This window comes from Rhopilema esculentum, chromosome 7 (genome assembly GCF_057945365.1).
Source record: "Rhopilema esculentum isolate cy_ngs chromosome 7, ASM5794536v1, whole genome shotgun sequence".
NCBI classification, from domain to species: Eukaryota; Metazoa; Cnidaria; class Scyphozoa; order Rhizostomeae; family Rhizostomatidae; genus Rhopilema; species Rhopilema esculentum.
The window spans coordinates 1,278,828-1,399,527 of record NC_142821.1 but is presented as its reverse complement, the minus strand read 5'-3'; the positions used below and the strand labels follow the sequence as shown (position 1 = coordinate 1,399,527).

Here is a 120,700-nt window from a genome sequence, read left to right as displayed (position 1 = left end):
ACCAATTTCTTGATTGTCCACAGTAGCTTTTCTACACTTTGCGACTTTATAATACGTAGTAAATAAAATGCATTATTATCCAACAAAAAAGCTTCTAAAAGCAATTTTATAGGGAATGTCATAATTGAAATTAGAGTATATTTTGTCCATCTTGTCTTGGGTCACAACTGAAGAAAATAAACTAAAATACCATTCTATTCGAACGGACATACGGACGGACGAACGAACATACATTACCAAGCTTTACCTTTTTGTGAACTGGCAATTTAAAAATTACAACAGAACGGAGGATATAGCTGTCACCACGCCCAAACCCTGCCTTTCTTCCAAGGAAGATTATATATGCTTGATGGAATTATATGACGTAATACAGTTCAAGAAAATGTAGAATTTGACTTAAATTTCTAAAAAAATTCGCCAGCAGCATTTTCTACAAATTTGCTGCCATTTGCATAACCTCCATTAGTGATAACCTCAGTTACTGGTATTTCCCATTTTTTAACTATTTCGTAACTCTCCATTTCCTTAACTATTATCTTTCTCTAGTCAGCTCTTTTGTTTGAGTTAATTTCATTTCCACTTGCCAATACACCTTACTCTCTCATGAAGCTGGCGTAACCCTTTTCATCAAGATACAACTGAACCAAAAAATTGATGCAAAGTATATACCTACTCTGAAGAACAACAAATCAGTGATTCAATCTATTACAAATATTCCTGAATAACGGCCTCTGAAAGGCATGCTTAAACTATTTCTGTCCATAGATTTGGCCTTGTTCATGATTTCAATAGCCAAGACCGATTAGAAGTATTCGATTAGGAAAGTGCCTGTTTTATTGAAGTTACATCACAGCCAAATTTGCATAGATTTAAACGTTTTTTCTCCTCAGTAATCATTTGACAATATTCTATCAGATTGAATGGTCAATATTAGTACATCTAACATGTATTTCCACATCTTTATCACTTGGCCTTTCTTTTTCTATGGAATCTTTAAGAAAATTCTTTAGGTATAAGAAAATTCTTTGGGTATAAGATGAAGAGCATTAAAGATACGTTTTTACAATCTCCCATTTCTTTTGATAATTCTTTGCAATGACATGCTCTGAGTAAGTTTTTTACCCTAGCAACCCATCTTCTTTATCATCAAGGACTCTCATATTAGAAATTAGGATTGTGTTTTTTTAAAACTTGTATGTTCAGTGCTATTCAAAATAAGAGATTTCTGTCGCTATAAAACTGCAAAACTGTGGTATGGTAAACGACCTCTTATTGAAGAATTAAGCAATTATTTGTTTAAATAGAGATGCAATCTTGCAAAACCATCTATCTGTGAAGATTTTGAACGCAAAACGATTCGTAAAATATATCAATTTGTCATAATAAACTTGTTTAAAGAAGCCAGTACTTTACATTCTGAAAATTTAAAAAACAATTGAATTTTGAATAAGTAGAGAACTCCAAATTTTCGAGATAATCCAGCAACATAATTGGATGTGTAATACGAATGATTTGAATGCCTCGAAACTTTATTACAACTAGCAAAAGGGCCCGTGCAGCGTGGGGGCATTGGGAGCGATTGCCTTCATAAAATACAAGAAAACAGGCACATTGGTGCGTTTTGGTGCATTTTCCACAAGTTTGCCCCAACCTGTCTTCATCTGGTGCATACCTCCTCGTAGTTACTTATACATAAAAATACTAGATTATGAAATGAAAAAACTTCCATACTGGATCATGGAACCAAGATTTTATCTTAGTTTAATTAGAATTAAAAATCTCTTGAGGAAACAGATTAGAGTGCTCACATGCTGCTTGCTTTTGAAGCCAGACAATGATGTAAAAAGAGGTTATCATCCTAGGAGAGGGGGGGGGGGGGTTATTTGAACTTTCTAAATACAAATGCCAATCGCTATTTATGGGTAAGAATTTTCCTTGTGATCTGATATTTTTGGGTACTTGATGCTTATGGATTCTACTAATACATAATGTTAACAAAACAGGAATAGAATTGCAGATTTGTTGAGGCCGGTCATTATAGGAAACAGTCTAAATTACTATGGTTAGTGGTCTTTAAACAAGATTTTGTATTTTGATAATTATGTGTCTGCTAAATTATTTCTATTCTTTTAGGTGAATTTTGATAACTGCGGATGGACTTTCCTGTTTGTAAAAATTGCCTGGACATCCGTAGATTAGGACAAAATGGTCGTCCGAGAGCGAAATTTATGGGACCAAGTGCTTTTATTTAATTCGAGGGTGCTGATATCGAAAATCGATGTTATATGGGGAATTTGGGGGGGCCATCAGCCTCTTTTTCGTGCTTGAAGTTTCTTTTTTGCGTATATGAAGGTAATCAATGATAAAACAGTTTAAGTGGAAATGAGTTACAATTTCAAAGTTGCTTAAGCATATTTCTTGCGCATAAATACTTAAAATTGAATACTGGTTTGTTAAGAGGGCCAAAAGCCTCGTTTTCACAAGGAAATTGCGTAATCTTAGAATTTCCATCCTTGTATAAACATCTAAAAAGTTTAATACATATTTTGATGGGGCTAATTTTTGAATTGTCGTCCATAGAAACTTTGCAGCGGTATTCATTACTAACTGATAAATAACACTAATTGAAAACTACTGGATCATCTAAACATAGTTTAATCGTTTCAAAGCTCTTCAAGATCCTCTTCTGACTCACTGCACACGACATCTAAATGTAAAACATTCTTCAGTTTGTTTTAGCGAAAGCTCCCAAATTTGTTCTTTGTAATAAGTAACAACCTGACGAACAAATCCTCATTAATCCCAACCATGTTATATCTACTAGGAAGCCTAACTGAAACATCAAATCACAAGCAAGTCTTAAAATCATAGCAACAGAGCTCGTGTTTTCTTTGCATGGCGGCAGAAGACTGAGATCAATGATCTCCTTTTGTCTTTTGAACTTTTGCACAAACAACTTGTGTCGGAGAAGATTAACTTAGGACATTCTTTCATTTCTATAAAATACACGACAAGGTATAACTGGAAACATACTTATAGCAAGAAAAAGCGGGCAGGCCAAGTGATGCTTTCTTTTTCTAGACCTCATGATACCATGTCCATTATCTTCCTTTGTTTTCAAGTACCATTATCGATGATAATCTTGGTTCCACCCAATTCATGGGATAAGAACACTTTTAGAATGTCGGTGGTCACCTGCCCAGTATTTTAAAAATTTAGTACTCTGAAATTTGTTTGAAATGATCACTGTCCGTCTAAAGAGTTCACTACAATCCTTTTCAATTGCAAGCTGAAATTGATTAAACAATATTTCTTTCCTTTCTTCGTTGATATGGAAGCTGTTAAAGTCATATAGCACCTTAATGCCAGGACTTGTTAAGGCGTATAGCTAACTTCACCTCTCTCAATTTTTTCACAATCCTTTATATGCCGTTGTCCTTGTATTTGTCAAAGACAGTCACAACCTTTGTGTACTTGTTTGGAATGGAAGCAGTATTTCGTGGAATGGTAGCAGTTAAAATGGATAGCAAGTTTTCTCAAGGGCACTGTCAGGTTTTAACTCCTCTCAGGTTTTAGAAAATTCCGACAGCATCGTCAGGTGTACCCAAGCTCATTCGGAAGACCTCTGATAAAGGGCTGGGTTTGGAAGAAGAGCTATCTTTTTGAATCTGGCAAAATCACTGAAAAAAGTGTTTTCTACAACCAGTCTAGGCCAAGATTTGGCTGCAGCAAGGTCTTTGCTGACAATCTCACAGGATCTCAAGGATTCTTTAGAAACGAGCACCATATCAATTTAATTCGATGCAACATTTGCAAGACAAGATTTTTGTATGTATAGAGTTCATTTGCAACTTAAGATAGAATTGTTGGCAATTTTGTTTTACAATGTATTCCTTTTTCACTTATCGCTATAGAAATATAAATCATATAACTTGATCTTCAGCCTTGTATAATAAGTACAGCTTTAGCCAAAATAGTGTGACAGAATCATAGTGTAGCAGAGCAGGAACTCCTGTTCACTTTCTCCTTTTGTACGAAGTCTACTATTATATTTCAGTAAAAAGGGTATAAATAGTTCGGATAGAAGTAAGAGAAAAGGGGTCTTTTATAGATCATTCGGATGAGCCAGGGTACACAACTGATTGAGAATGGACAAGCCGGTCAATAATTAAACAAAATTTGTCGTGTGTGTTATAGAAATCAAAGAAAATCTAAATTTTTAATGCAGAAGTTCGAAAGAGAAAAAGGAATCATAGATCTCAATCTCTTGCTACAATGCAAAGAAAACCCAAGGCTTCGTATTCTGCATGCAATCTAAATCGCTATGATTTTTAATGTGGTTTGATGCTTAAGTTTGGCTTCCTAGTAGATGGTTGGGATTAATGAGGATTCTATCGTTAGAGTGATACTTGTTACCAAAAACATACCTGTAAACTTTAAAAAAGCCAAGCTGAAGGATAAAAGAGCTTCCAACTCAGGTGACGATTTTGAGGAATTTTGAAACCATTAAACTAATTTTAGATGATTCGGTAGTTCTTCCATTAGTGTTATTTATCAGTTAGTAATAAATACCGCTGCATAGTTCCTATGGACGACAATTCAAAAATTAGCCCCATCAAAAGATGTATTAAACTTTTAAGATGTCTATTCAAGGGAAGAAATTTATGATTACGCATTTTCCTTGTGAAAACGAGGCTCTGGTCCCCCTTAACAGACTAACATTCAGTTTTAAGCTTTATGCACAGGAAATATGCTTAGTCAACTTTAAAATTGTAATTTATTTCTATTTAAACTGTTTTCTTATTGATTACCTTTATATACACAAAAACGAGACTTCAAACAAAAAAGAGGCTGATGACCCTCAAAAACCCCGATATAACATCAATTTTCGAAATCAGCACCCTCAAATTGATCCTGCAATTGCATTTTTTGAAGCAAAGTTTAATAATAAAATCTTATTCTTAAATTGAATATCCACCGGATGAAAGCGATGGCTTTGATCGACTGCTTTCTTGTTTTACCTTACGCAACATAACTGCAAAAAAAGTTTGGGACAAAATCTGGGACAAAATTTTCAAAAATCTGGTTACAGGCACAAAATTGGCACTTTCCTGGTCTTCAAAATCAAATAAAGACTTAATTTATGACAAAAATTGCGAATTTCCATAACCAAATTTGACCCTTGAAAATCCGGAATTTAGCTGACAAAATCCGAGCAGCAAATCACTCTATGGTAGAAATCAGTAATCCAGAGAAATCATTTTGATTTTGATTAGTATTCTCCTTTAAAATAGTGAATTGTCCCGCGAAATTAGGGTAAGTACTTCAGTCCAAGTAATTATGTTGCTAAACATTTGAGAATTACCCATACTTTTGAAAGCAGAGGGAGCCACGGCCTCCCCCTGTCCCCCGGCCACGACGCCACTGCATGCACGAAGCTTTCTAAATGGTAACGGTTCCTAATTTTTTTCATTTTCACATTCGATTCAAAAGAGCAATATGAAACAACAATATAATCTTTTTAGTTATGCGGCGGGATTGGTTTTGTCACCATTGTGTTTTGCCCCAACATATGATTAGTAAGTTGAATGAGGGCCGGAGTTGGGAAGGGGTGGCAAAATGTATCAAATTTCTAATAACAAAAAAGGGAACATAGTCACAACCTTTATGGTTAACAAATAATTAATATAGATAAACCTATTTTAAGTCGTAGTGTAGAGCTGTTAGGAGTTCAAGGCTGATGAAGTTACAAAGTCATCAGGCATTAAAGTGTTACTCCCAAACTCCAAGCGAATTTTACATACTTGAGGCATGAAACACATAATAAAGAGTCAGATAGCTTGTTTCCCTGTCACTTTCCGTCTTATTAAGCGCGCTTGTTCCGCTACCAGCCAATCAGATCACGGAAATGTACATAAGCAACCAATCAGGAAACAGAAAGCAAACATCACAAACAAGCGGAGGAGCATCCAAGTATCTCAGTATTATTACTGCATTGTCGGTGAAAAAGTTTATCATGGACGAACAAATGGAAAGTAAAGATTGGCGATATTCTCGATAGATTTCTTGTTGTACTCGATCATATGAAGGTCTAAGGCAAACTGTACAATCATGTCGGAATCTGTTTCGAGCCGGATCACCCGGCTTCAGCAATTACTGAGCGGCAGAAGTGGAAGGAAGGTTCCATTATTAGACAAAGAGGCGCTGCTAGACTCGTTGATGGTTTTGTACACAGAATGCTCATCTGATGTTATGTTGAGGGACAAAAACATTGGAACATTTATAAAAAAGTGTAAGTATTATTAAGAATATCCGTCTTAAGCCAAGCCTGCAGTATGATTCTTCAAAACAGTTTACATTTTCTTACCTGGGTTTGGTTCAAATTTTGGCCGGCTCCCTACCCTAAGCAAGATTTTCTAATTTTACAAGCTTTGTGAGATGCAAATGTTCACATCGGCTTAGGTAACTTATTGGTAGGATTCTGAGCTTCACCCTAAACCAATCAACAGAAACCATCTGATTGAAAGGCATCAGTGAAGTGAACTTGAGGCCGAGTCGATTCCATTTAATTCTTATGAAAAGTAGGAATCACTTTTTCAGGCCGGAAAAGTTATCGTTTCCTCACACATCACGAAGTCCTGTTGAGGATAGAAAACGATTTTCAAACACCCACTTTTCTAATTAGATCAAATATAACACAATGGCGTAGATCTGTTGATCCAAATAGTCTTCGCCTCGAAGGGCGGTTTATGTTGCCTACCTGCAGAATAAAACGTTTCATTACTGACTCTTCGGTGTCAAGTAAATGCTACATAACAGCAAAACATTGTAGAAATGCCCAAAAAGTCATAAATTTTTTCACATTAAAATACTACGATCTTTCGGCATTTTCCTGGATCATGAAAATTAACGATGTCTCATCATGGATACTAAGATCAAGGGTTTGACTGAGGGTGTTCACTTCCCGTCCTTGTAGATTCCCACTGGTAACTACCCTAAAAATGTCAGTAGGAGTAACAGTGATTAATTAAAGCACTGTTGGCCCATGGTTTCAGTCTCAACCTCGATCAGGGCTTATTTAACTGTGTTTACTTCTGGAAGATCAGCCCGACTGATCTCGCTACGCAGTAAATTTAACCGAAAACAAATAGAAGCTCCACTGATAGAGTAGTTACTGATGGATGCTTGAACATGTTTTTCACATGAAATAGTTCTCTTCTACTACTGTAATACTAATCTTCTCAAAATATAATGTTATGATTCATGAAGCATTGTCAAGCACAGCTTTCAGATAAAGCAGTCTTAACTTCCAATGTTATTATGAGCAGTAAACTGAAAGTTTTTATATTAAAAAGGAAGAATAATTTTCTAATTTCATTACTTATATTGAACCAACAATCTTTAATGCTTCAAAGCTTAAAATGAATTTCTTTCAATTGGTCTAAGCCATTTTAGAGACCATTTTAGAGATAATTTTTTATACAAAATTCAATGCTGTGTGGTTACTTTATCTGATGCAAAATGTTGTGCTGTTTAAGTCTTTTATGCTTTTAGGATTTTGCCTAAGTAGTCTCCAGGGTGTAGAAACTTGTTATTGTTTCTAGGATATGCCTTCTTTGTCCAGCTGTCCGTTTCAAATTCTATTTGCAGCTGCTTTTCTCAGAACAGTTCAATTTATCAAATCTTATATGCGTCCTTTTATTTTGCTTATATGCAATATTTCTCATAATATAATAGTTCTCAATTGTTCATAGTTATATAGTTTCCTAACCATTCTTGGTCTCAGTTTATAATAAGTTTTCTGTGGCATCTCTCATGTAAATATGGCAGATAGAGTCACCATAAACAATAGAAACAAAGAAAAGAACAAACAAATTGGCAAAATTTGTCTGTACCACATGCACTAACTCCCTACTGGATGACTTAAATATAAAATTTTTTGTAGTCAAACCTGTCATGGATGAAATAAAGCAACTAAGGTTAAAGAAATCAGACTTTGAAATAAGGAAAACAATTGGACGAGGTCATTTTGGAGAGGTTTGTATCTTATTTCTTTCATATTCTAACAATAAAGCTGGCTTGTAGCTATTTTTCTTCTCATGGAATAGTTTCAGTGTATTTTGATATTTGCATATTCCATACTACCCAAGCACAAAAAGAATTACTGTTTAAGCTCGATGGCAAATAATGATAAATGACATATAGGCAGAGTAATACAACCTTTGTCCATAGAACAGGACAGTTGTAAGTTGGTTTTGAAAGCTAAACAACTCAGAGTTGCAACTGAGAACCAAAGTATGTTAATATTATCTACCAACCTAAATACAAAACAATGTTAATAAAAATTGTTTGAAAAATCTCTTATGATATTCATATCATAGTCTTGTTTAATCAATATTGTATGCCTTAGCTAAAATGGTAGTCATTCATTGTTTTTCCTGTATTGTGTGATTTTATCAAGATGTCAAAATGGTATAATCCTAAAATTAAAATGACGTTGATTCTCTAGAAGCTATGTTGTTTTGAAAAATTTGGTTGAAAAGAGAAATATTTAAAGTCATAAAGCATCATTTGAATGGCTTTATAATTATCTGTAGTCTTTGCCTTTTTTGTATTATCAATAAAGATTCAATTTTCTATATACCTCTAATCATTGAGGGCATTATATTTGGATTGCAGACATCCCACAAGATTAGAAAGTTTTGCACTTTAGACCCTCCATAAACTTTAGTATTTCCTTGTTGTTACCCAAGTTGGCTTGCCATCCTTTGCCCAAATAGCTAAAAAAGAGCACAGAAAAGATCTTGGTTTTGAAAAGTTTCTTTTTCAGGCACAGCCCAGTGTTGAGAAAAGTGGGGATCTGAAAAAAGTGGGGGGGGGGGAGGGGCTAAAACTTGATAAAAGTGGCTTGACTGGTGATTCATTGGTAATTTTTTGCATTTTTGGCAAAAGTAGGGGAACTGTGCCTGTTTTTAAGCATTATAATTTTCTTCTCTGATGTATCACAAGCTCAATGTCAGCTTTGTTAAAATCAGTTACACCCATATAATTTTTTCATCAATCTTGACAATTTTAGGTGTTCATAGGTCTTAAGTTCCTCACTGAAAATAGTCCATGACAGGTCTATATAAATATTCATTTGTTCTGGTTATTGTCTGGTAACTCACTAAGAATTTTTCTTAATGTGATAAGTTTCAGTTCATTGTTGTGGAATCAGAGCAAAGAAAAAGATGAAATGTTACTTATTTTAATAATGTGAATCTTAATTTGCTTTTGCCATTCATACAGCCTACACAAACTTTAGAATTATGATAAGTCTTCCCCTACCTCAGCATATGACATTTTTGTACTATAATTTTGTTATATATCAAATTTTTATCCTTTGCTGCAAAAACTTCAGTGTTTATTATCAAACTACAGTAGTAACTATTATATTTTTCTTTTGCTTGAATATCTAAGGAGATAAACTGAAAAAAATTTGATCTGAAGCTATTTTTTAAGGTTATCTGAATTTGTTAATGCGATGTAATTTCTATAAAATGTGTTTTATCATTTTGTTAGCATCAACAGTAGAAGAAATAACTTGAATTACACAATCTATGGTATTTGATAAGTTTTGTATACAAAGAAATGTACTTTCGTAGTTACCTTGATAAATGTGCTTGTATTTTATTGCAGTCATCTGTCCTTTGTCGGGGATTGTTTGCACATTTTCAGTGTGCTCTTGTGTGTATGTTTCTTAAGTGTCCTCTCTTGCTTCAGAGGCTGTGTATACAAAATGTCATTTTTCTCTCACAACACTTGAAATTCTCTTCACATTCACTGTTGGTTTAGGTAGAAGAAATTTGAATCAACTCAGGCTGATGATATTACATAAAAGTTTTTTTGTTCATAACTTTTGTACAATTTTTTTCTCTTAAAGGTTCATGTTGTTCGAGAAAAGGTGACAGGAAATGTCTATGCTATGAAAGTCTTAAAGAAGAATGAGACACTTTCCCAAGACAATGTTAGTATCATTATAAATAATTTCATATATTACTATTAATAGGCTAGCATTTGAACTTATGAATTTATTTTGTTATGTACATTATCATTGTGTAAGAGATCCTATGGTATGAATCATTACCCCACCACAACAAAGAATCACTACCCCACCCCAAAACACCCTTGAATGAAACTCATAAATTTGTGATGAAATGAGTAAAATACAATGTTACAACCTGCTGCTATTTTTTTAAACAAGGACCATGCAAATTTGGGAAAAATTTGTAACAATGTTTTTATATCTACTTTGACATCCAGATAGTATAAAGCTTTTTCACAAGTTATTTTCAATGCTTTCAAAGCATAACAATTTCTCAAAATTCATCATTATAAGGAATTTTCTAGAGGAATGTTTGTTGCAGTCATAGATGCTTTGCTAGCAAAGGGTAGAATAAATGTATTTTACACATGAAAATACATGTTACATATTACTATTAATATTTTGTATGTGGTAGATATAAGATTAAGCCTAAATCAGTTATTGCTGCTGGTTTACCATTTGCATATTCTTCATTGTAGGTTGCTTTTTTTGAAGAGGAGAAAGACATTATGGCTTTTGCAAATAACCCTTGGATAACAAAACTTCAATATGCTTTTCAAGATATAGAAAATTTGTATTTGGTTATGGATTTTCATCAAGGTGGCGATTTACTAGGCTTGCTTAGTAAATACGATGATGTACTTGATGAAGATATGGCAAGATTTTATCTAGCAGAAATGGTGATGGCTATTCATGCAGTCCACGCTTTAGGATATGTACACAGGTATGCAGTATGCATTACAATGAATTCCTGTAAAGGCTTGTTTGCATTTCAGTGGATGGCATGGCTAATTTATATTTATCCAGTCTTAATCTGCCTTTGTGTGCCTCTACTGCTTAGGTCAAGAATAAACAGATGGGTTGAGATAATTTTTCTTTTTTACCTTCATTTTGCTGTTAGTTATTAATTGATCTTTTAGAGAGTGCTCTTTTGAGGATTTAGAACATTGATAATGCTAAACTGTAACTAAGCTGGTTAGCAGGCATTTCATCAAACCTAGTAAGTTCTTCACTTGGAGACAGGTCAAACATACCAGAGTAGTATAAACTCATAGCAAGTCATCAGTGCTGATAGAATCTTTAAACACTAGAGTAAGCTGCTTACACAGTAGCAGTTCTATCTTTAATTCATATGACTTGTTCATTGTATTTTATTTTCTATATTCTATTGTAGTTTTTAAATACCTCTTTTAGGGACATTAAACCAGAGAATGTACTTATAGACCGAACTGGACATATAAAACTAGTTGATTTTGGCTCATCAGCAAAGCTCTCATCTGCAAAGATGGTACGTATATACCTACAGATGGTTCAACCGGGCTTTTCAAGTCATTATTTTCAATGATGTTTTTTATTAAGAGACTTTCCTGATTAGATTTAAGGAAAATAATATCTGTTCAAGTTATCGATATTTCGATTATTGAAGGGCTTAAAGTTATATTTAAGAAGGATAATATTTGATGTCTAATAAGAAGAATTTCAAATTACAAAGTACTTGAGTTATTGGACTTTGACTGCAGTTCAAGTCACAAGTGACATATCTAAATGCAGATTAACAGTCAAATACTTTTTCAAAGCATTTTAAAAACGATAGAAACTATACCGATAGCGGAAAAAAATTCCTCCTTTTGTAATCTTTCAATCTCTTTCTTGCCTTGTGGATCAAGAATTGTATTTTTACTTTTTGCCAAGTATGTAAACTATTTACATGGTTTATAGGTACACAGCAAAATGCCTGTTGGCACCCCAGAATACATTGCGCCTGAAGTATTAACAAGCATGGATGGTTCAAGTGGCAAGTACGGAATTGAATGTGACTGGTGGAGTCTTGGCGTGTGCATGTACGAAATGCTGGTTGGCAACACGCCTTTCGAAGCAGACTCTGTAGTTGTCGTTTACAGTCTTATCATGGATTTCAAGGTTGGTCTGTTTTCAAATCTCTCTCTCTCATAGGTCATTTTTAAAGTCAAGACTCGGATCGAGAGATCATCGATAAATCACATACCACTGAATCGTTCACATGCCCTCTGTTGAGGCTTGTCCGCTATTTGGTTGACTACCCCCCTTCCCTTTTACCAGCGTAATCAATATCTCTCGCCCCCGTGTGGGTAAAGGGATATGATAGAATGACTGTATGACCTTTTGGCTCCAGACATAATAATGTTATTTATGCATGTTTAATTGATGTTTGTTCAGACATAATGAATTTCTACTATTCTGAGAGTGCAGATATATTATTCCTTGAACTTCCATTTCCCTGCACACCTTCGTGCACTTTTGCTGAAGCCATCTCCACGGACTCCTTTTCTGAATGTACACTTACATTCGAAAAGTATTGCACCACTTCGACGAACGAGTAATGGCGACGCAGTTGTAAAAAATATGACCTTCGAAATTCAAAAAAACTTTTGTGAAGCCATAAGATGTCAGTTTAAAGTTCAAAACCAATCAAATTTGGCGGCAGTGCTGCCATTTTGTGGCGGGTGGTGCAATAATTTTCGAACGTATGTATATGTACTTAATGGATGCCCCTTTAATCTTTAGTTTAATGGTCTTTTCTCGGGTTTGTTCGTGTTTTATCCAATTATAAAGAGGTAGAGATCAAGTAGTGAAAATCTTCAACCATCAAAACTAGAGCTTGTACTGATTTTCCTTTTTATTGACTTAACCTTAGACATGCTTGTTTAATTGCTTTTGTTATTTTATATGCTTTGTTACAATTCTAGAACTCGCTAAAATTTCCGGACGACTTGACGATCAGCGACGATGCCAAAGACTTAATTCGGAGGTTGCTATCTGATCGAAAAGAACGCATTGGCTACGAAGGACTCGCGAATCATGGCTTTTTTAAAGGTATCGATTGGACGACACTGCAGGATGGTGAGTTGTTTGAAATGACGTTTTCATCACTTGATATTGCTGTACGATTTTATGCTGATGGAAATCTGGTTTTGCGTCTTACAGAGGTTACTAGGAGATTGTTGATTTGAAATTTCAAACATATACAGCTGAAGTATGTTTATATAAACATTGAAATCTTTTTCTTTATTTCTAAACAACTTAACAGCGACGTTAGCAGTTTCAGATCTTCTTTTTTGAGATTTGCGACCAATAATGTTATTATTTGTAAATTAAATTTTTCCGATTACGAGCAAAATTTTGTTCAGCATTTTTCGTTAAGCGTTCTTTTTCTTCATTTGCAGCCTAATAACTTGCTTTGAGGTTTCTCTAGCTTAAATATTTCTCTTGTATCGCAAGCCGCATCACCCCACCAAGATGTGTCTGGTTTCATCTTTCCCGTTTGCCGGCATTTCTCGCATCTGTTTAAAGCCTATTAAATCTCTCAATAGAATATAAATGGATTTATCTCAAGTTCGATTTCAGATCATTAGCTTTTAATGGTTGTGTTTAAAATTCAGCTTGCATATGCTCTTAATCCGTAAGCGGTATCTTCCTTCCTCAACACACTCATGCCATTCTGCCTTATCAAAAGCAATAGTTTTTTGCGTTTAGCATTCACAGTATATATTTCTGCTTTGGTATGGTTGACTCATTGTTCCACTGCAGGAATACAAACCTTTTGCGATAGATTAGTAGCATCCCCTTTCCAATCGACAGTCTTAATTTTGGAACATTTTATATCAATAAGGATGATTAAAGATATATTGCTGAAATTATTTATTTGGCATTTGTTTGGAAAATAATTTCATGACTTTGTTTTAGTTTGAGTGGTCAGAAGCTCCGCCTTTCCGACCAAAAATACAGTCAATTTTATAGCCAAGAGCTTAAGTACACATAAAGCGCACGACGAAATTTCGACCCAGTAATCGAATTCCTAATTTTTTTATTGTAAACCAAAGTTGAAAGTAAGGTGCTCTAGGAAGCAAAAATTAAAAGTTGGCTGGCAATGTCTGTCTTCAAATCCAGCCTACGCGTGACTTCTGCAATTGAATCCTCATGTCATGCTAGCTGGCTCCTTCTCATTTAATGGCTGCCACGACATTCTCTACGTTGCCAGGGCCTCCGACGAAGGGGGGGGCAAGGGGGCATGCCCCCCCCATTTTTCTGGAAAAACAATAGAAGTTTTTTTCAAAATCTTTTTTATGGGTGTTAAATATTCGGTTGCTCCCTTCTACTTTCCAGCCTTTGTCAGAGCCCATGGTTGTTATCTATATATTTTCATGCTACAATTCCTAACCGGCATAAGTTAACGAATCTGCTCCCGGCATAAGTAGGCGACATTTTCCCACCAGAAGCTTTTCCAGGAATTTAATAGGATTTTCGAGATTTGAATATTCGCATATAGGATTACTTGTCACCGGTTAAGGAACAATCGAAGGATTGCCTATCAGATTAGAGAGATTGCGTGCAATGTTCCTTTAATTCCTGTTCGCGTTTTTATCACGGAATTTCACTGCTGCTTCTAAAAACCGCTTTGAAATCCCGTCAACAGAACACAGAACACAGAAAAAGAGGTTTAGGAATTGTCTAACAATGCATTTAGTTAAGATGGATAAAGACTGTATTAAGTCTCCTTGCTAAGTTTTTCAATGCTAAATAAAATGTAAGGCACGGTCTGTAACGCAATTTTTAATCGTGATGGACGAGAAATAAGTGAAAGTACATTTATGTGTTTGGAAAGAATTTAGAACAGTTTGGTAAAAAGATACTTTTTTTAGTATTGCTATTTTGGTATCAAGCGAAAAATCCGGCTTCTTCACTTTAGAATGCCAGTATTGTGGTTGTAATTTCACAGGATATTTGCAGTTCACACTTTATTCGAAGACAGCTATGCAGCTTTTTGTAAACAAAGTGGCAATACTATTAATCTTTTAGACCAATCAGTAGATCCTTTTTGTAGTTCATATCTGATCAGGTGGTAATTCAATATTTCACTAGATTCTACACCACCCAGGTTTCTACTTTAAAGTTATTGCTTTACTTTCAGCGGTGCCTCCTTATGTCCCCACCATCAGCAGCACAGACGACACATCAAACTTTGATGAATTTGAATCCGAATCTAGTGGACCAAGGATAGAAGATTTCATGAAAGGGAAGGAAGGCTTCAATGGCAAAAACCTTCCTTTTATTGGTTTCTCCTTTACAAGGCAACTGAACGCTGCCTTATTCTCAGACGGGTGTGTATCACTCTTTCCTGTATTTTCTTACTCTTCCCTAATAAAACTTCCCCGATACTTACTATGCCATAGCGTAGACGGAGAATTAAGTTAACGAAAATTTATAATGCTTCTTTTATCGTCTTTACGTCGTTGAACGCATGTTAGCCAGCTTCTGCCCATCTCTACCTGTCATTTCTTGTCTTAATTTCAAAATTATTTATTCTAGCATCTACTACAGTAATTTGACTTTGTACTGGAACCAGTTGCCTCTTGACAAACCCTGCTTTAGGCCCGTTTAGATCCCTTACTAGGCAACCTTCTTGAAAGCAAATCCCTTTCAGGGAACAACTACCACTGATTACGCTTTCTACCAGTCTCTCGTGTATAGAATATACCTTGTCAAGTCATTACCGCTTATTCCGTGTGTAATAACATTGATGCCAAGAAACTGGTATCTGTAGCTAGTTTTTCAATGTTAAATTTTCCTTTTTTTATCTGTAGGAGATATCCAGAACCGACCTCTCCGCTCCCCGAAACTGGCTCGTCTAGGGCGAGCTTTTCGAGTCAAAAGTCTGTCAAGTCTCAAGAACTGAAGGATACTCTCCAGCAATTATCAACTGCTAATATTGAACTAGAAAAAGCCCAAAAGCAAGTTGAGGAGCTGAAAAAATCACTGGCGGAGAAGGATAAGAATTTGAAAAAGGCACAAGATGAAAGAGATGCTACGGAGAAAGAAAAGGTTCTCTTTGATACTGAGATCAAGGTTAGTGCGCAGGATATTTAGTGAATCTATCTTTGGTAGCCAAGTACCAGAGTTGTTTATAAAGTACACTCCAGCACTTAAAATTATATTTCTTCAATCATATCTCTTGAATTTCGCCTCAAAAACCGACTTTACACTTCCAACCATTTATACACGTGCATACATGCATGCAAGTATTATTTTAAGATGACAAGTCCTTATCAAAGTTCTTAATTTTTGTAGACAGAGGCTTGATATAGTTCCCATGACCAGTTTGCTTTTTAAAAGAAAAAGTCATCGATTTATAGTGTACATAGGAACATCGAACGATGAAACCACCAAACAAATCAGTCCATGGACAAACGTGTGGTCTTAATGCTGAGAGTATGCTGACTAAGAATGAGTTAAGAAATGTAATGATGGTGCAATGTGATGTAATGATCTAGGAAGGAGAAAGATCTAGACTTAGAACGAACGATAGAAGCTGAGTTAGCATGATCTAGATGAGCGAAGTTGAAAGAATGGTAGAGGGAATGCCCTGTGGTATGCAATGATGTGAATAACGTAAGGGGATGTCATCGTGAATGCATGGTCGATAATAAATAGAATGTGACCTTATTTATGCTAGTGAGAACTATTATATTTGGTAGCTGACTGATACCCGCCATGAAAATTAAAAAGTTGCCGTCTATGTAGCCTTGAAGTGGGGTGGCCATATCAATAGTACGATAATTACAACATCTGAGTTGAACCTTTTGTGAGTCTTAAATTCCTTCCATCGAAGCTGAGTGTTGCTTGGAGAGTTTCTATAATAAGAATATGTATCAAGTTTTAAGGACGCTGTACGTGGTCGATTTGTTTCCTTTTGGATATTGCATTGTATAATCTTTTTTTACAGTTTGCTAGCACACGTTGCTTGCACAGCATACCTGTTCCGCAAGGGGGGGGGGGAGAAGGGAACTGAGGGGAAGAATGGATATGAGAAGAGAGAGAAGAGACAGGAAGAAAGGAGAGAAAAGGGGGGGAAGATAAAAGAGGCAAAAGAGTGATGAAAGGAAGGGGGTGGGGAAATTGGGAAAATTGGAAAGGAAAGGAGAAAGGGAGTGAAGAAGGGTTACCTGGGCATTTGAAATGCCCCTTAATATTGAAGGAAAATAGATTTTCCCTTTTTCATTGTTTTGTACTTATTTGAGTCGCTTTTTTATTTTAAAAATATATATTTGTAGACGTGCATTTTACCTATTATGTAATTCTTTATTTAAAGATATTAAGTCTTGATACATACGTTCTTTATTTATTCTTCTTGGAGTCTAATTATTCTCTATTTATTCATAAAGGCGGTAAACTGACTTCTTTTTTTGTCCTTAGAGCATGCAAAGGCGGCTGGATATGGAGAGAGAAGATCGCCAGAAAGCGGAAATTGAAACGTTGAAACTTATTAATGAATTGAAAGAAAATAATCGAAAGGCGGATGGTCTGAGGGACATGGAAATGAAGTAAGCAAATTTGCAAATTTTAGAAGTATTGTAATTGTGCATGCTGGAACGGAACCCATGTTAACTAGTACATATTTGATCGGGCTTTTATAATCAGAAATTGTCTCACGCGACTTTCCCTCTTGACATCCAAAAGAGGTGTTTGGGAACCTGAACATTTTTTAGTTGGTAGGACCCCTGTTTCTTCTAGCACGTCATTTCTTATCCTATTCTGTACATTACTATACTGAGCTTAAAATCGCAGTTTGTAAGGGTCTTTAATGAGAAGCAGTTTATCCTGACTAGTTCCACGGGCTTGAACTAATACGGAACTGTTTTTCATTCTATTTTGAGCCCTACATATCCGCTACCGTCAAATGTTAAGTGACCTGGTCATTGGTATTAAATTGTTTAAGAAGTGTGGAGGCCTTTTGTCAATGTTTTCAAATTCCGTCAACTGCTCATCTTTGTTTTTTTCTTGTTCAGTGAATCATTTCTCAGTGGGCTCCTCAAATCGCATAATCTTACACTTATTTTCTGTTAAATGTTCTTTTAGGAAATGTAGGCAACCGGCTTTAATCGAAATTTTGTTTTAATGAAAAGTCACAGAGTTTTGATCAGGCTTGATAAACGTATTCTTTTTTCTTTTGTGTTTTACGCATTTCCTTTAATTTCTCTGTTGCGTGTTTTCATTCCTTTCGTTGTCTTTCTGTCCACTGTTTGTCGAGCTGGCGACCTATGATTATAGTGACGACGAACAAAGGACCTTCCCTGGGTGGCATCAGTAAAACCAGTCATTTGCCAACTTCAATAATCATCTTCTCATTGTGTATCATTATTTAAATGATCATAATAAATGGCGGTGCCAGAGGGGGGAGGGTTGGGACTTGGGGGGCGTCGTCCTCCCAGTTTGCGGCAGTATCGATATTGTATTCGTGTAGATTTGGTGAGAAAATGTTTGGGAAAGGGTATTATTTTATCAAAGTATCCTTTGTGGTGTGATTATATAATTTTAAAATTGCCTCAGCGTAACAAAAGGTTTTTAACAGACATTCATCGTAGATAAAATCTGACTTTCGATTTAGGTATACGGGCGTTTTCTGACATGGCCTAAATTTTTTTCGGTTAGAAGGGCATGGTGCATACCTCCCAAAGCCTATTTGTTGGTGCCGTCACTAATCAAAATTATCAAAGTGTTTATCATTGTCTATTATACACCACCAACAGGGCCCGCGCCACGAATTTTAAAGTGGGGGGCCAAGGCTTAAAATGTAGAGGGCCACCCCCCCCAGTGGCGCGAGCCCTGTACAATTAAAATCATCTTGTTAAACCGTTTGGTGTTAGCCTTGGCGGTCGATAAACGACAAATTCCTAACCTCTTGTAATGTTTTTTTAAGGCAATCGTTGGAAGAACAAAAACAGCTTGTAGCCCAGTTGGAGCAAGAAAGATTCGTCGCAAATAGACGTGCCCAGCATTTAGAATCGGAGCTTAGTGACAAAAAGAAGGTATTTTATTTCCAAGCAAATTTTTCTATTGTTGTGATTACTTTGACATTGATTTATCTGCCTTCCATCCATTATCCTTTTTATTCCAATTTATGATTAACTTTTTACAAAAATTTTCTTCTTACTCCAGTCTTTTGAAGAAACAAAGAATTACGTCGCAGAACTCAAATCGAAATTATCCAAGGTACCTTTTTCTTTTTACTGTAAATTTGAAATGAAGTTTCATGTAAAAAGTTGAAATCAAACGTAGCTTTATCTTTATTAGCATTGTTTGGGTGTACACTTATTAGTAAAAAGTCTTCGTTTTTAGTAAACATTCTCTACTTGAGAGCTGTTTAGGAGGAAATGCCATAAGAATGAAACCCAGCTTTGCGATTCGGGAGCCCTGGGAGAGTCGCACATGCCTGGTTCAATTGTAATTTTTAAAATTATCATTCGTCATTCATGTTTTAAAATATCTTGCAGTCATTTAAAATGTAGAACAAAATTGTTTTGACACTAATTGTATTTGCGTTGACATAATAAAATCTTACATAACTGCCAAGGGATACTCAATACCTAATGCTGTGATGTAACATCAGGGGCGGACACTTGATCAAATTTGGGGAGGGCAAGCCTATTGTTTTAATAAGATGACGTCACATTTTTCATTGCTTTAGAACAAAAGACCATTGTCCCCTGAAGTATTGGGGGCGGTCGCCCCCTCCCTCGCCCCCTCCCTTGCCCCCCCAGGTGTCCGCCACTATGTGACATCTCCTGTTTCATTTTATAAGGAGGCCTTCCCTTCCTTTTGCTGCATTCCCAGCCTCAAATCCACATAGTCCTAAAAGATCCAAGCTATATTCGCTACTGGTTGTTTTCAATTTGCAATGACTCTGTATTGATTTGTTATGATTTGTATTTCACAGGTTAACGAGGATACAAAAGCGAACGTTTCGGATCTTCACGAGAAACTCACAAAAGTCTCGAATGACAGTGAGAAAAGGATAAAGGAATTCCAAGAAAAACTTAATAAGGTATTTATGACCCTTGACTTTGAAGCCAAGTATGTATTATTATGTCAAACTGATATCTGGTCAAAGTATTTTTGATTTGCAAGATAGAGCTCTTTCAAAGATAACATAAGATGGGATTGCAGATGGGATAACAGAAGATGGGTCAGTTTTCTTATAAAAAATTGCATTTTTTAAATTACAAACTGTTGTAGTGTAATACGATAATAAAAGGGTCCCTGTTTTTAGCTACAATTTTTAATAAATGTATTGTTTCAGTCGTCTTCAACAAGCCAGTCTTGTTTTTGTGGTTTCTCGGGGTATATTGATGCGATCGGTGGGAGTCTGAGTTTTGCCGCATACGTTTTCTTTATTTTCTCCATTTTTGCTTTTGAAATTTCAAACTTTTGTATTTCGTTGATATCACCAACCAACATTGATTTTGCGGAGTACTTCCATCTGTTAATATCTAAATCAACTATTCGAGGCATCAGAATCGTCTCATTTTCTGTATCAATGTCCGATTGCTGCCACATCGTGCATCTCTCTTCAATAACTGGCTTTATAGACTTGCCGACAATACTTTCTGCTAATGGCATCAATGTCTGTTTTTCGTGTCGGAGCACAAGCCTCCTTCCTTCTTTGCCATGAACCGCTGCAGGTTTTGTTGTAGTTTTACAAAGAGGCTCTACCAGCAAGAGGCCAGTCTCTTTTTGCACTGACGAAAATGTGTCCATCATCTGCAAAAGCAGCGTTGCTCTGTACTGAACAAGCTCTGCCTTCCTTTCCTCCCATTTTCTTGCCTTCTCCTCTATTCTTGACTCCATATCTTTAATATAACCACTAAGTCTAATATTATTTTTATATTTGATCAACGACATCTTCATTGCTTGCTTAACTTTTTGCATTCTATCATATGCAACGTATCTACGTACTAGATGCACAAACCGTAAACGTGGAAGATCCATAGTTTTCTTGATAAGCGTCGCAGCCTTTTCGTGTGTTTCTGATGTTATCTGGTCGCTTGCAAATGCTTTATCCAGACGCTCAAGGTTTCTTTCCTGCTCTGTTTTTGCAATATAAAACATCGATGCAGTTCTTTGTGAATATCTTTGCTCTCTTTTGTTATTATTTCGTTGCTGGTTCGGCGTTTGTTTAGTAGATAACTTGGAAATGAATTCCTGTTGACTCTGCACCACCCGCTTGAGCTGTGCTCTGTCTCTTTCGATCTCTGTCAGCTGATACGTACTCCTTCGAACCGCCTCGCGATTCTCTGTCTGCACTCTCTCGATTTCCTTCTTGAGTAGCATGTGATTCTCGATCAGCTGCTGGTAAGGCGAAAGCTCCTTCTGCAAGGCCTTGTATTTTCCGCTAAGTTCTTGATAATCATTTACAAAGTTTCTGTTCACATCTTCCAATGTTTTCATTTTCTCCGTTTGGACAGCCAGAGTTTCTCTTGCTTTACGCAACTTTTCGCTTTGGTTTTCCAAGTCTCGGACAACGAATCCTTTTGCTGTTGTAGCCTCCTTTACCTCAAGCCTCCTGCTGAGAAGAGCTTTTGATAGTCTATTTTCTAGAGACACCAATAGTTCAGTTGCTTGGTATGCCATCATTGATAGCATTTGCTTTGTCTCCGTGCTGCTGGAAAATCCAGGCTCTATTGGCAGTGGCTCTAGCTGCCGTAGTTCAAATGCTGCCTCGTTTAGAGACTCCCGTTCGAGGATCATTGCCAAGGAGTCTTTGAATCGATTCACTGTCTTTAGCAGTTGCATACTTCCTTTGTGTATAGTGAGTATATCGTTCCGATGTTGTGTTTCATTTCGACGTATTTCTGCTAAGTATCTTTGATGCTCTTTGGCTAAGAAGTCTCTCAACCGTTGCAGTTCACCTTCGTATTGTTTTTTCAACTTGACAAGCAGCTGCTGTTTTGATACGCTGTCACCTAACTCAATCTTGACAACCTGGTTCACTTGTCGCTGCTCAAGAGTGATTTTCTCATCCAATAACGTTTGCATATCCGCTGTCATTGTGTCTAGGCAGCGTTGAAGATGACCAATTTGATCTTCTTTAATTCTCATGCTATTCCGCAGTTCTTCAACGGAGTCTGTGAGATTGTCAGCTTTGTTTTGACTGACTTCCAGTTCTCTCTCATACGCGGTGAGCGATGTCTGAAGTTGCTTTTCTAATTCTCTCTTCTCCAACTCCACTTGTTCTATACACTGTTCCAGTGCTTCTTTTCCTGTCAGTTCAGTCTCAAGTTCAATTATTTTCAGTGCTTGACGTTCGATGTCCTTTCTTGAATTAGCCAGCTCTTTTCTCAACGAATCTATTGTTTTTTCCAGGGTTTTTATCACAATTTTGTATTCTTCAATCTTTCCTTCCTGGTTGTTTGTTACTGAACTAGCAACCTCCTCCGAAATTTCCTCAGCTATTTTTTCTTCCTGTACCATCTTTTTCGCTTTAGAGAAGTCTTTTAGCATCGTGAGCTGCCCTGCGGCTAATGTATGTCTCCGCGCAGCATCCTGCTTCTCATTTCTCTGTGGGATATCTTGGTTGTCTTCTTCAGCAACAACAACATCATCAAATGCACCTAAACGTGACTTTATTTGCTCTGTGATAAGTTCATTTGGCAGTCGCTTTTCCACATTTTGTTTTTTCTCTTCTGCAATACTGTTTGGCTTGGCTAGCCCTTCGCCTGTTGGCAAAAGTACCGACCGCCTTCTCTCTCTCGTTCTTGGCTTCTTTGCATTTCTATCAGCATCCATTTTTCCTTCCAATTCTTCAATTCTCTGCTTCAATAAGCCATTTTTCTCTTCGTGTGCATTAATGCTTTCTATATTAGTCTTAATCGTCTCTTGCATTCTCTCTCCTTCATTTAAAGCCTTTTGAAGCTCGATTGTTTTCTCTTGTAGCCTCTTTTCTGTGTCATTGATTTCTCGCAGTTTATTCTCCATCACAGCGCCAAATATTTTAACTTGTTTTGTAATGCTTTGCAAATGTTTTCGGCCTTGTTCTTGATGTGTCATTCGCAGGAAGTCGTCCAGTTCCAGAGCTACCTTCTTGATTGCTATTGGCCAATTCTTCCTATCCCCTAATTCTTGCGCGGTCAACATCTTTCTTTCATTCCCTGCTTTGGCGCTCCCTTTAGTCTCCCCTTCCGGATTATTCCCCCCTGTTTCCTCTTTTCGAGCTGAAACCAGTAATTTTGCAGCCATAATTTGTTTGGCTATCTTCTTCAGCTTCTTTGAGGAAGTTTTCACTCGGTTCATGGACGACATTATCGCTTTGTGGATCGAACCGACTTCGTCATGTCTCTCCTTTTGCTTCTCCATTTCGTTATCGTCGACTTCATCGGATTGTTTAACCTGTAGAAACCAGTCGTGTAAATCTTGTATGATATTAACCTTGCTTTTAGATCTTTTCATTGATGACTTAAACACTTCGATAACCCTCTGCCGCGAATCTCTTTTCTCCCGTTCTCGCTCAATATCCAAATCCGGCATCCCATACACGATTATTTCTTGTGACGTAACATCCTTTTGATCTGTTGTCTCAGTGAAATCATTTCCACTATGATGCAATGCCATTTTTATTCGATGCATAACAGTATTCAGTTCATCTTTGGTCTGATCCTGCCTTCGCTTTATTGCTGCTTCTTTCATTCTGTTTGCCACTGCGATGACATACGCGGGAAGATTTGTGTGATAAATTGGTATATCATCAATGGCTGCCTTGCTTTGATTTTTTCCCGCACTTTCCCCGCGTTTTCGCCCTTTCCGTGTCCTTTGCCTTTCTTCGCTAGAAGCAGATTCACAGCTGTTTCCTGATTTGCTGCTTGAATCCGAGTCCGTATTTCGTTGATCGTCATTACTCCGAAGAATTTTGCGAAGCATTTCTTCTTGTTTCGGTGCTTGGTTGTTTTTGAGAATGGAACTTCGTTTTGCGGTCAGCCTCATGGTGCTACTAGACCGTTTATCGACGCCTTTGAAGCTCACCCTTCGCACCTTTTCTGCCGTCTTTTTTCTTGGACTCCCTTGGCTTGCGTTGCTAGGTGTCTTTGGGGGCCTTGGCGATGCATTCTTAAGAGATGAGTGGGAACTCATCTTCAATAGCTTTTCCAGCTACGTCCGCAGTTTAGATGTCTGCTTTCTAACCAACTAAAGTGCCATCATCGTGGCACTACTATCTGACCCAGAACTTTGGATCAGATTTCTGTTTCGATAAATCGATTCCAAGCGCCGATGCCATCTCATTTAGCGGCTTCACATCTACGTAGTGGCGTGTTGTTTTTGGTTCTTCGATGCCATGCTGTCGAACGTATTTGACGTCATTTGAATGGCAATCTGTCGCTCAAATTGCAGAATGCTTGATGTACGTTTCTCCATTCAGTATGACGTCAGTACTGGTTGCATTTTCCCTAGGCTTCATGAAATTTTCTGACAAATTATCCTTTGTTATTCTTAGCTACCTTTTAATGCGCTTTTAATGTTCCTCGTATTAAATAAGAATTGTAACTTTAGCTTTGTTTATCATTTACGTGCCCTGGAAATTGATTCTTAATGCCATGTGGACCATAGCCAAAGCCTGTCACTAGTTTAGGCGTCAGGTTACCTCATCCATCAACTAGAGTTTAGCTTGCATCTTTTTTGAGACTGCCTTTTCAACATCCCAAATAACCTCGAATAAGTCTGTTATTTATTTTCCTTCTTTTGGTAACCTTGTATATATTTATAGCGTGTAATCTGCATTACTAGTTGTAATGTTTGTGGTTCTAAATATGTGTATTCGGTTTTCGTCTAACTATACATTTGTGCGCAATACATGTCTATATTTTCAACTCTACCCCAAAAATTTAAGCCCCCATATTGTACCTCAGTCAAGGTCTTCCTTCAATTGAATTTTTTGCCATATAATAATATATCTGCATGATAATGAAAATATTCTTCTTTTCCTTATATGCTCCTATGCAGAAGTTTATGAGATTGTAACGAATTTCTTTTATATCATACTACACTGAAAGTAGGTTCCCTTAACATTAGCAGTACCTGTAATCATCTTTCTTTTTATCGTAGGCACTTGCTGCTTGTCAAGAAGCTACAGATCGCTGGCATAGCGTCGAGCGCGAAAAAGAAGATTTGCATCGAGACTTTGAAGAATTGACGGTTCGTATCTTTTGTTATTAGCTGACAACTGGTTATTTCCTTTGATATTGTTTATAAGCTCGTCAGTTGCCATATCCTTATCAACCCTAAGCGACACGCGCAATGATTGTATATACATGCTTTTTATTAAGCAGCTAAAGTCAGGTTTTTGAATACACCTGGGAAATGGTAAGGGCCTTTTACTCCCTATGAGCCAAACAAATATTTGCTACAAACTTTAATGTGACTGAAAGGAATCCAGAGGTAAAGTGGTATTTTCAGTCTCGCTTTGTTGTTGTGCCTGGTGTGAGAACAAATTTAAAACATATTTATATTGTTTATGGGTTACAGTACCAGGCATGGAAGTTGCTTACCAATCTAAAGTGATTGTTTATCAACTGTTTACTTACAGAGGTTCGCAGGTCTTTGTATTCTCATTTATAACACTGGATTTCTAACAGTTTTGACGTCATCCTCTGTAGCACCCACCGCTCATAAGTGTGCGTCTGTTTTTCAAGCAACGGGTCTGCATCAACATCTTAACAGTTTGCAATTTCTCCAAAATGCGTCAATGTTGAACATGAGCCTAAATTTCTATGTTGCACATATTCTAGTGGTCTTCATCATGCAATTTAATGAATGACATAAAATAATGAACAACATTCGAAGTTCGGCATGGGTATTGAGCAGAATGTTTTTGCCCTAATGAAAAGCTTTTCACGAGTGCCAATCTCTAGTGTCCCAGCACGTCAAGCCGTTTGTATAAACACACACACAAATAACAATAATTATCTATTTTGATGTTTGCGACCCTTTTTATGATGCTTTCTGGGCAGGGTTCATCGATTTCTTAACAATCCAGCGACACTCTTTTAAACTAGTGTTAGACTTGCAAAGGTCCAAAGAGGGCCGTTTTTTGGCTCATCCATGATGCCCAGGCACACTTGGCATAAACGGACAGTTGCCGGTGATATTTCTGTTGACATATTTCTGGTATGCTTTCTGGTCTCGTTTATATTTATTAAAATAAAGATATTCAATTTTTTGATATATAATATTTTGGGCAAAGTCCATCTGTAGCATTATTTGCCTTATAGAAAGATATTTTGTAGAGTTTAAAATATCAGTTGCATTTCCAGCTTTTCTTTAACTTTTCTGCCCGAAATTGAATGTTGAATGGGCATGTGTTTATTGTTGATTTTTATGAAATATTTTAACAGTTTTGCCATCATCCACAATACTTGACACAGTGTTCTTCTAAAATCGTTCATACACTTGACGAAAACTTATAAAAGATAGCGAAATCATTCCTAAACTCAAATGACGTTTTCTGAGAATCTCTGATTTTTTCCGTGTCTTATTCATTTGAAGCCCATATACCAAACCAAAGAAACGAATTTTGTATATAAGAGTGTTGCCAAAAGTTGAATAATTTGAAGAAGAGAGGTACACGAACTTCAATTCTGTTTATGCCGTAATTGATATCGTAATCCTGTAAATGCGATACGTCAAAGCAACATGCATATCTTCTTAACTGTAAAATGAAATGTCTGTGGATATGTTCTAGATTATCCTCCATCCCAATGATACGTCGACCCTTCTATTCGTTTTGAGACCTTTAAATCCTCAACAAGGTTATGTGCACGCAACGATACATCGTGCTGTTTCGCAGTGAAGATATGAAGCGGGAGTTCACTTTAATAAACTCGAGACTGTGTTTTATAATTTTTTTATGGTAAAAAATCTACTTGTAAAACAATTACGATTAACCAGGTGGCTCAAGACCAAGTGTAGTGCCGGGGTGGCTCAGGGCTGAGCCCACTTGTCAATACCGAAAAGTAGCCAATTTCTAGCTTTGCTATTGTTTTTGCAACATTTCGCACAAGAGCCCCCATGTTATTTTAATTGCACTACAGCCCCGAGACTAACCTCCCGAGACAAACCTAAGCCAGTTTAAAGGAGTGCATAAAGGGATCATTTACTATCTACGAAGCACGGGCACTTATTTTCCAGGAACCAAGTTTTAACGAGTTTTTTGAAGTGCGTGGTGTTTTGAGCTATCTATATGGATTGTGTGTTGAATTTCAAATTTTGGGCCTTGAAAACCTAATGATAACAATTTTATACTCTTGCCAGAAGAAAGAAGTGTGCTGTGTGTCGGGATATTCAGAGAAGGATAGAGAATTATTCCTCTTCCAGTGGCTGAGCCATTTTCTCCTTGACATCGATGCTTGTAAATAGAAGGGTCTAAATCTCAAAGCTTTTAAGACGTGCATCAATCATCAGCTCTCCTAATACATCATGGGGTGCATTTAGAGTAAAGAGTGTAGCCATGGGATACCAGACTATATTTGCTGTCTTCTTCACATTTGTTGTCATTCAAAATTTATGCTTTTCTCGCTGAAGAGCGAATGCTCTGTAGGCAGTTGAGATCAGAGTTTGTCATGTACAGTCAGTTTGCATGCGTGCTACTTTGTTTGCCTTTTTGGTATGGCGTACTCAGGGAAAGTACCTTCGTTTATGGAGGCTTTGAAATTAAGAGTAATTAAAACTGCAAAAACAACTGGCTTACTTTCTTTCAATCATGTTCATCAACAGGCCTTTGTCAATCAGATGAAAGAAAATGAAGTAAAGGTTGGTTTGTTTTTCTTCTTATTATCGTCACTTCTACTTTATTATGCTATTAATTGATAATTGGTTTTTGTTCTTATCTCTTCTTATGTTTTGCAGATACTGTATTATATCTGTTTAGCAAATTATTCGATATTGTCGATTTGTATCTCCAACATACGATCACAGTCCGATAAGAGATTTAGGGATTCTGTAAACTAGTATACTCACCCCACGTGCGTACATCATTCTATGATATTGTCTGAATACGACAATATCGGTTAGGGTTGAATACAATGTATTATGATATTAGCACCAAAGTTGTCGCGAGCTCTGCCTGTTCATTGGCCCACACAGCAAGCCTGCAGTGTATTTTGTGTGTGTAGAGATAGCAGCAGGCACTGGAAGGCGCTAATATCCTCAGAGTCTTTTTGGTTGTTTTGCACTTCCGCTCGGTGTGAAAATACTACATCTTGCTGCATGAGATCGGGCGGACACCTGGATGCCGCATTTTTTTCGAAAAGGAGAGCGTCTGTAAACTTGGCATTTTAATGCCAGTCAACTTCTGTATAGTTTTTCAAAAAGCGTGGCTTCTTTTTGAGGTTTTTTAAATTAATTTTTAATTTGTAATACCCCTCAACTAATATAAAGACATTCCGTTTTAAAACTTAAAGTGGTGATGAGTTAATGCGGCTTCTATTCGGGGGCGGCTTCTATTTTAGAAAATACGGTAGGCAACATTATTCACTGGATGTTTCCTGGCCCCAGGCGACCGGGGATTCGCTAATTCAGTCAGTAAACCCCCTGGCATTTTAATAATTTGATATCTTTTTGGGTAAGGATGCTTGGAGCCTTCTCAGCTATTAAACAAGCGTGATTTTTACGTCTTTTGAAAAAAATTGTCGAACAGGCGTGTCAAAAAGTGATTACTAAAACGGCTCGTTTCCCAGTTGATACAGAAGTTTTGACATGGAAAGAAAATAATCTCGTGAACTTTCCCATTTGACGTTCAGTTTAGAAAAGTTCAATTATACTTATGCAATTATGCAATTAATCAAAAGCAACAAATTATGCTTTTGAAATGGACGAACAAGGCGACCAGCTACTAACAGCCCTTCTTTTAACTGCTTGACTCTAGGAGTGCCACTTCTTCTAATGTTGTATGCTTTCGTGGAACCGATTGCAATATATCTGTGAATGCACCTATTCCTAGACTGGAGCAGGGCCCGCGCCTTTGGGCCAGGGTGGCCATGGCCCCCCACTTTTTTACGAAGCAAGTAGTTTTAAAACTGCAACAAATGCCTTGACCCCCTTCTTCTTTTGGCCTTGGCCCCCTACATTTTTAGCCTTGGCCCCCATCCCCCCACTTTAAAATTCGTGGCAAGGGCCCTGGGTAGTAAAAAATCGTCAAATTCCTTATTCACGTACACGGAAAATTAGGGCAGAGAGAGCAAAAATTGTTTGTATTCCTTCTCGCGTGCTTTGCGAACCTTAAACCTGCAAACATCGTTGCTAATTACATTGCTGGAATCAAGCTTTAACCAAGATGGAATACAGGAAAGACATGCGTTTTTGAGGAGAGAACGCGACTTAACTGAAACCCTCTGTACAGCCTCTAAAAGCTACATTGCAAGCAAAAGCAGATTTTGAGTGAAAAATCTCAATTCCATGTTCTAGCAAATACAAAATCTGACCACAGTTAACGCCTATTGTTAACGCCTTATTTTATTTGAATGCTGGCGGTACTAAAAATCGCTATAAACTATTAATTAAAACGTGCAAGGTTTTTTATCATTCTGTAAAATTTTCCGTGGCAATATTTTCCTATTTAAGAAAAAAAATATAATGTCTTTCTACACAAATGAACTTTGCAACAATTGACTATGCAAAGAATCAATGAGAAGTACCCCTCCTAATGGGTAAGAACTACTTACACAACACCATTTCGCTAAACTGAGCCATTTGATAAGTCCTTCAAGCCGACCGGACCACCCGTTCTTCTGTTAGGTCAAACTGGGAGTACCCCCGAGGGAGATTGATAATAATGAGTATTGTTTCATGAAGTTAAATGCCATTTTTTACCCAAAAATATTTTATGTTACTACTATAATTGATGTTTTACGTTGTATGCCGACTTAGCCTTTGCTCTCTTATCAATAGGAGGAAGCTAAAAAACAGGAAGCGAGCACTACAGAAGAAAGTCTGAAGAAAGAGTTAAGACTCAAATCTGAAAAGCTGAGCCTACTTGAGCAAGAGAATCAGGTTTGGCGTTCTTTCTTTGCTTCATAATCGAATCCATCACTGATATTTTCTCCACTTCCATGGCGCCCCAAAATTACGAGAAGATCTGTGTTCTCTGTGAAGACTTTTGATTTTGAGTTTCGTTTTCGGCTAACTGATGCGGCAATTGAGGAACTGAACTCGGTTAATTAATTGTCCACCCCCGACTATCATTGTCTGAGAATGATTATAAGGAGCAACTTCTCTTTTGTTCCCCCTCCTACGAGTTACTGCCCATTTTCTTAAGTCGTTTCCTTGAAGATGCTGATTTTTAATGCTGAGGCACCGATTAATGCATCGTTTGAGGTTTTTCAACATGTCATGAAGCATATTATTGATTTTTGTGTAAATATTGCAACCGACATCCTTCTTTATTGCAGTATTAACCAAAGAATTCGACTTAAGATAAGGTTGTTGTTTCCTGAGTTTGAACGAACAAAATATGTTTATTTCCTTAGGACGTGAGGATCCAAATCGAAGAATCGGAAATTAAATATAGGAAACTTATCGAAGCTCGAGACGAAATGAAGAAAGAACTTGGGAAAAGGATTGAGGTTAGTTTTCTTCAAAGAGTTGCATGTGTGTTTTTCTCTTTACGATAGAAACTTGCCTTTTCTTCTAAAGAAATCTTTCTTAAAGCTTTCGCCTGTTCCTGTTCTGGTGTATGATCTTTGTTTAAATTGCTGAGCACGCTGCCCAGAAGAATAACGTTGATCCATGCAGATGCAGATACATAAATTCTGATCGGCAATTGTGATTTTTCTGCCAAACATGATATGCGATTCTCTCATATTTAAATGCACACCCTCAAACTGCGATAGGAATCGTCTTTCTTTTATCTTTACTAGATTGGCTCGCAAATGTATCGTTTCCTTGTACAGTTCATTCAAGCCAATTGGGGTAAAATGGGGGGGGGGGGGGGGGGGGGGCAGCTGGTCCATTCAAGACCCTTTTTTGAGATAATTCTTGTAGAAATTGCATGTTGAAATTTTGTTGTAAAGCTAGCCATGGTCCGTTCACAATTGTTTATATGTATAAATGACGTAACCTTTAGCCGCTTGATCAGTCAATTGCTTGCTACTCAAACGTCGTGTTTTTGTCACCGTCTCTTTGTGTACTCATGGTTTACTGTTAAGTAACAAACTATGCTCACCGTTATTACTGGGATGGGGTTAAGCCCTAATGCCCCCTTTAGATAACCTTCCATTTATATAAGCAATAAGGGATCATTAATCCCTCTTAAGCCGAGTACTTACGCGTATTCCGGTGGTTTGTGGAGAGTTCTCAGCCTTTTATTGCGTTGTCATCAGTGGAAAACTTAGACGTTTAGATGCGAGACGTTTTATTTTATATTTTGATTTTGAATCTTTTCAAGGAGCTAGAAGGGGCTCTGGAGGACACGAGAAAAGATCAGAAGAAATTGCAGTTGCAACACAAGAAGCTTCAAGAGGAATTTGAAGAGAAAGAGCAGATCTCAGGAAACAAAGAAGAGGTGAATTTTTGTTGATTTGCATATCTCAGATTTTTGGTGTTTTTAGAAGATGTTTTGCCAGTATTATCAAATAAATCTACGCGATAAATTCTAGATTAGAAGACATATGTTGTCAGTTCTAAAAGAAAACAGTCTTCTGTTAATGATCGTAAAGTTCTATTTGAATGTTTCCGCTTTAGTTTGTTAAGAATGGAGATATTGATTTTTAGCTTACATTGTCAAAAGAAAAGAAACAAAAATAGGATGTTTTGCGTTAGATTTTGTAGTGTTGGTTCTTCCGTGACCGTTCCGTTGGGCAGCTAAGCACCCCATGTTATTTAACGCAATCTTTCCATTGTATAATTAGACGATAAGGTCGCTGAAAGACACCTGCAGAAAGTTAGAAGAGCAGATGAAGAGTATAATGGTGGACAGAAGCATTGACGTGCAGATCAAAGAGCGGGAAAAGAAGCTCGAAGGCGATGTGTAAGTTTTACCTGTAGTGCATGCCTCTTCTTCAAATCTTTTTCAGTGGCCATTAGTTTAACTGCTGCTGATCCAAGGCTATAAAGTTAGCAACTTTTCCAAATATTTCAATGGTTCTAATAGACAAAGAGATGTGGTTTTGGTTTGTCACGTTAAAAGATTTTGTCAGAGATCCACTTTTCTGCCCTGAGTAGGGATACAACGACATTATCTAGATTATGCCTATACCATATCTTACTGGATTCTCCTCCCAAAACGTACTCAGAATTTTTATCGATGTTGTGTTACCATGTGCGAAATCCTACAAGTGGAAGCCAACAGGAATTACGTCACTTTTATTTTAGGTGCCTTGTTTTGGCTGTTTATGATGGCTATGAATGTTTTTATAGGCGAAAAATTATCAGCACCCTGTTATCCCAAATTATTCGTTAAAAAATGCTTAGTGAGGCTGTGTTTTTTAACCTTTCAAACTTTCCCATGAACTGATGTTGTTCACTCTTTGCGTCATTGTGAGAATAAATTGTAAGAATTAAAGATAGATCGAATCCTTAAATTCTCGAGTTGCGTCGAATTCTTAAGTTGCGAACTCGAGTTGTCTTTATTCTGTGTACAATAATAGCCCTAATTCTTTCCAAATTATTCAAAATGTAACGAATTGTAGAATTTCCCTACACACGACTGTAACATGTCCAAATTAAACATTTAATTAGAATTTCCCAGCCTTAAGATATTTTGTTTGTCTTGATCTGATTCAATATGCTTTATCTTTCGACCAGACACTTGAATCAGCAAAAGATTGACGTGTTGCAGCAAGAGAAGACAAGCCTAGAGCACAGGATCAATCTCCTGCAATCGGACCTTAAAACTGAGCAACAAAGCAATTCATCTCTTAGAAAACGGCTTGAAGATGGAGAAAGGCATTTACACGAGGTATTTGATGCTATAACTAAAACAAAACATAATTGTACTCAACGAATATAAATTTGAAGAAAAGTTGGAGATATTGTATGCTTCGAAACTGTCAGCTTTCGAATCAGCAATGCCTTAGGGGCCCTTTACATGAGACCCGAAACGAAACTCATGCCGGCACGAGTTTTCATGCCGGCACGAGTTTCATGTCGGGTGCTGGTCTGAGCTACTGTTGTGATTACATGGCGTTGACCGAAATGAAACTCATGCCGGCATGAGTTTTCATGCCGGCACGAAAATCTCATGTCGCTTTTTCGTGCCGGCATGAAGTTTCATGCCGGCACGAAAGTGTCGTGTAAACAGATCAGTTTTTCATATCGGGGGGAATCAGTGATAAAATCGCCTCCGTTGCACAAATGCAGCATTTGGATTTGGTGAAATGTATGGCCTAAATTCTGACAACAAGTCTGAAAAAAATACCCTTGACATTCTAAAGTTAACATGCCATTCTCCATCGCTTAAAATTCCATCCCAAACATTTAACCACCATGCACTTGTGCGACCAGGCTTTTTCCATTGTCGTCTTTTTTTCCTCAAAAATCTATTTCTTATGGCTCTGTAACGGCAAAGGGCGCGATTTTTATCTTCAACCGCAGCTCTTAACTTTTCCTTAATTTCTTGCTGTTGCAAGAATACCTGTATAGCTAGAAGCATTTGGCATTGCAGCGCAATGCAACCAGTTGTAAAAACTAGATAATTTAGGACTGTGATCAAAAGAAGTTTCCTTGGATCCTCTGCCGCCATTTTAAAAATTTACTCTCAAACTTTCCCGCTCTTTTTTGAGAAGCACGAAGTCACGTGAATATCATGCGAAAGAATTCGACAGTTTCATGTCGGGTTTCATGTAACGGCGAGCAAATTTCACCGAATTTTCATGCCGGTGTAATATGCGTTTTGGTACCCTATGCAAAAGTGTAACATTGTGAAACGCAATGTGTTACAAATCATGCTGATTTATCATGGTGTGATGTTAGGACACAATGTGCGTTACAAATGGAACACAGTGCTTCCCGAACAATGCGTTTCCTATATAAAGGAAATCAGAGCACCGCTTGTAGTTAGCACCGCCTTGTTAAAAATTAGTTAGATTGCTCCTTACATTCTGAACAATACGGACCAAACCGGAATGCAAAGAATATAAGAGCCAAAGCACAAGAACCGTATCCATAAACTCAGTTGCTTTTGTACCCTCTTCTCTTTTTTTACAAAAATTAAATAACTTGAGGTCAAGCTTTGTATATACGTTTTAGTCAAACAGGCCAAACTTTCCTTGGTTGTATGTAGAACCATTTCGAAGAAATAATTTAGAACAAGCTGAGGCAGAATTACAGCCAAACTTTAAATTTGAACAAATTTACGAAACCCCCTTAAAAAGTGTAATTCGAAAATGGTTCGTTTTGGTTCTTGGGTACGTTTTTGCATAACCAAAATTGCCATGCGTTTGTGTACCCGGACCGAAATGCATACTAAATTCTACCATTCGTTTTGGTTACCTATTGTTTAAGTGCTTGGGTACCTTTTTGCATAACCAAAATTGCCATGCGTTTGTGTACCCGGACCGAAATGCATGCTAAATTCTACCATTCGTTTTGGTTACCTATTGTTTAAGTGCTTGGGTACCTTTTTGCATAACCAAAATTGCCATGCGTTTGTGTACCCGGACCGAAATGCATGCTAATTCTACCATTCGTTTTGGTTACCTATTGTTTAAGTGCTTGGGTACCTTTTTGCATAACCAAAATTGCCATGCGTTTGTGTACCCGGACCGAAATGCATGCTAATTCTACCATTCGTTTTGGTTACCTATTGTTTAAGTGCTTGGGTACCTTTTTGCATAACCAAAATTGCCATGCGTTTGTGTACCCGGACCGAAATGCATAAGGTTACCGAAACGCATATGACACCGGCACGAACTCATGCCGGCATGAGTTCATTTCGGGTCTCATGTAAAGGGCCCCTTAGTATCGTTTTTTGACTCTCTCATTGGGTTATTATGTTGCTGTTGTTGTAATATAGTCACTGTAAGTTGATTTCATACTAGTACTCACAAGAAAATGAGCCCTGAATCTTCTAGAAAAACATTTCCGACAATTGATGAAATCGTTTTCAAGAGGTTTTAGTTCTCAATATTTTTTAATTATAATTATCTTCTAAATATTGAAGAAGTAGCATTTATCGCCTCGGATTCATAAGGACGGCTTTTGTCAATCACTAAAACAAAACTTCCTTTTTGTACAAGCATTGATTGTTTTCCCCAAGGCTGATTTCCCTCTTTAAGGCAGTCTGTCCCTTCAGCGATTGGCTGATATGAACAATCAGGTTTTAACCGTCCAATGACATCTATGATTGACTTTTATTGCTAATTCATCAACATCAACCAAACATGAACTTTAATCCGGTGAAAAATTGATCACATTAGAGAACAGACTACTGTTAACCTTAACCCCTTCTGTTTTAGACCACGGAGCAATTCGAAACAAAGGTGTCCAAGTTGCAAAAGGAGCTACAACGGGTAGGCCTAAGCTGGTTTTTTTATTTCTGCGAGTTGTTTGTGCTTACTGCTTTCTATATCTGAAAAAATTACTTTTAGCATTAAAGTTCTTTTAGTTTGAAGTAGTAAGGCAAACACCAAATTTTACAGTTGTGCTCAACTTGTTTCGAAAACTGAATGAATTGTTTCGTATTTTCTTTGACAAGAAGGTTTATTGCACTCACTCTTGCGACCGTGTTTTTACCTTCGTACCATGATTCACATTTTAGCATCAAAAATGCTGGACGTACTCTTTTCATATTCATGCTATCAACATGTTCGTGTGTAAGCTGTTTCGGTGCTCCTTCCACCGTCCCTAGTTCTTAATTTTTCTTACTGCTCTTCTTTGCCAATTTAGGCTAATAGCGAGGCAGAAAGGGCTACGAAGGAGCTTTCGACCACAAGGAGGTCAGCTGATAGTCTGCATGATAAGATAATGCAATTGCAGGTAAGATGTCGAATGGGATTACACGTTTAGAATCACGTACTAATCTTCTAAATTCTAATCTTCACTGAGTATCATTTCGGCGTTATCTTCTCAGAGCCAAGTGTGTTGATTTTCAATTGCCCTAAACTCACACACTTATATCAGCATATCAGCATATCAGTCGTACAAAATTTCTTTAAAATAAGAAAACCTGGCAGTTAAAAGTTTTTTACCGAATACTGATTTCAGAACCTACCTGTATTTTTATATAGCTATGGTGCTGTAGTTGCTGTTCATTCCTGCAATACATATTCAAATTGAAGTGAGTTGTACTAGTACTGTCCAATTTAGATTGTAGTATTTGTTCCTGTTATTTTATAATTCAAAAGAGCGCATTGTTTTGCAGACTGAGGTGGAAAGGCAAAGGCACATTGCAGAGGACCCCAGCAAATCAAAGGTATTATTTCAAACATGTTGAAATATGTCACTTTGTTACCAATCATTCCTTGCTACTTCTTTCTCTTATCATACACGACATTTGCCTAATTTACTTTTACCCTCTCGCAGGCTGTGGATGACCTGGAAGCAAAGGTTAAACAGCTGACAAAGGCCTTGAATGATTCTAAAACTGATAAGAAGGTGTGTTGTCCTTTTCATTGTATCCTTTATTTTGAAATTCTCATGCAGGCACCCTGTATTGTTCATTTTTCCTATCTGACCCGTAATTGTATGATATAATTAAACAATGAAATGATCCAGAAATTTTTTTTGATGTAGAACTGTTTTGGAAACGACAAGAAAACACTTTAAACTTATTTACTCAAGTTGTGGAACCCTTATTGATGAATCTTTTTTTTATATTAGAGCTTCGATGTAAAACTTCGTCACGCTAATAAGCAAGCGACCGATTTGAAAATGGCGAAAGAACAGCTTGAAGAGGAGCTTAAAGAAAAGGAGAGGCAGTATGAAAGCCAGGATCTGGTAAGTGTCAGCAGGGGTATACAGCTGGGGGGTCAGGGAGCCCTCATCACTAAAGCTCGAATGACCCCTTTCCTTCTTTTTGCTATTGTTTTTAAAACTCTCGTGCGAGGGCTCCTCTTATTTTTTGCATTGCATGAAACCATTAAGTGCAAGTTCATATGCAGTTTCGCTCAAGGGATTCTCTAGTATTTTCTTATTTTTATTTTCTTATCTTTAGAAACATTATAAAAGCTTCAAACATCGAAAAAATGCTTCTTTCCAATAGCCTGGAAGTTTTGTCTCTATTTAGAAAGCCCTGAATTCATTATTATCGTTTTTGCGTTTGTTTGTATGTTTCTTCTAAATAGTTTAGTTCAATATGCTTTCTACCTTCTTGTAGACGATTGCAATGTTGAAACAAACCTGTACAATGTTTGAAGGACAAGTCGAGGAGCTTGAAGTTATGAATGATGAGTATTTGGATCGTGAAGACCAATGGAACATTCTCAAGTAATTACACGATACATAATTCATGCTCAGTTCACCTTTCTCGATAATATGCATCAGTGTAGGGTAGTTCAGGTTTTTCTTGTTGTCAGAAGAATTATCACCAAGTTTGTCTTTCTAATTTTTTTGGTATGCGAAATTAAATCAAAACATTCTGTATCATTGTCAACTCTTTTGTATTTTTTGTAAGATAAACGAGACTAAAAATTCAATTAACTCCATTTTTTCACCTTTTCAAGAACTCTATAATCGAAATTACTGCCCATTGAGCCGAGCAATTTATGTTTCAGTATTACTAACTATTTCATTAAAGCATCAGGTCTTGTGTTATGCCTTTCTTAACTTTTTACGCTGGCTCCCTTTCCGTTTCCAGACGACAATTATATGATAGTCAAGAGAAACTCCAAGAGCAGCTAGAAGACGCTCTCAAGGCACTGGACTTAGAACGATCAGAGAGGTGTGTATAAGTTCTCATCTAGCTGCTTAGTTATGAGGTATTTTTTATTAGGTATTTTGGCTTGATAGACACAGCTTTCAGGTGTCCTAAAGTTACTTTCGAAAGGTAGGCTGCAACAAATACAAATAATGTAAAGACCATGATATAGTTTTGAAGAAATTATATTAATTCGTCTGTTCTACATATCGTTGTTTATGGAAAATCTGCATGATCATATCTGTATGGTAGATTCGCCTCGATGCTTCTTTAAGTCGTTCCTTGTCACGTTATTATCTTTAGAAGATTTTATTTGGTATTCTATGTGTTCTATCGATACTCTTTTTGTAAATTCAGGCAAAAGATGACGGACAGGTACAGTAATATTGAAGAGAATGTTGATGACGTGAAACGAGAGTACACCAGGCAGATCGATCAACTAGAATACAAAACAAAGCAACAAGAAACAAGAATCAAAGAATTGAATGATATGGTAAAACGCTTGAAGATATTCTCTTATATTTCGTTACGACTTCGTTTGATTTGTTATTTTAGAATTTTTGCTTGACCTAGCAGTAATCTCTTTTCAGAATTGCAGTGATACAACAGCACACTATAACTTGCAAACTTTTCATAACAACTGCCTTTATAAAATATAAGAGCCGGTGTAAAATTCTGCAAAACGAATGCCTAATGCCCAACTATACCCTTTTGTAATTCTCCATCTCCAGTTCTTAGTTAACATTAAGTATGTTATAATTGCAAATTTTGACCTAACTTTACAACAGCTATTTATTGCATTCGCGACTAATTAAGCTTAAAAAGCATTTTTCTTTTTTGCAATAGCTTGCGTGTTTTAGAATCAAAGATTTTTTGAAGTGTCCTCTCAAAATATCTTTTAGAATCATCGTTATGTTTTGTAGCGCACTATTCTCTTCGGATTATATATTTAATTAACGAGCTCATTAGGTAAAGTCTGAAGCTGGTGATTATGCTGATGTGGACGTGTTCGTGATTATATGTTTAAATTTTGTTTTCAGGTCATTGAGTCTGAGAAGAAGCAGGCCTTAGCTGCAGTGAGCATTAGAACTGCAGAGAGAAAGCTCGAATCTGAGATGGAAGAAAACAAAAAACTTCAGTCAGAGGTAGACGATAACCAAATTTACCGAAAAACATTGATGTATTATTCGTATGAGTGGTCGACGGGTTATAATTGTCATAAACAGCAGTGTTTTTTGCTCCAGTCATTTTTAATTTATTATTCTTAGACAGATCTTTTATCTGTTTTTACACTTGAGAGGCTTGAGTTCTCTTCTTAGTTAAAGAGGAACTTTTGCTCACTGTTGTAAAATATTTATGCATATTTCATAAGTAAAAATTGTATCTTTTAATGATAACAGGCTTCAAGGTTAAGTGATTTGATGACAAACCAGAAGACATCAAACTTTGCGCTGTCGCAAGAACTTGAAACTGCTCAGGAGAAGCTCGACGAGTTTCTTGTGGAGAAAGAAAATTTGCAGAACCAGATCGAAAGAACCGCCTATGCCCATGCGGAGGAGAAAATTAAACTAGAGTCCACACTAGCCCAACAAACGAAATTGATTGACTTCCTCAATGCGAAAGTTGTTGAAAGCGCTCCGAAAGGCAAAAAGGGCAAGGTAATATGAATATTTTTGACTCAACATGTTCTAAAAATATGATTTTATCCACAAAAGTTGCCAAGAAGGGGTCTTGGTTGGAAATATTTCTTAATTGTTGTTTCAGTCTTGTCACTTATACCGGAGTTATACTAATTACCGAATTTTTCGATAATGCAATCAGGTGGTACAATGTTTTTATCGTTGACATCGTCTTTTATCCTCATCTGTGCCTACTTCGAGCTTTTTTGTTTTTTCTGATATATTTGGCAAAGTCTTCGGGCTTAAGTTAAAGTGGATCCGGGCTTAAGTTAAATTGAATTTTATCTCATTCGCGGTACGATAGGCTGCACTTCTTTGTTTGTTTATTGAAATTTCTCTGTTTGTGTTGAAAATCGATTACAGTTATTTCCAATTTCGAGCTTTTCAATAAAAAATAATGCAGAAAGCAGCTTACAACCTTTTTGCCAAGGGGAAAGCACAATTCTTGACCATTCATACAGCCTGACTTAAATAAGATATTTTTATGCTTTCCCATAGGATATATATATTTTAAAAAGGAGTTAATCCAAGAAAGGTCTAAATTTGTTTGCTTGGTTCTGTTTTATTTTGAGCTTATTTGTGTAAATATATCTTCTTAATTCTTAAGTCATTTACTAATCTTCTTTAATTTATAGTTTTATCCTGCGATGAAACCGGGAAAGACCCCCATGGTGGATGCTGGCCAACAGGTGCCAAGGCGGTATCGAGAAGTCGAGCAAGCTCTTGAAAAGGAGAAGAATACTAACATTCAACTTCATGTACAACTCACGAATGCCATGAAAGAGCTGCAGCAAGTGCGGTCTGAGTGTGAGTATCTTCAGATATCATATAGAAAACAACACGATCTATATAAGTAATTTGTCAACGCATACCTTACCAAAAGCAATTACTGTTCAACAATTACAAACACACTTGGTTATTTAAAACAGTTTGTATGTTGATAATGTTGTGGCTTGAAATAGATTACCAATTTATCCTCACTATTGCACCTGAAAAGATTTTAAAACCTCCAAAAGATACTGTCTTAATGCTGACCTGCCCGTATCAATGTAGTACGTTTGTTCCATCTACGTCATTCCCCTATACTGGTAACTATTCCCTGCTTGCTACTAGTCTGAGTGTAACACTTTATATTTTACTGCAGTGCTTCAGGTGAAGTCGCTTTCACGAACCTCCACGATCAGTGCTCCAGGGACGCCAACAGGCCAACGAAAAGAAAACGAGGTATTGCAAATGCTGCAGAAGAGTCCTGGCAGCCAGAGTATTGTATCGACGACGTCAAAAATCTCCACCTCTAGCAGCATTTCAGAACTGAACTTAAAGCAAAGCAGCAGCACGTCAAGTGATAGCTCAATTAAATCGCAAGTCTCAATGGAAAGAATGCACCATAACATACCACATAGAATGCAAGCAACTCTGAATATGCAACCCTTGAAATGCCCCGTGTGCCTCAACAGTGCCCATTTTGGCAAGCAAGTATCAAAATGCTCCGAATGTGGCTTGGTTTGCCATTCAAAGTGTGCGCCTTCGCTTCAAAACACGTGTGGCCTTCCTAGCAAATTCATTTCCCATTTCAGCAGCAGTATTAAAGGGAATCGAGGCTCTACAGTTCGAGACGAGGCTTACGAATCTTCGAATGGTGATGTTAAGATGAGTGGCTGGCTGAAAATTCCCAGAAAGTACGTTATGACTTATGATATATGACAAAACAACGATTTTATCCAGCAAGATTTTTATTTTGAAAATAGCGATCTAGCTTTCTTAGTTTTAGTTTGTCGCTATGTTAACGTCGTGAAATCATCAAATTAAAGTTGATTTCTACAGTGTCTCTTTGTATGATGTTTTAAATTGTTAAATTTATTGCAATCTTCCGCTGTGAATTTAAGCCTTTTCATCGCGCATCGAAAGTTCACAGCTCTGCACTTAAAGATTATGCTTGCCTTGAAATGGTAAAAGAACTGTGATTAATGCGAAAACTTTCCTTTAAAGGGGATCAGCCATGAAGCAAGGATGGGATAACAAGTGGATCGTCCTTGAAGACATGAAATTATCGACCTATGACAGCGAAAACACCGGTAAGCATACATCGACGATACATTTTCCATATTTTTGTCCTTTTAAATCTCCGAAATAGAAAGCATGCAAAACTTTAGACAATTAAATTATGCTTTATTTTTTTCCCACAGCAAGGTACAAAACACGTGTTTGATTTTGTTCCAGTATTGTCTCTTGCCTTTCTTGCATATCGTTACACAATCTTCACGACCCACGCCTCAGAGCTCCCAAGAATTTTCCCTTTCGTTGAATGTTTCCTTTTTATTTTGACGACAAACGATATCTTCGTCTTTAGATGCTGGACCCATTGATGTCATGGACCTTGACGTTACTGATGGCGAAGTAAACATCAATCCTGCTGTTCCTGCTTCCGAACTTCTCGGAACTGCAAGCACTGACGTACCTTACGCCATGTCTGTTGAATTAGTGCCGTATACAACTTGTTGGCCGGGCAGAACACTGTATGTTTTAGCGCCAACGTTTGATGACAAACAGAAGTGGGCCACTGCTCTTGAATCGGTTGCAAATGATATCAAGAAGACCCATAAAGATGAAGAAAAAGTGAGTGAAAACTTCCTTAAGTCTAAGGGTGTGTTCGGCTTAGGCCCAAGTTTAAGGTGAGAAAGATATGCCTTGCATCACTCCATCCTTAACTTGCGTAAATCATTAAGGGAATTTTAGCTTCGCCCCTTCTAGCTACAATTTTTTAGCTCAATAGGGCTACATTCTCTGAATCTGATGATTAATTTCTATTTTTTCTTGTTATTATTTAGGGTACCATTGGAAATCTAATTCTGCGTTTGGAAGGGAAGTCTTTCATCGATGCCAACTGTACAGTGGCTCTCAACGAAGACGTAAGCAACCCTTCTCCATGCTTTTACGCTTGATGCTTAATGAAGAACTTTGATCGCCAGGAAAAGCAAACACTTGCATCATGATTTGTAACTCTCTGCTGTTGCATAATAAAGACCTCGATAGAAGTAAAATCGTCATAGGCAACCGACCCGAGCGAGACTCGAACTCGTGACTCCTGACACTCGTGGGTCGTGAGTTCGAGCCTCGCTCAGGTCGGTTATTTTCCCGCATTCTTTACGAACCGTCAGAAGTAAATTCTTGGTCCATTGGTATTTATAGCTAGTAGCCACTGAATCGCGTCATTTCAGCCCCATAAAAGATTAATGTAGGCCAAGAAAGAGGTTTTCAATCTTACTTCTTTGTACTTTGTTTGGTTATGCCAACGCCTTTCGTGAATGATTTTCATTCATGCCGGCAAAGAATAACACGATATGCTTCGATTTTTTTATCATAGATTATGCTTGTTGGGGCAGAAGACGCCTTGTATGGAGTTGCTACCAGGAATGGAGGCAAGAAGAAGCCCATAGGAATACCAGGCGTTGGAAACGTGTATCAGATGGCACATATCGATGCTCTTGGTATTATTATCGCGATAACGGGTACATACTTTCAAATGCTTATTTGTTTTCTACTGTCGGGTTTCTGTTTTTCCAGCAGCAATTTTAAGCTTACTCTTTATTGAAAATGCAGAGTAAACAAGTGAACCGAAATTTATTTTTCCACACTAAACTCGGGACATTCTCTGTTTACGACTTTGAAAATTTTTTCTTTATCAATTTCTTTTTCTATTCCTGAATTTAATATCACTAAACTTTCATTCGTTTCACTAGGTAAAGACCGTCTTCTTTGTCGAATCGAAGTGAAAGAATTATCGACAAAATGGAGGCATTTGATCTCTTCAAGCAGACCGCAATCCGTTCACTCAAAGGTCATCGAGAAAGTTAAAAATTGCCACCTGTTTGCCGTCGGAAAAGTGAGTTGTGACACCTTGTGTGTCCTGTTCAAGGCACTTGTTTTGCCACTTAAATTTCTATTTGTTGATGGTTTAGCTTCCATTTAACCGAAATCATTCGTCAAGATTTTGATATCTAACTTATGTGTATGTATAAATTGTGCGTATTCCAAAAAGAGTGCAGTTTTATATGACGAATTTGACCTTCGTGATATTTCTTCATGCACAGTTTCTTATTGTTTAGCTATATTTTTTCTGTGTTTGTTTATAATGGCTCTGTGTATTGTCTCTGTTATAGGTATCTGGAGCCTATTACATTTGCGCAGCTTTGTCAAACAAGATTCTGTTATTACGTCATAACAGTGGATCTTTTGCTCTCAAGCAGGTAAGACTCAATTTATCCAGCCCTGCCCATCCATAGTCTAGGCTTAAGGTTTAAAGTTAAGAATATGCTTTGTATTTTGATAAAACAACTTAAGAACAATTTAACAGTGACCGGAAATTCTCTCTTCGGTGTTGAGGCAAATTGGTGTTCAAAAGCACATCTTGGGCGATTGCTACAGTTTTTGAACGTCTGTCTTTGTGTTGCAACGCTGGTCTAATGCAAAAAACTTTCCATTGATAAACCATTGTTGGACATTATTGTTATCAACTTGATCTTTATGTTTTGTTAATATTTTTACAAGTAGCATCTCCGAATAGCAATTCTCACAACAAGATCTTGAAATTATTTTGAACAGGAGATTGAAACTGCTGAACCCTGCAGTTGCATACAATTCACAAAGACTCATGTTGTTTACGGCGTTGACAAGTTCTACTGTGTTGATGTCAGGCAGTTAAACTCGCCCCAAGGTACCTTAGATCATTAAACACCATGTGATTAGTGATTAGCATTCCTAATAACTATAGATCTTTTCTTAAATGATACTTGATGATAATCATCGATTACCTAATCACTCCTATCATTGATGATTAATTCTCTTTTAAGATGCGTTCATCTGCTTGAGTCTTTAATGTTAACAGATGATTCATCCAAGAATTTTACCGCTCAACGTCAGTGATATATCTATTGAATACGAAAGTACCATTTCTGGGCAAAATTGTTAAAGCTTTACATATCTAACAACCTATTGTGATCTAGTGATGGCTGTGCAAAAAAGAAAAAACCTCAAGATGGTTTACTTTCGACAGTCAAGAACGATAGGCAGCAAAACAAAACGAAAAAGAATTGAATTAACAAAAAGAGTGCCACCTCAATGATTATTATCCAGTAGGCTTCCTCTGTATGCCTTCCCAACATCTGTTAAATTGATGAAAGATGTTGATTTTAGCACATTAAGAAATCGTGTTTTTATTTTTATTTCAGATTTTTTGGATTCAAGCGATACAACATTGGCCTTCGCAGTGTTTGGAATGACGCAAGTGCACACATTCCCCATAGCAATTTTCACTGTGAAAAATTCAATGGGTAAAGAAGAGCTTTTGTTGTGTTACAACGGTAAGGGGAACTGTTGGCTTTTCTAAATTTTTATATGCTATATTATATATGATAATGCATTTGATCGTGGCATTTTGCAGGTTAATTATTGATAAATGTTCTGATGTTGGCACGCTTCAGGGAAGACCAACATCAACTTGCATCTTGTTTCTCTTTTCCATGTTTTCGAGTCCTTGTTTATCAACTTCTTTTGTTCGCAGAATTTGGAGTTTTTGTTGACGAAGATGGTCGAAGGACAAGACCTTGCGATTTGAAGTGGAACAGACTTCCTTTAGCTTTTGGTATGAAGCTGCAATTTTCTTTGTTCCGGCTCTGCTGCCGAAATATCTCCCATTCTTTTGATGTTGACACCAGGCTAAAATTCTAAGAACCCTTCCAGACGTGCTGCCCTCGAATTTTATTAGAGTAAATACTTCATTGCTGTGTCACGCTTTGTAATTGTGAGTTGATTGATGTTGGGAGTAAAAAATGTATTTATTTGAAATATTTTATGATATTTTTTCTTTTGTATAGATTATCGAGCGCCGTTTCTATACGTTGCACATTTTAGCTCTCTCGAAGTCTGCAATATACCGTTAGATATGAGTAAAGATGTGAGGTTAGTTCATCTTATTACTTATATGGTCTCATTTACTCAACATTTTTTTTAAAGTTGTCACTCTAAGCTACTATCGTTCTCGTTTCGTTGTATCCATTGCTTTCGTTTCCTCTATGTCACTAGCTTAGACTCTTGTTTTTTTTATTGTAGAACCTTCTCAAGAAAATTCGTCGATATAGCAAGCCCGCGATTCCTCGGTCATGATTTCCCAGTGGCCTCCTTGGTAATATCATCCACACAGGGTTACAATGTAGACATTTTATCATTCCGTGGTAATATGGTAACTGGCTTTACAGACACTAAGCTGCTTAGCGAAGGCGCGTCTGGTCCAGATATAACAAGATCAACGTCAAATGTATCAATTTGCTCAGATGAAGAAACATCGCGTAAAATAGGAAAGGAATCCCCAGTTCCGTTCAGAAGGAAAGATCCCAAGGGAGGCGACAAGAGGGATAACAGACTGAGCTCATTTAGGATACCCTTTTCATTTAAAGGCTCGAAAAGGAACTCGCAGCTAGGTGACTAGGGCGATATTTATGAAGAGTTGGTGATTGCTTTCTGTAGTGACGTCATTGTGGATTGGGTCATCCAACGCCAATGTAATGGTAAATATAAAACCAAGGTGTAAATGTAATAGCTAGGAGCGATGGAAATGGTCGTTAGCATTTTTATAACATTTTGATACAGCAGATTAAAGCTGATATCAAAAAGCTAAAACGAAAGTTCGTGTTTGTGTTGTTGGCTTTTGATAGATTTCTAAACTATGTATTTATCTTGGCCATCAAATGCTTGCGTAACGTCGATAAGCAGGCAGTTTCGGGGTTTTCCCCGATGCAGCACAAGCTAAGGGTACAAATAAAGTGTTGACATTTTGTTGTAAAGTAAATTTTTTCAGCCGATTACTGTAGAATGTTTAGCTCCCTTGTATCTTCGAGTAGTCTCGACAAAAAATCAGACTGAGCTCGTACTTGCAATGTAGCAATTATTCAAATTTTAAAATGATTTTAGTATAATTAAAATTACTAATTTGAAACTAATTTTAACTTGAGCTACAGTTTTCCTTGTTAGTCGACCGCCTTCCCGCCAAAAATCGCGTCTTTTGAGAGATCCTTAGTTTAAACTGCTACAAGTCATGATGACGAATTAAGTGCCCAGTGCCTTTGTTCCAAGGAAATTTTACTTGATTAGGGTTTTTCGTTTTTAGGAGTGTTATTTTCAATTAATATGACAGCTTCGGAATTAATCGAATTTTTCCCATTTTATTGTTGGTAGAATTTTAAATTATTCAATAAGATGTCTGAATAGAAAAGGACTTTGAACTGATGGCAATTGTATTGTTGTTGTTGTTGTTGTTGTTTTCGTCGTTGTGGTTGTTTCCCCGTACATAGAATTTCTAATGTTAAGATAAAAATTACCAATGAGCACGTGTATGCAGTTATTAAGTCCGTGTTTTTCCCTGTCGTGTCCTAACGAATATTTTTGTATCTTAGCGCCGACGTTCACAGCTTAATCATTCATTATTACTCTGTCTTATATTGTTGTATTTTTATGATTGCCAAGCTCTAAAGGATATAATTTCATCGCTCGGGTATTTCATTAGCGTTACCTTGGTTGATAAACTTATAATTTGACAATAGAACTATGAAGAAAACACCAGCATCGACTACACGTTTTTTATTTTTAAAGAAACTTCGATGAGCACCAAGTTCATTAATTTGGTATCTGGTATCAAGATTTTTGCTTTCTAGTACCAAAAGTTTCCCAGTTGGCTTCTTATTTTCGGGACGTCAAGTTGTCTTATTGTTCTGGTTTTGAGCATTTTTGAAAGAATAAAAACCAAGATTGTCACGAAAAAACCCCATGCAGATCAAAATTCAATGTATGCTATCTTTTCCAAAGAAAAATCAACAAAATTAAAATTTTTTAAAAATGGAAATTTTATAGTTTCGTGATTTTTCCTGAGCCTAGTACTAAAGTTTCTTAGGTTTTGGGGCATCCTAGTAGTAGTTTCTTATAAACCAGTTTCTTGTAAATTAAAGAACGTTGGTGCAATCTTATAAGGTCAAGAGTTTTCATGGTGATTGTAGCAATTTTTATCAGAAAGGAGACTGATAATAGCAGTGAAATTTTACATGTTATGGAATATTATAATAAATGTGACAACACACCTTTGCACTGCTTTCAAACAATAATCAAGAAAAACATGATAATTTGAATCATTAAAAATGTATTTTATTGAATTTTGACAAAATAGTGCGCATATCACGATATCTTACTCGTTGAAATATGCGTTTTTCAGATATATAAAAATTCGAATGCAATGTGCTTGATAAATTATGCATCCGGCTTCTAAATTCCACTGAGACCGAACCTTAAAGACATTCATGGAACCAGAAAAAAGGCCTAAGAAAAGCTGCCCTTCGAGGAAATGATAAAATGCAAGAAATGTTTCCCTGATTATTCACTTTTAAACTTAAGAAATCCAAGATCATTTTTAACCCCGTTGCAGAGACAGCAAACCGCAGCGGAGGCAAATTTGGTATCGTGATTACATGAAGTATTTCCAATGACCATGAATAAACAAATTCAGTTGAATTGATTAGTCTCAATGGTGATAGACAAGAGGTGTTTATTCGGCTTCATTGTTTCCTACAATGTTCTTTTGAAATCCTTCTCTCGGTTAACAATTCTGCCTTAACAGTTTCAACGGATTCGCTTCAGATAAGCTAGTGAGAGTAAACGCCACGCACGAAGATATGTTCTTGTCAATTAACGAGAAAGTTTTCTACGAGAGATGGGACGTAGGCAAAGAGGAAACAGTTGATTTCAAAGCCTACGTTATGGATCTGGTTCGTTAACATGAAGAGAGGTTTCAAATTTTAGTTAGCATTACTTATTTGAGTTTGTCAACATTTATCTAACACTCGTTTGTCAAAGATTTGAACTTCAAAGAAGTGGACACTTAGATTAAACCCAAACCAAATTGTGTTGTCATGGAACAAATGTTGGATTTGCCGGTAAAGAGCGAGCCTTTGGTACATGTGACAAAAAGCAGGATTAAAAATAATTCTCGAAAGCATTCAGTACCATCTCGGAGTCATCTGAAGCGTAACTTGGCGAGTACGCCATTGCTGGATCAAAACAAAGACCATTCACCAGAAGTTATGAAGGGCCAAAGGAAGGTACCAACGAAACTGCCACCTCCGCCTGTCCCAAAGAAGCCAAAAATTTACCTTAATTCCATGCAAGCCGCTTCAAGCAACATCCTACCAAATGATAGAACACAGGAGTCCAAAACTAGCTCCATTGTTGATAGTACTACTAGAAGCAAGCCAGCCATTGCACCAAAACCACTCTTGCCAACAAAACCAGACATTGCACTAAAGTCAGTTAATGGAAGACCAACTTCATTGGAATTTAATCCAAAGCAATCCAATGACAATGGTGGTTCAGCTCAGGTTACTGCAGAGAAAATTTCTAGCAAGCAACAGAAGACAGAGTTGAATAGTCCATCAAAAGCATCTCTATCATTTTCTGAAAGATTGAAAGCCTCTTCACTTTCTCGCAGAAAAGATGCCAATACTTCTAATGGAAAGGGTAGATCACACATAATATCTCCAGTTAGAAGGGGCTCAAGAACATTTATGAATACTGACAACTTATCAGAGAATAATGATGATACAAACATTAAGTCATCTATACCATCGTTTAGGAGGTATTCCTCACAAACCAGCCTAAAAAGTGATGAAGGAAGTCTTCAAACTATTGATGATCTATTGGAAACTGATCTGGTCCTAGATGATTTTCAGAATTTGAGCATTTCACCAGTCCTTCCATTGCCAGTCAATTCAGTTTTATCTTCTGGAAATTCATTTGAAGAAGAGGAAAGTTTATCTAAGGATAGTTTTGATACAAGAGAACTGAACATTTTGGCAGAAAATGAGCAGAAGCCAGAAATTATCTTACAAAATGTTAACCTCAATATGAATGGGCTGGTTGTAGATACTGATGGTGGTTTTAAATCATTGACAGCAAATGATTCTAAATTTCTAGAAGAGTTGCAGCATGATGAATATTTAGATTTTGACCCAAATAAAAATGGAGATATTGTAACCTCTGAAAGATTACCTATGTCAGAAAAAAGTATCAGACCAAAAGGTGATATTTTTTCACCATTGGGTAAAACAGATGAAAATAACAAACCGGCTATTAAAGAAAATATAAAAAGTATAAATGAAACAAGGAAAGGATCTTATAAAGATGATAGTAACACTAACAATTTACATGATATCCCACAAAGGGACCAACATTCTTTTGCAGTCAAAAAAGAGTCTGAATATGATTTGAAAAATGAGGAAAACAATAATCAAGTGAGTTTCAATAAAACAAAACTAATTGGTAGCACTGGTGAATCTAGAGGGCATGAAAGTACAAAAAAAGCTGTTTACCAGAAGGGTGATCAGAAGTCAGCCCAGTTGCATTTATCAGATACAGAATCAACCCTTGAAAATGTTACTCAAGATATTGACTCCAATTTTTCTTTTGAAATATTGTCAAAAGCAGCAGAAAAGGGAGTTTCAGGAGGCTTGACATCTACAGTATTTAGTACAACTGATGGTCCCCCTGGTTTCCTTCAAAATCAGATGCAGAATTTCATGGATGTTGATACCACTATAACATCATCTATCGAAGATTCTCAAGAGGTTTGTTTAATCTATGATTAGAAAAAACACCAATGTTATTTTTTTAAAATGAGTCAATCACAAAGAAGCAAAGTAAAAATTATTCAATATTTATTTCTTTGCTCTTTTGAATTCAATTGGAATTCAATTAAATTCAAGGTTTTATAGTAAAAGTTTTTACACATTCATGCTCTGCTGTTTTGGAAAGTGTAATTGCACCACTGCTGTTGAATTTGACTATGTAGTTTATTTCTTGTCTTGGGTCATATTAATATTACTGCTTGTTACTCAAAAAGCTATTTTTTTAATTATTTGGGAAGTGTGTTTTTGGAACTTTTTAGGCTGTGTAAGATTTTTAATAAACTGCTATAGCTGTTCTGATATGCAGATGTCTTAAACTGTTGAAATCAGACAAATAAATTATAAAAAGAAAAGGCTTTTAACATATATGTTTTTTTTTACTTTTTTGCAGAAAAAGTTCCAATATGATGATGCTTTTGCAGGGGTTGTGGAAATGCCATTTACAGAAGGTTCTGTATATCTTCTTTTTGTCAATACTGTATTTCATCACCTTTTCCCAGTAAACCTAGCAGTCAAAAAGCTCAATTTGCTCTCACTTTTGAACCAGAATCAGCATCATTAAATGCCAAACAGGGTTAGGAGTATGGTATAAAACTTTATGTATTATTAAAAAGTATAAAATCAAATAAAAATTACTGTCTCCTGGTCTGTCATAGAGTGTCAGATGATGTATAGGGAGAGCTGTACACTATTTGTTCTATATAACAGGATGATTTTGAATTGAAATTCAAAGTTTAAACTTGCTTCATAAAAGCATTATGAGCAATAACAAATGAATTAACCAATTCATTTATTTAGAAGCAGTTTTAAAGTGAACATTTAATTTGAATCATTTTGTTTTACCAGCTAATGTTTTAGCTTGTGCCTTAAAAGAGAAGATTCAAAAAGCTTCTCGAAATATGTTAGATTGTTTCGAGTTTAGAAAAAAAGCCTATTCATTATATGCAGAACAATAAAATAACACTTTGTTTATGTTTCATTCAAGCTGACTTTGTAGCCATTTGTTAATTTCTTTCTACTTCTTCATAGATGGTAATTTTCCTCTTCATTCTGTCCCGAACTTTGATGTGGATATGCTACCAATTGTTCCTCCTCCTCCAATGGACGAAGATGATGAAAATATTTTTTCCAGTATTATTGATCCCCCAACAGTTTATGGAGATAGCAGTGATGACGATGACATGGACATATGCCCACCTCCTCCAGCTGCACCAGTGCCAACTGACTCAGAAATGGCTACCCAAGATTTTGATGCAAATCTACCTAGCAAACATTTTGACTCATTTCATTCTACTTTTGGATTTAGTGAACAGCAGCAGACTTCAAAAGGATTTGAAAATGAAATAGAACAGGGTTTTGATGAAACAGACTTAATTGTTGATGCAAAAAAAGCCAGGCCAATTTCAGATTTTTTGGAGAAAAAATCAAGTTTTGAAATAGCTGAAAGTAAACCCAATCAGAAAATTGAAGTCAGTGATAAGGAATCTGACAAGAGCAAAATCAACTTCTTAACTGAAAGTAATGATACTTATGACAAAATTGATCCAAGACAAAGTGTCTTGTCATTAGCTCATAGATTTGAGACAAGTGCTAGTGGAGGAACAGAAAGTGTAAGCAGAAAACAGAAAAGAAATGAAGAAGATAGAGAAGGACAAGCAAATTTATACCATGCTGTTGATAGCAAACACAAATATAAGTCTTCTTCAAGACATCCAATAGAGACAGAAAATATTGAAAGCAATAAAAAAGAAATGGATCAGAGTATAAATGTGTTAGGCTCAGCTGAAAATTCAAAATCTATTGTCTTAGAAGAAAATATTAAACCGCCAGAAGAGCGAATGTTTGATGTAGAGTCAATGCCATTGCACTTGCTGGATTCATATCAAGATCAGTTAAACGCAGACGAAGTCAAGGAGTCTTTAGATTATCGAGAAATGATTTCAGAAAAAGGAAAGCAGCGAAAAAAGTCATTTAGCGAAAGAAACACTCCAGCTAATATTGCAAAATCAGCTTTTGATGAAGAGAACGATGGTAGAATAGATGAACGAATTGTGATTCAACCACTGAAGCTCGGAGCATTGGATGTAAGGGAAGGAGATGTTTGTAGTGAACCACCTTATTCTATTGTTAATAAAAGTTTACCAGAGCGGAAGTTATCGAATTGTTCTTCCGAGAAAAATATTACAGCAGAGTATGCACCAATAGGGATATCAGACATACCTGTATTGAACGAAACAGATGATTTGCCAGGAAACGTCTCACAATCAAAAAATGCCAAGCTATCTCAACATGCATTTCTTAAATCTCAAGAAGCAAAGACCTCGTCCTCAGATGAGCTGCTCGGACCAGCTGAATCAAACAAGCTCTCTCCCTGGTCGTCAGTTGAATGTCTGCCAGACTCTGGAAAACCCTCTTCGCGGAAATCTTCCGTTTCTAGTTCAATCAGGAGCGGACCTGAAAATTTGTTTGTGCCAAGAAAATGGTCATCATTTTGCAGTAGCTCAGGGGATGAACAAGATGACGATAAAAAGGTCAACATCGTACAGCTGATGAGAGAAAGAACTTTGACTCATAGTAGTGATGCTGCTGAAGATTTCTTGGGCAATACAGAGGCAGCAGTTGAATTGGATTTTAGCGTTCCTTTGACCAGGTGATTTGCCTGTCTTTTGTATCTTCTGCTTTGACGAAGGAATCTCCTTTCTTCCCACATTCTTAGTTCTCTTGAAGGCAATATGTCGCCATCTTCATGGGTCTTTTATAAATTGCATTACAATGTACAGCGAAATTGAGCAAGCATGATCCATAGTTTTGTTTTAGTAGACCAATACCAGTTTTTGAGATCAGTTTCTTTGAAATAACAGATAGTCTTAAACCACAAAACAGTTCTTGAAAAACCTATCTATTCAAAGTTCCTAGATTGATTTCTTGACGTATTTTCTTACATTGTTGTTACATAAGGAGTACCCAGGAGAATCATTGTTTTAGCTTTTTTTCACAAGTTATCGTTTATGTTTTTATCAATGCGATTTTTGTTGGTTTATTGATACAAGCTGATTGTAGTGATGACTATTGATTCACTTTTGTAGTGACAAAGATGAAAACGCTTCAGAGATTGATTCAAGTGAAGACCTCATCGAGGTAAAAATGATTATGACATTTCATTCCAAATGCTCATATAAACATGTCATTTCTATGACGACAAACCTGCTTTAATCTTGTCTCTATGACTATTTCATTGTTTCTTGACAGTTAGAAGAGCTTTGCGTACATATGGCAATATATGGGACAGAACAAGATTTCATTGGTTTATCCTTATTTGTCCAGACAGAATATTGTCTTTGGTTGCTTTGCGTTTCCTCACAATGACCTGTAAGATAATGAACAGACTGTGCCCTGAAAGCCTAAGGGGTAAACACCAGCCAAAATCTTTTCACTTGACTTATAATACGAGGCACTGTAAAGATCCCCAGATCCCTAGATATAGAACTGAATTTGCAAAAAGGGCTTTCATTATGCAGCTCTCAAATCTTGGAATGACACACCTGCTGAAACTCGTGAACTACCGACACTAGATCGTTTCAAAAAACAACTTAAAATGTATCTAAAGAGCTAACACTAAAACATAACTCCCTGGAAGAACAGCAATAGGTAGATAAGATTTGTAGGTCTTATAATCTTTAACTGTTAGGCTTGTTATCAATGTAATTAGATTCTTAATTAGATTTATTTTTATTTTGCGTGGATTGTAATTTGCCTAAGGGTTAATTTGTGCATAAATATATTTAAAAAAATAGCGATGAGACACATTCTCAAGAGGACGCATACCTCCTTCCCCAGTTCTCGGCGGGTTAGGAAAGTATTGGGGGAGGGGTTAAGTCTGGTATCACAGATTCTTTTGCAAGTATTCTTTACGATCTGACTCTTTGATTTTGAGATTGCCTTTACGTAGGCAGAAGTTAGTAGGTGCGTTCTTTATTGGTAAAAATGAAGTTCTTTGTTGGCAAAGGAGGTTTTCGTACAGTGAAAAGTGATGGCCTAATTTTTGCCGCCTCCCCCAAACTCTGCTGCCGAGTTTCTAAAGATAAATATTGTTATTTGTGTTGCAGGATGCATTCGATTCTAGAATCAACAACATACCACTTGATCAATGGACAACTGAAGATGTTGGTGACTGGTTAGAAATGATCGGTCTTGTCGAACTGCGAGCGCAGTTTGAAGGTTCGTTATTTATCATGTAGAATTCAACATTGTAAAGTAACTAGCCACGAGGCCCATCCCCAGATTAACTAGGCACGAGTTTTCAAACCTCAAGTAAAAGAACCACAAAGATCTCTAGTTTTTAAAAAGGAGCGATAAGCCCAAATTTGTTGCTATGACTTCTCTTTTGTTGTCAGATATTTTTGCAGGCGCGATAAAAATTAAGGGAGGCGGGCCTATGTCTTCCCGAAATGTCTATGACATAGTTATTTTTTATGGGAGTTTGCATTAATGTCGAATGGTTTCAAGGTGCAGTGCTTGCGCTCTCTTATGTATCTATATAAGTATCTCTTATGTTATGTAAATTGAGCGCAAATGTAAAATTTGCCTGTACTAACTCTAAGCAGATTGAAACAGGATGCTTTGAATACAAAATTTTCGGAACCTTCAGGATTGGAAAACTTCTCTAGAGTCTTTAAGGTTTTTGTACAACCGGCATGATTTGCGAAAACATTTTGAAAACCGTTCCAATATCGTAGTGCATTAAAAAACAAAATACAGTCCGTTTATTTTTGCATGGACGAAACAGCTGCCGTAAAGCATGCCGGCTGCACAAAAGCCTTCAAATCAATTCATATGTCCTTCAAAGATTATTGAATTAAAAACACGAACGTTTGCTTTTTTAGAAAGGAAGATAGGGGGACCAGAATTGCTTTCTATAGACTTGCATCTGCTTGGTATGTTACACCTTCTTTTATTTAGCCTGGTTTTTGAAATGTCCTATTTACATACTTTGCTGTGTACGCATAATGCGATCGTCAAGTAAATGCAACTTAAAGCCGTCCTGCTCTACACATCCAAGAGTGTACACCTAGCTGTATATGCCATTGAACGCTTTAAACAGTAATGTTTATTTTCTGTTTACATAAAATATTTTTACACTGTCAAGAGAGGCAAAGTCATGACGTCACAAAAATCTTTTTTTTTTAAATTTTGGATTTTAAACATATAACCTGAGAGAAAACAATCGAAATCCTTTGCATTCGCAATGTCATTTAGATCTGTTGATGATTATCTGAGAAATCGATACATGAGTACAAGCTTTTCCTCCATCAATCTGCTGTAGTTTGACCCTGGTTCTAAAACTTTGGCCATATCTCAGGCGATCCGTAAGAAATTTAACTGATTTTGAACATTTAGTGGTTTTTTTGCTCATGGGGTTGTAATAAGAGATTTCTAAAGCTATGCCTTTGGGGTCTCATTACTTTGCCACTCTAATAAGTATCTGATAGCTACTGAGCAACTATTTAATACAGTAAAGTTAGACAGTGCCATATAAACCGTAGAGCAAATACCGAATAAATAATTTTTATTACTTGAACTTTCCTATCGATTGCTCTCGACTGATAAATGACATTTTGAAGTTCATTAATTGTATTTTCAGGTTTAGAACTCAGCTAGTCCTGATTAAGCATTTGATTGAGTAGTGTACTTGTTTGGATAAGCACCTCTCTTGTTGCAAGTGCTAATACCTCCATCTTGATGCCTCTAGGAACATAGGGAATACCGGAGTCACATGTCCAAGACATGCGAAAAGTCACCTTCGAGCAAAAATCGTTCTATTTAAATCTTTACTATTTGTAAATGGCCCTTTTTGTAAAAAGTGGCTCACAATGACTGGTATTTGCAATAAACACGATATTTTCTGATCAATAACCAATGACCAACTCAAGGGAGACCCTTGTTGGTTATGTCACTGATATTGTCCCAGCTGATTTTGGCACTGATTTGTCATAACAGATTCGCATTTTTGTTTATAGATGAAATGGGAATTACAAACCTTGAAGATCGAGAATTAGTCTTGTCTGAAATATATTCGCTGAAAAATCCCGAAGATATGGATGTTGAAATGTCTTTGCTTGGTATGTTTGGCCCTTAATTTGACTGTTTCTCCTTTACTAAGTTTCTGTTACTTTTCTTTCTATTTCACGACAGCAGGCTTTTTTATCAAAAGAAGTCTTTGTAAATCCGTAAACGTTTGGATAAACATTCATCAATGATTTTCTGGAGATTTTCTGGAAAAAAACGAGACGATTATCAAGGTATTTAATTTTCTAGATGCCTTAGACAACGCCTCTGGATACGACCGTGAAAAGATGCTAGCAATTCTCGAAGCCCTGAGAATGTCAACTGAAGACCAAGAGAATAAATACTTACCATCACCTTCTCCGAAATTGTCCGGTGGAGGAAGAAAGAAGTCCGAAAAGTCCACAAAAGGTAAAGAAAACTATAGAAGAGCCGTGAGTGAGTATTCACCATCAACGGAAAAAGATGGCGTTGCTAACGAGCGTTCAAAAAGTGTCTCTCCTTCGAGAAAGAAACACAATATTCGAGGGGCATCTGTAGACTCAAGTCCTTCAGTAGGGGGGAAAGAGAAAAAAGGTCTTAAAAAGAAGAGTTTCTTAAAAGGAGCGTTTTCATTCAGAAGGAATGGGTCTGGTAGACTTGCCAGATTGTTCAGTAGCAGGAAGAAGTTAGTCGATTCTTCATTGAAGTATCTTTTGCAGTCAAGCCCACAAGGGGTAGTCAAAATCTGGACGTACGCAGTTGAAGCAGGCAGTGGATCAAAGGCCGAAGATTCCAGTGCTGTGTCATTGCTGGTTACTTCAAGTACTACAGCCAAGGATGTCACGAAGACTCTGCTAGAGAAACTTGACATGATTGAAGATGCTAACTGCTTTTATTTGGTTCAATCACATAGTTCGAAGTCAGGTAAGGGCTGTTTATCCAGTTTCTTACGGTCATTTCTGTTTGATTCCAGGTTTGAAAAAGTTTTGATTTACTGCTATGTACTCATTTTTGTTATAAGAAAATCGCTATAAGCAACTAGAACCGGACAGTCAGAAAAAAGGAGCTTCAGTACTCACAGCAAACAAGTTAGAAATAATTGAACAAGCCCAACTCCAAAATTTTGTGAAAATTCATCGATATGATTTACTGGTTGGCATAAAACTTTAGACACTGAGAATGAAAATATGCTTCCCATTCCCCATCAAATACAGCTTTCTAACGGAAACAAATCTCTTCACAACGATATCACAAGCATTTGAAAACAGTAGAAACATTCTCAGCAAATTTTTAAAATCTTAGTTCATTATCTTCTGCTGCAATGTATGCAACTTCGAAGATATATCAATAGCGAGAACAAGTTTATTCATAAATGTACTTTATTTTTGCCAAAAATTGTTTGCGTATTTTCAAATGAATCACTGTACGATTTCACTGGAAGCAGTTTGGTCACGTTGTATTTATCATTGCCAAATGTTACACCTTTAAAAGGCCATTTTGTCGGTAAATTTACGGCTCTGCACCCCTTAACAATTTTCTTCAGCTTTGCCCCCCTGAATATGGATAAAAGCCAACTGATTCGACTTTACCCCAAGAGACAGGGTGCCTTAATTGCTCAGGCCCCTTGACTTTGGATGGCATATGATGTTCTGGCTGGCTTTTTACAACTTTTTTGGAGAAAGCAGTTCAAAACATCTTGTTTTGTTGTAATTTTTAAAGCTGCCACTTTATTTGCGAGCATTCTTTAGGGGAATTTTATTGCGAAGTTTATATAGGCTGTATTCCAAGAAAAGTGTGATTCTGGCATGAATGGAAGCAATAGATGGGGGCAGTTCAAAATGCAAAAACTGCATTGGCGGGGAATCGAACCCCGGTCTCCCGCGTGGCAGGCGAGAATTCTACCACTGAACCACCAATGCCTTGTAAATGATAGGTGAAAAGCCTATACAGGCCTGTATTCTTGGTTTATTGGTCTGTAATCGCAATATTTCTGGTGGTTTCGCCTTAAGATTACAGGTTACGCGTGTCCGCAATCCGCATGCCCTGGCGACTCAACCAGATGAACTGCGTAACAAAACCAAGGCATAATACGAGCCTCTGCGAAGTAAATTACCATCAAAGAAAGACGAGAATGCCTCCGATCCGACCAGGTTGATTAGTATAACTTGGTTGTTCTCTTATGTTTTGCTTCCACGTTATAATTAACAAATTGAACACAATGCTTTTTTAGTTTAAATTTCACACTTTTCAATTAAGAAAACTTTGGAGTCGCCATTAATGTTGTACTTTTTTGCATAAACTTAACAAGGGAAATCATAGCACCGCTTTCTTGTTAGTACCCCCTTGTTAGAAATAGTTCGATTGTTCTTTACATTCTGAACAATATGAACAAGAACATTTGCGTTCCCAGACCTTGCGTTCGCATGCTAAATTCCACCATTCGTTTCGGTTCCCTGTTTTTTAAAAGCTTGGGTACGTTTTTGTATAAGCAAAATTGCCATGCGTTTGTGTACCTGGACCGTTTTGCATGCACAATTCCACGTTCGTTTTGGTACCCTATTGTTTAAGTGCTTGGGTACGATTTTGCATAACCAAAATTGCCATGCGTTTGAGTACCCAGACCGAAATGCATAAGGCTACCGAAACGCATATGACACCGGCTTAATGCAGCTATAAAGAATCGTTTATTTTGAGTATCTTGAATTGCTCCAAATCCAGCGTACCTTGCAAGTTCATAAAGATGATTTCCAAAATGCATTCATTTTTTTCAGTACCTGAAGTTGTTCTCAATGAGGACGATTGCCCTCTTGTGTTGCAATGCCGTTGGCCCGATGCAGAACGCTACAAATTCGAGTTGAAGAAGAAATCTGAAGGATCGGTCATTGTAAGTCTTTTTACAACAAACAATATGATTAAATTTGTCATCAAATCGACTGAAACTAATGTGTTCTGCAAATTGCATTCAGTATCTGCTTTAGGTTCTTCTATGAAAGTTGCAAAAATTCCGTAGGTAGTGATTTGTCCACGATTTTCTGTTTCGTAGATCGTGCATTCAGATGAAAATTTAAACGATGAAAGATCTGTGAAAATTGAAACAACAATGAAAACGACTTGTGCAGAGATTATTGCGATATCCTTGAAGAAACTCCAGAACCACGATCCAGTGAAGTGCTTCTCGTTGTATCCAATGAAGAACCAAAAACAAGGTAATTTTTTTATAATCCCATAGCGTTTTATGTTAATTCTCTTCTGATTTTAGAATATTCTATTATATTTTGACACTGTGCTCCTTTTTAACCAAAAACTAGAAGCTCACCCATGGCTAGGCCCAATATTTAACAGAGAGATGTGTTGGTATAAAAGAAAAAGGAATTTAATGATGTCCTTACAAAATGTAGCTTTTGCTCTTGACGTGAGGCAATGAAGTTAATTTACCGTTTTTCGCTTAAACATAACCAGAGCGTCCTTGGTATAATCTGACACTGGCCTACACAACTGCCATATATCAGGAAGATCTGAGTGCAATTATCTTATGAAACGATACTGAAGACAGATCCAGGTTTTTGCTACAAGATAATGTTTAACAACTGTGATACAACCACCTCCCTCTCCCGGTTTTTAACGTCCATCGACTAATGATAAGTTCTACGCCTAATGCCTAGCTATAAATGAATTGAAAATATTTGGAATTATTTTTACTGATAATAAGATCTTTTCGTCCTTCAAGGAATCTCGGAGGGCACGCAAGAATCTCAAATTCCAATGGAGGCTAATCTCTTGAAGATAGCAAGTTCATTGTCAAGACCTGCTGTTTATAAGCTTGTAAGAGTGAATTTTCTTGGATCGCCAGAGGTATGGTATCTTTAGTAGTTAACAGTTTAGTAGTTTGATCATCATTTCAGGTGTTAAACATATGCTCGTGTTTTGGTCAAAAACAAGTAGCAAAATATCAAAATAACTAAATTGATATTTGCTATACTGAGTTTGTAGAAGTTTCCAGTTCAATATTATTCATACATGTATGTAAGATTTGATTTAAGGTTTAGGTTCTTTCGGAGCACACATATCCAGTTTTTTTTACTGTGATATTCATAGGATTTTGCACATTTTGATGTGAAACACGGTAAATGTTATTGTTAATCTGCTTTTCCCTGCAACCTTGAACTTTCTGTCTGCGTGACATGGCTTTTTCATTGGTTTGCTGGCAACAATTTTCTTGTTCGGTTTACACAAGTCCGTATTGCTGTGCATGTGTTAAGAAAGAAAATCTTGTCTCCAGTTGGAATTTGCCATTAATTTTCATTAATTATTTGTTCAAAAATATTGAGATTTTACCTTACTGTTATAAAATGTGTTCACAGCATTTGAATGAGCACCGTGGATGTGCCATCGATTAGTTTAGCTGTTGAAAATAGTCAACTCTGTTCATCAACGGTTACGTTGTCTCTTTATGTGTTTACATAATCATTGAATTCCTCTGCCTTGCTCTAGGAATGTTTCGTCTATAATTTATAGGCACTGTATTATGCAATAAAAGCACCATAAAGAACTGTTCTGTAGATTAGATGAGTTGCTAGGTAATGCCAGTCAGGTCTTCTTTAAGGGGATCTTCTTAATTTTTTATCTTCAATTTATTCGTCTTAGCAGAGGGTGAAAATTTGCTCACATAGAAATATCTTTTCTTGCTGGTTTTTAAACATTCATCTTTTTTAAAGATGTCACACAGCTGTGAATATAAATTCTGTTGTTCATGACTTTATCTATTAATCAATTAACCAACGTTTACAGTCAAAATTTTATTAAATTTAGAGACGTGTATGGGACAATAACGACTGGGAACAGTTTTCTTAATATTTCTGTATCGTTAATCACTTCTCCAGAAATCTTTGAAGCAAGATGATGGCCAAAGAGAAAGGATTGAACGTCTTCAAAACGAGCTTAAAGAAAAGCGAGAAGAATTGTTCAAAGCCAGAAAGACCAACCAATCTTTTGAAAAGAGGCTTAAGGTAATAGTTCCAGACGAAGCGAAGTGCATTACCAAATTAGTTTTTGTCTCAATAATAGCTTCAGTAACCCCATGTGCTTAGTTTCCTGACTCTGAGTTCACTTTTTAATCGATAGCGATAAAAAATCTCGCACCAAGTTAAATTTCTTTAATATTGTTTAAAGCTTCTTTTAATGACGCATTTAACAAGCAAAAAAGTCTGCAAATGTTCATGTTTTCATTTCACTAAGTCGGACTGATTTTAAACTCCATCCGGATTTTCCATACATAAGTCATAAGTCGTAAGTCATATGTCGTATCCAGCATACACCGGACATTCGCTGAGTCAGACCTTTCCTTGCTCCATTGAAGGTCCGACGTATCGGGACTCCACTTTATTGATTTTTGTTAGCTGTTCCTGAAATAAAATGCTGTTGATGACGTGCATAAGGCATCAAATAAAACGAACTTCAAATCCGTTTTAGGAGGTTGTAAGTCAAAATGAAATTCTTGAAAAAAAAGTCGATGAGCAAAACACACGAATAACAGAGCTTCATGGTGCAGAAGAAACCTTGGTTAGTGTTTTATTGCTCCTTCTACCTTGTTACCTTTTTAACTTGTTGGTGCTTGGTTACGATTAGTTACGACAAGTAACCATGTCTAACAATTTTATTACCTGATACTTCCTATATTGTTTGTTTACTGCTATAAACTTAGCTTCGCTTCTTCGCATAGTCATATCTTTTTGTATTAAGCAACTGTATCTAGACATCAAAATTATATTAGGGGGTATCACTGAATTAGAAAGTTTTTTTCTGATTCAGAGATCTCAGGTAGGAGATGGAAGCAACGGACAGTCACAAAGCAAAGAATACCAACAAGAAATAGCAACGCTGTCTGATAAACTGAACGAGAAAGAGAGGGAGAAAAAGGTATTGCAATGCCGTCATAAGATATGTTTTAACCTTTTATCATATCAGATTAAAGGAATTTAGTATATTTGTATGTTTTGTCCCGTTTTTAATAGTATGGCAATAGTATTTGGGATCTAACTTTTTTTTGGCACATTGGCCAAAGCTTGATGTCATTCGTTTAAACTGTTTTATCAGTATTTTCTTGCATAGGTGTTCCATGTATTCTCGGCAGTTTGCTTAAAGCATTGAATATCTGGGTCAAGTGTACGGGCGTCCTTGCTACAATACAAATTTACGACCAAAGATTCTGAGTCTTCCCGTAATTTCTATGTCGATTCTTTAAAGGGTTTTGAAAAGTCAGCTCAGCATTTTATAAGGATTTCAACGACCCAAATTACTTTCATTTTTGGATTCTTAAACTTAGTTTTGGGTATTCAATCAAGCCCAAGCAATTACGAATATATGGATAATAGTAGAGAAGAATTGAAATCGTGCACTGGGTTGGTGCTTTTTCAATATCTCCACTTTAAACATTTTTTCAGGTGCTGAAAGAGATAATTGAGAACCTCAAAACGTCATTAGAAGAAACTCAGAACCAGGCAAGAGAACTAGAAAAACTTCAAGAAGTATGCTTTTTTTAATATACCTTTCCTTACTCTTTCTAGCTCTTTCTAGCTCAGGATTTTGAAAAGATGAAAAAAGAAACGATCTATACCATTTTTAAACTGTGACTATCATTTACAAGTTCAATAATATTTATCAAATTTTATTTCTATTCTACTTTTTAAAATTTGTCAAGATCTTTAGTCTATAACTTTTTTCATCTTTGGACCTTCAATCTAAAGTAAAGTTGAGACATTTTGCAGTTTACTTTCTGTCACCTTCATCTGCACTGAATCAAGAAATGAATTTGCACCTTCTTTTGTGAATGTATCTCGTTCGAATAAATCTATCCTTTAAAGAGTATGCTTTATATTTTCAAGATGGGTCTGATGCAAAATGATTATGAAAACAGTGCAATGGATAAATTGAAAGACGTTGAAAAGGAAAATCAAGTATGGCATTTTGAGTAATCATTTGCAGTTTTTACAAAGCAGTGATTTTAGTCTAGAACCATGGTGTCATCTACCTGAAACAAGGACATTGCAATCAGCAAATATCAATCAATGATTTAAAAGGATATGTGCATTTCAGCTTAATAAAATTTTCTATCAATATGTCTCCTTTTAAACCTGATAAAACTGTTTTATAAAATGTCTTCATATGTAAAATTTACGCGAAAAATTGTTTACTTTGTTCAAAAACTGTCCTTGACAAACTCTAGTCTAACTTTATGAGTGTGTAAAAGAATTTTTCTGTTCCTTGTCCTCAGATTGTGTTCATTTGTCATAAAATAATCCTGATGATACTATCCAAAGCTAGTTTGAAATCTTGCTATCGTTCTGTGAGCAATCAAAGTTGTCTTAAGCAGAAAAATTTTGTTGTTTGAATCTGATCTGTTGTATTATGTCAATATTTTTCCTCATATTTATTTTATTATCTCTTTCAGCTTCTTAAAGGGCGTATTGTTCAAATTGAAAACGAATCACTAGAAAATAAGATCGAGTTAGCTGAATATGAAAATCGATTAGAAGAAGAAAACAAGGTTAGTCATTTTTAGTGTTTTCTTGAATATTCTAATTTCTGAAATATGTGTTTTAATTTTACATTCAATTTACGTCGTCTCAGAGTAATGTCGATGCTTTGAAAAATATTTCGAATTTTATTTAAATTTGTTGCCCAGACACAACGAGAGTCATGTTCAAGGTACATGTGGTTGATTTCTCATGTCTATGCCAAATCTAGGGCTAAAAATCGAAAAATAATGTCAAATGTATACACTTAGCTGTGGCAGTTCACAGTCTTTCCCTTGCCATTCACCAGTGGACCCTGTCGGGTGGTTCCAGTGAAAGTATGGGATTTTATAGGATGCTCTCATTTTGAGTAGCAATTATCTCTTACCTTTTAATTTTTTGGAACTAAGCTATAACAATTTGTAGTTTATTTAATTTTATCGATTTGATCTTGTCCGCGCGTATTGCAAATGTAACCAAGAGAATTTCTTATGTCCAGGAACTACAGAATACTGTGAAACAATTAGAGCTCACATTGGAAACCAGAGTGACTGAGGGTGAAAAAATGAAGATCTCTCAAGCAGAAATAGAGGCATGTATTTTTAGGAGGCTTTATCTTCGTGACAATTCATTTTTTATTTTGAAAATATCAAATCAATTTCTTGATAATTTATTACTGTGTATTTTTTCGGCGAATCATTGGTTTTATGTGACTTGAATTTTGTTATTTGTCTTTTATTTCAGCGTTTGAATTCAATGATATCTGAATTAAGACAAGAAATAGATTCACGTGATGTAAGAATAGCCTCTTTGCGAAATGCACAGAAAGAAAAAGAGGTAAGAATAATCATCATTTTAATATCTGAAAAAATTAACTGTAATTGACAATACACCATCTGCTATTTTGAATCAAATTTATCACGAACCCCTCATGCTTTGCAATTCAGATTATTATAATTAAAACACAACGGAATAGATCTTTTCTATATTTGATATTGTTGCAAATTTATGTTGTTATGTACGTGAAACTTTCAAGTACTTTTGTTGAAAGCCTGAGTTTGCTGATATCTTGATTTTGATAGGTGTTAGCAGAGAAAGTGCAAAACTTGCAGATGAGTATTAATAAAAAGAACGAGAAATTAAATGAAATGAGCCAATTCGCTAAATCTAACGAGGTTTGTACCTTATATTTTTTTTCCTTGTTTTTTTCATCTTTCTACTGAGTTTCATTGACGGCTCGAATGTTAAAATTGAAAAATATTTGTCATGCATTATTATATTTTTGAGGAATTTTTCCTATAGGAGCTGCTAGACAAAATCAGCGCGTTAGAAAGGGAAGTTAAGCAGAAAGATCGATTGATGAGTGATGCATCGATTGTGCAGAGAAAGTTAATGGTACGTGATTTACTGATTCAATTATTTTTTAGCCACTTGATTGTTATGTTATGTGATCTGTGATTTTATGATCAATCAATATTTTTTCAGAATCCATCTACCAAAAGTAAAAATACAGCTATTTTGTAGCAAGCGACATTGATTTGGCAATCTTTACAGTCACATACTCGCGTTTCTGATTATACTCGGAAGAGTGTCAGACAAAAAGCTTTTTAACGTCTTAGAAAGTTTGCTTTTTCCAAAGGCATTTTCAATATTGTTTTATTCGATTTAATTGTTTATGTGTATTTGTTTCTACCTATCATCCGAACGTAGTTTTTAGGACACTGCAAAGCTATGTTTATCCAGCAGTGTCCTGGTCCTTTTCTCGATGTTACCACACCTCGTGAATCGTACACCTGGAATAAAATAGAGCTGGTGACTCCCCTCAACCTGAGTAAATGTTTGGTCATGTCAAGAGGGACTCGAACCCCAGACCCTTTGATCTGTATCCCTTGACCTTAAACATTGGTTCTTTCTCGCTTCCAAAAACTGTTTTCGCCAAACTGTCTTTCACTATCAAAAGATAAAAATGTGGTTTCCGATCTTTGTCTTTATGAATTGTTTGATTTTTCCTTTATTTCCTACTTCTTATTAATAAACATTTAAGAGTTAAGATATATGATGATTCAATTACCCCTGATTTCAAGAATGTTTCAAGAATGGGTTTCTAGCAAATACATATATTGTGTTTCACGGTCCTTGGTTTTTTATTGTTGGAATGTATTGAAATGATTTCTTACGAAATTTTCTGTCCAGGAACTACAAAGAAAATTTGATAGCGCATCAGAAGAACTGATCGAAAAGAAAGAAGAAGTGAAGAAATTGATTAAAGATAATGCAGATATGGTAAGATCGCCATAGAAAATCAAATTTTCACAACTTTTGCTTAGCTTTTTCTGTTATTTATGGTGCTAGAGTTTATTTTCAATTAATTGTTGTTGTTTTTTAAGCGCAAAGAGTTTTCCAGTGATATAGAAGCAAAGAACGAAACTGTAGACCGGCTTGATTTTGACAATAACGATTTGCGTCGAAACTTCATGGAAGCAGACGAGGAAAGAAAGGTTTGTCTTTTTGAACATTTTAGCATTTCTGTGTGTTATTATTTTTCGTGATAATCATTTTCTTAAATTATTGAAATTTCTAGCTCTGTATTTACTGATTTCATACGTTTTTAAGCAAAGAATCGTCAAGGTCACTTTGTACACTTGTGCTTAGAAATAGTTAGAGAGTTTTCAAGTAAATATATGATTTGATACAGCTTTTTAGTTTGGCTTTTGTTCTAGAAACCCTTTTGTCCTTTACTAAAACCTGATTTCATGCTTTATATATTCCGACATTCTGTTTCAAAATTTTTTCTCAAATGTCTTTTAATAAAGATACTCTAAAGACACTTGTGAAGAAAATGTTTTTTTTTATTTTTCTATCTTTAGAATTTCATGAATAAAGCTTACACGATCGTTCTATTCCCGTTAGTTACTGAAGTCGAAGGTGAAAGAGCTTGAAATGTATCTGCACGAGAAGGAAAGAGCAATGGAAGATGTGGATGATCTCCAACATCAACTCAAAGTAAGTTGAATACATCAGATTCAGATAAATCTATTACCTTTATAAGGGGCTCTAGAACCCGGAAAATTGCAAAGTATTTTTGAAGCTATCTTCTTCTTCGTACATTTTCTGTTATTTTCAAAAACACCTCTTGAAGAAGCTTGATTAATCCTTGTTTTTGTGGATTCAAGGGTTTTGATAAGTTTAAAGTTACAAGTTCTAATGTCTAGATGTATAGAGCTATGTTTTTAAATTCATTTTAATAGCTCTGTTCTAAAAAATCTCAATTTATGATATGGTTTATGTTTTCTTTTTACAGGAAGAGCAACAAAAGGCTCAGAGACTAGAAAAGGAGATGGCATTGCGTGCAGATGAATTTAGTGCAGTCTGCAAGGAAAAGGATTCTTCAAATGAGGTATTTACTTGAGAATAACCCTTTTTTACGATCTCATAGGTAAAATTATTTAACCTATTTCCCTTCTATTCAAAATTTGATGACGGCCCTTCTGTGCCACATTTTTCTATTTCTATGCTTTGTCATCCTTTTACTTAATATACGGCTATAAACAAGGAGACATGGGAACACTGAAACAACATTGCTTGCGTTTTTTATTGTTTATATGTTTCTAAACTTAGATTTTTAGAGTTTTTTATACGTAACTAACTTGATTTGTCTCTGCACAATCTATTATAAAAATAATTGTTGGTTTTGATTACGTACCAAAATTAACATAACAGCCTTAAATGAGTTTTATAAAAACACACACAATTTATTTATTTTGTGGTTTGTGATTTTAGGGCTTGCGGGACCACATTGAGAGCTTGGAGCAAAGTTTCATTGAAAAAGACTCAAGAATTCTTGACCTGGAGTTTAAATTGCAGAAAATTGAAAGAGTGAGAATGATCAAAGTGTTTAGAAACTTTGTTTGGTTGTCATGTTTGGTTTGTTTTGTTAGAAACTTTATCTACTTAATTCTTTTTTCAAATAATTCAGTTTTTGTTCTTTCCAATGAATCACAAAAATTATTCGATTGTTTCAGAATTTGGTGTTGTTCAGAAGTAATTAAAAATATATTATTTAAACTAATGTTGTAATTCATTAGCGCAAATAAGAAATTGATTATTTCAAAGCTGCTTATAAAGTTTGTTATTTTAGTAACCAAAAAGAACCGAAGCCTAAATTTAGAAATAATGTATGTTATCATTCGCCAGCAATGGTTGGAAGGTTGAAAATCATCAAATTGAAAATTGATTATTGAGATTCTCTGAAAACAAAAATGGATTATGGCTTACGTATGTGTGGCGTGATTAAAGCATAGAGCCCTGTATATTGGCAAATTGTCGTGTTTCTTCGTGTATTTATATATCACTGCAGTACAGAGACTTTTCCTTTACAATCACTATTTTTAGTTAGCGTTCTTGTGATACCAAACAACTCCAGAACTCATAGCAAGCCTAAAATGTCTGTTTTTAATTGTATCTTGGAAAGATCTTCAGTGAATTTGAATCTGGTCTTCTACTACCGTTGAGCCATGCAGTATAGAATGTTCGATGTAATTCAGAGCTGGCAACACGTGGTCCTGGGGTTGCTGCATCCTTGGAACAAACAAGAGAACCCTTTACTCCTGTCAAAAGGCAAAACTTTATGTAAAAGTTTCGGGGTTTGATTTGGAACGGCTGTAGATTTCTTCTTAAGTTGCTCAAGCTTCCTTGTTAAATGCTTTTAGAGGCCATGAATTTATGTTAGCGTTTCTCTGTATTGCATGTTATTTGAACGTATTTTCCATTTCAAAGAGTTTGCGAGAGACAGAGAACGTTGCTGACGATGAAGCAAGAGAGAAGAGCAGACTCGCACTAGCGTTTGAAGACGCAACACAGAAAGTGGCCGTAAGTTTTGTTGTTTATAAATACTCAGATAATAAATACAAAATTCAAAATTAAAATAAATAGATTTTTCCATGAGCAACAATTGTAGCTATAGATCGTATTAATGCATTCGTTTCATCTTTATGCGTTCTTAATTTTTATTTTGCTATTTTATATTGGAACATTCTATAAATTCAAAACGTCTATTTGCTGTAAATCCCCTTAAGGAAATTGCACTGTAAAAATCACTTTTCAAACATGCATTCGTTGCCTCATTTTATTTGAATATTTCGGTTTTCCATGACAGGAGCTTGATAAAAGAGTGACTGACTACAAAAGGCTTGTTGCTGAAAAAGACAAAATTATACAAAACATTAAAGGCAGCCAGACAAAGGCCGATGAGGTATGCCTATGAATGAAAATCAATACTTAAAACGTGATTTTAAAAGTCGAAGCTCTTGAATCGTTTTGACATTGCAATAAATTCTTATGTTCTTTTTAAGACTATAAAGAGAGAGTTGAACAATGCACAACGTTCATTGCAAGAGAAAGAAACAATCATCGATAAAATGCGAGCTAAAGCTGACGAAGAAAGAATTGTGAGAATTATTCTTTTGAGAATTTTCTACTTCTATTGATTCTTTTATTGAAATGTGAATAAAGGCAATAGGATGTTGCTTCGGCATACGTACTCGCTAGTGGAAGATCAAAGCAAGCTGAACACTGATGTAAACTCTACTATTCATGAACAAAGTACCTTAACGATTCAATTAGCATACCGAATACGAACGATAGTATACCATATGTACTCAGCTGAACATGGAGAACAACGTCGTAAAACCATTGGTAAAGGACATAAGATTTAGGGGGGGGGGAGGGGGGTTTGTTGGAAGAATACTCATGTTTTTACAAACAATTCCTCCAAAGACTCTTTCTTTTAGAGGGCAATTTCCAGGTACTAAAAAGTATCTTAGAAGATTAAAAATAATCAGAAGCTTCCATTTCTACTTTTGTGATATACGAGAAATTCAATGAATCCACATTTTGCTGTTGGTAAAGAGCGATCAACACTCTTGTAATAAGGCTTCACAAAGCAAAGTAAGACGAAGGCTATGTCGAGCTCATAGATACCTCTAGTTTAACCAAGGGAGTAGAACTGCCTTTAAACCACACTCCATATCTTCAGTTATTGAAAGAGATTCATTATTAAGTTAATATTAGTCAGAATTTTATCATCTTTGTTATAACTAGGAAATGAAGAGCCGGTTTGAGACATTGCAAGGGTTGGTGACAGTGAAAGAGACAAAATGGAAAGAGAAGGAGGCGCGTTTTATTAATGAAAGAGAGGTATGTTTGTTCTTTGTTATATCGAATCGTGAGTAAGGAATAGTAATTGCAGATGATTGATTCTGTTTTGCATAATTTAGGATATATGAATGAGTAGGTGTTACATGTGGTTTGGTGTATGTTATATCCTTGTTGGTCAAAGATATGTTTTTTAATGGTCAAACTTTTATAGATTAAAATTAGTTGTAAAGGATCTTGTTCCACGCAGCAAAGCAAAAGCAATTCTGTCTGTTGCATTTAGCATTCTTAATAGCAATTTGATGTAAAATATGTTGTATTTGATTAATAAAATTTGTGGCAAACAATCACATATATTATCATAATTTTAGACCCGATTTTCATCTCGTTTTCAGGAGCAGCGATCTCGAACTGTGCAACTTGAAGAGAAACTGGTTGAAAAAGAAAGCAGCGCGCGAAAGCTTGAGGCCAAAGTTTCGAAACTGGAAAAGGTTTGAAACTCCAGTCTTGTTACAGTGCAAATTGTTATCCTCTAGCCATAAAAATTTTTTAGAAAGCTCCAATGTCTGATACTGAGCATCAGGAGCATTCTTCTCAGTTCTGTCTTCCCTTGAGCTTACAACTTTCAACAGCCTTTCGAGCAAGCTATAGATTTAGTGTTTTACTTTAATAGGGTATTACTTTTTGTTAGGTTGCCAGAGAGAATATGAAAAAATTCGAGAAATTTATGTCTGATAAAGATCGAATGCTGCGACAAGTGAGAGAGGAATCAGAAAAAGATGTTATGGTAAGTATTTTTTTGCACATGTGATCATTATTAGCAAATACTATCGCTCTATTGCTCAATTACCTTTGATATTTCTTTAGTTGAAAATTTCTAGTCAGACACAATAACAGACACAATAGAAATTATTTTAAAAGCCTTGAGAAAACCCATATCTTTTAACCAGCATACCATTAAGTATTTAATTCCTGTGTCGTTGCTATGAGTTGAATAAGATTAATTAAGAATGATATTTTCTCTTTAGGATCTTAAAGAAAAAATTCGACAAATGGACGATGCATTGAAGTCTAAAGACAAGAGTTTGCCATTGAGCCGCAGTAGTAGTGTTGGGAAGGTAGCTCATCCCCCCTTTTCCCTTTTTTATCTATCTGCCATCTTCTTACTACCTGATTGTAAAGTATAGATATTTTCTGATCAATAGTAAGTTAACCATAACTCTAAAATAAAATTGAGGTCTTTTGCATCAGTTTTCAATTGTCAAGATTTTTTCCAATTTTGTCAAAGTTATCTAGTGTAAATTGGTTAAAACCTCGTTGGGCCATGAAGTACCAGCGACTATATAACTTTTTTATTGTTTATAGTCATCTCGGTATTTTTGTAGTCAGAGTATGTTGGCTCTTATGGGAAGGACCGTTGGCTACTCCTTGTTGGATCGCTTTGTAGAAATACAACGAATAATTCCATGATATCAGAAGATCCGTTGATAGATTTCAGACCTTTTTGTCCTAACTGGGTTGTCAGAATCATCATAAATGAAGCAAAGAGTTATATTTTTTGCTCATTCGCAGGAATTTGAGATAAAATTGAAACAGAAAGAGGAAGAAAACAAGCAGCACAAATATTTACTGGAAAGATTAATGTCAGTCGTGAACGACAAAGATCCTCGAATTCTTGAAGAATTCGAAAACAGCTTTGGAGGCTCGTCCAATGAAAAATCTGAGTAAGTCGAGCATGTGAATTTTCAACCAGCGTGTCTTGTTTTATTCTGGAGTTTCTTGGAAGATCTTGTTCAATATTGATCAGTCTTGCTCAGCGACATTTGATTTTGTTTCGCAATGCCTAGTTTCTCTCTGTGAAACTTTTAAGCGGTTGAAATACTCAGCACCGAAAAGCACACAACATTTCCGTTGTTTAATGTGGTTTTCAGCGCTGTAGAGTGCGTTCGAACAGCACCCTTAACAACATTCAGCGAGCTTAAATGCAGCATAAGTCTTGTTAAGGCGCCATGTCTATGTTGAAATTATTTCTACTGAGAGAAGTCAAGCAAAGTTAAACTTTGAATTGATAAAAATCTAAAGAGCGACGGCAACGGCAGATATGCGATAATTTTTAGTTTCTTATCAGTAGAAATGTGACTCTATCTTATTCAACATAGCTTGTCTGCTCGTCAAATCTTCAGAGACTCATTTCTGATTCCGCCCAGTTCCCTTTAATTTTAAGTGTGAAAGATTTGAAGGAAGCTCAAAAGTATTTGAGTATAAGAGCAATATTTTGGCATCGATCATTTTTGTCTATTTTATGAGGCAAGCATTGATCAAAGGAGGTCTATTCAACGATCCACCAATTCGTTTGAAATCTCTCTATTAGAACACAATGAAACAACCTATTTCATTACTACAAAATGTAATCATAATGTACGTTCCATTGCAAGGGTTTATCTGAAAATCCAAGCTGATTATCAATCATTTTTGCTTTCAGTAAGCAACCATTGTTGATGAAAATCAATGAAGACTGGTGCTGAAAGCCATTGATTCACGGCATGCTCACTTGAAAGCAAAAGCAATAATTGCTTGCATGGCTTTTAGTCAACTACATCTGTCGACGTCATGCCGCGAAAATCAACTAAATTTCCCAAGGAATAGCTTTTGGTGAAATTGATGATTGTTCAGGGGTGACTCGATTTTATAAGAGAATCAACGTTAGAAGTCAGAACTGTTGCGAACGAGAATAACAGGTTTGATGTGCACAGGATCTGACGAATATTAGAGACTTTGGTTTTGATGATGATGATAGAAGTAGACAATACTTATAGGGAATAGCGAATTAAGATTTTTGTTGTAAATATTTATTTCTCCATATGATGGTGATTAAGGGGTTCAATAGTAGTTATTATCTTGCTTTGAATGTCTGTTTTTGTAGTAAAAGATGAAATAACTAAGTCTTGGCTAAACGGTTACTTTGAATTGGCATCATTTTTTCCTGCGAGTGTTGTTATTCAATAGCTTGTCTTTTTATAATTGTATAAAGGTATCTTCTAAGCGAACGCGATAGCCATTTTGGCCTTACATTTAACGAGGCCAAGACCATTCGATTATTTTAAACCCCGTTCAGACGTTGTCTAGCAGTTAAGTCAGATCCGAACGGAATTTTCTTTCAGAGCTATAAGAATCAAGAGCTTCAAAATTGTAGCCACAATACTAAATGAAATGAAGTAAGGCACGGGAAGAAATTACAAGATCACATTTTAACTTGCCTTTACTGGGGAGTTAATATAACTTTTTTGTTTCAATTGGAGGGCCAAAACCCATTCTAGCCATAATTCAACACTGAACGCAATTACAATTCCTCCATACATTTAACAAAATGAGCAATTTTCTCTGATCGAGTTGTCTTCTTACTGTGGCAGCTGGGATACAACCCGCGTTGTCCTTTTTATAAATTTCGAGAAGCTCACAACCCCAAGGGCTCGAATTGATTGATATTTTAGTCATTTTAAGCAGAACCCACAGAGCTCATGGGAAAACACTAGAAGTAGCAAGTGTCTTCACCCCTCACATTTCTTAATTCTATTGCAACCCAACTACATATGATGTTTTATAATTGGGCAATTTAGATTCAGCACCTTCAAGGTACCTGAGAAATGCTATTTTTAACACAGGAAACCCGTAATTATGTTATATCTACCGTATAAATAAATTTCCCAAAACAAGCATGAATTGAGAAAATGGTTCACATAAGAAACATCCATTAACAGAAGGACGTTGACTCCAACTGTTTTGTTTGTCTCGCGTCTTGTCCACAAACGTCCAGATGTCTGTTAATTTGCTGTAAACAACACGATTTTATAACCGTTCCACATCCTCAGTCCAGACCCCTCATTTAGGAATGACGTCAATGAAGCAGTATTAGTAGTTGCAAATCCAGTGTTGTTGTTAAGCACATTTGCGATGGTATTATAATAAGTTGTTCGTTCAGGCCGTTTTTTGATAACTGCACCTTCAATGGATCACTTGAAGTCACGCAACGCAGGGTGAAATCCTGGTTTGACCTTTGAGCGCATCACGCCAATTTCAACCATCATGCAAAAGTTGAACTTAGTTACTGCTCATTTTCAAACGAAAGTCAACGACAATTTGATTAAAAGGGAATTAAAAGTTGTTTGACAGAAATAAGAAATACTTAAGGATAATTAAATTTTATCTAGATGATTCTGTTACACAGCTGGTAGCAACAAAGTTGCTGCATATTTATATAATTCACACTAGATGCAGCAAAGGCATGTTGGTCATTGGATCAACAAGAGCCTAGGAAGTATTGCATGTACCCAGCAACTCACGATGCTTTGAAAAACAGTTTTAGGAGCTACAATATTTGTGCATTTGATAAAACTTAAGCAAGACGATCATCTTTGAGAATATGAGAATATGGCCATTTCCTTTGAGACAAGCATTTAGCTGTCTCAGAGAAGGCTGGTCAGTAGAGCATAACATCATTGTGAAAGAAAATTTACTTGACTTTTAACCAGGGGTGGAAATTCGTTTTTGAAGTGGGGGGCAATGCCTACAAAAGCAAGCAAATTTCCCGACAAATGACATAATTTTACCGACAAAACCCACAATTTTGCAAAACCTGGGGGCAGTTGCCCCCCACACCCCCAAAATTTCCACCGCTGCTTTGAAGACATTTTTGCATATATAGCTTACTGTTTTTCCACCAAGCAATATGTATTACAATTAGCAACACAGATTTTAATCATAACCCATGGGCTCCGACACAGGTTGAAAAATTGGGGTCCAAGGAAACATTTAGCACCCACAACAACATATTTTTGAAAAAGCTTTATTTTTTTGCAAAAAAGTGGGAGCATGCCCCCGGCCCCCTTTCTTCGTCGTAGGTCCTGTAACCAGTTTGGCACACATTCAGCGCTCAATTCAAGTTAAACTTTCACATTGAAGTTGTCAAGCAGCTCCCAAAAAGTCTGATGCCAATGTTAGACCGAAAAATTATTTTGCTTCAAATAAAAAATTTTGCAGTTGAATAATTAAAGAATGTTTAGGTAAAGATTGGTTGCAGGTGTTTGATTTTAAAAACTGAAAGTAAAAAAAAATTTGGAAAGGAAAATTTTTTTAGAAGGGTCTGGTATTGGAATATTTCTGTAATATTAAATTGGTTATCGACTGAGGCACTTTGCTGGGATTACATCAAGGGATCCCATTTATCGTTTGTTATGTATCAGGCACAATATAATAATGCACCAACAACTTTATTGTGAATTGTAAAGGGAATCATAGGCCCTTTTGATCGAAAAAATCTCAAATCAAGGCAGGACCATATTGGCTGTAGCAGTGGGTGAACTGTGCCCATCTACAATTCCTGCCAAAAGTACTTGGAACACCCAGCAATTTACGCTGCATTTGATATCTTTCATTCCTTTCATGAAAAAAGTTACTACTTCCGCCCCCTTCCCCCTGAAACAATGTTGATGATTTAATGAAAGATCATAAAAGAAGCGCAAAAGAAAGACTTTTGGCAGGCATTGTAGGTGCAGTAGTTTGGATAAAATTGAGGAAATTTTTCTACTTTTTGTAGAATTTCATCTTTAGCCCCCAGCAATGTTACTTCTATTGCATCCCTGAATTAGGGCTGAAAGTCTCTCTTCATTGATCATGCTCTGCTCTGGTAATGTCGTTGTCGTATTGTCTGGCAATGTTGTTACGGTAGTTTCTCAAGGTCAACCTCGGAACAATTCTTCTGATCTTTCAAAGTAGGATTGAATTTCCTTTACTGCTGCTGTCTCAAAAGGTAAACGCAAATACGCAATATATGACCAAACAAACAACCGCCATCCACCGTTCAGGATATCTATTGAAATTGGTTGTTCGTCGCATCTTTTATACAAGAAATCTTGTTTGGGGTATTTTTTCTATATCTAGCTATTATAAGGCAAGACTGCTTTTACAAGTGCTCTCTAAAGCTTGACGCAAATTTTTTTGCTGACAGCCTCTTTCTTATCAGATGGGATTTCATGAATTCATGCCTAAAATTTAAATGTCTTTTCTTCTTAGTGTATCTTCTGTATCCCGAGCAAAGAGAAGAAGAATATAATTTTGTATTGATAAAAAAAATGACATGTTTTAAAATAATATTAGAAAATAAGGAGACATGTTTTCCGAACACGAATATGTAACAAAATTACATGATCCATGCCTAAATGAAACCTCGGGACGGTCCCGTATTTAGGCACGGTCCTGTGAGGACAATAAGCTTAGGTCATTAAAGGTAATGTGTCCATATATAGGACTGCGTATACCCAACTTGTCAAGCCATCCATCATAATAACGGCTTGCGATTGGTTAGTATTTTTGCGAAAAACTGCCCACGTGAAAAGCTAACCTCGCAGCAAGGTAGATAAACAGAAAGACCGTAATGGCTGGGACAATGACAAGAGCAATCACATGTTTCTGAAAACCCCGCAGAATCGCTTGCTTTAGCTGGACACATTACCTTTAAACAATCAAAATTGCTAATGGCGATTCATTTCTTGGCAGAGAATTTATTCTTCTCGCCGCTGAGACAAGAAAACTGGCGCGCAAGCGATTTGAATTTGACGGCAACTTTAGAAACTTAAAGATTAAATGAATTCGGTTAGATTATCAAAGAACACATGGTGACATTAACATGCTATTGAGAAAGGTTTTTATCGGCTTTTTATCGACATATTAAGAGCATCCTGACCTCTACATATGGCTTTATTCCCATTAGCTCAAAGAAGACTTTTCAAAAGATTTAGCCGGTTTCATCTATTTTGTGTAATCAGCGAAGTTCGCAATAATTGATCAATTATGGCATTCTGAAAAGATTTCTGAAGATGGTAATTGGCTTCCTCCCACCGCGATTCAAGGAGGTCTAGTGTCGGTAGTGTGGTCTTACAAATGGCATTTTGAAGGCGCCCTGGCGGGAAGGCTTAAAACAACTATAGGCATCATTGTGACAGACAATAGCCTCACATTGAATACTAAAGGCCTAGTAGGTAGCTAAAAAATCCTTCTTGAAAGGTTCTTAGCTTTACTTTGTCCGTCTCTTTTTGAAGTTTACATGAATCTCCTGTCTGTATAATTGAGCTTGAATTTCTCATGAGGCGTTCTGGACAATAGATAGTCCTATCAGGCTTATGATTGGTCACTTTAACATTAACATGTTGGTAGATATTGCATTAAGGTAAAGGCCATTGATAGCAAGATACCAGAATCAAGTTCCTAATGACAATTTCTTCTCTCCGAGATCTCTATATCTATGGTTCCCAAGAATATGCCTACCACGTTAATCCTGCCTCTTGCTGCTGGGATTTCAGGCATTGCATTGAAGGCGCATTCACTGCTCACAGCTTCAACCTTTGATTATAAAAGAATCTGGCATTTTTTTATTTTCTGTTCACGTTTTGATTTGCTCCGATGGGGTTCCTGTGGTCTTAACAAGTAAGGGGCAATATGTTTTAGAAAACAATGCACTTTTCAAAAAGTCCTAAAAATGTTATTTTTAGAACAGAGGCGATTCCCAAAAGTAAAGGGTATGTGTTTCTTGTGCACCCCACTTCCAGCGTCCCCAACTTCAGCTAAGGACGGCATGCTTGTACACAATTCAAGGTTTCTGGAGAGAAAAACTTCAATAAACCATGTGCTTATCTAATTATCCAAAGTAAAATCAATAATTCTCAGAGCGACTCATGGCACAACATATGACTGGCATGTTCAAACGAGGATATGGATATTGTGGATAAAGAAACCTGCTGTTTTCGGGAGACGAACTAAAATAACGCTATTGACTTTACATCGCATAATAAAGAGGTATAAAGAGGTGCAAGGTTGCTTTGAGATAGAGACTGTAAACCAAGCCAAACCGAGGCTGCAAAAGACGCTTGCTTTGAATTGATGCTCTATGTTTCGTAAATACCTAGCTCTGTGGATTCAATAGTAAATACATGTAAAAAGAATGCGACTCTAGCTCGCTAGGGCAGGTGTATTCAGATTGGTTTTGTAGGTGTCAATTATCTTCCCATATAAATCCTCTCCTTATAACAAGCAGGTAACGTGTTGTTGAACCTGCTGCCCTGCAAGTAAAAGACTGTGTTCCACGCTTACAATACAAGCCTGAGCAAATAACATATTCATTGCTGGTAGTCACAAGCAGCTAGCATAATGAATGCTTTTAGTGATAACACCCCCCGTCCGTGATAACTGCTGCCCCAATATTCAAACCAAGTTAAAAGGACAGTTTCGAATAGCTAGAAATCTAAGAAATGGTTTTTTTCAGCCGCCAAAGACGCTAGTTTAAAACTCTGGTGGTAAAAAGAGCTCTTATATGAAGCTGGTAGAAGTGACATTAAGTATAAAAGATATGCCTGATCGCTTCAACGTGCAGTTTCTTTGAGGTCTTTGTCTCGAATTATACCACAGGGATACAGATAGTCGCCTCGCAAGTCTTATCAGAGACTCAAATGCACTTTTTATCACTTTCAATGTTCTCAAATAAACCCAACTCAGCTTTATGTTCCCTGTTTAGATTCTTTCTTCATTGAAGACAATTGTGAGAATAACTAAATTGTTATCGTGTGAAATTGGTTGGGGTGGCTGATCGGTGGCTGCGATACTGAGTTACTTAGGTAAAAACATTCAGGATATAAAAGAGGTGGCCGGCTGCTTGGCTCTAAAATTAATTGTTTTTAACGGTTAAGCCACGTCTGAACTGTGCGCGCGTGGTAATTAGCGCGTCCACATGAATAGGAGCCTGTTTTAATCAAAGCCTTCGAATGGCGAAAAGTGTGAACCAACGTTTTCAATAGATGAAATACTATAAAAGAGCATGCTATTTGTTGCCATCGCAACGCACATGTGCACGTATCTTACATTTTTCAATACGAGGCGGTATCTATGTGTCATAAAGAAAGCAGGGGGAGCGTTCCCTTTCCATGACCCACGGTGAAAATGACTGATACATGGTTTTATTCTTCCTTCGTTGTAAAGTATCGTGAACGACTGCCATTAAGAGCAATGATCATGGTTTCTGCGACCGAAGCCGTTCTTCCACAACGAGGAGCTTGCCAATCTCGATTTCAATTTTTTCAATAATTGGAGCCTTATTTACTTTGCATTCAGAACTGGAACTTTCCGTCGTAACTCCCAGTAAAGCATGAAAGTATCCTTTGAAGCTGCACTCTACACGCAGTTACTAGATATTCGGAACGCAGCAAATGATCGATGGGATATGACTCTGAGACCAATGGCGTGTGTGCACCTGCTGCCATTGAGAAAAATTTTTGAAATAGTACGCATCGTGTTTAAATATTAAAGCATTCTCCTGAGTCACTTCTGATCAATGCGCTGCAATTCAATAAGCTAGGGGGTATCGCTTGCAAAACCGAAGCTATATTTAAATGACAGGTTTATAGGTTTGCTGCGATAAATTTTAAAGATCAGTGGCTAAAATCTATTATCTTTTAGAAATGTTTGACATTTGATAGAGTGTAGCAACCTTTACTGAAAGAAACCAGAGAAAGAATACCAGTACAGAAGCTTCTTTGATTGAGTGAAGGAGGCAATGAAGCCACACCTCCGAGTCAGGGAAACATCACGGCCCCACGGCCACTGGCCGGAGGAAGGTTGTAGAAACAAAAAGAAATCTAGGATGACCGAGGGTGACCAAATATTTGAAAACGAAGGGGGCTTCAAAATATGAAAATATGGTATGATTTTTTTGGCCGGATGAAGGTTGAAAACGTTTCTGGACACTGCCACACCTATGATTTTCCCATCCATATCAACTGCAACGATTGCGCCATTACTCTTGCAATCGTTATTAAATTACCTACTTTTGAATGATAAGAACATTGCCACCCTGATTTTTATATTCTTCGGGGTCCAATAAAATATTTCTCAAATTCTTTTAATCAGATTTTCAAGTCAACTGCTCTTTTTCCCAAATTTTCTATTGACAAAGTAGCTACATCTAAGCATGCTGGCACTTTCTTGCAAAACTTATCATATGATGAAGACAACATTCTTTATATACTTTAACTCGCATCAAATAATTTTCTTCCTCGCAAGAATCAAATGCTTTAGGTCTTAAAAAAGCTTCTTTCAGATATTGAGAATGCACACACTCTGGATTTTAGTGTCTCATTATAATTGCAAACAGACTAATAAGCGAAAAGAATTGGATTAAGTCAAAATGGTAGGCCTTATCACCTATATTGCAAAAATCTTTTTTTTGTCGTCGTGCAGGTTCCCATTTTTATTTTTGTTCCCAAGGAAAAACGAATCACTATTCGGTATTCAAATGAAGGAAGAAATATTTATTTCAGATTCGTTTAAAGTCTTTTGTCGATCCATTCAAATTTCCACTGAATTTTGCCTTTTCTTTGATTTTCTAAAACTACCTAACACGATATTAATTTAGAAATCCTGGTTATGATTTTCAAGTAGGGGGTACAGGGAAAACTGATTGACTATAAAATTTTATCACGCTAAATGAGAAAAAACAAATCTTACTCTGTGATTTGAGATGAAGCTTTAATTTTTGACTTCAAATCAAAATTTCTCTCGTGATTCGAAATTTTGACTACCCCAGGTCTCGGTCAGTCCGGCGTTACAAAACTGCAAACTAAGTTTGAATTAATGGTTTCGGAAATGAAATGGGGATTATTTGTAAGAATATCATACGTACCTGGCAGAAATTCTTTTATACTTTCTAATTTATTAGCAAAATCAAAACAATTCGCAAGACAGGGCAAAGAAGATCAATATATAGAAGTTAGTGCTCAATCAATCTCATTGTGCTCAATTGACGCTGCGTGGGCGAAACCAGAGGATTCTAACAACGTTGCCCCCTGAGACAATAAAGAGAAATTGCGCATGCGTGTAAGATTAAAGTCCTCTGATCGTGCTTAGGCCTTGGAAGATGAAGTGTTGGTGAGGGGTGTTGAGGGCGGTAGAACGATCCTCCTCCTTGCACGCAAACTGGACCATCCTGCACCGCACAGAGTAGAGCAACTGGTAGTGGATCACACCGTGATGTTGTTCAGCTGTCGCTTCTTGCATTGCTGCTCATTCTAATTTGCCATGGCTCTCTGCAAAACTCGTGTTGTACTCCACCATCCTATAACTATGCCGGGCAAGGATTCCTCCCAACCTCATCATAACTTGTTTCCCGAGCAAGCCAAACACCACGACCATGAAATCGCACGCAAAAATGTCGAGGCAGATAAACCCATCGGTTATGGAGCGTTTGGAGTTGTTTGGTAAGCCGTTTAAATATAAGATTGAGAGTTTTCGAGAATTTTTTAATTTGTAAAGGAAGCCGCTCAACTGCCGTTCTGCCTCCCTATTTTCTCAGTTTTGTAAACACCTACCGATTTCTGTCCATTAAATCATTCCAGTCATTGCGTTTTATCATAAATACACTGAATTAACTGTTTTATTTTATCACTGAGAAAATGTACCTGTAGAACATACAAAGTTAGAGGTTGGGGAGATGGGATGTTCTTTGTTTTGGTTTTTGAGACCATTGACTTCATGTTGGTGTTACAGTATGAAAGCAGGGCTTTCAGTACCCTTTGTGTAGATTTTCCCAGTATTCAAGTCTGAAAATGTTGAAGTGTATTACCAAAAAATATTTGTTTCGGTTAGAATGTCGCAAGGGGCGTCTTTCAAGGACCTGTCTGAAGCAGGAAACGGCAGACTTCGCTTTTGCGCCGACTTCCCATGAAAATTACAACTTTTGCGATAAGGGTTTCTAATGAATTGGTTCTATTTCAGGGCTGTTACAGATCCAAGGAGTGGCAAGAGAGTCGCGTTAAAGAAAATGCCAAATGTTTTCCAGAACATTGTTTCAAGCAAGCGTGTCTACCGTGAACTCAGAATGCTTTGTTTCTTCAAACACGAAAATGTAAGTTCGTACCTTGCTATTTTCCTTGCTATGAAAACTACGGATATAAATTTTAACAATGGTTTTAGCAATTTATTATCTATCAAAAAGTTTTAGGGGTTGAATCACAACTTCCCGACCGGTTAAACAAATTTGATGGGGTTTGGTTTGGTGTTTACAAGGAAGCGTCCTGTCGTTTGTCTTGGTGTTATGGGAAGCAGTCATTACACGCTATCCCTTCCGCAATTGGAGGGAGATTCGTCGGGGTAGAACAGATTTTCAATATTTAAGGACAATCTTTGATACTTACTGGACAAACGTTTTAGCGATTTGAAATTCTGAACTGAATCATTACTGCTATTCACCCTCTCGTGTCGTACTTTCATGAACAACGACCTTATGCCGCTTGGTCATTTCGTTTATCGGAGCTTTTTAACAAACTATAAACCTAGTATATTTCATAAACAAAACATCAACTCATTTTCAGGTTGTGAAAGCATTGGATATCTTGCAACCCGACCCAATCGATATCTTCCACGAACTGTATCCTTCTCATGTGTATAAGAATGAGTACATTATGTTTTAATCTACTTTTACGAATTTTCGTGATCTCGTGACGGTACTCAAGACAGGTGAATCTCTAATCAACATACATGTGCATTTTGTCCGTTTAAATAAAGTAACCTTTAATTTCACCAGTTCAGAATGGTAATTGCGTCAATCAAAGCTCGATTATTAGGGCCGGTAGTTACGCAAGGGCTTGGCTTTATTTGATACAGACAACTTTAACTATGTTTTGATTTTAACAAAAAACTTCATTAGTTGCAAACTATTTCTATGCAAAGTTTTTCCGCTCTGTGACTTGATGGTTTTCATGGTTAAAGTCTTCTTTTGCCACATCAGAAAATTTCTCACGTCCATTAGAGACGGCTGCTTACGAAATGCGCTAATCTTTATCAATAATATTGTCCCTCTACCACCTGGTGTTCATGTTAAAAAACTGTTTCATATCAAGCATTAAATGTTGTTTGGCTTGTATTACCGTATGATGATATTAGAGGGATCCTTTGTTAATATGCTCCTTTTAAAAATAATTCTAGGCAGACATAGGTCCTTGATTTTCTTTGGTAAGAAACCTCCTCGTTCAATTTTTGATACATTAACTATTTTCTTAGCAGTAATGTTAATCCTTTGTCAATATTAGATATATCTGATAGATGAAAGTTATTTACTGGCCAAACAGCTAAAATGCTGCCATCAACATAACCACTAAGCCTCTGAATAAAAAATAGGTCTTGTCAAATTTGAATTTGTTAGAATATTGATTCTTAGGTATAGTCCAAAAAGTTTTCTTTCAAAAAAAGTTTAGGACATTCACACAATACAGTAGACTCTGCTTGCAGTCACTCTGCTCATGTAAATTTAAACCCAAAAATGCCAAACTATTATATTTAGCTCTGCTTACAGTCACACTTCATTTACAGTTGCAAGTTTTCAAGCAAAATTTGGTGTGACCATAATTGGAGTCTGCTGTGTTTTGTATGACTTTAAAGGAAAAAAATTATATTTATCGATAAGCATGACTCCTTTCACAGATCAAAGTAGAGCATACAATCTTATTTTGAACTTTTTTGGCACTGCTTTTCTGTAATAGGAAGAAGTTGTGCAATAATTTTTGAAAAAGACATGCTGGTTCATGAATGGAAGCTATCCTGTTTGAATGAAAACATGTTTTCTATTCAAGTAATCAGAATATTTGATTAGGTGAACAATGCTGCCAGGATTCATACTGTAATGTTGAAGAGGACACAAATCCAGTTTTTGGCATCCAAGGAATGTCAAAGTGGCTGCCTTTGATTTTTATCTGAATAAGATTAATTTAAAAAAGCTTCTCTTTGTACTGAGATACCAAATTTTTTGTAATTAAGTATGCTGTGTGGGAAATTTTAAGGAGTTAACAACTGGTATCACCCAGGTTAAATTTTAATAGTTCTACTGCGTCAGAATTATTTTTCTCCTGCTTTTGTAACCTGTTATTACAAAAGGAAGTTAGATTGCATGATAGGAATCTTAGGGTTCTTTGTGAGCTGTTAGGAAATGTACTTAAATCATTACGCCCTGGTTCTATCCTGTTAGCCCTTATAACAAGGTGATAAGATATTCTGATCCACTTGCTAAGTATGAAACACCCAACACAAAGCTTTAGAATACTGTTGATGTATTTTTATTGTTTAGCCAGTTCAATTGTTTTAGGGAATCACAATTAAATTTCTAAAGGTTCCTAGTAGAACAGCAGGGCTTGATCTAACAACATAAAGCAAAATGATGTCATTACGCAACTTAGGTTGAAATATTTCTGACTCTGTTGTGTTTTCATTTGAAATCAGATATTTTTATAGCAATTGTGTAATTCAAAACAGTTCCATTCAAATACTTTTTGTTTCCTTTCAAGTCATTCTTTCGATTTTGAGCTGTTGTACTAATGGGTCTAATTTACAGGCCATTAGTATTCATTTGGAATCAAATATAGCACTTGAAAATATATAGTGCAATAAAATTTAATTGCTTGCTTTTGAAGTATTATTCAAAAAACCAATAAAGCTGGAGGCAATCAGGAAATTGTGCCTGAGTTTTTTAGTGAAAAAGTAATATGAAATAAGTGCTTCCTACAGGTATTTCTCTCTAGAATTTTTAATTTAAATGATCACCAATTGCCTATTTAATGTAATTTGAAATTCAATGAGATGTATAAGGTATGGGCTCTTAATTGAATTTTAGAGAAGCAAGTTTCACTGACAGCATCCTCTAAAATTTTTAATAATGCAAAGCAATGTAGAATAGCAGCCCACCTAAGGTAGTTCTCTATTGTAGGAACCTGTAGGCCAAAAAGGGGCAATTAAAACCACATTCAAAATCACCTTGATTGACCTAGTTTCTAAGGAGGCTATTATTTAAATAGTGTTTCAATTTTAGAAGTTTTGCGCTACAATTTAGAGGTGTTTCACTTTCTATTGTCAGAGTAGATATCAGTATTGCATCGCAAAAATGGAATTGGAAATGCAAAAAAGCATGTCTTGAAGTTTAAATATATTGACATAAAATACAACATTAAATTGGAATTAAAGACAATTGAATAGAACCTAAACTATAATTTTAAAAGATACTAAATTGATAAGAACCTCCTGCTGAGGCTCAACTGAAATTCCACTGTGTAACTTATTAGCAACTCATAATTGGAGAAAACCAACACTGGCAAATTGTGTATTTGAATAAAATCAATTGAAATTGCTGCAAATCCATTCAAAATATCACACTTGAAAATTGTTATAAGTGCATTGAAATATTATAAATTGGCAGGTGATCAAAGTTCTCTCCAGATATATGGATGAAGGAAAGACAATATATGTGACTTCTTTTATACTATGCAATTTAAATCATTGTTCATTAACAAGGATGTTATGTGGCAAGGGCTGCCCTTGATTACCCAGAGAAAGAGCTAGGAAGCATTACAATTAGAAAACCTATAAAGTCACTCTATTATCAGACAATCCATACTAACTCCAACCTCAAAAGAAACTACAGTTGACTCTGCTTATATTCACTCTGGTTTACTACCCGCTACAGTCACATAAAATTTAGAACCTAATTGGCAAAGCTATCCAATTTACCTCAATTTACAGTCACACCCTGTTTACAGTCACCAATTTTAATGCAATGTTTGGTGCAACTATAACCAAAGTTTACTATACTATTTATGTTCATTTCATTACAATTTTAGTACTTTACTTTACACATGTATAGTTGATTTTAGTACTTTACTTTACACATGTATAGTTGATTTTAGTACTTTACTTTACTCATGTATAGTTAATAAAACTCTTAAAACCTTTTGAAAGAAGGACTATCATGTACCAAAAGCAATACAACCCTGGACTTAAAAAACCCCTCTTAAGATTCTAAAGGCCCAACTCTATTGCATATTTGACCTTGACTCATTTGAAGATATGTCATTACTGAACTCCTGCAGTCAGACCTGCATAAGATTATTGTCTCACCTCAACCATTAACATCAGACCATGTAAAAGTGTTCCTGTACCAAATATTAAGAGGTAAGTTGTTTTGAGTTTATGTTATTGGATCTTTTCATTTTGGGCTGTCCTGGTACAGGTTTGGGCAGGACATGTCACTGAACAGTTAGACTTAGACTTCTGTAAACATGTTTTTAGAGATTATATGGTCTTAAGATCTTTAGTGGCACAGAGTCAGACTTTTTACTGTAAAATGTATAGTTTAACATGCCAGTAGTTTATGAGATTCAAAGGAGAATGCACAGAATCCTTTGCTGAAGATTCATAAGTTTCATATAAATTTTTCTTATGTGTTTTATCAGATATTGTTAGCTTTTGTATTCATTTTTAAAGATTTTCTACTCTTTCTACTGAATACCAATTTATAAATGAAACTTTAGAGATAAATAATGACATCTAGGAATTAAAGAGAAGTTAAAGATGCTTTTTGCAAATAATTGATGGTAAAAACGTTTGAAAGCAAGCAGATAACTAAGGCTTTCGAATGTCGTATTGATGATACATCAAATTGAATGCAGCCAGTTGAAAGCGACCCTTATTTTAAACCTTCATTTGTACATACATAATAGATATGTACTCTGTTTTATCATATTCAAGGATAGCTTATAGGATTTCAATTAATCCCAAAGACATCCACACACTCAACCATCTGCTGTCCCTAGATAATCTTATGCAAGTTATTAGAGTAAACATCGTTGCCAGTGAAAATGCTCCAACTGCTATTATCTTTTATCTTGATTGCCATAACAGTTATTCATCAATTTAGACCACAAAATTGAAATGACTCTAGCTGTGCTGATCACAGTTATTAATAGTGTAAGTTTGCATCTCATAAAATTTCAGAATCAATTCCACCAGCAAAGCCTCCTTGAAAAATTTTGTTGAGAAATTGTTACATTTCGTATTCAAAAGAATTTGTGCCTCCCTGCCAACCTCTTTTTCTAACTTTCCCCCTTAGCTCCTAATACAAGCATACTTATGTTTGATTTAGCTCCCTTAGTTCCTAATACAAGCCTAAGACTTTTTCTATGTTTGTATTGCTCATGTTCCGTAGTTGGTATTTTTGTTGAAAAGCAGTTATTGAAATATCTCAGTTTCAAAGGTATTCATTACGCAATTTGCAAAAGCAAGAAGCTGTGACCAAATAAAAATATTATAGTAATACATGTTTCCAGATAGTTTGGCCTTATAGAAACAGTATCAGATTTGTATGAGAAAGTTTATACCTATCTTTTTCAGGCTTGAAATACCTCCATTCTGCTGGGATACTCCATCGTGACATAAAGCCAGGCAATCTGCTGGTTAACAGCAACTGTCAACTTAAGGTAAAACTTGGATCTTTTTATCTGTTTAGGAATGCAAAAAGATTATGCTGATACTTCAAGCATTTACCACAAGAGCAATATTAGGCCCTAAAGGTGCTAATTGAATTCTCAAAAAGGTGTCTCTATAGAAAGTGGCTGAATAGGGCTTTTAGGGTATTTAAGCAAAGTTGGGGGGCAGGCAGCACTTTATCAGAATTGTTACTACTGTGATAAAGGGCTAGGGGTCATTTTATATAGTTAGTTAACCTTTGAATAGAAGGAAAGACTCCTGTACATCAGTGGAGGGATGGTCCGGGAGATGTGATGCAAGTCAACCACTGAGCAAAGTATCATGTGTTCCATGTATGATCATTTGCTGTCTTTTGAAGAACTAATGCCAAGGTAAAAGAGATTTAACAAGAAGTTGTGTTTTAAATTTGCCATTTCTTTACGTGATTGAAAAGCTAGGTTGCTATTATTTTTGTAGATATGTGACTTCGGGCTAGCCAGGTGTGAAGAGCTTGATAAAAGCAGGGAAATGACACAAGAGGTATGTCTGCTGCCACTGATAACTCTTAAAGCTTTCATTAATGTTATTTTTATAACGTTGCTGTTAAAATTTCACGGTTTTGCAATTGTTGTAGTAGATGATTAGGTGGATAATATAAGCAGAGCTGTTAATGGGCTTCAAATTGAATGCGTAGACAGAAAATTTGAGGGAAGCAGTGAGACATAAAAACAAAAGAAGAATAAATAGACAAAAAGAGAGGAAATAGTTTAAGGAGGGAATATTACGAGAATGAAATAGAACTTTGCACAACAATTCGAGAAAGAGTTTTCTTTCACGGTGTTTATGGTCTAGTTTCCATAAGATGCAAGTAATTAGTTCTTAGAAACAGTCATGCAGCTGATTTCTTATGTAGGAAAAAATGACGTTTTAAAATGCAAAATCTCTCCTTGGTATTTGCTGAAATTTGCCATTAATACAAGTCTCCATGAGCTCTTCTGTTTCTAAGCAGTTTAAAATTTTCCCATATCTTGAATAGGTTGTAACTCAGTATTACAGAGCCCCTGAGTTACTCACTGGATCTACATATCATTCTTATGGGGGTAAGTATTTTTGGCCACAAGGCATTTTATAATATTTCTTTACCTTTCGTTACGTTACCTTAATCGTTACCTTCAGTTAGTATTTAAATCTCTGAAGGTTTTGTTATAAAGCTCGTTAATAAAGATCTCTATTTTGAAGCTATTCGCAAGATGCTAGATAAAAATAGGATGAACGTTTTTGCATGCTAATTGTCTTTGTTTTTCTTACAGTGGATCTGTGGTCGGTTGGGTGTATTTTCGCCGAGTTGTTAGGTCGCAAAATTTTGTTTCAAGCACAGAGCCCTATACAGCAGCTGAACCAAACGATAGACCTTCTTGGTACTCCACATCCAAGTGACATCAGAGCTGCAGGTGCCAGTGATGGAGCATTCAAATACATAATGTCTCAGGCATTCAAACCGCCTGCAATGCATCGTCTGTATAACTTGTCAAGCCTTGCCACGCACGAAGCAGTGCATTTGCTATGTAGAATGCTTGTTTTTAACCCTGACATGCGCATCTCTGCAACGGATGCCTTGTCGCACCCTTACCTCGATGAAGGCCGGCTAAGATACCACACTTGTATGTGTACATGCTGCCATAATACCCCGAATGGACGGCAGTATTGTGGAGGTAAGTTTGCTTTCGTGAACTGTTATTCGGGTTTAAGTTTCAAATAAAACACAAACATCTGTTTTGTTGTAACTTATTGGTTGTACAGGCAGTCTACAATTTATAAATTTTAATCCTAGCTATTTTTTGTTATCATCCATTTAAATGTCCGATCGTCTCTAAATATTAGCTATTTTATAGCCTCTTCAAATTTTGTTTGACAGCTTTACAGAAGCAGTTTCAAACATAAGGTTTCTTTCAGATTCACTACAAAAACATGCATTTCCTAATGTTTATTCGGATTTAATTTAATTAACTGTGCTAGCACCTGCTTGTAACTGAATATACATCAAAGCTGGCACACCTAATGTTGATGGCTCTCAAAAGATGCTAAATCATCTTTTATGCTGCCACATTTAAGCATTTTGTTGAGGGGCCTTCTTTGTTGACGCCGTAAAAGCTCTTTCGTGTTTACAACTGTCTTTTGTTATTCACTTTAATTGCACTTTCTTCCAGCTGCCCAGACACTGAGCCTTGTCTCTCAATTTAAATGAACTTTTTCAGTTTCGCAAAGATCTACAACCTTCTTGTGCTTGTAAAGCAGCTCATGTTATGCTACAATTTATATCTAAAAAACTCATCAGTTTGGCTCTAAGAGATTTAGAAAGATTTCAAATTTAAAATTTTTAGCCTTAGACTTGTGTCGATGTATTGCTGATGGTCTGTTTGCTTAACTTTTCAGCAAATGCCGTTATGGTGATTTCTTAAAATCCTCTTTCGATGGCCCACATTCGATTTGATATACGCCAGTCTTTTTATCATCAAACTTTTGATAACCAAAATATCGTTTTTTCAGATCTTGAGCCAATATGCCCTATCCCGTACGACCTTACATATGAAGATGGTCTCCACTCGGTAAAAAGTGTTAAGGAACACATTTTTAGATTCATAATCGATCATCATCGCAAGTCCGGAACTGTCCCACTTTGCCTGAACATGTCATCTCCTGTATATAAAACTTTTCAAAGGTAGGTCTTGCTTTCCTTGCGATTATGCTTGTTTTTTGGAAAGGAAGAATGTTATTCTTCTTTCTGAGTACCTTACTTCCTCTATAGAGAATTTTATCCCATTCTATATCTGGTTGCGTGGCATTTTATCACATTCTGGCGTGTTTTCCCTTCAATCGCTTTAAATTAATGTAAGTTTTTTTATTGCGTACAGATCAATATTCGCATAGCCGTTGAAGACATAAGAGCTGGGAGGGCTGCATTCGCCCTAATCAGGCAAATTTATCACATTTAAATCTCTTGTCGAGCGGTTCTATCTCAATGGAGCGATAATATTCGGGCAAAATCCATACGAAGCCCCCCTCCATAAACATTTAGCATCCTCTACGCCCATGAATATTTTCGTCTTTCAAAATATCTCTTATGTACGAATTGTTAGCCAAAATTTTCACCAATCACTGACATCAATAGATTAAGCAGCTTTTTTCATACTGCTGTATTTTATTTGAAATTTATCGATATGTTTTGTGTTTCCTTTCCAGCTCATCCGTCGCGCCACAGCCTGACATCGCTGAATCGCCTCGGCTTTGGTAGCTAGTCTGTTTTCTGTTTATAATTAACTGAACGCTCATCAAATTTTTGAATCGAAGATTTGTAAATATATTATTAATCTATTTCTAAATCAACATTTATTTGTTTTGGCAGTTCAAAAACTGCAAATACTTTGTTTTGCTTAGCAAGATGTAACTTCATTACAGTGCCAGCCACAAGCACACAAGATTCAAGCGCTTTTCCATATACCCTTCCTAACTTGTATTCGTTTCTTATTTTCCAGTATAAAAGAAATAAGCACCATTTGCAAATTTCTTAGAAATATTGATCAAGAGAACTAAATTTCACCAACGCATGGCCAAAAATATTTTCTTCAATCAGTTCCCTTAACAATCACTGGCGGTCTTTTGCTCATAACAAAATAAATTTTACCATCTGTCTTCGTAAATTTTTTTTAAAGAGTATATATTTGAGAACTTTTCGACACTTTTTCCTTAAAAGAATTTAAAGCCTGCCAGCCTTGGAATAGAGTTATTGGCCTTAGAAGGTGATTTCCTTTTCAATAGCAATTAAAAAATTTCTTTCTCGAAGCTTTTTTCATCTAAAGAGACGCTGGTATCAAAATCCACAATTTATTTTTTTTAACAAAAAGTTGTGAGTTTTGTTTAGATATTTCTCACTGTTAGTGGTGCAAAATACAATCGCTGTACGAGCGAAGTTGGCGATTTGTAAAAAAGTTGGTGTGATTTCTTAAGAATTTGCTGTTAAATATTAATTATTAACCAAAGAATTTCGTCTCGGTCCAGCCTTGTTATCGAGTTTGAATAAGTTGAATCGCCTATTTTTGCCAAAAATTGTGTAATTCTTTTGCTTTTTTAATAATCAAACGAACAAATCATCAGCTGTTTCTTAGGATTCCTTTTTACTCATGAAACAAAGATGGTTTTATCGAACTTTTCTCACAATTTAAGCCTTAATCAGCCTAAAGCCAATCCAAGGTCGTGAATAAATCAGATATACGTCAAATTTTTGCCAACCTTGCCATGTTTAACTAAAATGCTTGTTTCTAGTGTGCTTAATGCAGCATTGGTTTGAAAACTTGTAGATCATCTATTGATGCTAGTAGATTGATTTATTGATTGTTTGATATGATGGCTTGATTTCATGGGAGCAAGTTTTGGAGAAGTTGGATTCCATTGGGATTATCTGGTAATTTTGGTTGTTAGCAACGACAGTTATCGTGTTTTTGTCTGTAGTTGTCATGTCAGATGATCTTCTTGTTTGTCGACATCATGATCACAATCACCATAGTCATTGGTAGTATCATCTTCATTATCAACCACCAATCATTATTCACCAATCGTAAATCATTATAAATCATTGCAATCATCACCGTTATCATCAAACATCACCACTTGTGATTGTGATTGACTTATACTTACAGTTGTTGTATCACTGTATTACTGCCGTCAGATAGTCCTTTAGTTGATGCATGCTTTTTCAAGCCAAGACTTTTGGACATCCCTTCTGAAATGTATTGTTTAACATTGCAAAATTTCACAGACAAACACGGTAGCTGAATATTGTTAACGATGGGTAGTTTTAGGATTTAGTGACCAGAATAATCAATTTGGAAAATGCACATCATATTGTCGTATGTTTGTTTATATAAAGTTTGTTAACATTAATTAAGTAATCATTAATCTGATGCAGGCACGTGACTTTGGGCCAATTATTCCAACGTTTGACTTGTCCCAAATTTGAAAAACGATAATGATTTTTGTAGGTGACACAGCCCCCTTTTCTTCCTCTTTAATTGTTGTTTCCTAGGAATATTCTTTTATCCAAGTATTATATTTCTCCCTTAAAAGTATGTACTTTTAACCGATGACCTTTAAAGGAAAACGGTTTGTTGTTTAAAACCTGTTCGTTACAAGACACTAATGCACTAGGCACTTTGATTTCAAGAGGGAAGGTGATTGCAACGTTCGGTAAACTTATTGTCTTGATAAGTAGCTAAAATCATTCTTGGAGCCTGGATTTTTAATTGCCTTATGAATACACAAACGTGAATTAGGATTTCGTCCTACCAATGGCCAACCATACCGCTTTTTGTAAATCTTTATGTCTCATAATTCCATAGGACGCTGCAGAAATGGCAGAAATCAGCGACTAGATTAACTATGTTTATTTAGCACTGTTATCAATTTTTAAATCTTAATAATAATTTTCACCCTTAAATGCTTCCTTGTAAGCAAAACAATTATCTCATTTTGCAATACAGTTTTCATGGATCAATTGTTGAACCATAAACGAAATTATCTTGATCCATTCAGTCGCCAGATATAGCATTTGCTCGCTTCTTTTCCAAAATATTGTCTAGCCTAACTGACTCTGGATTGGTATCCTCTAACCAAATGCCCATAAAATCGACTTTAGGCTAATGCCGTTCTAGACAGCGTCCACGTAATTTCGCTGCAATTTTGATTTGAATTTTAGGCAGGCAAGACTAGGGGTGTCAAAAGAGCCCAGTTAAGAATCTATTGTAAGCTTTTAGAAATCAATGGAAAATATGGTTCATATAGCCTGTTAATTGTGTTCCATTTACAATCATCACTGATAATCAATAGTTTATATTTATTCCTGTATGTAACTATTTAATGTTTTTTTACAACATAAGCTACGTTGATAACTGTAAATTGAGATGTAAAGTCAATTAAACTTATTTCAAAATGGAAAATTGCGTCAAAAAAATTTTTGTACATATTTGAAAGTTTAAGATATCTTAGTTGTTGTATTACTATGATTTTTGTAGTTTAACTTTTTATTTCTCCTTCTTAAATCCTGTAGTGTTTATTATGAATTTGGAATTTGACCTGTGTTTCTCTCTGAGGTCTATCCTGTGAAATTTATGTGGAGGTCCAGTCGTAGGAGCTAGGTTCATTGCTTGTGCAGGGCCCCCAAACTAAGGGGCCGGGGTTCACGGCCCTCCATTTTCCTATAGAGCAGAATCATTTTTTAGGCAGAAGTAGCAAGAAATGTAGGCTGCTATATTGTGAGAATTCGTATGCTAAATGACGATGTTTTGTTATTTCTCTGGCCTAAACCGGCACACAAAGTATATTTTCTAATGAACGAACTCTCAAAGACGTAAAAGAATGAGAAAGAGAGTATCAGCTGTTGCGTGAAAGTAAAACGCGATAAAGAATATTTTTGAGAATATAGGAAACGAAAAATCGGGAGATTTTTTCTTTGTAAGAATTTTCGAGAAAGGTAAAGGTCTGATTTAATCGATGATCCTGTGTTGCCAAGGCAGAGGTGGAACACTCGTTATAAAACTGTGAATATCTAGTATCCACCTTGCCAAAAAACATTATCAGGCCATCTAATTAGAAAATTTAAAATATAACAATATTTAAGATATTTTGACAAGCCAAGCTTGAGAGTTTGGTCAAGTCTGGAGTAGTTTTTATTAGAACCACTTAATTTCCGGAAATTTTTACAATCAGCTTTTGCAAAATAACAACCCAACTTTAAAAAATTGCTTAATCGTTATTTTCAGTTTATGTTAGTTCTTCTGTCTATACTCTAGTGTCTCTAATAGAATGGTAATAGAAGGGGGTGTTCATTCCGACCAATTTTCAATAGAAGGGGGTGCTAATAGAAGGGGATGTTCATGTCGGCAATCCTTCTTTGAAATCAAAGTACCTTTTAGAATATACTGTCAAAATTTGGTTTCAGTTTCTTGCATAATTTGAGAGAAAATTGCAATCATACAAAGTTAAATCCAATTTACAGCTTTTGACTTCCAAGTCAAAAATCATCGGTTTCCTTTGTAAGATTGAGATTTTACAAGAAACTATGGAAAAAAACGAATAATGAAAATCAAATGACTTGATTTGTAAAATTTAATAGAAGGGGGGTGCTAATAAGCGACGGGGAAGGGTAAATTCTTCTGAAATTAATACACGGGGGGGGGGGGCTTCAATTAACACTAGAGAAACCTTATTTTCACGTTTTATTGCTAAACTGTGTTTCATTATTTCTTTTCTCCTTCTTATTTTCGTTCCTCATTTAGTGTAAAAAAATTTAACTACTCGCTGCACTAAAAAGGTTATTCTAAACCTTTGCAAGACCTTTCCGTTCAATGTTCTCACCGCCAACCACGACGATTGCTTTTACTAACCCATCCACAATATTAACATTTCCTTTTAAACGAATGTGGCAACCTTACCAAAAGTATTTTATGAGAAACTGTCTTCAAATAAACAATTTGAGATGACAAAGAAATAAAAAACTGTAGTAGACCAGGCGGAGAATTAGGGTTAGGCAGTGCTGTTCATCGCTAGATTGTGGGACCCTATGTTGAAGTGATTATAAAACAAAACAAGATTACATCGCAATTCTCTTCAAAAAATTCAGAATAGAGCTGCAAGAATAACTACAAATAGTTCTTTCGATGCTCCTGCTGTCCCACTGCTCCAAAATCTTGGTTGGCCCTCAATTAAAGATCTTATCAAAAAAGAAACAGCAACGCTGACCCAAAGGCATTGAACTCTCTTGCTCCTCAATATTTAGGAGAACTTTTCAGCAAATGCTCAGAGGGCAGTGTTCGTAATCTTCGCTCTACTGAAACAAACTTGCAGGTACCTCTTTCAAGAACATGCACAGGCCAAAAAGCATTTTCATATCGCGGAGCAAAATTATGGAATGAGCTGAATAAGGAAACTAAATTGGCACCATCCCTTGCTACCTTTAAAAAATCCATATGAGAGGTACATTTTATTTCTACATTTAGTTCTGTTATGCTCTTTTTGATTTTAACTTATTGTACATTGTAATTCTCTTTAATTTAGGCTTTTCTGTTTTTGCACATGTCGATTTGTAAAACAGTTATTTTTTTATTACTGAAATCTGTAAACCTGTATAAATATTTAAAAATGAAATGAAATGAAATATTGCAGTTGTTTATATTTTTGAGCCTACTATAAATCAATTACTTGATTCACAACAGAATGCAACAATATCCTTGTCAACAAGAATTGGAATTCTTCATTTCTTTTGCTTTTAAAAACCCTGGTTTCAACTGAGGCTTCACAATTTTTACATGAACCATGAACTGATAATGTTACTGATAAAAATGAATGGATGTTATAACCTTTTATTACATGGCAACTAACTGGCAGTAGCGGCACCACAGGGTGAGCTGGGTTGGACATGGACATGAACATTCTAATTTCTCGAATTCTGTTTCGAACCTTGGAGGGAGGGTGTTCAGATCGATTTTGACTTTCGTATTTGCAAAAAAGCCCCGTTACAAAAAATGCTAGTTGAGAAAGTTGCTTTTCCAAAAGTTTTGAAATAGATAAAAATACTGAAAAGGTGTTGCTCATGTTTTCTGAGATTCTGAAGAGGGATGCTAAAAAACTTTTTTGTCCACCCCAGTTTTTTCTGGCTGGCGTCACCAGTGCTAACTGGCATAAGATGAAAGGATTTATATTTGAAACAGTTTGCATTGTTAGGCAAATTTTTCAATCATAAACAAGGGATCAAAAAGGGACCAATTCTTAGAGACACCTTCCTTTCTAATGTAACAAAGTGCTATGAAACGAAAAAGTTTATCACAACTAACTGATGCAGTGATCAACAAGAAATATACATGAACCAAATGCATAAGAGCTTTAAAATGTATTCAAATTGAATGGAGTTCTGAGAAGACACGAAAACTATACATTTTTATATTTATACTATTCAGATGTGTTTAAATCTATTAATTAGTTTACCAAAAAAATAGAACAAGAATTTGATTTTAAATAATTTATTTTGAAATAACCCTTTAAACTAATTCGAGATTTTACCAAACTACAAAGATAAAGGAAAACAGTCTACCTAATAAATGTTGAAAAAGTCTTTAAGAAGCCTTCTGCTGTTATTGCTCCGCTTGGCCTTTTCTTTCTTCAATTCCTTTTATGATTGCGATCTCTTTTGCCTCCTTCTTCTTGTTTCTTGCTTCAAATTCAAATCTAATGGAAGAAGCAAATATTGGAATAAAAAATTATATTCCAAACAAGAGTTTGAAGTTTTTGGCATACATGTGGAATTGGTGGAGTGGAAAAAATGGAATGCAATCTCATCATTGATTTAAGCAGCTACCTTAATGGCTCAAATAAGCACCCAGGCGCTTACTTAATTTTGAGGCTCCAGGGTGGGCGCTTATTCGAGGGAGGCGCCTAATAGAGGGGGCACTTATTTAAAAAGTAGATTTGGGTGCAAATCTCCTGTTTCTCTAATTGGATGATACAATTTATGTTTTTGTGCTGCATGTCTTAATGGCAGTGGTAGCTGGCACGAAAATAAGATGGTACTAAAAAAGCAAAAGAATTTAGCAAAGTGAACTAGCTACAAGAAGATAGGTGCAGGGGCGTGGTCCCTGGAAAATATTTATTTTTATAGCTGATAGTATGGCCAAATTATCTTTCTATGGCGGGTCAGAAGTTTTCATACAATGGGGTCAAATGGCCTTCCAGCATTTTATCACTAGAAAGAGGAATCTAGTACTGCAAAAGATTTTTTCATTGTTGGATTGTCAAAAAACAAACGGTTTTACTCTCATGGTATTAGAATTAATGGGCTAATACCTTGCGGTTCCATTACTGGACAACAAACCACTGTATCAAAATACAAGTTTTTTTGCTTAGTTTGCCCCAGCCATCATCCATGTTTATTTTGTAGGACCCATATTTCACCCAAAACTAGTTGGAAGAGCTACATTACTACAGGGACATCAGTGTCTGGTAAGGGGCAGTTGGGGCCAGTGCCTTCAAATTATTTCACAACATATGGTATTGCCAAAAGCTATTCCAAACCATCATACCAAAAAAGTCTTTTTTCCACCCTCCCGTAATCAAACCATATAAGCTCCATCCCTGTTAAATAGTTTTACCATCTTGAATGGGGGCCTTCTTATGTCTCAATTTCAGCATGCTAATACCAATGTTTTTCTATTCCCAACCATCCCTGGCAGTCACTTCTTACACCACCATGGTTTCAATCAACACCTATATTCTTCTTCTATATTTCCAATGCTATTTTTTCCATAGATAAACATGAAAATTTAAGTTCTCACTTACTTATTTCTAATAATACGCTCCACAATATCTGCAGTTGTCAGTGGATTTTCACTGTCAATAGTTTGAAATGTGCCCATTTCCTTTGCAACTTCATAGGGATCTCTACCAAGTTTGTCTGCAGACACATTTGTATTTCCATGTACAACAACATCGATCTATGCCAAAGGAAAACAATACCATTGACTCATAATGTAATGTCAAATGGGATTCCGTGAAAAAGTTATCAGACGACAACTAACAACTCCAGGACAAGAATATTTGTTTCACAAAACAAAGGTTATTCAAGTAAACTTTGGTAAACAATTACACCAAAACCTAATAAAGATAACAAGATTCTTATCTAAATGTAGCATCTTTTATTGCAACTCATTGCAAATACTACATAAACTACAAAGATTTAAAGTTGGCTCATTGAAACAATTTCTTTTGCATTTTTATCCAAGCAGTGGAAGTGCAAAAACAACAAACAGACCCAATGTAAAAAACAGACCCCTGCTAGCTATTGTGCACAAGGGGAGTGCCCCAATTCCATTGTCAACAAAGCGGGTGAGCCAACCTATATTTGTTGACAAATTCAAAAATTTGCTGACTAGTACCGTTAAATGGCAAAAGCTTCTTGTTTGTGTGATGAAATTGTGTACCATGCCCTGCCCAATGTGATAATGAGTAGTGGTAGGAGGGAAAAAAATTGTGGTCACATTGTTAAGTCTGTTATTAGTGGTAGTAAGTGGTAATAAGTAGTAGACTCTATTTGAAATGCAAATCATTTTTCCAAAAGTTGATGTTTAAAAAGGGCATTAGTATGAATAAATCATGTATAGAAGAAAATAATACAACACAAATGAGGATGTAGGAAGAATTACAAGACACAAAGTTCTTAAATATCTATTAATAGAATGGAGACTGTGCAAACATAGAATAAATATAAATATATCATATAAACATATATATACCTTGAATTGCTTTATAAGATCTTTCTCCACATAATAAGGAGCACCAATAATGACCTGGTTAACAAATTTGCAAGCCAAAACACTCAAAACCCGTTCATGCAAATTCATGATTGGGTAGTTGCTGCCTTTATAACGATTCACTTCCGTGTCTGTATGGAGTCCGACTATAAGATAGTCACCAAGCTTTTTTGCTTGTTCAAGAAAGTCAAGTAGCCCAACATGGAACAGGTCAAATGCTCCAGGGGCATAAACAATCTTCTCCCCTGGTCGAGGCTCAACACCATCAGAAAATTGAACAATTTTGTTTGATGTGGGCAGGAAATGAGACACACCGGTGTATGGACTTGGGCTGGATGCGTCACTGCTTGAACTTAGACTTTTCAACATACGTGGATCAACACTACAGATTGGAGTGCCATGGTCAAAGTGCTCTTTGGTCATCAACAACATACGCCCAACCAAATTAGTTGTGGAAACACCTTCAGTACGCCTGCACTCTTTGTACCTTCCAGCATTTTTGACAATTTCATATGTGTCAGTTCCATCTGCTGTGGTGGTTATATCATCCCCGTGAACACAGAAATCACAGCCATTCTTATCCATGACATCAAGCTGAGTCACATAAGGGGCTCCTTCTACGATCTCATCAACCCATTTTATTCCCCTGACCATCTTATATCTCTCCTGTTCATTGAAAACGGGCGGGCCTTTGTTTTTTGCTACCTAAAAGAAAGCATAGTTCATGTAAAAGAAGGCTGATGGGATTAACATCGAGAGAAACATGTGTATGCTGACGGTGTATGCCCAAAGAAAAACCAACTTTTTTGACAGGAAAATTAAAGACTGGCGGTTAAAGATTACGGGTATCGATTAACGGTGATGACAAGAGCCAGCAAAGGTACACAATCTCACCTCATCGTCGCTATGAACACCGACTATAAGATAGTCTCCCATGGCCTTTGCCTGGCGAAGTTGATTCGCATGTCCAAAGTGAACCATATCGTAACACCCATCGCACCAAACTCGCACATACTTTTTCCTTTTACTTGCAACACCATTTGCCTCATCCCCCATGTTGACTTTCAAGTTGTGATATTTTACAAAAGGCAAAGATCACAACTTTGACTCCTCCCAACAAATTGGCTAGGCCATGTGGCAATAACAGAACATACGAGTTAGTGCCTAGACTCCTCAATCGAACCACCTCATTTGATTATCATTTGATAACAACACTGCAGCTGCCAACAACCAGTTGCCAAAGACTACCGTTCATGCAGCAATCACTGTTTCCAATATGGTTGAAATTACTATTATTTAGAAATAATTTCATCGTTGTTGCAATGTTGCCTTGCTATGGCTGTTCTGTTTTCATTCGCATTTGCCTTCTTTTGGAAATAGGTGGTCACCACCAGGGGATTTTTGCCTCTTTGTATTTCGAAATTCGCAATTCACTATTTGATAGCATTTTCTTCAGGGGTACCAACCACGTAGCTGTAGGTGTCGGCTAGGGGGGCAAACTCGAGCAAGAACCATACCTGGGGGGGGGGGCAGGCTTTAAAACAGGAAAACAGATACATAACAAACAGATATATTTGGACAAAATCAAGGTCATGGTGTAGTGACTCTATTTAGGCCTGTTTACATCAATTTTTCCTTCTCATTCATTCCATCATTTTCCCACATTCTCACATCGCAGCACAGGCATCCTCTACGTCACTCTCATTTCACGCATTCGCTAATCCCTATTGTTTACATAATCTTTGCCACGCTATTCAATTTACTCATCACCTTCACTCGCCCTTCCTATCCTTTGTTTTCCTTACATCATTCGTGTTAATTTTAGATATTCATTTCTGTATATAAGCATGTTAATTTTTATGTAAGTCAGTTCAGTTCAGAGTTCAGTTACAATCAAGCAAACACTGTCTCTCTCTCTGGCTCCGTGTTCTCTGCACGTAAAATAAGACTCGCTTGGTTTGGAAATGACACGATAGTCAAGGATGGATTTATTTAGTGATGGCATTGATCGCTGTTCCGATGTACACTAAAATGGTGACCACGACGTGACCGACATGGTTAAAAACAACATCCTTCGACGTTATTTTCAACCCAACTCAACGCAACAGAATTTGTCAGCTACATTCACTCACTCAACTGGATTGTCACACACTCGAGCTCAGCTAGACAACACAGCACTCGGACACAAGTGTCTCTATTCGCCTCACATCCTCGGCAGCTCCACGGCACTCTCCGGTGCTCGGCAGTGTCTCACGCTCTTCGCAGGTTCTTGGTTACCCTACTCATAAAACCTTGGCATCAACGCACTCGACTCACTGCAGTGCCCTCGCATCCCGGTTCCTGGTCATCCGACTCACAAAACCTTGGCAAAACAACTCTACCGGTTCTTGGTCACCCGACTCACAAAACCTTGGCAATTCACTCATCGCAGGTTCCTGGAAAACCTATTCACAAAACCTTGCTCAACATCGGACTACGTCGCAAATTCAAGGCAATTTTCATCGCTGCTTGCAGACCCTCGCATGGTACACGAAAGCAAGTCAACGAACAAATTGATATTCGAACATTTAAGTATCTTTAATTCGTAATATTCTATATCTTTAATTGTTTGTACCTAGCCGCATATTACAATTTATCGAATCCTTCGCTATCGCTTGCCTTCTAGGAGGGGAGCTATGTAGTGACTCTATTTAGGCCTGTTTACATCAATTTTTCCTTCTCATTCATTCCATCATTTTCCCACATTCTCACATCGCAGCACAGGCATCCTCTACGTCACTCTCATTTCACGCATTCGCTAATCCCTATTGTTTACATAATCTTTGCCACGCTATTCAATTTACTCATCACCTTCACTCGCCCTTCCTATCCTTTGTTTTCCTTACATCATTCGTGTTAATTTTAGATATTCATTTCTGTATATAAGCATGTTAATTTTTATGTAAGTCAGTTCAGTTCAGAGTTCAGTTACAATCAAGCAAACACTGTCTCTCTCTCTGGCTCCGTGTTCTCTGCACGTAAAATAAGACTCGCTTGGTTTGGAAATGACACGATAGTCAAGGATGGATTTATTTAGTGATGGCATTGATCGCCGTTCCGATGTACACTAAAATGGAATTATTAATATGCCAAATTTTCAAAATATTATTGCGAAAAACTGTAGCCAGAGGGGGCAAGCTGTTGTCAAAATTTTCATTTGGGGGCACAGCCCCCCGTGCCCCCTGCAGCTACGTGGCTGAGGAGTACACGTCTCCCCCAAAGGACCGTGCAGCTTAAACGTTTTGGGGGGCTAAACACACTAAAACCAAGAGCAAGGAGACTTCTGTATGGTTTTAAGCACATTTTGAAAATCATTGGGGGCTAAAGCCCCCATAGCACTCCCGTTTCCATGGCACCTGTCTGTTTCCCCCAAATTTTCATTCAACTGGTCCATTCTGAGATACTTTTTTACAAAGAAGGAATTTTGTCATAGTTTTATGGAATGGATTTTGCAGACCGGTCAACCTAAAATTTTCAAAACCTGGAGATTTCAGATTATTTGTTGAGAAAAACAGGGAGATCCTGGAATTTGTTAAATTTATAAACATAATAATTTTGATCAGAACAGTGACATTTGGCAAAACAGTTGATAAAATAAGGGTAAAAATGATTCTTCAGATACACTACTGCAACAAAAGTATTGCACAACCTCAAAGGAGAGGAAATGGCGCATGAATTATCGAAAGCTATTATTATGCAAATTATTTGAGTTTTAAGTGGCGAATAGGAATGGATCGGGAGTAAAACGAAGACCAATAAAAACTTAAATCTAGTTAGAACATTCATCTAAAAAATTACAATAACGAACGCCCTTTAACAGTTTCAAAATTCGATATTTCGAAGGGGGACTGCAAAATGGTCTATTTTCCTTATAGCAAGATACAATTATAAATATACAATAAATTGCTTACTAACGATCAAAATAACGAAAGAAAGAATGTTATAAGGGCAAATGGATTCGTAAATAAATATGCCCATTACTATTTTGGAATTGAAAAAAAACGGTTACAAAACTGAAATCTGGAAAGGCAGCTGGAATAGATACGCTTACTGATGAAATCTTCAAAAGTTTATTGTTTTCCAGAATAATTTTCATAAAATTTTCAAGAGTGGTAGTTTTCCTGAGGAAGGGGCAATAAGCATTCTTGTTCTTCTCCTCAAAGGTCGCGATAAGTCTAATCTTGATAACTACAGATGAATAACTTAACTCGACATTTTTGGTAAAATCTTCCTGGGGCTCTATTAGAAAGATTACAAAGAGTTTCTACAAATTTTGACATTCTGTGTGAAAATCAAGGCGCCACCAAACCAGTGACTATATATTTACTCTACACGTACTTAAATTTTTTTTAGAAAATCTAAAAAGTCCCCTTTATATATTTGCTTCGTTGACTTTCAAAATACTTTTGATTTGATTGATCATAAAATGCTGCTGCAAAAGCTTATGTCATGTGGACTTCAGGGAAACTTTCCAAATATAACATCTCCATTTTATTCTAAAGTTAAATCATGTGCTAGAGGCAACGAGGGGCTTACTGACTTCTTTAGCTGTTCAAGGGAGGTAAGACAAGGCTGTCTGCTCAGTCCAATGCTTTTTGCTCTCTTTCTGAATGATTTAAATAAAGCTATTAGTCCGGTTTCTACATGTGTTTGTTTAGATGATGTAAATATTTGTACATTATTGTAAGCTGATGATTTGATTTCGATTTCGGATAGTGCTAATGGATTGAAGGACTGAAGTACTCGCTTTACCAAAAATTCAACATGGCGGTCATGTTGACAAAACTACAGTTAGATAAAGAATTTAGATATAGCTAAGTTTTTTATTAGATTAAGTAGCCTTAGTTCTGATCGTTATGCCAAGAAGGCGTTGGAAGTGTTAATAAAAGATGCGAACTTGGGGATAAAAACTGGGTATCAAATGCTAGGGATCTAATTCCTTTTATGAAATTGACGATAACGATAGTAAATTTAAGATTAAATCCAAAATCATGGACAAATTTGCGTCCAAACTTATGGAAAAACGAAAAAGTAATATTAGAAATGAGATAAAACTATGTATCAAATTTGACTTTAAAAGACAAGTTTGTCTGGTTAATGAATCAAGAAAGAAGCCAATGAACTAACCATGGTCTTACCAAAAATATCAATCTTGCATTCCGTAAACGCGAAAGCTATTTGTGAGCAATAAAAACAGCCCCATAGAAGTATTATCTATCTGTTCGAAAATTGATTGTTGGCGTCTTTAACATATATTATTGTATGTTATTGATATTTTGTTTCGTTCTGTTATGTTCGTTGGATTAAGGGCCATCTCGGTCTATGTATCTATAAGGTGAAAATAATAATCATAGCATTTACATTTCATTTCACAGATGGTTTGAATGTCTAAACAAGCTGGTACCTGGCACCTAAAGCCCTTTTATAGGAATGGTTAAAAGAGTGCTTCATTCAGGCAATGCAATAACTTTCCACATAATCTAGATTGATTGAATGTCATTCGTCGTGAATTGCTACTGATACTATTTATTGTCTTTTCTTACGGAAACTTGTTTTTACTCTGTCATTACGATGGGCACTCTCAATTCTGTATTTGAAAGAAGATAATTTTTTGGTAAAATGTTAAAATTTCAAAAACCTTCACTTTTTAAATTCTTCCTCTTTAATTCTATGCCTAAAGCATTACAGTTTGCATAAATGTTAAGAGCATCTTCCCTAGTGTAAATATGCTTAGACAATTGTCGTTTATTTGATTTATTGAAGTTCTTTAATATTCTTGAAGACCAATGAAATACTTTGAAACAAAAAACTAATACAAAGTTGACTCATAAAAGAGTAATTGAAAATAAAGACAGTCCATTTCATTTTCAGAAAAAATTCATGCATTAAACATCAATGTTTCTTAAGTATTTGCACAAAATAGTGACAATAAAAATAAGACCATACTGACAGGAAAAGTGTTCAAATTTACATATGCTTAGAAAATAATTAAGCAACTTGAGGGATTTTTTAACAATACATTCTTCACTTTAATCCTAAAAGTAAAGAACCTGACACAAAAGGAGAAAGAATTTACTGCAAGAAGTTATCTCAGGATTTAAATCCAAAGCTGAGAAATGAATTTTTACAAAAAAATGGTCAAATTCTGAACTTTTAGACTGGAGAGAAAAGCAAAGATTAAAAAAGGCATTTAAATTTAACAGTGTATACTTTTTGGAGATTGGCATTTAGCAATCAATAAAGAAAACCTCTGGCATTGTTGATTTCATATTGAAATAAAAATATGGGAATGTGAGTAAATAATAATAGTCTGACACAAAAAGGTAAGACATGAGGTTATCTAGAATGCAACAAGCCTGTATAATTTGATTGGACTAGGATACAACAAGACAGGGCTGTAAAACAGCAACATGATAACCTGAATTTACTTATGATTAAGAATGACATTAGCTGTTTGTTCATACAGAAACACTTCTTTCATCAAGCTAAGTCTTGTGTAGTGAAGCTATGACTTGTGTTGTGACATAATCGAGGAATCAGGTTGTTTCAATGCCTCTGGTGGATCTGGTGGTTGTGACAGAGGTGTAAAATCAACTTCTTCAAACTGCCCATCTGAAATATGAAATATTAATGGGTAAATAACTAATGAGCTAAATAGCTAAGTTTTGATTATTACAAGTGACCATAAAAATGTAATTTACATACCAGCAAAGAGTGGGCATAATAAGAGTAATCCTGATAGGATATATTTTGGCAGATTGTTATGCACTAGCCTTCAAGAGAAATTGAGTTTTTCATTTGTCTTAGCAAAACCAAATCAAATAACAAGTACTTCTGTTAGCAGATTCTGAGCAACTTTTTGGAATGGATGAAAAAATGTAGGACAAATTCAAAGTGAGGATTTTCAAAAGTAGAAACTACTTTAACAGTGTCAATACAAACACTAATGCTATCTTCTTTCTACAGTGGCAATGAAAATAGCTATTCTAATGTAAAGTGGTTTTGGAACCAAGCAGAAAATAGTTCGAAATATTCTTATGATCATAATGAATTAGATGCTGAGTAGATTTGTCACCATAAGTAGAACTCTTGTGAAATGTAGCTGACAATACTAGCTTCACTCTCCATGGAAGTAATTCATATGAATTTTAAATTTTTAGCAAGCAGCAGAGCTACAGGGGAGAGGAATGTTTAATTTTTTTTACTAAAATTTGATTTTCAAAAATCCTTTGGTAAGGTAGTGAGATTCATGCATCTTTCGTGGAAAGGCAATCTAAGAGTAGCATACACAAAGAATCCAATGCATAGGTCTAGAAATATATTCACAACGATAAAAATGCCATTTTATTCATATTGTAAGCCAAAGAGATGGTTTACAGAGTCTAATATGGCTAAAAGAAAAACAATGCTGGGTTGTGAGTTTGTGGATTTGCAAAAATGTAGCTATACTTTTGCTAGAAATGCCTTTTGAGAGATAATTTGATTGACAAAATTAAGATTTCCCTCTTTTATCAGATGAAACATTTTAAGTTTTGTGCTGCCTATCTCTATGGTGCATCAATTAGATGCTTTAACAGTCCTTTTCGTTTAGCGCGTGCGATCGCACCCGCACACGCCTGCACACGCGCAAGTTAAATTGCGCGTGCTTTTGACCACACGCGCAAACAGGTGTTTTTGCAGTTTTCTGTTAAAGGGCCTCTCCAGCCAAATTTTGCACTTGCATTTTATTGGCAATTTTTATAAACAAGTTGAGCCTGCTGATCACGAATTCGTTATTTGTTTTTCGATATTTTTTTACAGTTTGTGAGATATAAGCTCTTGCATTTCGATAATTTAATTGAATTAACCGACAAAAATTTTTGGTTTGGTGACACTGTGACGCAATTTTGACGTCACAGTGTATTTCGGATAGTCTCGCCTCAAACCGAATCGAACGACGGCGATTCGCAAATTGAACACTGCAAGTGATGGTACTTTCAGTTCTGTTCCGCCAGCTTTTAGTTTGAGCATTTCAGACACAAATTCTGAAGCCTTGTTGTTCATCGTTTCTGGAGAACAACTAAAGTGACAATTTCGATTAATTATACGCGAGGGAAGATCTGGAACAGGAACTGGAGCTGGATGCAGTTATCAACGCGTGACCATGACTCCTTCACGCTTCGGTGGAAGATATACGAAATTCATGGCGAACGAGAGCCGCACATTGTGACGTCAGAATGTCACCAAACTGAATCGGCTTTTGTCGTTTTTTTTCTCGGAAAGGTGCAACTTTAAAGCCTTGCAACTTCTAAACTAATTGGAATTTTTCAAAAACAATGACTTTGTCATAATACACGCACCAGATGCTAACTTTTAAGTCATTAAAAAAAATTTTTTTTTGCTGGAGAGGCCCTTTAACATCAATTTCCCATGGTCTCATGATTGTTTATCCTTTCCCTTGTTACTTGATTCGCACTTTTGACCACAATATGATTTTTCCAATTTTCGGAAGTGATGTTTGGCTTTTGACTGAGTGCTCCATTCAACTTAGCGTCTCGTCTTTCAGCTAAGTCGCCATTAGCATGTTAAGTGTAATAACTGATTTCCTGTCAAAACGTAATTAGGCCCTGAAAGCAAGTAGCTATTGGAAACAATTTTTATTTGCTCTTGTAACTTTGGAGAGTTACGACGACTTTTAAAAGATGGCTGCTAAGGGCAACAAAATCTGTTACGTATTGATTAATTGAGTTTTGCTCTTGCACGTATTCGAGTGGCTTTTTCCTTTTACCAATTTTATCAGATTTGTACTTCAAATTTTCTTACAAGTGCGATCGCACGCGCAAATTTGTTTACATGTGCGATTTGCCACACACGCGTAATTTTGCTCACGAAAAGGACTGTTTATAGCAGACACACCTACTTACCAGTGAAAGCATAGTATTAGAATTACCAGTGAAAGCTTTATAGTATTAGAAGTAATTTGGTCATAAGTTTGGGCCTACATTACCAGGCAGCAAGCCACTATTTCAAAAGACAATTTTGCTGGCTATTTTGCCCCAGCCATCATTCAGGTGTATTTTGCAGGACCCAACAGTTCCCTCAAACTAGCTGGATACATTATGACCATGACTAAAATTCAACTTTGGGAAGAGCATTTTAAAAAGGGACATCAGTGTCTAGAGGTTTGTGGGAGCCTGTACCTTAAATAATTTCATAATATACTGTATTTTTCAAAAGCCATTTGAAACCCACCTATCGAAAAGGCCTTTTTGCAAACTCCCAAAATCGAAACACATACCAAAACAAAAGACATAAACATAAGCTTTATCCTCTAAAATAAACATAAACATCAGCTTAAACCTTGAGTTTGGGCCATCTTATTTCTAAATCTCAGCAGGTAACTTAAATATTTTTCTACTCCCAGATTTTTATTAAAATACTCTAAATGCATGAAAGATCAGTGATTTTTCACCAGTTCTCGGGTGTTTACATGTTACTTTTTGCATGACCTCTAAGTATAAATCCAGATACCTTCATTCTTGTAAGTGACAGCCAGAAGTGCCGGAGTCTGGGCTTTTGCTACTTGACTAGTAAGACCATAATCTGCCAACGTTTTATTGTCTTCCATTTCTCTGTTTTCTTGTAACAGCAATAGCCTTTGGTCTTCAGGTAGCTTTTTAGTGATGCCTTGGATCATTTTCTTAACTTCAAACACCGTTGTGGTCATTTTACCATCAAGAAACATGGTTAAGTTCTTCCTTTTCACTATAATAAATACCTCCTGCAAAAAGAAAATAAATAGTCAAATATTATTTTTAAACATATGCTGTTTTGAGGCCTGTTGCTAGCTAATGCTCAAGGGGCAGGCTATAAAATGTCCGGCAGTGCCAGGAGTGTGTTACATCAATTGTATTGAAGGTGAACATGCCTGTGTGGCTGTGTCAATTATTATTAATACTTTTCTCCTGGAATTCGCATACATTTTCATCACTAGCTCAATAGAATATAACCTTTTGGGCTTACTGATTTAAAACATTTCAACAATAAAAAAATAGGAAGTATTCTTACATGTTGTATGAACTACTAGCTTTGATGATAAAAATGAGCAGCAAACATGAGACGCAGAGCAGATGTAGGATACATCAATGCTTCAAGAGTATCTAGTTTGCTAGCACTGATATGAAATTTAATCAAAGTTATTATAGATTTTCAGATCTACTAACTTTAACCTTAAAAACAAACTATGAGTATAGTGCTCAATCACGTTCCTCGTGATCATCTACTACAGTATAAACAAAATAATTGCTGTTCAAATAGCTATTATTAAAAAACAAGGGCAAACAATTAGTTCCTTTTAAGTTTGACAGTTCATTTCTAGGACAAAGATCTAAAGAAATCAAGCAATTTAAATATCATTTTCAGGGGCTGGAAACTTTTTCCGAGTTTTGCAGAAGTTTCTGCAGGAAGTCTTACATTTTTTATTTTGCTGCCATGAAGAAAAATCTTTTTTCAAGCCCTGAAGGGGGATTTCCAAGTCCCATTTGCCGACAAAGTTGGTGAGCCATATTGTACTTGCCTACAAGTTTGTAAATTTGCCAACTAAGCACCCCTAAATGGCAAAAAATTCAAGGGGGTGTCATGCTCCACCTGCCCCCCTATAATGACAGGCCTGGCTTTTTTAAAAAAAATGAAGCAAACTGGTATACAGCATATCTTATAAACTAACAATCTTATTGTCTTTTGAACTTAAACTTGAAAGTTTCTTGAACCCCAGTATGGTTCATGATAAAACATTTGACTAATGTAACAAGTTAATTTAGACTTGAAGAAGTTAACATATGAATAAAATACACATCAATCTTGCAAATTTCATAAACTCACAAACTGAAAACTTGAACCTAACAATCCAAGACTGTTAAATTTGGAGTGCCCCTAGAAAATATATTTTTGTTTTTGTTGGGAAATAAGTGCATCTCGTTTAACAACAAGCTATCCACTCTTTTCCAGAAAAAGACCATTAATATCAGTTGCATGTGGTTATGTCACCAATTAGCTTTCTAGCCAAAGCAAAAGTCCAATGTTCAGGTATTATCTAGAGGTTTTAATTTTGCATGCATATTTCGGATTACATTAAGTATAAACATTTTTGGATACATTTTGGAAACATTAAATATAAATTTGAACAGTAAAAATTTGAAACAAAACTGCCATCCCATTTCTTTTCTTCCAATCTTTGGTTAAATTTTAGAAAAACTTATCTTTGACTCCCTTTATCAGCATCTTTATACGAACGGTTTTATTAAATCCAAATCAGTCAGGATTTTGCCCAGGCGACTCAACTGTTAACCATTTACTTTCAATTGTCAATTCCATTTTTATAGCACTTGATTATAATCCCACACTAGATGTCCGCTCTGTTTATCTCAACATTTCAAAGGACTTCGATCGGGTATGGCATCAAGGTCCTCTATATAAACTATGCTGAGGTGATGTCTCTGGTAAATTACTAACACTGTTGCAAAGCTCTCTCCACGACAGAAAACAGCTTACTGTTTTGAATGGCAAAGCATCTACATGACGTAATATTTCAGCTGGGGTTCAACAAGGTTCTACCTTGGGTCCTCTCTTCTTTCTTATCTATATCAATGACTTAAAGTGTAAGATAAAACTATTTGCCGATCACACATCTAATGAAGCTTTGCACCTCTTGGACATTGATCCTTACCCAAACCCTATCCTTATGCATGGAACACGCTGATAGGTGCGAAACTGCAATAGCCCCAACTTTTGTGATCACATATATGTACACAATTGTACAATAAACACTTGCATTTCAAGTGATGCATACTTCCTGCTTAATCTGTATAGGCTTTGGCATATCATAATTGCATACTTTTGGAACAAAGATTCCATTACTTTTTGCAATAAATTACAAAACACCAAAATAACCATTAGCTCATCATCGAATTTGATTCAAAAGATGAATAGGACTTTCGTTTTCACCGATCCGATGCAGTTAAAAGTTCCTTCATTTGTCAGACCATCTTAGAATGACAGCTTCCATCTAGCAACAGTTGAAGGTAACTTTTATTTGCAGTAAATGCTACTAGATTCTACAAAAATACCAAAGCAACTTTACCATTTCGCTTTACGACTTTGGTTCCTTCATCAAAAAGAAGATGGCCGTGTGACGGAGTAGAGGCTGCGAACAAAAACGAGGCACTTTATGTTTTGCTAAGTTCAATGGGTTTGTCAATGTTTCTATCAGTGTTTTTAAAAACTGTTACCATTACCAAGCGTAAAAAATTGGTACTTAATGAGTAAAAATTTTCTACATAAATCATGTTGATTGAAAGAATGGACCAGCAATCACATCATATGTTGTCTGTAGTAGGTGTAGGTATTATGCACCCTTTCTTTTTCACGAAAATTGTATATAACAGAATATTTAGGCTCAGAATCATCCAATTTTTAAAAATATTATAAAAGCTTTGCTCAGCCGCATCACGCATATTTCTTTTTCATTTCTCAGCAGTTGTCTTTTTGCGACGTTCATAAAAGAGAATTGCATGACCGATATTTCTCGTCTTTTCAAAAAGATATTTCTATTCGAGGGTGGGCGATGTTCCCCTGTGACCATATTACAATACTTTAAGAATGACTCCAGGCACACAACGAAAAATTCTTAATAATATCGAGATTGGATAAAGTTTAAAGTATTCCCATAGAAATGTGTACAAAGTCCTAGAATTAAATTGTGTCATCAAAAAACTGGATAATTAGTTATAAGCTACCCCCTATAGTAGTTGCTATAGCTTTGGAAAATTTTTCTACGCTTTTTAAACCAGTTTAAAATAAAGAAGATTTTATACTAAATGCTAAAATCAAAGGGAGGCACTTTGGTCTAAATTTTCTGATGAAATGAAGATACTTGTATTGAATATTTATTCTGTTTTAAGGCTATTGTAAAAGGTTCTTGATGGGATGCCTTGTAAATTCAGAATTAAGTCACATTTCAAATATAAACAGAACTGTCTGTTTTGTGACAAAAAATTAAAAAAAAAAGGTTAGAATATTCTCAGAAAACTCAATGAGAGCAAAATCGCTTTTTTCTTCCATCCAAACAGGGCACCTTCCACTATATGGTAAAAAATCGACTGATTCCTGTCTGAACTTCAAGCATCTGCTTCCCTGGGTGTCGAGACTCAGGTTTCTTTGAGAAAGGAGAGTCAGACTTAGCTCAATTCCGTCCATGAGTGTGTGTCAATATTGATTCATAATTCGAGATTTATAAAAGTCTTCAAAGAGGCAATGCAGGGCCCGTACCACCGGGGGCCAAGGTGCCCACGTTCCCCCACTTTCTTGCGAAGCAGGAAGTTTTAAAGCTGCAGTAAAAGGGGGAAGAAACCTCGGCCCCCTCCTTTTTTAGCCTCCCCCCACTTTAAAATTCGTGGCGTAGACCCTGCAATGCATATTCAAGTGAGGTAAAATTTGAAAATGTTTACCTATTCAAAAAAATGTAATGTGATGGAGGTAATTAAAATAGTACTCCTCATCTGGAAATGTGATCTGTTCAGCAAATTGATTCTCCTCAACATCTCCTCAACAACCGATGCAACAATTCTGCAAGGCTTACAGCATCTCACACAGCTTATTTTTTCTATGTTACAGATATACCAAGTTCAATGCTCTCAATTATATGTAGCTGGTAAAACCAATCTTATATGTACAAAACTGTCCAGTATCAAACCCGATTAAAATTTGGACATGGACAAGAGTCTTTCTTAGAATGATAATAAATTGTCAGTTCAGGAGTATGACACTGGTAAATGAAAAATCAGAGATGAACGCTTGCAGAAATAACTTTCTTCACCTTGTCTTTAACGTCTTTAATTTACAATTTCACTGCTATATTTTTTTAAGTGTAAATTCAAAAGATGTCTGGTGAATTCGTTCTGGAAATTTGCACTCTACTAATCTATGCTACCATATTTGCGTCCGCTGGGTCCTGTCTTTTAAGAATACCTGCCCATTTGTGTAGGATTCGTCGAAACCATTGTCCTAAATTTGAAAATTTTCTTAAAATCAAGTTTAAGAAGCGATGACCGTCGCTTGGCTGAAATATTACTGCATCGGTTCATTTTTGCAAAGTGCATGCTGATGGAAATTCTAAAGCCAATAAACATAATTGTGAAGCAGCTTCAATCGTCCTGTGAAAATCGTATCACAGCACCGTCTGTAGTCAAAGCAAAGAGACAAGACTTTCAGTAATGATGTAAAGACTTGACTGAGGACCAATACTTGTAGATGGTTGTGGAGTTTTCTCGGTAAATGTATTTAAAATATAGTTTCTCCTAATTGAGGCAGAGTCAACATGTGCATTATTAAGGGTAAATTCCCCTCAGCCACATTCCATGAAGACAGAGAGGGAATGCAATCCTGCATCCCTGACATTCTGGAGTAAGATCTTGAAGGGAGACATAATATTTGAAAGTTATTTAGTTTAATGAAAGTTAAGTTGTTTATTCTGAAGATATGTTTCTTTTCACGTTTTTCACGTTACTTCAGCCTTTTTTACTTGGTTCTTTCCACTAAAAACCAACCGCCCCCATCCCCACCTTGCAAACACTTCACTTTAAACTTTGCCTGCATTGGACATTAAGAGTCTGCCACCCTTACTCCACTGACCTGGCTACGGGCTTGATCCAACCTCCATGAGATCAGGCAAATAATTCTGTTACATAGAATTTCAAATGATAGAATTCCGAAATGAAATGGTAGATTGCCAAGGCATACTGGGATGGTATTGGTATTTTTCCCTAAGCTAGGTTCCAGAGAATTTTTTTTCAATCGGATGCAGAGAAGCTTGCTTTGGACTCACCCTGCGCACAGGGGCGGATCCAGAGCAAATTTGAAGGAGGAGCAGCTGGTTTATGGGGGCGCTGAAACATTTTCGGAAATTGGTGACAATTGTACGCTGTATACAACAATTTTCGACCCTAACTATTGACAGAAAGCTCTCTTTTCATTCTCTAAGGAAATTTTCACAATAATTGTGCAAAAACAATGACATATTGTCTGAGCATGACTGAAGGTCTCTTATTAAATTTTGTCTCTTAATAGATAAATTTTCTGGCTGAAGATTCGCTGCTCCGCCAAAGTGACCCCAACTCTATGGCTACAACTTTAAGGATAGCCTTTGTTGTCTTTCAAAGCGTGACTTTTTAAGCAAAACATGATCCATTTTTAGAATAAACAACTTAACTTTGAGGTAATCCTTGATTTAAATTAACCTTTAGGTGTCAGAAACTTTTTCATCTGATTCTCATTCTTTAGAAAAGGCATTCCAAAAAAGGGGTGCCAGACTTGCTTTCACTCGGCGAGGGAGGGGCAACTGCTTGGTTGCCTCCCTTAGATTTTAAAACGATATGTTATGAGGCTACTTAACCAAGTGATTGTCCATATTTGAGTTGCCCTAGTTTTCAATGTTTAGGACGTCCATCTGTCATATTTTGTATTTCTTACAAAAAACCAAACGCTCTTTGTTTTTCTGGGTTACATAGAATATTAATTCAAATTTCAGAAATATCTCCTAGCAAAAAAGAGAATTTGTTGCATTGTTACAAAGATTTCCCTACGCTATTTCAATCAAGCAAAACGTGAAGGTCCAAAATAACCATGTTTTTGTGTGCAGTTGCATTTGTCAACTGCTACTTTATTGCACACTTTTGAAGAATTGTGCATTGATGATGGTAAAATATGCTGTGTTGCTGTTTGATTTTTACAGTATTAAAAGGTAAAGTTCTTCTCGAGGGATACTTTTCTCAATTTTTATTAGTTGCAATTACATTTCAATTACAAGATACGAGTATGAATCGAAGATTCGCCTTAGATAGCTCTACCAGTGGCGTTGCCACGGGATGTTTCAACAGTTTTCCCAGAAGTCGACTTTCTAATTTCTCCAAATCCATTGAAAAACATTGGGGAGGGGGGGGGGGGGGCGTTGTGCTGATCAGATCGATTTCGATTTTCGCACTGGCAAAGAGCCAACGTTACAAATTATGCTGCTTGAGAAAGTTGCTTGTCCAAATATTTCAAAATAGATAAAAATACTAAAAAATGGATTTTCCAAGAATCTGAAGGGCGTGGTCGAGAAAATTTGTTTTTGTCCACCCCAGTTTTTTCGAGCTGGCAACGCCACTGAGCTCTACTCATTTGACATGGAGGCAAACAAAGCTATAATTATCCAACAACGGAATTAATCAATTACGATATAAATACAAGCATGTGAGACTGTATGCATAAATGCATAGATTTTTATGAGACAATGTGTTAATCTTTTCTTAAAACATATGAGCTCTATTGTTCCTCTTTAAATCCCTATCGGCAAGTTACATCAAACATGGGGTGGGTTTTACAAGGATATTGTGGAGCATTGAAAAACACGTAGATGAGGACCTTGATGTGCAAGGATTGTTCAAACATCAAAGATCTTCTTTTCTGTTAGATCTTGCTTATTAGGGTCGGCTGTAATTGCCCATAATACCAAAAGATAATTACATTTTTTAAAAGTTAATTGTCAGTTTAAAGGTGAACACCTGAAGCTATAATTTAGTAAAACATATAAAATAATTTCTTGTTCTACACATCAGATTTTCTATTAGCGTAAATCCCTATCAATTATAATACGCTACCAAAGGTCACTCATCGATGACAATGTGGAATTGATTTCGCAAAGTTCAGCAATAGCCGCAAGTCTTTGGGCAAGAGTGTCGCATTATCCCAAGATTTTTGTAGTCACTGCATAGCTCTTTAAATCCCTTACAGAAAGACTTCTCTCTGCAAGCTAACCAAAAAATATTGATTCATAATAATAATAATTATTTTGATAACTATGACAAACAATAATGTAGATAAAAAGTAAAATAGATTGATGTTAACAAGGCGACAATAATGATGATAAATGTTGAACGACAATGATTCAAGAACTTAAGATAATGCTAATTGCTTAAGGCGAAATGTTTATAACTTTTTAAGAAATAGTTAGAAAGAATTTTATATGTACCTCCACATCCTTTTTGGTTTGGCCCTTTTGCAGGTTTGTTTTTGTTCCAACAGCACCCGTAACGACTTTTAAAGCACGACGGTTGTGGAGCTGGCTGTCCTATGTGTGAAAAAACTGCATTGAGCTGTGCTTGAGTTCAGACATAGTATCAGAATAAAAAACTTGCTCTACATCTGTTTTGAACAGCATTTTCATTAAAGCGATAAAAAACCGAACTTCCTTTTAAAGGATTCTATATAACAAAGAGGAGCCAAATTTCAGTAAGAAATATCAAGTTCCTTAGGAAAGACTTTGCAGATCACAACTGATTTGACTTGTATAAGGTTATCTGTATCTAGTTATGTCTACTATAATAGCAGCAACGTCTGCCATATGATAAAGTGCTTCGAATTGCTAAATGTTTGTTTATCGGCTAGAACAAGCCTACTTTAAACTGTAGAACTGGTTTATGGACACTAGGTTTTGATGCAACTGTATGGAGCAAATAAGTAATAAAAACAAAGTTCCAGGAACCGCAAGTATACTAATTTCCAAGAGAGAACAAGAACGTAGTTGATGACGTCATAAAATGTATAATCAAAGAGTTGATGCCTGTTGTGGAGCAATTTTGACTGATTTTGTATTCTAGGCAGTATCAAAATTTGTTACTTTTGCTGGAAAATCTGTTCTTCAAAGAAATAGATGAATCTTTTTAATTGCCAAGACGATTTCATTTAGGAAATTCATCAGAATCATGAATAAACGTAAGACTTAAAAAGGCCCGGAGGAGCCCGTGTTTTTCATTTTTTCAATTTCTTTCAAACATACTTTACATACCAAACATATCAAACATACATTAAGGGGAATGAGTGCCTCATTTTTTATATGTGTTTAACATTACCGAGCTGAAAACAGATAAATTGATAAATTCTTTTTAGAACAGTACTACTTACACATTACTCAGTTCGATTATTCTTATCTTCCTCTTAATTTGAATGAATTAACTGGCATGAGATAGCGTAAGATATCCTATGAATATGGGTCCATTTTGCTTGCTCTCAATTAATTCATGCTCATAGTCTCTTTGTTCCTTTTACTAACAATGTTTTAAGCACAGAACTTGATCTACTTACGACACAGTCGACATTTCGCAGGGCAATAGAACTGCATCAGTTGTGGTGACGTCTGACAAAATTTCTTTCTAGCTAAGTCAGCGCAGAGCGAAGGCATGAAATCCTCACAGGCATCTAAAAATGATCGATGAAAAAACCAAATGGATTATGTTTTGGACCTGGCTGTCATACCAACCAGAAAATATACGTGCTTTAAAAAATTCTTCTTATAATCTATAGTCGGAACTAACCCATTTCTTTATGTCATTAAAAAAGATCCTACTTGAGAATAAACTATCCAAGCTGAGAAGGAGACACGAATCTGCCTCATAATATTCCATATTTTTATGCTAATTAGGGTCCAGCAAATCAAGAGAATCCTTTTCATCTTCTCATATTCAGCAGGTCCAGGTCTACTGTTTTGAGCTTCAGTTGGACAACTTAATAAAGCATTGAGAAACCAGATGCAAATATAGGCTTCCAGCGATAAAAAATGACCTTAGAAAATCAAATCAATAACCAGGAAAATATTACACAATACGATAAAGAAATATTGCGTGTAAAATTGACACGAACACGAACACGCCTAGAGTTGCATGAATTTGCTCAAAACAACTTTTTTCGATTTATCGTGAACCAACCCTTGTCTTGAAAGCAAAATGTTTAAAAATGATACTCCTTGCTGCCCTTCTACTTAAATCTAAAGCAAAATCTTCTGTAATTCTATAAAATAAGATAAATTCTTAATTTCAACTTGCTTACAATCAAGTTAATATCAAATTAACGTAAAAGCGATATCTCAATTCTGTACTTTTGATAATTGTAGTTCATTTCTATGTAAAAACTGCCAATTAAAAAACACGTAGATAGTTTAAGATGCTGAACCATCCATACCTGGGTCTATGCAGTTTCCGTAATGATAAATATGAATTGACTTCTTTTCCTTGCACTGATCCATTTTCATCGAGCAAATTGTTTTGTACGTCTTCCCATTGCCTGCACAGATGGGCCCTGTCTTTTGATCGAAAGTTGAGCATTTCGCAACGCACTTGCAGTAGGCTGTCTCGTTATCGTCAATCAGGCAGACATGTTTGTATGGACACTTCTTCGATTTGCACGCCCGAGAAAACGCTGCAATCATACATAACAATGTGTACACTCACGAACACGTAAAGGAAATAACGCGTACACGCAAGATCACGTCTTTTCCACTCGGTTGATTGAGAAACCTAGTGGTGGGCTAATGTCATGCTTAGCTCATTCACTTGCCACTAAGACAGTGGTAGCCTTTTTAAAGCAAGCATTTTTAAAGATTTTGTGGTTAACATGCTGTCTCGAACATTCCATTGCGTGAAAAACCTTTAAAAGATGCACTAATAGCGTTCGTGTCATGTATTTTGGCTTAGCATGGAAACCCCCCGAGAAATGAGTAGATTTACGTGGTCTTCTATAACCATAATTTTGTAGACATAATTGAACCTACAAATAATGAGGTTTCACTTCATCAAAGCACCGCAGAATAAGCATAACATATACAGATATTCTAATTCTGCTATAGTACAAGTTCTGTTTCTCCTTAAAGCACACGTATTCTTCTTACGACCCCTCTCATTCAATATATAATCTCTCTAGATTCGATACCTCTCGGAACCTACAAGGAGACTCACCGCAAAAGTTGCACGTTTTGGGGCACATTGTTTTCATCCGTTTTGCATGAGTTTTGCATGTCCCGTATTTCGCAAGCAAAAGGCAGTCTGCTTTTTTCAAAATATCTTTACATTCGGTCCCTAAAATGATAGCATATACTTTGAGTAAATGGCAAATTGAAACATGTATATAAATTGCCTACAGTTCTAAAGTTCAAATTTCTTAGATAGTTCACTTTTCGAATGCAACAACCTTATCTTAAAAATTCTGGGGGCAGGAGACAGTACAAGAGAAGTTTAGTTACAAAGGTGTGGATGAAGTAAAGGTCACTGTAGCAGGCTGCTCGACAGGCTCCAAGGAGTTCTTGCGGCGAAAAGTCGATCAAAATGTAGCAAATAAGAAACACCGCAATACGCCAAGAATAAACAACAATAAATATTATTTCGCCCCGGCATACTTGGCTTCATCAGAGCAAAAGTGATGAAGGTCTGATGAACTTTTGCTCTGATGAAGCCAAGTATGCCGGGGCGAAATATTAGCCTTCACTGATTTACGTGTATTCATTGTTGTTTATTCTCGGCGTATTGCCGTGTTTCTTATTTGCTACATTTAGTTAAAAATAGTGGAAAATAAATCTGAAAATGCAATGACTCGAGTCACTGAATGTTCATAGCTTAGAAGTTAAATTGCAATTAAAATTAACTCATTTGGCTCGAGTTGCCCCTTAAAACAATTTTGTAATATGTTGAGTTGCTGTTCTATGGTAAAAGTGAAGCAGGATCGTCTACTACAAACAGAGGAATCTTCTTTCATAAAGCAATCAAACTCGACCTCGTCTGTTTTTAATGACAATAAACTTGCTTAACCAGGTTATCATAACTTTATTACAGAATCTCAAATTTCAAGCTATCGTGTTTCTTGATTTAATTTCTGTTCAGTGTCGAGGAGCTAAGTAGAAAAAGAATAGAAAGGACATGAAACTAAGATTTTACCATGGTGAAGAACCGGAAAAGGAGGGAGTATAAATAAGAAATCGAAAGATGGGTCTTGTCGGATCCAACGAGTAATGGAGAAGAACGTTAGCTTTTTCGCAGGGGCTTAAGTTTGTCCGTAGGAGCTTATCAATAAATGAATGATAGCTGCCATTTCCTGTTTCTATTCACCCCGACAATCTAAGAAAATTATATATAATTGTCAATATCCTATCCTAAGTCAATATCTTTTCTTGATGTTCCGGAATAAACGTGAAGCTTGGAATCTACCACGATGCAAAATTTTCAGCCTTTCCACTCAGCATCTGCTCAGTCAGGAATAATCACAAATTTCTGCACATAGCTTTCAGTTGTGTTCCAGAGTGAACAACGCAGAATAGTTTTCTTTCCCTGATTAAATGAATTGCTAATTATAGCATGTTCTCATCTTTTCCTCAGATGATTTTGTAGGCCAAATGATGTTTTGTGCAAGGATATCACATAGTTTTGTCCCAAATGCTATTTCAACCCAATAATCAACATTTTAAGCGTTACCTCAAATGCTTGAAACTTAGCAAAATATAAATATGCTCATAGAAACCTAAGCCTAATTGGTTATTAGTTTTTTCCACCTATAAATTGTGATACAGACAAACCTTCATTCTTTGGGATCTGCGCACAAAGCATGACAAGAAATGGAAGTATTGCAATCAACAACTTCATCTTCAGGAGTTTTCCATAAACATTTGCCCTCGAATATAAAATATGCGTCCTTTTATTACGAATGATCGAACATGATACGCAATCTTCAGCTTAATCCATTCCTTTGCTGTGCATGCGCACAGACCTTTCACTTTATCTCGATAACATCGCAAGAGAAAGCCCCTTTATAACGCTAATCCAGTCACAAATGGCTACAGTCTTACCTTCGGTACCAAAAGCGCCTTTTCTTGTATCTTGGCAACAGCAAATTCACTTATTCTATTTAAGAAATCCGCTTTGTCGTGGTTGAACACAGAGACTCGAAATTCTCCACCGTCTCAATCTATCAGTGCACAAATGCGGTGAAGTAGTAGATTTCTTCTTCTCACTAATTGGAGTTGATACTAAACATACCAATCGATTCTTATATTAATGAAAATGCATTATGTTTCATGTATGAAGCGACGCTATTGCAAGTTGTAATTATCAGTTATCATGAAAAAATTATTGTTTAAATTCCTATCACGATTAGCATATTTCAAGGCTACCAGCCTTTGAGACCTTTGTCTGTAAAAGGGTATTCAGCTATAGCCTGAGCGACGAGATAGGAGCAAATGATCATAAAACTCATTTGTATTTGCTATGTTGTATGATTGATAGGTTTTTCAGGGGGCAAACCTAAAGAAAA

General features: G+C 36.2%; 7 protein-coding genes and 1 non-coding gene across 8 annotated transcripts; 3 read left to right on the top strand and 5 right to left on the bottom strand.

Moving 5' to 3' along the window:
- The first annotated feature begins 5,972 nt into the window (after positions 1-5,972).
- Positions 5,973-46,903, top strand: LOC135683565 (citron Rho-interacting kinase). Its single transcript, XM_065198861.2, has 43 exons — positions 5,973-6,292; positions 7,946-8,037; positions 9,923-10,006; positions 10,564-10,808; positions 11,279-11,372; positions 11,804-12,004; positions 12,811-12,964; positions 15,033-15,222; positions 15,706-15,967; positions 17,315-17,442; positions 18,819-18,927; positions 19,058-19,111; positions 19,836-19,943; positions 24,992-25,081; positions 27,659-27,694; positions 29,831-29,932; positions 30,409-30,504; positions 31,326-31,442; positions 31,789-31,907; positions 32,684-32,837; positions 35,335-35,388; positions 35,765-35,854; positions 36,240-36,290; positions 36,401-36,472; positions 36,698-36,814; positions 37,194-37,303; positions 37,674-37,757; positions 38,091-38,226; positions 38,774-38,878; positions 39,134-39,391; positions 40,048-40,219; positions 40,557-41,091; positions 41,402-41,487; positions 41,763-42,028; positions 42,241-42,321; positions 42,777-42,921; positions 43,153-43,295; positions 43,573-43,659; positions 44,015-44,126; positions 44,641-44,772; positions 44,973-45,053; positions 45,286-45,370; positions 45,521-46,903. The coding sequence occupies exons 1-43, from the start codon at positions 6,112-6,114 to the stop codon at positions 45,894-45,896; spliced, it is 5,994 nt and encodes a 1,997-aa protein (XP_065054933.1). The 5' UTR covers positions 5,973-6,111; the 3' UTR covers positions 45,897-46,903.
- On the bottom strand, positions 20,195-24,965 carry LOC135683376 (uncharacterized). Its single transcript, XM_065198613.1, has one exon. The coding sequence runs from the start codon at positions 24,020-24,022 to the stop codon at positions 20,195-20,197; it is 3,828 nt and encodes a 1,275-aa protein (XP_065054685.1). The 5' UTR covers positions 24,023-24,965.
- Positions 46,904-47,176: 273 nt separating the features above from the next.
- On the top strand, positions 47,177-73,820 carry LOC135683564 (uncharacterized). Its single transcript, XM_065198860.2, has 35 exons — positions 47,177-50,073; positions 50,525-50,582; positions 51,163-52,783; positions 53,220-53,271; positions 54,240-54,351; positions 55,017-55,067; positions 56,151-56,252; positions 56,449-57,102; positions 58,950-59,062; positions 59,222-59,384; positions 59,906-60,030; positions 61,059-61,184; positions 61,648-61,737; positions 61,987-62,094; positions 62,619-62,702; positions 63,060-63,131; positions 63,626-63,721; positions 64,189-64,281; positions 64,434-64,526; positions 64,772-64,864; positions 64,992-65,084; positions 65,883-65,972; positions 66,077-66,187; positions 66,600-66,692; positions 66,991-67,086; positions 67,470-67,565; positions 68,466-68,558; positions 68,845-68,940; positions 69,041-69,136; positions 69,789-69,884; positions 70,238-70,333; positions 70,534-70,629; positions 70,871-70,960; positions 71,415-71,566; positions 72,325-73,820. Exons 1-35 carry the CDS (start codon positions 48,364-48,366, stop codon positions 72,365-72,367), a joined length of 7,053 nt encoding a protein of 2,350 aa, XP_065054932.2. The 5' UTR covers positions 47,177-48,363; the 3' UTR covers positions 72,368-73,820.
- Positions 58,027-58,097, bottom strand: Trnag-gcc (transfer RNA glycine (anticodon GCC)). The gene has a single exon. It is a non-coding gene; the product is annotated as a tRNA-Gly (tRNA).
- Positions 73,821-80,766: 6,946 nt separating the features above from the next.
- LOC135683570 (serine/threonine-protein kinase NLK) lies at positions 80,767-93,292 on the top strand. Its single transcript, XM_065198869.2, has 10 exons — positions 80,767-81,139; positions 81,657-81,786; positions 82,253-82,308; positions 85,768-85,874; positions 87,093-87,178; positions 87,645-87,707; positions 88,204-88,267; positions 88,478-88,879; positions 89,715-89,886; positions 90,408-93,292. The coding sequence occupies exons 1-10, from the start codon at positions 80,961-80,963 to the stop codon at positions 90,457-90,459; spliced, it is 1,311 nt and encodes a 436-aa protein (XP_065054941.2). The 5' UTR covers positions 80,767-80,960; the 3' UTR covers positions 90,460-93,292.
- A 2,854-nt stretch (positions 93,293-96,146) lies between these two features.
- Positions 96,147-99,792, bottom strand: LOC135683571 (ethanolamine-phosphate cytidylyltransferase). The gene is made up of 4 exons (XM_065198870.2): positions 99,413-99,792; positions 98,501-99,223; positions 97,548-97,702; positions 96,147-96,440 (listed from the first exon to the last, which is right to left on the bottom strand). Exons 1-4 carry the CDS (start codon positions 99,572-99,574, stop codon positions 96,347-96,349), a joined length of 1,134 nt encoding a protein of 377 aa, XP_065054942.1. The 5' UTR covers positions 99,575-99,792; the 3' UTR covers positions 96,147-96,346.
- Positions 99,793-104,403: 4,611 nt separating this feature from the next.
- On the bottom strand, positions 104,404-110,820 carry LOC135683573 (elongin-B). Its single transcript, XM_065198872.2, has 3 exons — positions 110,676-110,820; positions 108,068-108,317; positions 104,404-105,169 (listed from the first exon to the last, which is right to left on the bottom strand). The coding sequence occupies exons 1-3, from the start codon at positions 110,676-110,678 to the stop codon at positions 105,063-105,065; spliced, it is 360 nt and encodes a 119-aa protein (XP_065054944.1). The 5' UTR covers positions 110,679-110,820; the 3' UTR covers positions 104,404-105,062.
- Positions 110,821-114,596: 3,776 nt separating this feature from the next.
- Positions 114,597-120,212, bottom strand: LOC135683572 (uncharacterized). Its single transcript, XM_065198871.2, has 6 exons — positions 119,967-120,212; positions 118,360-118,479; positions 117,587-117,823; positions 116,714-116,827; positions 115,602-115,700; positions 114,597-115,382 (listed from the first exon to the last, which is right to left on the bottom strand). The coding sequence occupies exons 1-6, from the start codon at positions 120,031-120,033 to the stop codon at positions 115,276-115,278; spliced, it is 744 nt and encodes a 247-aa protein (XP_065054943.1). The 5' UTR covers positions 120,034-120,212; the 3' UTR covers positions 114,597-115,275.
- Positions 120,213-120,700: the final 488 nt, after the last annotated feature.

What these genes read in the sequence shown, in the direction of transcription:
- LOC135683573 (XM_065198872.2), bottom strand. An exon ending in TGTCACTTACAAGAATGAAG is followed by an intron (nt 105,170 to 108,067) that starts GTATCTGGATTT and finishes TTCATATTTCAG; the next exon opens with ATGGGCAGTTTGAAGAAGTT.
- LOC135683570 (XM_065198869.2), top strand. Translation starts at nt 80,961, where the DNA reads ATGGCTCTCTGCAAAACTCGTGTTGTACTCCACCATCCTATAACTATG. An exon ending in GCAGGGAAATGACACAAGAG is followed by an intron (nt 87,708 to 88,203) that starts GTATGTCTGCTG and finishes TATCTTGAATAG; the next exon opens with GTTGTAACTCAGTATTACAG. An exon ending in GTATATAAAACTTTTCAAAG is followed by an intron (nt 89,887 to 90,407) that starts GTAGGTCTTGCT and finishes TTTCCTTTCCAG; the next exon opens with CTCATCCGTCGCGCCACAGC.
- LOC135683564 (XM_065198860.2), top strand. Translation starts at nt 48,364, where the DNA reads ATGGAACAAATGTTGGATTTGCCGGTAAAGAGCGAGCCTTTGGTACAT. An exon ending in TGTTGAAATGTCTTTGCTTG is followed by an intron (nt 56,253 to 56,448) that starts GTATGTTTGGCC and finishes TTAATTTTCTAG; the next exon opens with ATGCCTTAGACAACGCCTCT. An exon ending in AATCTGAAGGATCGGTCATT is followed by an intron (nt 59,063 to 59,221) that starts GTAAGTCTTTTT and finishes TCTGTTTCGTAG; the next exon opens with ATCGTGCATTCAGATGAAAA.
- LOC135683565 (XM_065198861.2), top strand. Translation starts at nt 6,112, where the DNA reads ATGTCGGAATCTGTTTCGAGCCGGATCACCCGGCTTCAGCAATTACTG. An exon ending in GCAGCAAGTGCGGTCTGAGT is followed by an intron (nt 40,220 to 40,556) that starts GTGAGTATCTTC and finishes ATTTTACTGCAG; the next exon opens with TGCTTCAGGTGAAGTCGCTT. An exon ending in GCAGTTAAACTCGCCCCAAG is followed by an intron (nt 44,127 to 44,640) that starts GTACCTTAGATC and finishes TTTTTATTTCAG; the next exon opens with ATTTTTTGGATTCAAGCGAT.
- LOC135683376 (XM_065198613.1), bottom strand. Translation starts at nt 24,022, where the DNA reads ATGAGTTCCCACTCATCTCTTAAGAATGCATCGCCAAGGCCCCCAAAG.
- LOC135683572 (XM_065198871.2), bottom strand. Translation starts at nt 120,033, where the DNA reads ATGAAGTTGTTGATTGCAATACTTCCATTTCTTGTCATGCTTTGTGCG. An exon ending in GCAGATCCCAAAGAATGAAG is followed by an intron (nt 118,480 to 119,966) that starts GTTTGTCTGTAT and finishes CTATCATTTTAG; the next exon opens with GGACCGAATGTAAAGATATT. An exon ending in AAACCAAAAAGGATGTGGAG is followed by an intron (nt 115,383 to 115,601) that starts GTACATATAAAA and finishes TTTTTTGGTTAG; the next exon opens with CTTGCAGAGAGAAGTCTTTC.
- LOC135683571 (XM_065198870.2), bottom strand. Translation starts at nt 99,574, where the DNA reads ATGGGGGATGAGGCAAATGGTGTTGCAAGTAAAAGGAAAAAGTATGTG. An exon ending in ATCTTATAAAGCAATTCAAG is followed by an intron (nt 97,703 to 98,500) that starts GTATATATATGT and finishes CCTTTGGCATAG; the next exon opens with ATCGATGTTGTTGTACATGG. An exon ending in GAGCGTATTATTAGAAATAA is followed by an intron (nt 96,441 to 97,547) that starts GTAAGTGAGAAC and finishes TTCTTCCATTAG; the next exon opens with ATTTGAATTTGAAGCAAGAA.